The sequence below is a fragment of the Danaus plexippus genome, chromosome 12 (assembly GCF_018135715.1).
Source record: "Danaus plexippus chromosome 12, MEX_DaPlex, whole genome shotgun sequence".
In the NCBI taxonomy this organism is placed as follows: domain Eukaryota; kingdom Metazoa; phylum Arthropoda; class Insecta; order Lepidoptera; family Nymphalidae; genus Danaus; species Danaus plexippus.
In genome coordinates, this window is record NC_083545.1 from 10,001 (window position 1) to 130,705 (window position 120,705).

General features: G+C 41.3%; 12 protein-coding genes and 2 long non-coding RNA genes across 34 annotated transcripts; 7 read left to right on the forward strand and 7 right to left on the reverse strand.

Annotated features, from left to right (window-relative positions):
* Positions 1–17,037: 17,037 nt before the first annotated feature.
* Positions 17,038–18,233, forward strand: LOC116772271 (TAR DNA-binding protein 43-like). Its single transcript, XM_032664386.2, has one exon. The coding sequence runs from the start codon at positions 17,222–17,224 to the stop codon at positions 18,137–18,139; it is 918 nt and encodes a 305-aa protein (XP_032520277.1). The 5' UTR covers positions 17,038–17,221; the 3' UTR covers positions 18,140–18,233.
* Positions 18,234–19,371: 1,138 nt separating this feature from the next.
* Positions 19,372–21,487, reverse strand: LOC116772269 (serine/threonine-protein kinase MAK). Of its 2 annotated transcripts, XM_032664383.2 has the most exons (6): positions 21,346–21,487; positions 20,404–21,271; positions 20,267–20,329; positions 20,069–20,185; positions 19,734–19,981; positions 19,372–19,564 (listed from the first exon to the last, which is right to left on the reverse strand). In XM_032664383.2, the coding sequence occupies exons 2-6, from the start codon at positions 21,240–21,242 to the stop codon at positions 19,503–19,505; spliced, it is 1,329 nt and encodes a 442-aa protein (XP_032520274.2). In that variant the 5' UTR covers positions 21,243–21,271; positions 21,346–21,487; the 3' UTR covers positions 19,372–19,502. The 2 variants fall into 2 exon arrangements, with proteins under 2 accessions (XP_032520274.2, XP_032520275.1); XM_032664384.2 differs by lacking the exon at positions 19,372–19,564 and having other exon boundaries at positions 19,777–20,004.
* A 397-nt stretch (positions 21,488–21,884) lies between these two features.
* On the forward strand, positions 21,885–23,551 carry LOC116772272 (uncharacterized). Its single transcript, XM_032664388.2, has 3 exons — positions 21,885–22,422; positions 22,656–22,773; positions 23,154–23,551. The coding sequence occupies exons 1-3, from the start codon at positions 22,210–22,212 to the stop codon at positions 23,495–23,497; spliced, it is 675 nt and encodes a 224-aa protein (XP_032520279.1). The 5' UTR covers positions 21,885–22,209; the 3' UTR covers positions 23,498–23,551.
* Positions 23,019–25,456, reverse strand: LOC116772270 (tryptophan--tRNA ligase, mitochondrial). Of its 3 annotated transcripts, XM_032664385.2 has the most exons (6): positions 25,233–25,456; positions 24,956–25,153; positions 24,566–24,805; positions 24,352–24,496; positions 24,129–24,280; positions 23,019–24,043 (listed from the first exon to the last, which is right to left on the reverse strand). In XM_032664385.2, exons 1-6 carry the CDS (start codon positions 25,320–25,322, stop codon positions 23,651–23,653), a joined length of 1,218 nt encoding a protein of 405 aa, XP_032520276.1. In that variant the 5' UTR covers positions 25,323–25,456; the 3' UTR covers positions 23,019–23,650. The 3 variants fall into 3 exon arrangements, with proteins under 3 accessions (XP_032520276.1, XP_061378134.1, XP_061378135.1); XM_061522150.1 differs by lacking the exon at positions 24,956–25,153; XM_061522151.1 differs by lacking the exon at positions 24,566–24,805.
* Positions 25,457–25,652: 196 nt separating this feature from the next.
* LOC116772501 (reticulon-4-interacting protein 1 homolog, mitochondrial) lies at positions 25,653–28,932 on the forward strand. Of its 11 annotated transcripts, none has more exons than XM_061522154.1 (8): positions 25,654–26,008; positions 26,111–26,293; positions 26,604–26,863; positions 27,093–27,302; positions 27,383–27,789; positions 27,873–27,985; positions 28,057–28,345; positions 28,425–28,932. In XM_061522154.1, exons 4-8 carry the CDS (start codon positions 27,119–27,121, stop codon positions 28,593–28,595), a joined length of 1,164 nt encoding a protein of 387 aa, XP_061378138.1. In that variant the 5' UTR covers positions 25,654–26,008; positions 26,111–26,293; positions 26,604–26,863; positions 27,093–27,118; the 3' UTR covers positions 28,596–28,932. The 11 variants fall into 11 exon arrangements, with proteins under 11 accessions (XP_061378141.1, XP_061378138.1, XP_061378137.1 ...); XM_061522153.1 differs by having other exon boundaries at positions 25,654–25,961; XM_061522155.1 differs by having other exon boundaries at positions 25,654–25,835; positions 26,111–26,296.
* Positions 28,933–33,135: 4,203 nt separating this feature from the next.
* On the forward strand, positions 33,136–50,901 carry LOC116772294 (fatty acid synthase). Of its 2 annotated transcripts, none has more exons than XM_061522353.1 (21): positions 33,136–33,332; positions 38,261–38,464; positions 40,597–41,363; positions 41,433–41,663; positions 41,773–42,090; positions 42,170–42,476; positions 42,564–42,757; positions 43,137–43,365; positions 43,450–43,931; positions 44,361–45,308; positions 45,382–45,999; positions 46,103–46,312; positions 46,392–46,525; positions 46,612–47,032; positions 47,112–47,442; positions 48,051–48,371; positions 48,445–48,849; positions 48,936–49,279; positions 49,352–49,582; positions 49,670–49,834; positions 49,919–50,901. In XM_061522353.1, exons 2-21 carry the CDS (start codon positions 38,302–38,304, stop codon positions 50,270–50,272), a joined length of 7,173 nt encoding a protein of 2,390 aa, XP_061378337.1. In that variant the 5' UTR covers positions 33,136–33,332; positions 38,261–38,301; the 3' UTR covers positions 50,273–50,901. The 2 variants fall into 2 exon arrangements, with proteins under 2 accessions (XP_061378337.1, XP_061378336.1); XM_061522352.1 differs by lacking the exon at positions 33,136–33,332 and adding an exon at positions 38,023–38,176.
* LOC133319122 (uncharacterized) lies at positions 34,909–37,967 on the reverse strand. The gene is made up of 3 exons (XR_009752818.1): positions 37,466–37,967; positions 37,150–37,242; positions 34,909–35,672 (listed from the first exon to the last, which is right to left on the reverse strand). It is a non-coding gene; the product is annotated as an uncharacterized LOC133319122 (long non-coding RNA).
* A 6,672-nt stretch (positions 50,902–57,573) lies between the features above and the next one.
* On the reverse strand, positions 57,574–67,845 carry LOC133319086 (uncharacterized). Of its 6 annotated transcripts, none has more exons than XR_009752791.1 (3): positions 64,623–67,678; positions 64,371–64,544; positions 57,574–57,819 (listed from the first exon to the last, which is right to left on the reverse strand). It is a non-coding gene; the product is annotated as an uncharacterized LOC133319086 (long non-coding RNA). The 6 variants fall into 6 exon arrangements; XR_009752786.1 differs by lacking the exon at positions 57,574–57,819 and having other exon boundaries at positions 58,812–64,544; positions 64,623–66,789; positions 67,288–67,845; XR_009752789.1 differs by lacking the exon at positions 57,574–57,819 and having other exon boundaries at positions 58,812–64,544; positions 64,623–65,955; positions 66,363–67,841.
* On the forward strand, positions 61,837–75,244 carry LOC116772626 (unconventional myosin-IXb). 2 transcript variants are annotated; one of them, XM_061522209.1, is made up of 15 exons: positions 61,837–62,333; positions 70,404–70,688; positions 70,796–70,977; positions 71,068–71,233; positions 71,364–71,536; positions 71,619–71,818; positions 71,912–72,101; positions 72,177–72,431; positions 72,507–72,743; positions 72,817–73,001; positions 73,110–73,311; positions 73,445–73,675; positions 73,784–74,047; positions 74,142–74,378; positions 74,464–75,244. In XM_061522209.1, the coding sequence occupies exons 1-15, from the start codon at positions 62,243–62,245 to the stop codon at positions 74,728–74,730; spliced, it is 3,165 nt and encodes a 1,054-aa protein (XP_061378193.1). In that variant the 5' UTR covers positions 61,837–62,242; the 3' UTR covers positions 74,731–75,244. The 2 variants fall into 2 exon arrangements, with proteins under 2 accessions (XP_061378193.1, XP_061378194.1); XM_061522210.1 differs by having other exon boundaries at positions 72,516–72,743.
* Positions 75,238–87,866, reverse strand: LOC116772691 (uncharacterized). The gene is made up of 4 exons (XM_032664956.2): positions 87,532–87,866; positions 86,492–86,745; positions 76,673–76,769; positions 75,238–76,588 (listed from the first exon to the last, which is right to left on the reverse strand). Exons 1-4 carry the CDS (start codon positions 87,677–87,679, stop codon positions 76,383–76,385), a joined length of 705 nt encoding a protein of 234 aa, XP_032520847.1. The 5' UTR covers positions 87,680–87,866; the 3' UTR covers positions 75,238–76,382.
* Positions 87,867–88,175: 309 nt separating this feature from the next.
* On the forward strand, positions 88,176–90,041 carry LOC116772317 (proteasome subunit alpha type-6-like). The gene is made up of 5 exons (XM_032664456.2): positions 88,176–88,398; positions 88,605–88,781; positions 89,167–89,322; positions 89,586–89,859; positions 89,931–90,041. The coding sequence occupies exons 1-5, from the start codon at positions 88,323–88,325 to the stop codon at positions 89,986–89,988; spliced, it is 741 nt and encodes a 246-aa protein (XP_032520347.1). The 5' UTR covers positions 88,176–88,322; the 3' UTR covers positions 89,989–90,041.
* A 37-nt stretch (positions 90,042–90,078) lies between these two features.
* Positions 90,079–91,989, reverse strand: LOC116772316 (uncharacterized). The gene is made up of 3 exons (XM_032664455.2): positions 91,716–91,989; positions 91,037–91,311; positions 90,079–90,960 (listed from the first exon to the last, which is right to left on the reverse strand). Exons 1-3 carry the CDS (start codon positions 91,777–91,779, stop codon positions 90,079–90,081), a joined length of 1,221 nt encoding a protein of 406 aa, XP_032520346.2. The 5' UTR covers positions 91,780–91,989.
* Positions 91,990–92,135: 146 nt separating this feature from the next.
* LOC116772319 (ras-related protein Rab-10) lies at positions 92,136–94,743 on the reverse strand. Its single transcript, XM_032664457.2, has 4 exons — positions 94,533–94,743; positions 94,060–94,259; positions 93,879–93,968; positions 92,136–93,269 (listed from the first exon to the last, which is right to left on the reverse strand). The coding sequence occupies exons 1-4, from the start codon at positions 94,657–94,659 to the stop codon at positions 93,066–93,068; spliced, it is 621 nt and encodes a 206-aa protein (XP_032520348.2). The 5' UTR covers positions 94,660–94,743; the 3' UTR covers positions 92,136–93,065.
* Positions 94,744–95,480: 737 nt separating this feature from the next.
* On the forward strand, positions 95,481–105,611 carry LOC116772693 (cohesin subunit SA-1). The gene is made up of 16 exons (XM_032664958.2): positions 95,481–96,157; positions 96,338–96,508; positions 96,611–96,815; positions 97,164–97,389; positions 97,476–97,599; positions 97,914–98,092; positions 98,172–98,526; positions 98,811–99,089; positions 99,166–99,378; positions 99,446–99,772; positions 99,849–100,011; positions 101,420–101,550; positions 101,617–101,991; positions 102,056–102,191; positions 102,265–102,367; positions 105,339–105,611. The coding sequence occupies exons 1-15, from the start codon at positions 95,678–95,680 to the stop codon at positions 102,336–102,338; spliced, it is 3,438 nt and encodes a 1,145-aa protein (XP_032520849.1). The 5' UTR covers positions 95,481–95,677; the 3' UTR covers positions 102,339–102,367; positions 105,339–105,611.
* Positions 105,612–120,705: the final 15,094 nt, after the last annotated feature.

The window sequence follows — 120,705 nt, forward strand, 5'->3', positions numbered from 1 at the left end:
GAGGCTCACAAGCAGGAGGTCATACACACCCATCACAAATTACACGCGGCCAAGAAATCCCACCAACCGGTGGATTCCCTGGCCCGACAGCTACACACCCTCAGAGAGCGATACGCCGCCGCACTTAAAGCGGAGTCGAACGCCCACTTCAAGGAATTCTGTGAACTCCAAACGAAGGAGAATGTCTGGTCTCTGACCAACAGACTTCTCAGGGAATCGGCTCCACGATGACCCCCAGTCACGCTTGAGGTCGGCGACCGCTACACCACAGATACAGCCGAAACCGCCAAAGCCCTACTTGACCATTTCTACCCTGACGACTCGACAGACACGGACGTGAGACATGACCTACGGGCTCACATGAGGGAACTTCCTGAGACTTCGGATGACACCCCTTTTACTGAGGGGGAGATTCTGGAGGCACTCAAGGGAATGCACCCGAAAAGAGCACCCGGACTCGACGAACTGTACAGTTCTTCCGACTCTTTCCCAAACTCATGACAGACATCATGAACAGATGTCTGTCACTCCAACACTTTTCCCGACTGTGGAAGAAAAAAAAAAACCTACCTACCTACCACCCATCACGGGGTCCTTCCCAGTTATGGCTCACTTATCACGGAGTCCTGCCCATCTTGTCATTAAGTTGAAGTGTTTTAATTTATACCGATCATTAGGTAAATTTCTAGAATCTCCACAGAACCTTCAAATTTTCAACCAAGTTTTGTTTTTTATGACGACGAATAAAACCAAATTCCCTGACATTTTTTTCTTGCTTAACCCTTTTTGAACATCCTTTTTTTTTTTTACAAATAAGCCTTACAGAATTTAAATCTTCTACAGGTTTATCATCATAAACTTGTTATATGTTATAGTTTAATAAGCGGTGGCGAGCATTTTTACTAATTAATATCTCTAAGGGGCTTCAACCGGTACTCTTTGATGGTGTGAAATTTATTGCCAACTGTAGCTCTGGTATCGCATTATCCCACACATTTATTGTGTATTAAATTAAATAATTGACATATTATCTTTAATGACTTTCATTATTCGTTCTTCCTGCCCATCAGCCCTACTGGCGCCCCTGGAAACTATACGATGTTTTATACTGTTCTCATTTCAAAATAATTTAATATCCGCGGAGATCGTGCTTTTGTCTTGGCCGGATATGAGACGAGTGGGGGTACCGAATATTAGGATAACGTCACTTTAACATTTTATTGCGGTTTCTATATATACCAGATGGACGTATTTTGTGAAACTATCAATAAACACAAACGCATATGTACTTAGTCTCGTTTCGTTTATACGACGCGGAGGGGTAATGTCGACGTGTAATGGGACATTGATTTTATCAATCGGATTTAATCTTATTTGCTTAGCACCTGATATTCCCTTTCTAAAACGACAAATAGCGCAATTTTGTACAAATTTCCTTACTAATTTTAACTTATCGGGGAACCAATATTGTTCTGTGATTTTAGCTAAACCTTTTTTTTCCATCCAAAATGTTATAAAGAATTATGATATGGGAAATCCAACGATAATTACGGGGTACTATAACAACTTTCTGTGTTTTATTATTATCTATATATTCTGTGTTATATTATATTTGAGATTTACGCCTAAACAATTTGTCTTTTAAAATAACATATTATGTAACCGCTAATGTCTGGGGAATTGAATCCGACTTTAATTTGTCAATAATATTGTTTAGGAACGGGTCACACTTTGGTTCGATGAGAAGCCGATTGTGATCAATAATTGAAGTATTTATAGATAGATTAAATGGTTGACAATCACCGATTTTATCTGATATGAAAAAATCTCTATTGAATTGCGACTGAAATAATCGCCGTGACCTAAGCGATCACCTTTTCTATACTCTACTTCAAACTGAACATTTTGGAGAAAAGGAAAACCATCGATGCACTCTAGGAGTTAATTACTTTTTATGTTTCGACGCTTTTAGTAAGTTGCAGTCCGTGACTGCTTTAAATGTTCTGCCATGCAAAAAAAAAATGACGAAGATGTTTTATTTCTCTTACGACAGCCAGGGTCTCTAGCTCATAGGAATGATACTCACTTTCAGCGTTAGTTGTTCGCATGCTATAATAACCGACTACATGTGATGTTCAGTCTCGTTTTTGAATTAGAACAGCACAAAAGCCTAGAGAGCTGCCTAGAGTCAGTGCGAAGTTCTCAGGGCAAGTCTGGTTCGAACATAGCTACCAAAGGGGAAAATGTTAAACTATTTATGACTTCATCATCGTTTTTATTTCATTGCAAAATTACGAAATCATGTAAATGCAGGCATCATCATTTCTGTTCTATTATAAAATCTCAATAACTTATAATTTAGTTCAGTTCGCATTCGGTCACCAAGTATACGGGGCGTTCTCATCAATCAATCAATCCTATATTATCAAATTAATCAATCTACAAAGCAGTATCAATTTATATCATTTTATTAAGTGTACGAGCTAGCAAGTGCCCGTACATTTAAATGGTCCTTCGATCTTAAGGTAAAGCGGGCCCCAACGCCAACTCAGTACACGTGTTCGTGTTCCGCTTCCGACTTTATCCACGTGCACAGCGCCATCAGGTTTGGAGTAGGAAGTCAAGTAGGAGGGAGTATCAAGCACAGTGTATTAAACGGACGCTCAAATCAAGTTTTCGAGTCATCGAGACGCACATCAGAAAAATATTTGTATCAAGACTGGAACAGCAGTTGGGTGACGTGGCAGTAAGACGCATCCCTTCATATCGAGTAGAAACGCGAATCAAGTAAGATCTTTCCGTCTAACTATTTTATCATGTCGCGAGTAGAAGAGCTACTTTCGCAGCAGGATAAGCTTTCAGCTGCGATTGAAACGCTTTATATCAACTTCAAAAAGGACGGGGCTGTACGAAAAACCCCGGGAGTACATTCAAAGACGTTTAGACTCTTTAGATAACTATTGGTCGCAATTTAATCGTAATAATCTTACATTAATAGACATTGGCGATGTATCGCTTCATTATGTCTCAAGAGAAACATACAGTCACGTCCAATCTGAATACCAAAAGATTTGAGATGTCATCAAGAAATGTTTATAATCAAAGAGCATGGAGGAAGCGGAGAGAGCTCAAAAGCCAGTGCTCGAATCCCCCACATTTTTAGAGCCGAATCCCGAGCAAAAAGACACAGCTAGTAGTAGTAAGACCGAGGATATGTTGAAAAAACAATTAAGTAATTTTAAAGCTTATATGAGAACTGTATCAAATATCAATTTAGAACTTGTATCAGATAAGTGGGAATTCGAAGATTTGTTGCGTACTATACAATCTCGATGGTCTGCTATAGATAAATTACATTGGGAGTTAGATACAGAAATAAGTGGCTCGAATAAAGGTTACGAACAAGCGTTTTCTAAATACGAATCACATTACAACAGTCTCAATAAATCTATCAACAAGAAGATGTGGTCCTTCGCACATGTTAAGAAAACTACACCAAAAATAGACATACCTACTTTCACCGGTAACTATTGTCAATGGATTCCGTTTAAGGATCTTTTTACAGAAACCCTTCATCGCAACCCGTCTCTATCTGATGTTCAAAAATTGCAATTCCTTAAGAGCAAACTTAGGGGAGAGCCTGAAAAATTAATTCAACACTTACAGATCAGTTCAACTAATGACGCTATAAGTTGGTCTATACTTACTAACAGGTACGACGATATACGTTTAACATTTTCTGCTCATGCCAATACACTTTTAAATATTCCAAATAAACAATAACAGTCAACCAGTGGCATCAAGCGCATTCATGACGTCACTAATGAATACTTAAATGCGATCAGAAATTTAGACATTGATACCGAATCGTGGGACCCCTTGTTGGTCCACATATTGTCTCAAAAGTTGGACACTGACACATATCAGGATTACATGGAGTCACTGAGACAGCCAAGAGCAATACCAAATTTAAAAGAATTTTTAGATTTTTAGGAAAACTAATTTACAAGCTTAGAGTCATCTTGTCGTAAACAAGACAACATTACTCATAAATCAAATTCTAACAGTTATAATCATAAGCCTAATTGTTACAAAAACTAGTTTTCTTCAAGCACTCGAGTAATCCCTTCAAACAATATGGGAAATCAAAATAATAATTTTACAGCCAATAAATATTGTTGCGTTATCTGTAATAACAACGAACATGGAATCTTTTTCTGTCAAAGATTTCGAAATATGCCGTCATGTATCAAGAAAAACGTAGTAGATAAATATAAGCTCTGTTATAATTGTCTCAACAATCATCATGGTTACTATTGTAAATCAGAAAAAAGGTGTAAGGAATGTCATAAAGAGCAAAATTCATTATTGCATGAAGTGTTGCAATTAAGTAATACAACACAACACAACTCAAGCGTCATCATCAATGAAAATGCAAGATAGCACTTACGTGTCGCTACAAGGAGACCCAAATGAAGTTTTACTCCCCACTGCAATGATCAAGATTAAAGCTGCTGACGGGTCATATCAAATAATGCGTGCCTTGTTAGATCAAGGATCAGAATCCTCGCTTATCACGGAAAATGCAGCCATTTTAAATTCAGGCACTAAAATGTTGTGATCATATAGAATTTCTTGTATTTTTATAACCATGTTCCTTTCCACACTTTGGACGTACTCAGAACGCCTATTATCTAGTGCTTCCTCATTGCCCATGCAAAAAAACTTGCAAAAATTTTGTTTGCGTATTGAGAGCAGGAGACAAAGAGCCAATTCTATGGTTCATTTGCTCTTGGATTGTAAAAGTCAGGCAAAATCCTGACATTGAAACAATGTTGTCCGCCCAAAAAGATGTGTAATGGAAGCATGTATTTATATTTTTAAGAAAACGGCGATACTCTTCTGTTTCATGAGAGAAAAGTTCTTTAAGAGGTTCAATAGGCTCGTCTATTGGAGGAAGGGCTACTTTGCCTCCCGACCAACACATGTCTGCAGCTTCCTCTTTCCATTTAAGAGCACCGCAAAATCGGCATACCTAATCGGCATCGCTTCGATTTTAATAAGCTTGTAGTTTTCGTAATCAAGAGTCTCGTCATACTCAAATACAGCTTTATCGATTACCCCCCACCGATTTTTTTTTGTGAATATGAGCCTTCGCTGTGGTGCCCTTTGAGCAACAGCGTTTCCGCGGGATTCAACTACTTCAACAGTTTCTATTAATCTTTGGGATGTCATGCAAGTTGCCTGCTGAGGACGCCGAGCTTGAGCCTGTTCATGTGAATCAGACCCCTGTTGGATCCCGTTGGCCAGATATTCAACGTTCTGTTGACAGCGAATATGGGACTGATCTGGTGTTTCATTAGTCGTTTGTCGTTGTGTTTATCGTTGTCGACGCCTATCTTGCGATTGATCTGGTGTTTCAGAAGCCAGCTGAGATGCCACATACTCAGCGTTTTGTTCACGCCGAACTTGGGTCTGCTCCGATTTTTCAGCAGCTCTGTAATCTGCCTCACGCTCCGCCTGTTCAAGCCTTCGCAGTTCTGCTTGTTGAAAGGTCTCGTTAAGTCTAGATTTTTTCATAACTCGAGCTTGTTTAGAGCTTTGGGAAAGATTAGACTTACGCTTTCGCGGCATAATTCTTAGTAAGTACTTACTTTTCTACACTTCAAAAAAAAATACAATATTACCTATTGAATTAAAATTATAGCAATACAATAATTTCTATTTGCTAATTGTTAAACAAAATCACGCTGCTGGTGTTATCCTATTATCACATAAATGTATATTGTTACCAGAAACAGAACGATTACCTACCTAACTGTTCAATGAAGATAAAAACAAAGAAATGCTTATGATTCTACTAATCACAGAAAAATTACGTTTTCATTGTTTTATTTTAAGTAGTAAACTTTTTTATTCTCTCTCTCTCTCTCTTCAGCCATGAGAGGTCCATTACTGTACATAGGTCTCCCTCATCGACTTCCATGCGGTTCGGTCGGAAGCGGCCGGCATCCACTGTGAACCCGCGGCCTTGACTAAGTCGTCCGTCCATCGTTGGTGGACGTCCGTTCATTCGCTCCTTCCGATCCGTGGTCTCCATTCGAGCACTTTTCTTTATATATTTTTTTAATACCAAAAAGAAAATCAAATACTCACCTACGTAATATTTATATTAAAAATAAAAACAAAATAATTCAACAGATTTACTAACTTAAAGAAATGCCCGCTATTACAATTTTACATTAATAGATACCCTACAGTGTGTTTTCAAAAAATTGCTAGCGCCTTGAAAATTCATCCTTCCTACAAAATTCAAAAAACGGAAACAACAATCAACGACGTCTGACCTGACGTGTCTGCCCGTGTTGGGGTCACGCACTCAGCGATGAGCGACTTCACCCCCCCCCCCCCCCGCGGGGGCCAGCCTCGTCACGGCGACACGAAATAAATTTAGTTGCGCGTTATTTTGATTTTGCTATATCTCCTAATTTATTTGCATGATGCGATAGCGGTCAATACTCGCGTCGTCACGATCGAGTTCTAGAAATCATACGTGAAGCGGTTAGTCTTTCGGTAGCCAGAGCGCAAAAGGAAATAACCACAAACGAGCGATCAGTAGGGTTTGTGAGAGAGGGCACTAGGGCTATAAAAACAAATGTCAAGCCTTACTCCATCCTTAAAGCGGCTACGGATTGGACTATAATGATGGATACGTATGAAAAACAATACAAAAAGGATATTTGTGCGTCGGCCTCCAGATCAGACATATTTATGTATTCGCGAATCTTAAAGCGCGTTGTGATGATAGAGCTTACGGTTCCTTGGGAAACCAACATCCCCAAAGACCATACCATCAAGGTCAACAAATATTACGAGCTCACAAACGAACTCACTCGAAATAGGTTCGTCGTGGATTTATACGCGGTAGAAGTGGGAGCGAGAGGTATAACGGCTAAATCTCTCTACAACCTGCTAAAAGACTTGGGCCTGTCCAGAACTCACATCAATTCGTTCTTGGAACGTACTTCGAAGGCAGCCCTAGTAGGTTCTTTTCAAATATGGTTAGGTAGGGAGAGGAGCTTGGACAGTGGAGGTGAGCGTTTAACGCGCGTTAGTTAGGGGCCCCTTAAACCTACACCTGGGTCGCAAGTCCCAGGCACTGTTGAAGCTCCACTCCCTGCAACGCAATGGACCCGGCACCCGCACGGTGAATCCATTGAATGCTAAGAGGTTTCATCTCACACATAAAGAATCGCGCCTTACCTAATTTATCAATTTGGTAAGCAATTAATGGTAGTGGATATAGTGATTAGTGGTAGTGGATCTCTTACAGTATTTGCATTTTACTCTCTAATCGACACAGAGACAGTCAGACCCGCCTTTCTTTTCAACAAAATAAATATCTGGCTTCTAAACGGGAAAGAACTATCTCGAATAATAGTTAGTAATAATAATAATAATTATTAGCTTTTAGGTCAGTTATAATATTTTTAACATTTTCACGTTCTAATGATGACATTCGATACGGTCTGCGTTGAACTATTTTATCTGGATTTTTCAGTTTAATCGTTGATTCAACCGTTTTCATATTAAAGTCATCACAATAAATAATAGTGACTCTGTCATTTATAATAAAACTACGTTTTATCGATATACCTTCTTTACAAAAAGTAACGCTTAAACCTGGGGTTTTAATAACATCGAAACCAATTAAAATTAAACTGACTTTGAGTTTCGCCGACTACTTAAAATTCTATTTCAATGCAAACATCGTTCAGTTCTACAGTAGTTGTAATACTTTGCGTTGAAATTACTGGACACCCGCCTATACCCATAAATGACAACTAACGATTTTTCTCTTGACCACCATCACGACACTAAAGCAGGTAAAGAACTGGGTATATTCCTTAATAATTCATTTTTAATATAGTCAGGATAAATACCTGTTAACTCAGGATAAATACCTGTTAATACTTCTGGCCTGACGCGTTTGAACAGCGTCCAGCTCGTCGTTGCGTATTCGGAGTAACTGACCGCTTGTTCAGATATATAACTGCGCCACTTCTGGATATCGTCAGCGTAGCGAACCTCTTTTCCAAAGGTTCGAATAAGGTCTTCTTTCACTTGTTGCCATGAAGTCGACTGCATCCTAGCCCTCCCCTGTAGTTGTAGTGTAGCTATCATTCTTGCTTCTTGTTGTGATATACTGTAGGTAGAAATTGCACACCAGTCTCGGATGTCATGTAAACGGCGTCCGGGTCGAAGGGTGGTAAATAGAAATTGCATCGTAATGTGGATGAAGTTAAGCTGGTACTTAAACCAGCAGTCACGGTGCCTGACGCTGCTTGTTTGCTTATTGTAGAGACTAGACTCATAACCTCTTGCACTTCGACTCCTCTCTCATGAGCTCCTAAAATCGAGGATTGGGATCCCATCGCTGGTGTCGGAGTAGTGCGCTCCGGATTATTATAATGATCCATTTCTTTATAGATCGCTTAGAAATAATACCACAGAGTTCACAGTAAAAGATTTATATTCGAACTTCGAGAGTTTCTGCTTACAATGTTTTCTCACTTGGTGCACCCAATAGAATGAACTCCGACTAACAGTATTTGCCCTTTTAAAGACATTATCAGGTGGTTTTAAAAATGCATAGACGAGGGTAGTACAAAGTGATTACAAATTCATTTAAACCTATAGAATAACAATGTAGAACTTTATAAATATAATTAATATAATTTGAAATCCAATGCAATGCCCATTACACATTAAGTAAAATTCAAAAGAAATTTGCTACGGTAGCTATACAAACCTAGACATTTTACAAAGAAAGGGAAATATTTTCGTAAAAGTATTTCCCTTTTTTTAGTAAATATGAGAAATAAATAACAGCTCATGTAAAACAGCTCACACACACAGACTATTTCTCTCACAGGATACACTGGTGGCATACTTGCGTTAAAAAAAACACTTATTTTTCTATCCTGGTGTCAAACCTTCTTGTGATTGTGATTATTATTCATCGAAAATATACTAGGAATACTATAAATAGTATTTTTTCTGTAAAAATTTATAGTAATGAATTGAACAGTTTCGAGTTCATACAGCATTTATTTTAATTTGAAAAATAGTAAGTAATTAGATTTATGGTTATTTTTCTTTTTAAGTATTGTTATCTTTATAGCCTACAATGTCAACTAAAAGTAATGTATGGTATCACTTTGTAAAAAAGGGATCAGGATTTGTAAAAATATGCGGAAATACAATAAACTCACACAATCATTTATCACGAAGACATCTGTAGCGGAGCTACTTAGCTTATAAATTTTAGTAATTGTTATTAAGTAGAAACTTAATATTATAATTTTAAATTTATATTTAATTTAAACATTTATTTCCATTTGTTTCATATTTACTTGTATTTATTTTTATTAGGTTTGTTAATAATTCAAAAAAAATTATTTAATATTTTACATTTTTTGTAACGGACAAATTTGTTTATTAAATTGTATATAGGGAGGATGCGCGCTGCAGTTTTTGTTTGTGAGTTCCGCGTCCGCGAACTTGTTGCTCCGCCGGCGGCTAGTCAGTCCGCATGTGCTCACGCCGTGGAACGCTGTTCTGTAATCGCTACGCTGACACCCTCGCTAACGCTTCATAAAAAACTGCTGCATCTAAGCTTTGTGGCGGACGTTACAAAGGCAATTACACTGGTAAACACTGGTTTTGCCACACAAACTTTGATAGCAAATTTTGTTTCATCAATCTATCCTCATTATTGAATCACATTTGTCGTAAGTCAATTAGCTTCATATTTGTTGGGATACGGTAATACTCATAACTTGTACTACGGCTGTAAATTAACAAAAACGCTTACAAGTAAATCGTTATAAAAATATTACGTTAAAACTTACATTCAAAAAACAACGACGAAATTTTACGAATATTGTGTTGGAGTGTTATCAGCAATGTTTTAGTTTTTCTGTCATATCAAGCATTGGCTTGCAACATGTCTCTTAAAATAGATTTTTTAGATTCGCACCTGGATTTTTTCCCTGAAAATTTAGGGGCTGTCAGCGACGAGCAAGGTGAGAGATTCCATCAGGAAATTTCTAATATTGAAAAGCGGTACCAGGGCAAATGAAGCCCGAATATGTTAGCAGATTACTGCTGGACAAATAAAAGGGACCAACCAGAAGCTAAATGCTATGGAAAATCAGAGATTACATTAAGTCGTTTATAAAAAAAAAACTTGATATACGAGATCTTTGTTTTTTCTTAATACTTAAATTGCTCAATAGGAAAAAATCTGGTCTAGCAACTTTTTTTTAACTGTTTATTGACTCTTACAATTACTAATTAAAGTAAAAAAAATATCAAAAAAGTCCGTGTGGCACGACAAAGTTAAAATTTTGTTGACTAGTGTTATAGGCGTTGATTTCCTATCTTTTTACAATCTCGTGGTAAATATTCGTAATCAACGCCTTATAGATGGTAGCACTATGCTTGCGTCCCCGGGTTTGCCTGTCTGCACTAAGGAGGGTGTTTCTTCGGTTAAGGTAATGTCTTGTTACTCTGTTTATTACAACATGTTACAAAAATAAACCGAAATCACACGCCCACACGGAATACACACTACACCCCGACACAATACCGTACACCACATCCGCACCACACCCGGACCGCCAGTATCCTGTACACCGCGCCGTCTGGCGACGGATAAATCAAAGAAAGGCTCTTAGAACTAGAGTGAATACGTTTAACTTCAGATATCCGGACAAATATACATAATACTAGGAGCTACATGAATTTAACTGAAAATTGTATGCATGAAAGTACTGTACTGTAAATTTTGGTGTGTACCACTTAACTTATTACTGATATTGGTGCGAATATCCTCCAGGCCGAAACAATTACATTTGACAATAAAAAATTTTTAGAAGAAAAGGCTCGTATTGAAAGTTCCAAGCAGTTGCTAAATACTGTAAAGGATATAACTACAAACAATTTACTTTAGTCGTGATTAGTACGCTCCAGATCAATTGATACCCAAATATCCTCTGCAATGGAACTCCTATATACGGAAACTGGAATAGGGTATAACACTAGGGGCCTTATTTCATATTTGTCACTAGAAAAACATCGCCACCATATATTCTATCGGTTTTAATATAATCAGTCACGACGCCATGCCATATACCTACTATCGAATAATCCAGCACCAGATGAACTATCCAGGAGCCAAGCTTCAGTCACAGCTATATTATATCATAAGCATATAACATACGCTTCTGTAGAATACATAAAATTTTGTTCGTAATATTCTAACATTTTGGTATTAGACATTAAATTTATTTATTTATAAAATAATAATTCTTAAGTAAACAACATATTGATAACCTAACAAAACGACGGTATTTTAGTTGAGGCTTACCGATGATTATGTGCAACAATACGGATATTATTTTTATGTTATTAAGTTTGTCAACAATTAATATTCAAATATGATAGAACACTCAAATAGTTTATTGCAGCAATTGTAAGACAATTAATGAGTTCCAAGAACCTATTAGGGGTCAACAACTCATAGATACTATATTAAAACAGTTTTCAGAGTAGTACGCGCAAAAAAGGGATGATCCAAGGATTTTAAAAAGCGTGCGAGCAACAAAAATACTTAGCATATGGATCAGCTAGTCTGTTAATCGTAACACAGTAGTCGAAAAAGCATGCAGGTGAAAACCGAAAACAAAAGCGATCAGGGAAAAAACTATAAGAAAAAAAATAGCGAGCCAGAGGTTATCATTTATAGGGTTTAATGTGGAAAGTGTTATATTCTATTTTTGTAGTTAAGTACAGAACAGACTAAATATATATATTTTTAAATCATTTTCAACAAGACGTTTGAAGTAATATTTTTACGAACATATATTTTTGCATATTTTACCCAAACAAATTCATACTTTTTTTCTATAGCAATTATCTTATATCGGTTCAGCAGTTTCTTCTTCAGTGCTGATGAATGATCATTCACATATATATATATGACAGTCTCGATTGGCAAGTTCTCTAGAAACAGTTTCGATTTTTGCGATTTGGGCTTGAATCACACCCTGAATGAGTGCCATCACCAATCCTTTGCAAACCATTCCACGCAAAGCACTGCACAATACTGACTCTAGGTTGAGTACCTCTGACAATTATTTAAAAATGTGCGAAGTGTCTGTTTTGGACGAATGCTCGCAAAAACTAATTGTTACAGTCTTCGTTTATTGTCACATTGTCGTGTCCACATTACATGTGTAGTGTTCGGCTAAGCTAAATGACTGTGGTTGAAGATACATTTATCTATTTATTATTTCGGGTACATAATGGCATCTATGGGTCCTAAATGCAAATATTTTTCAAAAAACAATGATGTTGATAAAGAAACTTGTAAAATATGATACAAGTCTTTGTCTCTTTGTAGTGCTCTACCATAAAACAAACTACAACAAATATTATGAATTATTTGACAAAAGTTGATAAAAATGAACGGGCAGCTTATTCGTAAAATGAATGAAAATCGCCAGAGTTTGATGAAAAATACATCGGAGTCTTGTGTGTTGTTTACTAAATATATATATGACGGCACAACCAGAAGATAACGTATAAACTACCTCATTTTAAGAAATTTTTTTGATATTTTGATTATATTTCTTTTATGTTTATATTTAAATATGTTCGTTTATTTATGTGATTATATTTAGCTGATAAACATCATGAACTTGAATTAAAAAAAAAAAAGAAGACGCTCATTAATTTCACGACACATTTACAACATGACTGATTATATTTATTTTAAGTTTATATTAAGTGTTTTCCTTTTTTATGTTTGTGTTTATTGATTTGATTATTTTTAGTTTATAAATATTATGAATGTAATTTTAAAAAGAAACTCAATTTATTTTTGCAAAGAGTCGACGCTAACGTCAGTTAGATTGTCGAGTGAGGTTGAGAGTGGCGCCAACGTCGTAGTAGTCACCAAGGTATATAAATGGGAACAGCCACATTGTCAGGGCATCCGATGCCATCCTCCACAACAACGACGTCCTAAGCCGAGGTCCGGCCTCTTAGAGGCACCCTTGGGACGGGCGTATCCCTCCGTCGGGCCCTTCGGGCCCAAATTAAACGGGTAGGTCCCATCGGGCCGCCCACCCCTCCCGGTGACGCTGTAAAAGCCAATAGTGGTTCACAACACCCCAATGGGCTCGGCGATCCGACATATATATAAAAAATTGTAACAAAAAATAAGAGGAGCTGTATTGACTAAGGGATGAGTTGGCGGCGGGCGAGGTGTGGAGTGGTGTGATGTATCGAGGAGGGGAGAGGTGTGGTTAAGAGAGGAGAGGAGAGGGGAGGAGAGATTATTTAAAGAGCCTTTTTGGATGTAATTGTTCATTATTTTGTGAAATTGGAAATAAACAAGTGATTCACCAAGAAGTCGTACTGTTTTAATTATTTTCTTTGAAAAGTCAGTTGTGTTTTGTAATTAAATTAATAAAATACTGGACTGTCTTTCTGTCTCTTGGATGCTCATACGCTCTAAATTATTACTCGTGATGTTATATTCAAAGACGCTGCTTTTATGAGTAAGATTAAAGTCTTAGACCATTTTAAAAGAGGCAAACAAGATTCTCAATATTTAGAGAGTCGGCAGGACATCACTTTTTAATCTTAGTAAGACTCTTAGAACAAAAAAATCTGCAATAAACTTATATATGGCAAAACGCGGTAGGGTAGAAGTCCCAACTACAGATAAATGGGAAAAATAAGATCTTATATAGCATAACTTAGATTCTTTTATCAAGCCATACTTTATTTTTCGAGCGTATATTTCTTTATATCTTTCAGCATTTACGACTATCATATCTTGAATGGTAAGTGTGTCAAAATTAATGCCAAGCTAACGCAGCAAACAAACTCAACTGGAAAAGAAGTAGCCTCTAATTATGTAAACTTTTTAAACATTGAAGATATTAACCAAATATATAATATAAAGGATATCTTAGGATGTAAATTTGAAGTTCAGCCCTCGGTAGTACCTCAGTGCAAGGGATGTCAGGCATATGGCCACATTAAGAGTATAGGAAAACACCTCACTTGAGACTGCAAAAAAAAATAACAGACGAAAAACCAAACTATGTACATTGCGGTGAAGCACATCTAGCTATTGCAGAGAATGTAAATTAGCTAAGGAAAAGCAGTACATAAAATAAAAGCATTAAAAAATCAATAGTGTATAATCTGGAATAAGTGGCTCCCAAACGACCATCAACATGTGATATCAGAGAATACCTATGCACAAGTCGCCCCTAAAACACACTGCTCAATTAGTGACAATTCTTTAAACCAACCGCATAGTAACCTGGCTGTGAAGGTGGAGGAAAGACTCAAATCAATGTCATCTTTCGATGGTAAGGCACCACAAAAGCTGGAAATTGAAGCCAACCAGTCCATAAACAAAAAAATAAAACACAACAAAACAAAAAATTATGGTATGTCATACAAAAATATGCCGAAGCTCATGAAAAGGCTCTTCATCATCACGCGAATGTTGAGAAAATCCTCCTCCTTCATCTCACTGATATAGAGAAGAGACTGAAACGAACAAACCCGTTTCAGTTAAGTGCTGTTCAGTAAGAACTCATGAAAAAGGTGTCTTCACCTTAACAAAGACTAAGTACGTTACTGGACACATAATATGTTAATGTAGTAAGTTAGGTCAAATTTATTTACTTATCAGTAAATAGGCTATATTGTTATATAAATTAGTACTGTATACTTTATAAAAAAAATGGTAATAAAAAATCTATATGCAAGTTATTTCTGTTAAACAATTAACAGCAACTATAATTTGCTCAAAACCAACAATAATCAATATTATGTTAGCTACTCACATAGAAGTGGCAGAGTAGACAAACATTTCTTTGTTCTACTTGAACCACATATGGCAAACATAACAGTAGAGGATATAAAAATAATTGTGCTTCCTCCTGTAAAAGTTCCAGAAAGAAACACCAAGTGTCACACCAATGCATTTATTTCTCTATTTTTATATTAATTAGAAGTCCTTTGTCCCATTTCGTATTATTTTTTGTTGTAACATTGTGCCCCCTACCATATACCACACTTTAATGTAACCACAATTAAAGTGCAATTTAAATCTAGTAATTATGTTAATGTTTGAGTTATTTTAATTAAACAGATTATTAAAATCTAGCTGATTTACAGCATATTTTTGCCATTACATTGTATGATATATTTTTTGTAACACTATACACATCTTAGATTATATATATATATATATATATATATAATCTAAGATGTAATATGGATGCATATATATGTATATATTACATATTAATAATGGGAGGGGAGTTTGTTGCATAATAAATTATTAATTATAATAAATAATTGACACAATATTATGGCTGGCATTCTTTCTGTTCCATGTGCTGAATATCTCTATCATTGTACCTAGGTACAAAGGAACAAAGAGTTCTTCAAAGCAGTATCTTATAAGTAAAGGCGTTTCACGACCAACACACCACCAACTAAATTAAAAAGAGAAGCTATACTCGGCTAACTTTCTCTTGAATCGATTTTCATTAAAAACATAGTTTGATTTTTTGGGAATATTAAACTTTTTACTTACAGATGCTATAACAATTAATAATAGTTCAAAATGGTTATAATTTTAAAGATAAAAACACTTGCATAGAGCTGAATTTCATTAAACTAGATAGTTTGTAGCATAAAAATTTTCAGATACACTACTTAGAGGTTAAGACAAATCCTCTAGCTAGCAGTAAACACTGTACACAGAATGCTGTTAATATTTTTACTCTTTCACATTGCACATAAAGGCCCATAAAGTCAAGCCATAATTGTGGTTTGAACTTTTGATGAAACAGGTACTAAAAGTCTAGTATGTAACATCATAATCTTCACAAAATTGCCCCAATACTAATACTTCTCCGTCTTTATCAGCAATAGGCTCTGCAAACTATTTTTAAGTGTTACTTCTATAAAATGTGATCGAATACAGCAGCTGACTTAAAAATAGTTCATCATCAGCCTATCAGGACCCACTGCTGAGCAAAGTCCTCTTCTCACATGAAGAAAGTTAGAGCATTAATCACAACGCTTGCTCAAGACGGCTTGGCGATTTCAATCTTATAATTTGAAATTATAAGACCAGGTTTCCTCACGATGTTTTCCTTCACCGTCCGTCAATAAAAATAGTTAATTAGTTTAATTATACTTTGTAACTTACGATTGGCATGGTTTATATATACTATTGTATTATTAAAAATATATATATTTATAAAAAAAAAACTTAACTCGCTAGTTATTCAAAAATAATCGACGGACGTTAATAAATATCTAAAAGGGGATTTCGTGCAGTAAGAACAACGATTTCTCTAATAATACAGCACGCTTTAAACAATCTTTTATACGATGCGGTAATAACAACAGACTTCACCTTTTCGTAACAATCTATTGTATTTTGTACTGATAAATAGTTAAATTATTTAATTGGTATTGGACTCAAACACCATACAAAAAAGTAAACAGTAAATGCTGTTAAAATATGTCAAAAATGGCGGCTTTAAAAGGTGAAAACACAAAACAAGATATATTTTGTGATTTTGTAATAAACGTATTATTTTGATATTATTTAACAGACTACTTTAGAAATAAATAATATATTTTTATTAACTCTATTTTCTTCTTACATGTCGCAAAAAATGGAAACAATGTTGATGATCTCTATTACATTTACACAACAAAAAGTTAAAGTTTCAACCATACAAAATACAAATATATAATCATCCATGATACCTGAAAGAAAAAAGATAAAAACACAGTGTAAAATTCAACGTATGAGAGTATTAATTTTATTTTTCTAATATCTCATTTTAATGTTTTAGTTAATTATTTTTTTGGACGTACCTATATTGTCTATAAATACTGTTTGACATGTATTATAATGTCACGCTGACGTCATACGTCAAATGATGTACAAACGTACTTGCGTACAAAATAATTAAGACTTAGAAATCATATTTCTAGTCAATCCCCAACAAATAACACTCCAAGGCGGCTTTATGTCTTGGAGGCTTAGATGATAAAAAAAAATGACGACTGCGCGTGTTAATGTTGCTTTGTGAGCGCAATGTCGATAGAGTACGTGGTGGTGAGCGAGGGCGAACAAGACGAGCCCATCGAACTGCCCACCGAGGAAGACGGTTCTCTACTTCTGAGCACAATATCCGCTCAATTCGTGGGCGCTAGCGGCCTGAAATATCGTGCTGGAGGTCGACTTCGTGGACTTCGTCTGACTGAGGATCGAGTGCTGCCGCCAGCTGAAGGCTGGGGAGCACATCGTTATTTTTGCGCCTTTCCACGTGTGGATATACCAACCGCTACAACAAGGCCACGTTGCTCTGACCTCATAGTACTTGGTCTGCCTTGGAAAACTGGTGAAGAAACAGTTCGAGAGTATTTTTCTACATTCGGTGATTTGTTAATGGTACAAGTAAAACGGGATACAAAGACGGGGTTATCTAAAGGTTTTGGTTTTATTAAGTTTGCTGAATATGACGCCCAGCTTCGTGCTCTGGGTAGGCGGCATATGATCGATGGGCGCTGGTGTGACGTTCGTATTCCTAACAGTAAGGATGGCAGTTCTGCAGCGCACCGAAAAGTCTTTGTGGGTCGTTGCACCGAAAGCCTCACAGCTGATGATCTACGTGAATACTTTGGTGCATTTGGACAGGTGACAGATGTCTTTGTACCCAAACCATTTCGGGCATTCAGTTTTGTAACATTTCTAGATCCAGAAGTAGCTCAGTCCCTGTGTGGCCAGGACCATGTCATCAAAGGTGTGTCTGTCAACATTTCAACTGCCTCCCCTAAGAGAGAACACAGTGGCCGTTCTCAGTTGTTGGGCTGGAGTTTGCTGGAGGGTGCGGCGCCACGTGTTTACAGCTGGCCTCCTGATGCTTGGCAGCATTCGGCACACTCGGCCCACTCTGCACATTCACACTCTACGGCACCACCTGATGCTAAGCCCTACCTCAAATATGAGTGAAAACAGCCATTGCCCTCCTTGTTAATAACTCACAGATTTTATATGAAAGGAAATATGTAAATAATAATATATAATATAGACAGATTAACTTGTTGCTAATTTTTTTTCTGAAGCCTTAAAAGCTCTTATCCTCCAGCTCATATATTTTTTTCTTATTTTACAACTGCCATACTTGAATCATATTTATAGAGGGTTTTGTTAATTATGTTCAGTGTTTTTTTTTTTCATACTTTATAAAACTTTCATAAAACTTGTAATTCTTAACATTTGTCTCACCTAAAAAACTAATATGTATAATATAACATTAGAAGATATATTTTTCTTGATTGATCACAAGATATTTCTATTGTCCACTGATTTAATTCTCTCTAGGGGAAGACATGAGTTGCTTTATCTGCTAGCCATAATAGAGACAACTTCAATTTTAAAATGAGCTACATGCTCAACATGAAACTAACTCTCATCTTCACATAAGAGAAATCCAAATTTCTAGTGAAATTGGAACATTATATAAGAAATTCTTCAATATAATAAACCGTCAAGTCCATACTAAACTACATAGGAACCAGTTAAAGGATAGATGTCTTCCCAAAAGGACTCGCTAATTCTGCCTAAATTACTACAGCATATTACAATATTTAATACTACCAAGTACATGTTACAAGCCGCGCCATCCTTGTCGTACTAATTAAAATATACTAGAATCCTTAGAATGCTTTTTATGACTGATTATAACGATAATACTGAACCATTGTAATTTTGTTATGGCAACATTTAAGTATCAACTTGTATTTGAATCCAGAGCCGTAAAAACATTTACAAAAAAAAGAAAAACTTGTGTTTGAAAACTGGCTTTAGCCATTTTGTAAGTACTGTACCTCGAACAAATAGTAAATTATTAGATACCTTAAAAGCAGTGTTTTCCAGTTGACTGTCTTCAAGTCTGTTAAGACAGAATAAAATATAAAGAAAAATATTTGGAAACATGCACCAATTGTAAATCTATAAGAATTTAGTAAAAAGCTATTAGTTTATTATATCAAACAGATGTTCTGATTTCATTTATTTGTATTGATAAAATTTACGTTCTCGTTTTTCTTTCTACTGTCTATACGACTAAGTGTTTCCTTTCCTTTTCTCCTCGAAGATGATAATCCTAGAGACTCACAAAAGTACGTAAATTCTGAATTTTATATACTTCAAATACTACTTTGGGAAGATGAAGGAAGAAGAAAATTACTAATCGCTTTATTTAATACACTTATCTAATTAAAATATTCTAGAAGTTTTTTTTCCATAAATTATCAAACATTGGTTATATTTGTTCCCGGACACTCCAGAATGTTTTCAGAGTGTAGCTGGACTAGCGGAGGTATTTAGCAGCCCAGTCCACTCGAGACACTCCACTACCCACTGTCGTCGTCTCTGAATAAATTAGTAATTATTATAATTATTCACATTAATCGTTAAAGTATAGTTTACGTTTGTAGTAAAAAATTATTAAAAAAGCTAGTTAGAATAGGTATATGCTGTCTATGAATATTGTGCTCTACTACTATTAATTAATAATTTCAAAGCATAAATGATGGAGTACCTCGATGAGAATGCATGGCCAGAGGACGGAACAGAGAGGTATCTATGCGAGCGCCTGCCACATATCGCGAGGCTCCAAGATAAGCAGCTGCGGCCGAGGGCGCTGCAGCGGCGGCGGTCGGCTGCACGGCGGGAGGTAAGAGTCTTGGCCCAGCGCCTCCAGCTCCGCCTGCCCCTCCTGCCTGCAGCGTGCCTAGGACGCTGCGGCCGCGTGCACGCATCCTACCACCAGAATGCACCACCTCCCCCCTGAACGTCGCAAGCGTTCATGACTATTGAGGAATATACCGATAGGACTCGGCTTATATACTCATTTTATTATGATTTATTACTCACCCCAATATATCGGCAAAACGGTCCTTCATCGCAGGAGGTGACTTCTGCTGCGGCTTCACAAGTTCGGTCGTTTCGGCAGGAGGAGGAAAGTTTTCGACCTCAACTCGAGTCCCGCTTCTTAAATTTTGGTTTTTCATATAAATCATCACCCAGAAAATATAATATTTAAAAATTACCGTCCAAATTTTTTAAAATTACCTTCTATGGCGTGATGTTCCAGGTGGTAAGACGAGACCGGCGCCGACGGCGAAATACGGAAACCTTATTTGATGTTATAAATATTAAGCTTTAAATAACAATTTCTCAACAGAGAATATTTCAGCGAACGGCAGTACCTTAAGGCTTGCGGTGCGGTAGGTCTGTCCCTCGGAGGATATCTCAAACAGGCAGCGAGCAGAGATAAGGCCGGAGGTGAAGCCGTCGGTACCACGCGTCCCAGAGGCACGCCTACACTTGCCGGGAATCGGAATCGTAGCGCTTCAGCGAGAACGAAACCTTCCGGCCAATCTTCTCGACTCGGCGTTCCCAAAACTGCACTTATTTTGTATAATTGATCAATTTCCGAATTTCCAGGAAACAATGGACGACATGTATAGAGTTCAGCCATAATACAACCCAGGGCCCAAAGATCGATGGGAGCTCCGTAGTGAGTGTCGTGAAGCAGAACCTCAGGAGCACGATACCATCGAGTAGAGACGTAGTCCGTGTATGGCGGTCTAGACCGTACCTCGCGAGCGAGACCGAGATCTGCAATTTTTATCAGTTCCGGGCCCGCACACAATAGATTTTCTGGTTTAAGATCGCGATGGAAAAATCCGTGCCGGTGCATGTGGGCCAGACCTTGAAGCACTTGATATAAGATATTACGTAGAACGGTCTCAGGAAAAGGGCGCTCGGCGTCTCTAATTAGTTGATAAAGATTACCTCGCATGTATTCAAACACAAAATAGAGCGTATCATTTTCTCGAATGACCTCTCGAAGCTTCACGATATTAGAATGGTTTAGTTTTTTTAAAGATTTCACTTCCCGAAGATTCATAGCCTCATCCCAAGAATAATATTTTCTTTTCATGCGTTTGATGGCAACTTTTTCTCCGGTGTCTCTTCGTTGGGCCAATGCGACGGAGCCATAAGTGCCGTCTCCAAGTTGTTGTAGCATCACATAGCGATTCATAGTAATTGACACAATATATATTATTACACCTAAAAACTCATAACAATACTTTAATTTTTAAACATAATATATTCAACAGACATATAAGTATTAAGTTGTTTACCTCGTAATATAAGAGAGACATGAAGGATATTAGTTATTTCATTATCTTTTTTAAACTCTATTTTAATAATGTTTGAATTAACAATATGGTAAAGTTTACTAAACACAGTAACTTTGTATTTAATTTTTGAAAAACAGATAGTTGTCTTGGTAACCAATAATAAAAATATACACCCCTGCAGACTGTCGCAGACATTACGAAACAAATAAAACTTTTTTAACGCTACTCTCTAACTCCGTTCTCTTGTAATTTTTGACGAAATAATAAAAATAATATATATTATACAAATTGAATTCTAAAACGGGCAATATCTTTCCAGTCCATATTAGAAATCTAAGGATGTATATAACGATCTAAAATGCAGAATATTCTTTTGATAATTGTAAATTATGTCCATTAATTTCAATACATTTGCTTAATATATATCTTATTACAGGCTTCAAGATTATTTTAGGTACCTACTTCAAAATATTGAAATATTTTGTGTTGTCATATTACATATTATAAAGTTTGACAATTGACATTTTGAAACAATACAAGTTAACGTCAACATGTTTTCACATTTTTGACGTCCGTTTAAGCTACTTTCTTGAGTCTTGACAACCATAAAAATAAATAACTATTGCACACAAATAATAATTTCGTTTGTAATTCATCTTATTTAGAGTGAAAATTAACTTATAACATATTAAGAGACTTCGTTTCAAATGTAGTGTACTGAGCGAACAAATTTAATAGTCATAATCATCCTTTTATTTATGATTTTGATATTTTTCCCCTTTTTTATTGAAAGACTAATTATAATTTTAAGTAAAAGTAACCTTAAAAAGTTAGCTGAAAGTGTTTAGCAATGTGTTATTTGAGATGAGTGCTGGACTGACTAGATGTCGAGTAAGTTCGGACCAACTTCATCTGTTGTTGTCGTTTATGGAAGAGCACCGTGATTTTGCAGCAGGGAAACAATCCATTTACTCGAGATTCAGTGCCTGTAAGCTCTGGCGCCTTCTAGCCGAGCGTCTAAACGGGGCTGCAGACGAGTCAGGAGGCGCACGCAAAACACCAGATAAGTGGTGTCGGGTTCGTAATTAAATATTTAAAATTTCATTGTTCATGGTACAAGATTTATATTAAAATGTTTAAATTATGTTCTAATCACTACTGAAAAATAGGATAACCACTTACTCAACATAAATAACTAAAGAATTATGAATTCAACAATATTAATGAAATGCATTCTACTGGATTTGTCCCACACGAGATCTGTTAAGTCATTGATCATTTGTTTTATTTGATGTACAATTTTTTTTTAGTTTTGGGCAGATTTAAAATATAAGGCACGAAAAAAGTCTGCAGCCGGAGGAGCTCTTGGGGAATTGTCTGGTGTAGAGGAAAGACTGCAGAATTTACTTGGTGCTCGAACAAGTGATTGTATGTACAGACTACAGCTTTATTTGAAGTATTACAATGAATGCTATAGAAAAAATTACCTGTGTAATATGTTAAACAGCAGCTCACCTCCAACTAAACCACCAGCTATTTCGTTATTTATAAATCAAACTTTCTTAATAATAGAAATCACTACTCATTGCAGTTAGTATTCTAAGAAATTACAAGAATCTTTTAAGATATTAAAATATAAGAGTCAAGGAAGGGTTTATACTCATACAATAAAGTATATTTACAAAAGTTTATTCTGAATGATTTATGTAAGCTAGAGTTGTGTTAAAAGGTTTAGGATATTTACACTTCATTTATATATAATGTATGCAATACATGTATTTACTATTCAATTGCCTATTTATGATCAGCAAGCGGTGGTGGTTGTCGACGAGGCGGAAGTCACTCTGACGAGGAGCACAAGCCGGCGCTTGACGAGGATATGTACTCAGAGGGCTCTGGAGTGGGAGGAGGGGACGCTCCGCGTCTTGCTACGGAGGAACTGTTGGCGGAGGCCGCCATGCGCAGTGCACTCGCTGCAGAGAAGCAGGCAGAGGCAGTCACACAGGCCGTGGAGCTGCTGCGGGACCTTGTGACCTTACTTAGGGACCGACCACCGGCGCTGCCACAACACACTTTACCGCCACACGCCGCCCCTCACGCAGCGCCGCCCGACCACACCCTGTCAATGCAGCATCATCACCATAGACTGTGACCCCACTCTCGGTTCATTCTCTCGATCTATATTCAAATAAACTAATCTAAACTACGCAGATTTTTATTTTTGTCCTGGACTGGAGTAACCCCGTTTGCTTCGTCTCGAAATGTTGCCTAACTCTACATATAATATTTAAAGTAGAATGAAGGTTCATGCACCATGTTCGACTGCTTTCTTTGATTTGGATCCTAAAAGAACTATCTGATTTGAAATGTTAAACTCATCAGAAGTTTGGAGTGTGGCGTTGGCGAGCCCGAGACGTTCCGCGACGTCTCCGTAGACGATGTCAGCCCGGCGGCGAGCGCGCGCGGCACCGTGACGCAGCACGTGTCGCAGCAGACCCGGTCGAGCCAGCAGCTCGTTTGCTCGTTCACGGATCGGCCGGATCGCTGCCACGAGTGCGTCCGCTACCATTTGCTTGTACCGCGCCGTAGTTAATCCCTCTGCCTCCAGAACGACCTCTTCTGGAAGTTTGTCGGCTGCCAGACAGTGGAGTGTCACGAGATTGGACACGCCAGGACGGCTATCGGGTTCGAAGGTTACCTGAAAAAATTTAATTTGTGAAAATAGAAACTCTAATCAATTATTTAATTGTTGTTTTAAGTGACAAAGCAAACTGTCTCCATACTTGTGGGTTGAAATCGGTAACGGCTTTTCTTATTTTCAATCTGATGACATCATCTGAATCACTTAGAAGTATCCTTGATTTTGGGTCCGTGTCGGATTTGGACATCTTTTTTGTGGGATCACGAAGACTACGTAGACGATCACTTCCATCATCTGTAAAGAGTAATCACCAATGAAAGCACTCATTAAATGGATGAATACAGAAATATCAGATAGATAGCCACCTGGTAGGATTGGGGAGGGCGTAGGAAAAAGCCGTCCATATCGGTGGTGGAAGGTGCGCACGAGTTGAGCTGCAACCTGCAGGTGCTGCAGTTGGTCTGTGCCCACTGGCACATGCGTGCCGCGATACACCAGCACGTCTGCTGCCTGTGACACATGAACATAATGGTAGGGCATCCTAATATATAGAGCTCTTGTTTTAGTGGTTTTAAGCACCTGAAGTACTGGATACAAAAGAAGTCCTATTGGCACCTCCTTCATAGTAGCAGATTTCTCTTTAAATTGAGGCAGATGTGCAAGACGTGCATGGGTCGCGAGGCAGGCTAGAAGCCAGCAAAGTTCGGCATGACGCGGCACAGCCGACTGTGCGAATAATATGCTTTGTTCAGGGTCAATCCCACTAGCAAGCAAGTATGCTGTCAATTCCAATATATTTTTCTGAATTTGTGTTGGATTCTAAAAACATGACATTTTTTTTACAAACTTTCATTTAGGCAATACAATTACTTGTATTCAAGAATTTATAAGCAGCAGTTATTGATTGTTAACATAATATTATATATAATTTGGAAACGTCACAATGTTTTATTCTAGAGCATAACACACTTGTTGTGTAGTGTGGGCATGGAGATCTGCGATAAATATCATAAGATCATCGCCCTGCTGCTGAAGCTTTACGCAACGCTGTACAGCCGCAAAGTAATTGCCCACATGCAGTGCCCCTGTCGGTTGCAACCCAGTCACAACTCTTCGGTTCCAAGTCTCACTCGTTCCTGCTGTAGGTGAATTTTTGATGCTAGTTTCCTATCATAATGAAATAGATCAATTTGTATCTTAGTGTCGTTGACTTTTAGTCATGTAATGTACTATAACATAGTTATACCTTTGCTTTATAGCCCTGTAACGATATGCACCGGATATTAACTTTACATAAGTGTTTTGAATACGCTAGCCTTCCTGATGTTAACGCCATTATATTTCATATGGATGTTATTTAATATTAACGTTTGGTTATATTTCAATCATGTTATAAACTTGAAACTTATTATACAGCGTTGATTTTGATACTTTGTCATTTGATAGTTGATACTTGATAAATGTATGACAATGACAGTTGATTTTTTTCTAGTAATTTGTTCGCTAAGATAGTTATTTACATAAAAATTTCATAAGAATTTTAAACAAGCTTTTCTTAAAATATTTATCTATTAATAGAGGATATTGTTGTTAAAGTTATAAATAATATGTAATTTAAAATTAATAATCATATAAAAGAAAAACCAGAAATGTCAATTCAACGCTTGGATGTTAGGACAAAAACTGTCCAGTGTCTTAATTCTTTATTCTAAAAGAACTGTCATTTGTCAATGTTTGACATGAATTTTTTAATGAGGAATTATCCGTTTAGGTCATGCATGTTGTGCTACACATTTATACAAGATTAGGATCAGGGACCACTATATTTGTGAATGTGGCCTTGACGAAGGTTCCGTCTCCCATCTTCTATTCAGCTGTCCTAAACTCCTTCACCCCCTATATGATGTCCTTCCCGTCAAAATTCCCAGCCCTTTAAAAACAGAATTTTTGCGGTCGTTGGTGTTTGGTCCCTTTAGTAAATTTATATTTAAATATATTAAAATCAATAGAATTAATACAATTGTAATAAAGTCTTACCTTTATATAATAATAGTATTAGTTTTAAATTTTTCATACAGTATATATCTTCTATGATTGCATCTAATTGAATTTGTGTTGTTTTAGATCTACTAACAAAGTTACTAATTGTGACTTCAGTCCAAGCTGTTAAAATTAATTAAATTCGTAAGTTAATTCTGGATCGTGTCTTCTGCATTCTACACAACATTGGTAGAATAATCTGTGCATGTCTTTGCACGGATGAAGGCCACAATTAAAACAACCAAACAACCTTTAATGAGGAAATAGGTAGTTGTGTATATCTGATATTTAAAATTAGTTAAACATTTTAGTTATAAGGAAATATTAATATTTGGTTTATCAATATTTTTAAATAATTCCCATTTTCTCTTATTGCCAATATAATAACTTCGATTTCTAATTACAACCATAAGTAACAATATGTATAGTACTATATTTTTTAAATTGATTTATTATAAATACAGTCTTAAATGATTTTAAAGATATCCTATTAGATTTAGTGAATGTCATTAATTTGAAATTACAATCCATTATGTAGATCTTATAAAAACAGATACTGTTTACATTAATATTTTAGTGGCAGACATTCAAGCTAATGGTATACATGATGCAGAGACCAATGAAAAGCACAAATTAAGGATACAAATTTATATAGATGAATACTGCAACCCGATACATATAAAGTGCCAGTTCATTGCCGACTTTATATCATACTTGCAATAAATAACGTTCTAATATATATATATATATATTATAACAGGTGTGGTTGAATCATTGACATTTAGTTTTTTTGTATAAAGTTCAAGATTAAGGGTACCAACTGATATGCATTCAGAAGTTAGTAGATAGTGTTACATGATATATTATAACCTTTGAGTTAGCTTATTATGATTTGGCAATTAAAGTTTACTCTATGCTTCAATTAAATAACATTGAGATCCATAGTCAGCTTGCTTTCAAGAAAATACTATCACAGAAGTTAACTTTTATTACAAAACTTTATGTATAGATGGAAAACTGCGTCTGTTAAGCGAATTTCAACACATCACTATCTCCATTATTTCAGAAAGAACATTAATAATTTGAGAAAAAATGAATGTCGCGAGGGGAGCAGTGAGCGCGGGTCGCATGCGAGCCTGGCGGGTGCACGCCTACAGCGCCGGAACCGAGGAGTTGCGGCTGGAGAGCGCGCGCGTGCCGCCGCTGAGGGCTCCCGATCAGCTGCTTGTGCGAGTCCACACCGCCTCCATCAACCCACTGGACGTGGCCATGCTCGGTACCACGCTCTCTCCGACTCCGTCCCCTGGCCTTACCTGTCGACATTTAAACCTTCTGGGCTCGTATCCTTCTCCGCAGGCGGATACGGTTCTCGGATACTGAACACGCTGCGGACGCTGGACGGCACCGACCTCGAGTTCCCGCTAGTGCCAGGGAGGGACTTCGCCGGCGAAGTCGTCGCAGCCGGTGCGAGTTGCCGGCTGCGGGTCGGCGACCGCGTGTGGGGTGTGGTCCCGCCGCACAGGCCGGGCTCGCATGCGGAGTACGTGACGGTGCGCGAGCGCTGGACCGGCCTTGCCCCGCTTGCTCTGTCCGACGAGGAGGCAGGCGGGGCGCTTTACGCGGCTCTGAGCGCGTGCGCGGCGCTCCGGGTTGGAGGCCTTCCGCCAGGGAGACGCGCCCGCCGTCCGCCGCGCGTGTTATTACTGGGACTGGGCGGGGTTGGACACGTGGCCCTTCAGCTGCTCGTGGACGCTGGCGCCGAGGTAAGCGACCTGCGGTCTAGCCTGCACGTTTCGACCATTTCGGAAGACGTATATGAAATCTCAACCTATCGGTCCCGCCGTAGGTGATCGTTGGCTGCTCTGCGGACCTGTGTGAGCGCGCGACCTCGCTCGGTGCCGCGGCGGCGCTCGATCGGTCGGCGGCTGACTACGACCGCCTCCTCGAGGAGTCCGGCCCGTGAGCTCTCGTACCTCGCACCGTGAGAGTCGTCTCAATCATCAGAATGAGAGAATCGTTTCTGAGCGCAGGTACGAGGTGATCGTGGACTGTGCGGGAGTGGGTGGCGCGGAGGCCGGTTCGCGGCGCTGGAGGTTCTCCCGGTTCGTGACCCTGAGCTCGCCGTTGCTCCGGCTTACGGACGCCCGCGGGCTGGTGGGCGGGGGATGTGCGGCGGCGGCCCAGCTAGTCGCCGATGGCCTGTCCGCGGCCCGGAGCGCGCCCGCACCGTCCTCCTGCCCGCCGCACGTCCGCTGGGCCTTCTTCGCTCCGTCCTCGGACGACATCGAGACGCTCCGTCGCCTCGCGGAGAGAGGCAGGGTGGGAGCTTCTTACAAGTCTTTCGAATGTATTCCGTCATGTGTATGTGTGTCGTGAGAGTTTGTTGTTCTGGTCGCAGCTGTCGGTGTGTGTGGAGCGCGTGTTCCCCTGGTGGGAGGGTGTGGCGGCGTACGAGCGCGCGGCTCGTGGCGGGGCGCGAGGGAAGCTCGTGCTGGACTTCACGCGCTCGCCACCCCCCGCTCTCGCCGCTCCCCCCGCCCCCGCCGACCGCACAGTGTCGTCGCGTTAGACTGATGTTGTTAAAGTGAAACTGTTCCTGAACCGAATGTTAGCGGAGGACTCTTTATGATATAAACTTAATAAATGTTGTTTTATTTTTTCATTGTTATTGTAACAAAATAATAAACAAGTTTCCAAAATCACTTTCTTTCGATTACATTTGGTACATTTTGTAAAGTAATTATAGTTTGTACTATAATGAAACGACGGATTCACAAAGAATGGTTTGAAGAGACCGAGTTAGTGTTTGATATTTGCCGTGGTGTGAATAGTTAGATATTATTGCGTAGTTTGTTGTTTACAGATGACTTGATGGTACTAAGATCTAAAATAAATAATTGATACAACGGACGCTTTTTAATCATAATTCATGGTCCTGTTGTAGGTTAGGTTACCATATTTACTATTGTCATTGCTTTGAAACCATTTTGACAATAATGTGAGATTCTTACGGATTTATAGTAATATTTTGTTTGAAAGAAATTGAAGAAAATTTGATTTTAATAAATTTACTCGAACAATTACAATCGATTGATACCATTTGTTTTTAAAATGTATCATCGGGGTTTATATGGGGAGCGCAAATTAATGCGAAAGGATTTTTACATGTTGAAGTTGAAATAACAAGAATTTTTTTAGACATTTCTAGATTTATGTAAACATATTATTTATTATTTCTAGATATATATATATATATATATATATATATATATATATATATATATGTAATATGTTTATCTTGTATTATAAATATCTAACTTGACTTTTACTGAACGATTACACATTAAAGGCGGAGGATTATTAACCAGATTACCTTATAGTGTTGGATCGGAGTTTCATCATTATATTTATATTGCATGCAATTAATTATTGTTTGTTGGATGTAATTGTATTCTTTAAGGTCGTTTAAAAAATGATTAACAGTTTATATTATTACACACTCAATATCCTCTGTATTATAATAATACATCTGTACTTAATATTATAAGATAAAATACTAACTATACTGTTTGTTTATTTGAACACGTTGATGTCAGGAAATGTCCATTTGAAGTATTTACAGTATTAAGGAATGTTACAATCTTGAACAGTACGAACAGTTTTAAGTTAAGTAGATATTATTACTTTATAGTTTAAAGTGTCGGACGTCGGGCATAGAGCAGGTCAAAGAGTTTGCTTGGCAAAAATTATGTTTGACAGACCAAATTAAAAGTGGATATTTTTAATAACAAAATACGTTCAACATAAACTCGAAAGAAGTCGCGGACAACTGCTCGTTTGTATTATAACTAAGTTGACAAGCTAAAAAAACATTAAGCACAAGAAATTACTTGAATAATGTAGCAGTGTTTTGTAGTTTCGTAATATTATGTTTGTATATTTCCATTACCACCTTTTTTATGTTACAAGTCCATATTTGCATATGTATTCATGAAATAAGAATGTCGGCACGCATCATTCGTTACTGTGTGCATTAAACATGATCTCCATCATCCCTCGACACTGCGATGTCACTTTAGGTACAGATGACATTCAAATAGACGAGTTGTGTAAAAGGTAAATTAATTAATGACATGTCATGCCTAGAAATATTATGTGAACCTTTAGGAGCAACGCCAAATATAAACATTGAATTCAAAGCAAAGTTTTATAAAAAGGTTTCCAATGACAGTCTGGAGCTGTTTATATCAGTAAGTACTACATCTATACTATACTATACTATATACGAAACATTCCCTAGTATACAGTAACGGCTACAGACTTTTGTAACAGCGAGACGTCGACAACTGCGTTTTAAATAATACAAAAAAATATTTGTAAACATAAAAATTATTTAGTAAATATGAAAAACAATATTATTATTATTAGCTTTTTATTAGCTTCACATGTATGTTTTTATGTTTGTTTGTAACCGACTTCTTTGGGCGCGATTTTGACCCACTTTAAACGGCCAGATTTCGTTCAAACTTTGTAGATTTATCGAGGACCGATGACAATACACTAATTTGATAAAATTATTCCATTTTTCAATTTGCAAAATATGATTTTTGTTAATTTATATAATTTTCATCTATAGTCGATAAGGTAAGAAACTTGATTAAAATTAAAAAAAACAAGCTATTATAAATAAACCAAACTAAAAAGTAGAAAATAAATAATAGTTTAAAAAAACTAAAAAACACGCTTTTTATAGAAAACCGAAATAAAAAATAGAAAAAAAAATTTAATAAATTTAAATTAAGAAAATAGTGTTAAAAATTTCAATAAATATAAATTATTAATAGTGTGAATAAAAAAAAATTATTTTATTTAAAGAAAAGCGTGGGCTGCTTTTTAAGATATTATCGAAATGATAATCACTCTACTCATATCTGTCAATAAAATATTTATAACTATTGACACCATGCACCCCACGCTTTTTTTAAAATAAAATACATTTTTTTTTATTCACACTAATATTAATTTATATTTATTGAAATTTTTAACACTATTTTCTTGATTTAAATTTATTAAAATTTATTTTCTACTTTTTAGTTTTGTTTTCTATAAAAAGCGTGTATTGTATTTTTTTTATATTTATTAGTAGGTTAGATGGGTTGAGTAATACTCCTTATACGACGTTACCTACCTAGTATGTTTGACTCGTCTGCCCGTGATCACGGTGGCTGCTAAGTAACGGAAACGTCGGAACTCGGGAGTATATCGTTTTTAACAGTAATAAAATACGCATAGTAATCCGAAAATATTAATTTTATTGAGATGTTTGATTGTTAATATCCAGCAATTTAAATCGGTAAGCCTTAAATCGTATTTAGTCTATAGCTTTTCACATAAAAATAAGACGACAAACGAAACCTCTTACTATTCAATGGATTCACCGTGCGGGTGCTGAGTCCATCGCGTGGCAGGGAGAGGAGATTTAACAGTGCCTGGGACTTGCGACCCAGGTGTAGGTTTAAAGATAGGGGTATCTAACGCGCGTTAAACACTCACCTCACAGTCCAAGCTCCTCTCTTTAGCTAACCAAATTTGAGAAGAACCTACTAGGGCTGCCTTTGAAGTACGTTCTAGGAATAAATCGATGTTAGTTTTGGACAGGCCCAGGTTTTTTAGTAGGTAGTAGAGAGATTTAGCTGTTATACGTCTCGCCCCCACTTCTACCGCGTACAAGTTAACGACGAAACTATTTCTAGTGAGTTTTTCAGTGAGCTCGTAATACTTATTGACCATGATGGCATGGTCTTTGAGGATGTTGGTTACCCAACGAACCGTAAGCTCTATTAACACAACGAGCTTTAAAATTCGCAAATACAGAAATATGTCTGGTCTGGACGTTGACTCACAAATATCCTCTGGGATTTTATATTCTTTCTCATACGTACCCATCATTATAGTCCTGTCCGGACCCGCTAATGACAAGGAGTAAAAATTATCAATTTTGAATAAATCCTCCATCCCGTATTAAAAATAGAGTATGAAATGTTATGAAAACCAGAACTAGATAGAGTTAGTACTCAGATACATGCATTGTTTCCAGAACAGAGCGATACTAATAATATCTACTGATAAATATTTTCTTTATTTATACATGTTTAGTTCTTTTGTAAGTTTTTCCTTATTTCTTTTATTATTTCTAGCCTCTGACTTTAAGTGTTTGTAAATCCGAGTTAAATTTAACACATGCCGTTATAAATTTTAATAAAATTTAACATATTTTTATTTCATCATTTACAGAGAAGAATAAAACAGAAAACAAAAACAATAATAAAGAAAATTAATTAGCGGAAAGACGATCATTTGTACAATAAATCTGTAGATATAGTGAGGCACGGTGAACAATACGGTTTTGGATTATTTTGTTTTAGATAAGATCTCTTGAATGGAAATAATATAAAAAATATCTATCACCTCATCGATTCACTGTTCACACAGCATGTATAAGTTATCGCTACATAATAATGATAGTTACACGATCAATAGACTTTAAAACTTTCCACCTTCACAAGGTACGCCGTCAGTGGATGCTGTAATTATTTATATAATATGTTATAAGAACGATCAATGTCAAGGACGGCGTGCTCGCTCCGTGCCGGCGTCGTGTCCAGTGTCGGCTATCGATCTGACACAAGTCACAGCCGAACACGGTCGCGGCTCGTGCACGTGTTTCATATTATGTTGTAGCGACGAAGGAGAGACTTCGGGCTATTCTATAGACGCTCCTTCTCCTGTGACCTCCTAATCCCGAGACCGTCGAAGTCCGAGCGCTGTCTGCCGAGTGCTGACTGCTGACGACACTCGACACGACACGACGGCGAGGCGCGGGCCGCGGCGTGCACGGCGCGAGACGACGGCGGCGCGGGGTGAGAGGGCGAGGGGGTCGCGGCCCCGCCATTGGCCGCGTGCACGTGGCCTGATCTCGCACCATGGCAACGTGCCTCTCCCCGGGACCCGCACACCCCTCGCTTCATATTCGCCGAGGAATCGTCTCCTGACTCACAGTCGCGCTGTACTCTCGCGCCGTCCGGTCGTGTGATTCTGTTTCTACCGTTTCGTTATAGAGATCGAGGCGCGAGGGCCGGTCGATACACAGGAATCCTTACAGCGCATACGATACAACAGCCAGAGACATCATTCATACTGTGAACACTGAATAGTGACATCCCTCCACGACTCATATGAACAAACACAAACAATCCCCTCTGGATTGAAGACCTGACTTCGGAAGCTTCGCCGTTTTTGTTTTTTAGTAAGTGCAGACTTTGATAACGAGATTGAGCCCTGAAAAATACGTTTGTTTTTTAGGCTATTCTGTATATTTATTAAGGAGCTTCTTTTTTTAAGATTCTGTAATAATACTTAGACATTATAATAATTGGTTATAAACAATAATTCTATGGTCATTTATGAAGAGTCGTTACGCACTAGAGACACTTGTATTATATTGTTTCATCTCTGTGTACATTGTCCATCATCAGTAACTCCTCTAACTATAGCTGAATATTCTGATAAAACTGTTTCAAGAAGTATGTAGTTGAATATAAAAAAAAAAAATTGTTTTTTTTTTTGTGATTTTCGTTTCATTTTCGATTGTCTTCGTAAATTAGATTCCATATTCCGAGGTTGCGTCCGCAATGTTTTTTAATATTAACGTTCCGATTCCGCTGTCCATAATTAAAAGCAATTTATTTTAAAAATTATCATAGTGTAGGTATATATTTTCAAAGACGAAAAGAAACTTTCGGTTTTTGCTACAACAAGAACACTCATCATGTACTTAATAAAACTTAAACGAAATGTTTGTGCGAAACGAAGGCAACTTAATGCACAGGCTTTAAAAGAATAATTATTATTGATAACGGTGCTCTATAACAATTATAATATTATCGGTGTGTCTTATACCGACAGAGCATCGCTTTGTATTATAGGATGATAATGTTTCAATTTGACAATCAAATAAACTGCGAATTATTTTTAAACAAGTACGCCACTATTGTGTTGATATTACGTCATTGCAAAGTTTGTAAAAACATTGGTAATTAATATTTGTATAGTTCGTATAAGAAACGCAAACTACCGTGTTTGCTGGTCAGTACTATAAGGCCGGTGGCCGCGCGCAGGGAACGATCAGACTACGTGACGTCACCGAGCAGCTGACTACATGGAGTCGTGGTTATATTAGGTAGATATAACATATTAGAAGCGGACAGTTTCACAATAACAAAACAATAGCGCTTCCTTTTGAGAGTAACCGTCTATTATATTCACAGGTAGGATTTGAAAGATTTGTCCTGTCCTTTGACATAATTTTTCTTTTAAGAGTCGTGAAAATCACACATTTCTAAGGGCTATAACCAGAACTTAGCGATGTTTTGGTTTTTAAAGAAAATAATAGTAATTGCAAATTCTTCTAAACAACAATTTAAAAATTATGCGACAAGACTTTAATGTTTGTTGTCAACTTTTTGAATTATTCGACAAGTTACGATTACTTTTCGTTTTTATTGTCTATGTTAACTGATGGTAGTATCCCATTTTATATTCAATATCTAAATCAAATAGTAAAGTGAACATCTCCTAACTAAACACGGACAGTTTCCACAAATGCTCCCACATCAACGTCGCCGTGTTAAGTCCGACGGTTGTCGTGACTTGTGAAGGTTGACTGACTGACAGACTGACATGCTAGTGAGAGCATCGCCTCCAGAGAAACCACACACGGGTCCAGCAGCCTTCGCTGCACGTCGAGCTGGTTGAACACTGATTGATTCAGATATCATTTTAGTCGCCCTAACGTCGGCTACCATTATAACTCATAACAAACTTTATTAGCAATTCTATCATGAAGATAAAAACAGCAATAGTATTGAAGTTCTCGAAGCTGCTCGCTCTGAGAGCGGTCACGAACATTCACATTACCGCGCAGTAGATAGGCTCGCGTCCGCCTCGCGCCGACCGCCGCCCTGTGCGAGCTCCTCTTGTATTGTAACCTTCGCTGAAGTAAACACTTGGTGTTTGTCAATAGTTTTATTTATATATTTATCGGTTAACATGATTAGCCATTTCACATCCGGGTCCCGTTTAATAATAATAACAAAACACTCAGCGGCATTTACTTTGGGTCGCTTAATATATTTATAAATAAGTTAAGGTGTTACATAATATAATAGAAAAAATGCATAATAAACCTTTTAAATTAAGAACAGATAAATCGCATAAGAGAAGATTAACAACTTCTATCGATTTCATAATTTTGAAATAAAAATATAAAAATTAATTGCATTATTCTTGATTAATTGTTTGAACGTGATCTGCCTTCATAGTCCTTGAGACTCCAGTAGCACCACTTTCCTCGGTCCTCAGGGGACTGGAGCAGTGTCAATATATCTTTGGATCTTCTATATATCTACCTGCAGTCCGCAGTACGTTTCATCATATCTTCGGTCATCCGTTTTTATCAGCTTTCCCGCGTCACAGCAAACTGGAGTCTGATCCATGCTGGACATCATTATATTAAGTATGTGTGCTAGCACGCGGCGAGGCGGTGGAGACGGTGAAGTGACGCTAGTGTCAACAAATTAACACTCCGCTATGAAATTATTAAACTTCGTTAAAATATAAACATTCTTTATTTTGTAGGTTGGTATCTCCGTTTATAATTCTTATATAATTGCGTCTTGTTTTTTAAAATCGTACACAAAAACGGTCTTCTTATGATATTTAAATAAAGTAAATGTATTCTTTTATATATGATGAGCACATGTCCAAAAAAAAAACAAATACTCTAATATTTGCTTTTAATACATTTTTTATATATAATTTTTTTTAGACTGTCGTAACTTTTTCGTTGGTAAATCACTTCCTACTGTTTAATAAATTATGCTTATTTCGCATAAAAATTAAAGTTTTTGTCAGTAATGAATATGTATATAATATTGTTTAAAGAAACCGGATTTCTTTGTAAAGTTATTTTTTTTTTTAATTATTTAATCTCCTTTTTTTTAGAAGTTTTAAGAAATATCTAAAAACACTGGCAAGGGTGTTGGTGGTGGCTGTCGCTTAAAGACATGGGAAAAATAGTAACTATCTCATAATCCAATAATTATCGTATACAAAAACAGTTAAAGCGCTATCCGTCCTTTGCTAGTTAAGTTACAACAATAAATAATTAGAACGTGAATGGAAGTTTTTTAAAGCACTAACTCAGTCCTCAGACAAGTCTTGATGTGCTCGTTATGTTTGCTTTACGTTATGTTTACTTTACTTTACTGTTAATAACTTTGTCATTTAAATAAGCATTCGTAATATATGTATTGAAAAATTCACTACTACTTCATGAATGTGAAATTCGATCTCTTCAAGAAGTTTCGGAAGTGAATACAAGATTTTTAATATTAAAACTTCTGTGAAGGACAACAGGGCAATAAAACCCTACCGTTGTCAAAAAATAATGAATAATAAGTGTGTTTGGTTTTTGTGTCTTTTGTTGCATTCGTTACTGTTTAAATATTACAACATGAACAAGGTACGAATCGATAAACGAATCGATTCTTGTCAACACACAATACTCGCAAGCGTCCCTTGTATTTATATTCATCATCTCTAAGAGTATTTGTTTCATCACTTACTTAATTATTTTTTAGTTATTATTTAGCGGTTACCACGATTAGATAAACCTAACACGATATGCGATGACGGGTATAGTTTTTATAATAACTTCTGATGTATAGATGACTTATTAAAATATTTAAGTTTTTTTCAATCAATACAGCAATAACTTCAAGGCATTGAGACATTGTTTACTTTGGGGCGAGTTGAGGGCCAGTTAGAGTGACTTGGTTATAACGAACCCGATCGAGAAGGTCTAGAAATCAGATCTAGAAGAAAACAAAATAGCGTATGTTACGAGGAGACATACTAACAGTAACAGTTTGTAGTGCAATGTCAGTTTGCTACAACACAATGAAAGCTTCAATTAATCCAGTATAAAATATGAATATAGTTTTCACCGGGCGTGAAAGGATTGCTACTTTAACCCGAATAATAACAAAGTGAGAGTTCTGTACCGTCCCCGGGTGTGCGAAGCGTTCACCCGCGGACATCAGTCTGCATCCGAGAGTATCATCCACGGGTTATGCTTGAAGTTCTATTGATTGCTTCTGTAACAATAACGATATTTTCCTAACAATATCCTCTATATTTTCCCTATTCGGATTTTCCATGAGACCTCGAAAAATAAATAATAATAATAATTATAATCATTTACATTACATGATTTACAGGAAACTTTTGGACAAACACAATTTCTTTAAATTTTAACATAATTAGTTCTTGAACAGCTTAGATTTATTTCTATTAATTCATTTTTAACATTGCAATTACGTAGTAGTTCCTATAAGTGTTGTCAATAAATGTAGTTTGACACGCATTGCTTCTCTCCGAGTGCCCCATCCGCCAGACCAACCACGCGTGTGATGGCCGGCGCTGGTGTGTCCGTCTGCCCCGTCGAGTCCCTGGGCCCTCGCCGTTGGTTTCTCTCTATAATTGGTATACAAAGCGATTCATTGTCCAAAGTAGTTCCATCCGACAATGATCTCCGACGCCAAGTTCTAATATCAATCACTTGCAAGTTGTAGGTATACACGTTTTATATCGAGATGTTGGCGATGTCCGAGTGATTTGCACATTAGGTGTCGCGATAAACATAATCATTAATCGAGAGGTCAAGCGATCAGCGAGCGTTCGACGTCGCAGTTATCTTTCGAAGGTCGAATCGGACGCGGCGGTTCTGGAAGTCTTGACACTGTGTAAGTCTAGAACATCGGAACCGCTCGTAACCTCGGCTCGGTAGATCTCGAGCTCGTAGACGAGCATTCGACCTTCCTCGTCCTTGCGGCGTGATAAGAAAACCTAGGTCCGATGGAAACGTGGGGCGGGTCGTGACCCCACTATCGCGCCCTTTTAACCGCACGTCGCTCGTTCGCAGCGTCACTTGACGCGAGCGGCTCGACATTCGCGCACCGTCCTCGCTCCTAACCGCACTCGGATCCCATCAGACTCCAGAACCGATCGACACTTAGGCCGTAACGACGGGTGAGAATGTCGGCCGGTTCGCATCTTCATCACGTCTCGTGCTTTATCTAAGGTCTTGATTGTGGAACTGTGTTTTGGTTTCAGATACCTCGAAGTCTGTGGATTGTCTCCAGCAGCCGCCCGCCATGCCGAGCGTCGTGAACGGCAGTCGCGGAGGGTCCGGCGAGGACATCGTGCTGACGGGTCTGTCGGGTCGTCTGCCGGAGTCCGACAACATCGAGGAGTTCGCTCGGCAGTTGTTCGACGGAGTGGACCTCGTCACCGCCGATGACAGGAGATGGACACCCGGTCAGTGTTTATAGAGATAAGAATCTGTCTTAAACGTCGCCCCAGCTCGTGAAGCTCCGCATTTCCACAGCCTGTGGTCGGAGAACGTTGTATTAAACATTTATCAATAGAAACCTTCCGAAGTATCCGTCGTTGTGTCGGGACTCGGGATGTGACCGTTGACACTAAACCCGACTCGCCGACTCTATTGTATATCAATTGTGCTGAGCCGATGTATTACGGTCATTTTTCAAGTTCTTTAAGGATTGTCAGACAACTCACGAGCATATTTTTTTTTGTTTAAAATATTTTTTCTTTCGTTTCTTAGCTTTACATAAAACATTTATTTAATAATTAATCTGGTTTTGATATTAGAAAAACGGCTTCAATATAAATCGGAGGTTCTGCATCAGATTAAGCTTTATGCAAATGTTTATGAACTTGTATAAAATATACTAAAAAATAAAATAAGAAACAGATAAATGAGTGTCAGCTGGTCAGTCAATGTATCCTGTAAAGACCTTCCTATTATTCGACAATAATAACACAACTCCTAATATCTTCGCCGCTTCAAGCTCTTGCATGAATTGATCGAGTAGTAAATTTCAGTTTCTCGTTATTTCTATAAGTATTTTAAGTTCCGTGTTAAGCGACCTCTGTTTTAATTAATATTCTTAGTTGTTCAGTTTTGTTAATGTCTTGTAGTTCTTAATGATGGAAATTATCATAAGTACGAACGTCGTGTGTTTGGTATGGTCGGTTACAGATCAAAATAGTATGACACACGTCATAAAACAGACAACAAACAGGCAAATGGTGGTTTACCTGTTAGTATCACGCCAACAACCGGAGAACCCGCTGACCATAAGAATCTCTCGTAATAACCCATAGTTACAGTGCGTTGCAAACGTAAACACTCATTATCCTTAATAGTTTCCTTCAGAGGCGAAGGAAAACTCTGATTGCTGTACTTCTAATTATCCTCATTGTTTTTCGTCCACGACAGCTCATCGCTGTGTTTCTTAAATGATATATACATGTAATTGTTAAAAGGATATCATTCAGTACGTCCGCACTAGACATGTTTCAAGCTTGAGAATAATTGGAAGTGGGAGAAAGCTATTAACATGTATATCAATATAAACATTAGTGTTGCCAGGAAGAGCCGCAGGTGGTTTAGATTCAATTATATTTATGTGTCATTAAAAGATCCAGCGTGCGCTTACTTATAAAATTTAAGAACCTGCGTTTCCTAATAGTTTTATAAGGGCAAATATAACAAATAATAATAAAAATTTGTAAATTATAAACATAGTATGAAACAGGAACTGAGGACAGTGAATATTGTTAATGTCTTTTTACTTTATAGTGCCATATCGTCGAATTTTTCAAAAAACGGTTTTTCAAAAAACAGCGAAGTCAAATCAGTAACCAAGTTTCTTGGATGCCCGTTTGATTAATATTGTATTAAAAATAACTGTACGGTTATATTAGTTATACTGTATACATACACGGAAGGTTGCCTTTAACGTAAAGTAAATAACGTGCAGTACTTTGGTTGATGTGGGGATGTTTCTCCATTCCTGTGATATCTTCTTCCGAAAACGAAATCGTCGGTTTCACAGTTCCACTGGCGGTGACGCCGGAGCGGTTGGCAGTTTGTAGTTATTATTATACGACGATTTGTAATATGGAAGTGCATGTTGCATAATACGGAAAATTGTAGTGACGTGAGGCGAGACCGAGCTCCCGCTTAAATATGTATGTCATGATAGACTTTTTATAATAAACATTGATTATCGCTTGTTTTGTCATCTTGAACACGGTTTTACTGATATTTAATTGCAAGTCGTAAAAACTATATATACATACATATAATAGTTTTGTCGCTGTCTATAAGTAACAAATTTTAAGGGTCGACTTGGCTTGAGACTGTTCAACATATATTCCAATAAATGCAATATTTAGTTTGAAAAGTTTGAATTTATTTTTGGTTTTTTATTATTATTAAAAGTATAAAGACCGTCTTGTCAGTCTCTGTCTGCGAATAAACCGTACTTAAAAAATATAAAATCCCAAAAATAATACAGATGACTAGAAAATGAAAAGGAAACACGACCTGTAGTGAGCTGAAGACGTCTGTTACGTTTCAGGATTACACGGGTTACCGGAGAGAAATGGTAAATTGAAAGATCTCGTACATTTCGATGCCACGTTCTTCGGAGTCCACGCGAAACAGGCGCACCTCATGGACCCGCAGCTGCGACTGCTGCTGGAGCTGACCCACGAGGTGATGGTGGACGCCGGCCTCAACCCCAGCGAGCTGCGCGGCTCGCGGACCGGCGTGTACGTGGGCGTGTCCAACTCAGAGACGGAGGAGCTGTGGACGGCCGACCCCGACAAGATCAACGGATACGCGCTCACCGGCTGCTGCCGCGCCATGTTCCCCAATCGCATCTCCTACACCTTCGACCTGAAGGGACCGTCGTTCGCGGTGGACACGGCCTGCTCCAGTTCTATGTTCGCTCTCGCCCAGGCCGTGAACGCGATGCGCGCGGGTCATTGTGACGCTGCGGTCGTGGCCGGCACTAACCTGTGCCTGAAACCGGCCAATTCTCTGAACTTCCACCGTCTCAGTATGCTGTCGCCGGAGGGTCGCTGTGCCGCTTTTGACGCGAGCGGTGTCGGCTACGTGCGTTCGGAGGCGGCAGTCGCTGTACTGCTTCAACGCCGGGGCGCCGCTCGCCGGGTGTACGCGACGGTCCGTGGAGCTCGCACCAACACAGACGGACACAAAGTTCAAGGCATCACATTCCCTTCGGGTGATATGCAGCGTTGTTTGGCACAGGAGACCTTCGCCGAGGCGGGACTCCGCCCTCAGGATGTGGTGTATGTTGAGGCTCACGGAACGGGGACTAAGGTACTGCATCAGAAGACATCGTAAATTTTTTTTAGAGTATTTTTAATTGTGTATGTGAATAAAACGTAGGTCGGCGACCCCCAAGAGGTGAATGCCATCGCGGAACTGTTCTGCAAGGATCGGAAGACACCGTTGTTGCTGGGGTCGGTGAAGTCCAACATGGGGCACTCGGAGCCGGCGTCGGGGCTCTGCTCCATCGCCAAGGTGATCGTGGCCATGGAGCGCGGTGTGCTGCCGGCTAACCTTCACTATTCGAATCCCAATCCAGACATTCCCGCTCTCAGCGACGGACGCATAAAGGTAATAGAGTCTATATGATCCATAAAGTTATAAAATGCCTCATCCCCTAGTCTCCGGTGAAACTAAGTCTGTGATATGAAGGAAATAATCGGGATATCGCCGATCCTAGGTCGTCGATCGCAACACGACTTGGGATGGCGGGTTGGTCGCCCTGAACTCGTTCGGATTCGGCGGGGCGAACGCTCATCTTATCCTGGAGTCTGAGCGCGGCGTGCGACCTTCAGCGGCGTCGTACTCCGTGCCTCGCCTGGTGGTGGCGTCGGGTCGCACGGAGGAAGCGGTGCGGGACCTCCTAGCGCTGGCTGCCGAACACCCGCGCGACGCCGAACTGCACGCTCTGATGGACGCTGTTCACGCTCACAACATTCCCGGACACGGCTACCGAGGTTTCCGCCTGCTCGCCGACCCGCCTATGGAGGAGATCACCGTGAGTGATTCTGCCTCGGTTTTTTCCTGTCGTGGATCCGGACGGTGTACCTACTGATATCTCGATATTACCGCTGCAGGAAACTGAGAGCGAGCCCCGGCCCGTGTGGTTCGTGTTCTCCGGTATGGGGTCGCAGTGGTCCGGTATGGCCCGGTCGCTGCTCCGCCTGCCGGTGTTCGCGAGCAGCGTGCAGCGCTCGGCGGCCGCCCTCAAACCTCACGGCGTCGATCTGGTCCACGTCATCTCGGAGGCGCCGGACGCAGCCTTCGACGACGTGATCATGTCTTTCGTTTCGATCGCTGCCGTCCAGGTGGCGCTGGTGGACGTGCTCCGAGCCGTCGGCATTAAACCTGACGGTATCGTCGGACACTCCGTAGGCGAAATAGGTAAGCTTCGAACGCTCACATAGAGGGAATGTGTTCAACCCGACGAGCGCCACGGTTCAAAGTGACATCGATGGTTGCGGTTCGAAGGTTGCGCGTATGCCGACGAGACGCTCACGGCGGAGCAGGCGGTGTTGGCGGCGTACTGGCGAGGACGCAGCATCGTCGACGCTAAGCTGGCTCCGGGCGCCATGGCTGCCGTGGGGCTGTCCTGGGAGCAGTGTGTGGAGCGCTGTCCGCCGGACATCGTGCCCGCCTGTCACAACGCGGCCGACAGTGTTACGGTCAGTCACAGATCACTTCGCACGACGCGGGATGTCAAATGGATATTTCGCTAGTTTTGCCCAAGATTTATTTTAGTTTTTATTCTTTGACATTTTTCAACAACAAAATTATACTTTAAAATGAATAGCATGATATAAAAATTACTAATATTACTATTTAAATGTAAACTTTATAGCAAATAATACTCGACATAAACACTGACATTATAAAACAAATAATAAATATCAATGTCTGAGAAATGATAGGACGGAATAATGAGGTCACATTTTCAGCTTGGTGTAACTCTGGGTACTAAGTTACTGTTGATTATGAAATGCTGGTGCTTTTATAGAATATATACATCTCGACTAGGATTGTAAGTGACCATATCACCTTCAGATTTCCGGTCCCGTGGAGTCCATCAAGAAGTTCGTGGCTACAATATCGGCGGAAGGCGTGTTCGCTCGCAAAGTGAACAGTTCCGGAGTGGCCTTCCACAGCAAATACATCGCAGCGGCCGCTCCCCTGCTGCGGCGCAGTCTCGAGCGCGTCATCCCCGACCCCAAGCCCCGCTCTTCTCGCTGGGTGTCCTCCTCGCTACCCAAAGATCAGTGGGGTTCGGACATCGGTGAGCAGACCGTTTCACATTTCCTTATGACCTCGGCGACGTCCGTATCATGAAACATTTATCAACATTTTTCAAATCGAACAGCGAAACTCAGCGACGCTTCTTATCACGTGAACAACCTGTTGTCTCCGGTGCGGTTTGCGGAGGCGATCCGCGAGGTCCCGGAGCGCGCCGTGCTGGTGGAGGTGGCGCCCCACGCTCTGCTACAGGCGGTCCTGAAGCGCGCTCGGCCGGCGCCGGTGGCCGCTCACGTGCCGCTCGTGCGCCGCGACGCTGCCGACGCTGCCACGCACCTGCTGTCGGCGTTGGGCCGACTGTTCGCGGCGGGAGCTCAGCCGCGGCCGGGCGTGCTGTACCCGCCCGTATCTTGGCCCGTGTCTCGCGGGACGCCGACTCTCGCTTCCCGCGTGAAGTGGGACCACTCCATCGAATGGGACGTGGCTCACTACGGCACCGCTCGCTCCGGCGAGAATGTCATAGAGTACGACCTCTCGAGACCCGACGATTCCTTCATTTCTGGACATAACATCGACGGAAGAATTCTCTTCCCGGCCACGGGATATCTGGTGAGTAGATCGTATAATATTGAACTCGGTGTAACTTCATTGTTCGTGATTATAGGAATGTAGTCCAATTGCAATAATAAGATGAGACTTAACTAGTCCTGATCTTTGCCTTGCGCTTGTATGCCTGGTCTTGTTCTTGATTTTATTTACAGTTGCCTATTAGACTATTGCTATTAATTAAATAAATTTGAGGATGTTGTCTCAGAGTAGCAACAATACTAACTTTTAACTGCAAGAGTCTCACAAGTTCTATCGTGTTATCACTCGTGTCTTGTCTGATCAGTCTTGTTCTTTTTCTTGCTAAATTTAGACGCACTGGTCTTAGTCTTGCGAAAATGCAAGAACAAGATTAAGACTGCAAAATGAAGTCTGATTATGTTCAACAATAGTTTATAGATTGTTTTATATGTAATTTTAAAATATTTATAGACGCTCGTCTGGAGAACGATGGCTAAACTACATAACAAAAAACCGGAAGAGACTCCCATAGTAATGGAAAATGTTCAATTCAAACGCGCGACTATAGTGTCGCGAGATGTCCCGGTGCGATTCCTCATCAATGTGCTGGAGGGCAGCGGCGAGTTTGAGGTGTGCGAGGGAGGCGGAGTGGCCGTCACTGGGCTCGTGAGGCTGGCACACGACCCTGCCGCCGAGCGCTTGGCCCTCGACGACTCCACCGACCTCCGAGAGCCAGAGCTGCTGCCTCTCGTCTCCGACGACGTCTACAAAGAGCTACGGCTGCGAGGATACAACTACGGCGGCATCTTCCGCGGCATCCTCGCGTCCGACCCGCGCGGTACGGCCGGCACTCTCGCTTGGAACGATAACTGGATCTCTTTCATGGATACGATGCTACAATTCGGCATAATCGGAGTAGACACCCGTGAATTGTACTTGCCTACGCGACTTCAGCGGGCTCTGATCGATCCGGCGGCACAGATGGCAGCCGTAGCAGCCGCCGGCAAAGGCGAGCTGCCCGTGCGCATGCGCCGCGACGTCGACACCATCTCTGCCGGCGGCATCGAGTTCCGCGGCGTGAAAACGAGCTTGGCGCCTCGCCGCGCCAACCAGCAACCGGCACCGAAACTTGAGAAGTATGTGTTTCTTCCCTACGACAATGCCACCGTCTCCACGGAAGACACGACTCGATCGAAGCGCGACGCACTTGCAGTGAGTCTTCAGCTGGTTTTAGAGAATGCCGGTGCTTTGCGCCTTAAAGTGATAGAGGCTGCACTGGAACGTCCCCCAGAGGCGTTACTGGCGCCATTGGCGTTGGCTATACTAGATGGAGAACCGATGGTGCGGGTGGAGGCCTCCCTCGCTGCCGGCGCCGCGTCCTCTTCTTACTCCGACGCTATGAAAACGCACGGAGTCAAGGTATCTGCTGGCGGCTTCTGTAAATGTTTCTTAAAATATTTGTCAATTCTTTAAAACGTACATTTTTTCTCAGGTCACTACGAAAGATGCACGGAACGGTCCTCCCGATGCGGACTGTCACCTTGTGCTGGCGTCTAATGCTATAATAAGACAAGGAAAGGGCGTCTTGGAGAACTTGGCCGGGGCGCTCGGGGATTCGGGCATGATTTTAATGGAAGAGGCGCAGGGCGCGCTAGACGACCCCGCCGTCAAAAAGGCTCTCGATGCGGCGGGACTGGTCGCCGCCGCCCGCCAGGTGGCGGCCAACTGCGAGTACCTACTTCTGCGACGCCGCATTCAGCTCCCATCCCAGCGCGTGGTACTGGAAGTCGACGAGGGCAACTCCTACGCCTGGGTAGACACGTTACGTGATACCATGAAGCGCGCCGAGAATGAAGATATGCGCGTTTACGTGTGGTCCCGAGCTCCATGCGCTGGGGTGATGGGTCTGGCCACTTGTCTTCGCGGTGAAGCGGGAGGCCGAGCATTACGCGTTTATCATTTGCCAGGTGTCAAAGAAAAGTTCGATCCTGAAGCGAAGGCCTTCGCTGCCCAGGTGAAGCTGGACCTCGCATTCAACGTGCTTCGCTCCGGTGTTTGGGGCTGCTACCGTCATCTGCTGCTCACGGACGTCGCTGACGCCCAGCTACAGGTACGTCGCAAAATTTTAAAAGACCGGTTTTATTTTTTTCAACTTAATCATAATATCATAATCGTTCCGATGGTTAATTTAACATCCACTATTTCTGGTGAAGGTTGAGCACGCGTACGTGAACACGTTGACGCGCGGGGACCTGGCGTCTCTGCGGTGGATAGAGAGTGATCTGCGCTTGTCTAGTGCACGCCCAGCTAACCCCCGACGTGACTTGTGTCGCGTGTACTACGCGCCACTCAACTTCCGAGATATTATGCTGGCCACAGGCAAGCTGCCCCCGGACGCTTTGCCTGGGAATCTAGCTGGACAGGTCCGTTCCTTCTCACCACAGGTTTTAGTGTGGTATTGGGATAATTGTATAATTTTTACGGATAATATTTGAATTCTAGGATTGTATTTTGGGATTGGAGTTCAGCGGCAGGTCATCCGACGGAAAACGAGTTATGGGTATACTGGCGGCGCGGGGACTGGCAACCACGGTCATGGCCGACAAGGATTTCATGTGGGAGGTGCCCGCTAAATGGTGACTTTTTAAATCACATCATATTAAGTGTCATGTCGACTGTCATTTTTGAGAGAAACGAACCGATCGCACGACTTTCGTCACAGGTCCATGGAAGAGGCGGCAACGGTGCCGGTAGCGTACGCCACTGCCTACTATGCTCTAGTGGTGAGAGGCCGCATGAAGCGTGGCGAATCAGTGTTGGTGCACGCGGGCTCGGGCGGAGTGGGACAGGCCGCTATAGCCATCGCCTTACACGCGGGCGTCACCGTCTTCACGACGGTCGGCACTCCTGACAAACGCAAGTTCCTGTTGGAACGTTTCCCAGCTTTACTCGACGAGAACATCGGCAATTCGCGCGACTGCTCATTCGAACAACTGGTGCAACGCCGCACTCGGGGTCGAGGCGTGGACCTCGTGCTCAACTCATTGGCCGGAGACAAATTGTTGGCCTCCGTGCGCTGTCTGGCTAACGGTGGCCGGTTCCTAGAGATCGGTAAACTAGATCTCTCCAACAATACCGCGCTGGTGACTAGTGACTTCAAAACTATACCGGATATTTAAAAAAATATTTTCAAAAAACTAATTCTGGCTCGCAACTTCGCAGGGTATGAGCATATTCCTCAAGAACACGACTTTCCACGGAATCCTCTTGGACGCTCTGTTCGACACGGCAGAGGAGAACGAGGAGAAACGAGCTGTGGTGCGCTGCGTGAGCGAAGGTCTGGCGGCGGGTGCGGTCCGGCCGCTGCCCGCGTGTGTGTACTCCGACCAACAACTGGAGCAGGCCTTCCGGTTCATGGCCACGGGCAAACACATCGGCAAGGTGCTTCTGCGAGTGCGCGAGGAGGAGGTTACCGGCGCGCGCCCCACCCCCAGGCTCGTCTCGGCCATACCTCGCACCTACATGCATCCCGCGAAAAGCTACGTCCTTGTCGGTATGTCTTAAGATTCTTATCCTCCGCTTTACAATTATTATACCTAATCCAGCCATAAGTTCTTTTACGAATGCATTATTTTTTTCCCTCATATCAAGTAATGTAGTATTATTAAACTTTATACCTATAAATTTATTAAAGTTTTATCAAAAAATATAAAATATTCTATTCGAAACAGCCACCTTTGGTTTCATATTGGCTTTTCAATGTTTGACTACGAGTCTATGGATCTAAGAACTGTTTTCATGGGATATTAGTAACGGTAACGATACTTACTTCAAATATATTTTAAGAGGTTCAATATGTCCGTGTCGGTTAAAGCAGGCCATGTCCTTAAAGACTCCCCAGAATTTGAAGTCTTAACCTGTGGGCTGGAGGCGACGGCTAGTCTCCAGATAGTTTTAGATCAATGCAATTCTGTTTTGTTTAATACCCCATTCCATTTTGTAACTTGATCAAGGACATGAAAAATATTTGTAATAATTGAAAAGTTGAAAAAAGAAGTTTTTATATAAAAGGTTTTTCTAACAGTTTATCGTATTAAAGTATTTATAGCCACATTGATTATGTATATTCTATATTATATATTTACGACTCATTTTCTATAGGTGGTCTCGGCGGCTTCGGCCTCGAGCTGGGTCAGTGGTTAGTTACTCGCGGGGCTACCGCCCTGGTGTTCAACTCACGTAGCGGGGTTCGCACGGGCTACCAGTCGTGGTGTGTTCGACGTTGGCGTGAGAAGGGCGTCAGAGTGGTCGTTTCCACCGCGGACACCAGCACGGCGGCAGGCGCTCGGGCGTTGCTGAAGGAAGCGGCTGCCGTGGCGCCTGTAGGCGGCGTTTTCAATCTAGCTGCTGTGTTAAGAGACGCTTTTCTAGAAAACCTCACACCCGACGACTTCAGAGCCGTCGCTAGACCGAAGATTGATAGTGAGTCTTACTTTTCTATGTGACGTCGACACGAACCCCTCGCTCGATTCTATTCCGTATTTTATTCTCTCAGGTACGTTGACCTTGGATGCGGCAACACGTGAGCTGTCCCCAGAGCTCGATTACTTCGTAGTTTTTTCGTCCGTATCGTGCGGTCGCGGGAACCCCGGTCAGAGCAACTACGGACTTGCGAACTCCGCCATGGAGCGCATCGTGGAGCAGCGACAGGCCGACGGGCTGCCGGGGCTGGCTGTGCAATGGGGAGCCATCGGCGAGGTGGGCCTGATCATGGAAATGGGCGGCGACGAGGTAGTGGTCGGCGGGACGCTGCCGCAGCGTATCGCGTCATGTATGGAGGCTCTGGGCGCTCTGCTGGCTCTGCCTCACGCCGTGGCCACGTCCATGGTGCTGGCCGACAAGCGACGCTCCGCCGCGGCCCCGCAAGCGGACCTCGCGCATGCGGTTGCCAACATTCTCGGTCGGTCTGCCGGGTCACCGGTCGCTCCCTAGATGTCGCTAGTGGTCTGCTGACCGTCTTGCTCATGTATTATTTTTATGTTTTAGGAATCAAGGATCCCAGTAAAGTATCAGATTCCGCTAATCTGGCGGAACTGGGTATGGATTCGTTGATGGGCGCCGAGATCAAACAGACATTGGAACGCGGGTATGATGTAGTTCTGGGAGTGCAGGAAATCCGCGGATTAACATTTGCGAAGTTGCGCGAGCTCGGCGGAGGCGCAGAGGCTGCAGAGGTCGCCGGAACTCCCGCGGCGGCGACACAGGACGTCGAACCTTCGGCTGGAGAACTGGTGCAATTCGGGACGGCCGGCGAGCTCATGCCAAAGCAAGTCGTCGTTAAGATGCCGAGCGCTGCGCCGGCGGACGCGACGGTGCTCCCGGTGTTTATGGTAAGTTACACGATCGCAAAATTCCTGAATCTCGATAGTACATATGATCACGTCAACGTTTCTGCTTGTTAGGTTCATCCCATAGAGGGTGTGGTGGAGATGTTGCGTGGGCTGGCCGCCGGAGTGCGCGCGCCCGTGTTCGGTCTCCAGTGCACGGCGGCCGCTCCTCTCACTGATATGGCGTCGCTGGCGCGTTTCTACGTCACGCACGTGCGCGCTCTTCAACCGCGGCCACCGTACACGCTGCTAGGCTACTCGTTCGGAGCCGGTGTCGCCTTCGAAATGGCGTTGCAGCTAGAGCAGGTCTCGGAAGGATTTGGTTTAAGCTCTTTTCTGTAGTACGTTTTTCATTAGTACCTATCGAATTAATTGGTGTTCTTATAATCTCAGGCCGGCTGCGAGACGAGATTGATCTTGGTAGACGGTTCTCCGGCATACGTCGCGACACACACGACACGTGGAAAGAAAAAACGTGCGACAAGAACCTCTCACACGGACGAAGCCGATGCGCTCGCATACTTTGTGCAACTCTTTAACGACGTGGACGCAGCCAAGGTGACGATTCCTACAAACGTCCAGGAAGAGATCCTATACTCGTCAATGAAGCCTATTCACTAATATGTAATTCTCGTGTCGTAGCTGTCGTCCGAACTGGAGCGTCTGGGCAGCTGGGAGGAGCGTCTGCAGCGCGTCACCTCGCTGGTGACGGGCTCGGCGGGAATGGACGCGGACTCGCTCGCCGCCGCCGCTTCGTCCTTCTATCGGAAGCTGGTGGTGGGCGACTCGTACCGCCCCAGCGGCAAGTTGAGTGCGCCCGTCACGCTGTTCACGGCCTCCGACAACTACGTGAAACTGTCCGACGACTACGGGCTGGGCGAAGTGTGCTCCGGGCCGCTCGCCACGCGCCGCCTGCCGGGCACGCACCGCTCTATACTGGCGGGAACCGCCGCGAAGGACATCGCCGACCATCTCTCTCGGACGCTGGCTCAGTGACCGCCTCGTCGTAGTCCACTAATAAGTTAACGAATACATCGAGCGCCGACGGTCCGCCCTGGCTGCCCGCGGGCGGGCGGTCGTCGCTCGATCATCTCATGCGTCGCGTTCATCAGCCGGGACCCGCACTACACTCGCCTCCCAGCACTCCTCGCGAGTGCGGACCGGCGCGACTTATTCACATAATGTTGTTTGTACATGACTATATTATAGTATGTTGCGACTTTGCACGTTCTCTCCGAACACCTTCGGGTATCCTCGACGAAATGTACATACGTTTATGTATAGGGTATATTGACTACGTCGATTCTATCACACAATGGATATATATATTTATATATATGTATGATAGTTGTAAGTGAAATGGCCTCTCTATTCTAACTCTGTTGGGTGTATAGTAGGATTTGTAATTATAAGATAAACTAGAGCTTGGCTCGCTACTTGTGATACGACATATTCCAGTCTCGAGCGCGGACCCGCGGGGTCGAGGGCGCGCTTGGCGACCTTTCGACCTTAGATATAAGTAGATGTAAGAGGTTAGTTACAGTGTGTGGCTGTTGTGGTTCATTATTTATTTATATTACAAAAATAGCGCAATTGCTTTGTGATTAAAAATACATTATTTTTTATATACTTGTTTTATTTAATAATACTATGAAACCTAGGGAAACTATGTTCTCATTTTCTAACTTTTCTCAATAAATTTCTTTACAATAATCGATCACTCAAAGGGATGTATTATTTCTTTATACACCTCGACTATCGATCGACTTCAGACTACTCACGAGATGTCTAAGGTCTCGTGAAAACACAAATCGGTTGTACTTATCTGTTGCCACTTCAATGAAAAACTATTTTAATACATTAAGAATAGAAACTAAGTTGTATTAAAAATAATCCATTATTTAATTAAAGAAATGCATACATACATAGTGATGTTCATCATGGTAATCAGTCTCAGATACTTGACATTTTAAAAATAAAGAAGATTCTAGAAAACTGTGTACTCTTCGATTTCACATACAGAGAGGCTCTTAATGACTTTAAACATAAACGAACTTTATTACAAAGTTTGTAATATTAATTATCTTTTACTTATAGTATATGTTTAAAGTATTAAAATAAATACCATGGTAATAATTTGAATGAATTTTCTTATTAATTTGAAATTAATTTATAAAATATGTAATATGTTACTTATTTTTTGAAACAACTGCATAAGTTATAGCTCTGAAAATTTTATTCTAATTAAAACGTTCTACAAACTACTTACCCACTTTAACATACAGATCACTGTTATTACGTTATTACTGACCTGAAAAAAGGGAAGCAACATTAAAAGGTTTGCTTCAATATTTGTCTATTATTTTAATAATAATTAGTGAAACGTGTTCTTGTGTACTTAATTTTTACACACAATCATAGAGCAGTGCAGGTGTGCTGTCCACAAATATGTGAATTCAATGCGCGGGAAATTCAAACTTCAATGAAAGAGAGCTACAGTTAGATACATGACATTGAAATAACAGAAGTTTGCAGTCGTGTGCTTATTATGAGAAATATAAATATTGAGTAATTTTATATAAAATTTTTATATTTTGTTCAAGTTCAAGTTTGCTTCGTAAGACTATACGCGAATCCTTCTCGCGAGCGCGAGGCACTTGTGTTTATTTACATTTGTGCGAAGTCCAAGTGAAACGCGGGAAACGCTCGGGAAGTGACGTGATGATCGGAACTAGCGACAAGCACTGAACACACCAAACGAACGTACAAAATATACACGCGCGTGTTAAATTTAGTTAATTCACTGCATTTACTTATATTAATGAAACCACTAACCTTACAATAGTGTTGTTGTTATAGTGTTTAAAGGTAGGTCATTTGAATAGGTGATATACCATAAAATGAGACGAAGAGACGAAACCTCTTAGCATTCCATGTATTCACCGAGCGGCTGCCGGGTCCATCGCGTTGCAAAGAGTGGAGCTTTAACAGTGCCTGGGATTGTTATATATATCTATATATTTTTCCGTATTCTGGTATTCATGAAAAAATAAATATTAAAGAAAACAAACATAGGTATTACGTCTACAAACATTATTCGGCGTCTCGCCGCCCCCGTCAACAGAATCGTTCTTTATAAGGGACGTAATTGTTTTACTAGTTTGAAATCTATGACGTTTATACGGCAAGTCCAGTAAGTCCGGCATTAAAATAAAGCAATGTAAAGGTAGCGATTAATTGACACTAGAAAACGGAAAACGTTGTTGTCTCATAATAAAAAACAGGCAAATTCTTTTAAATAAGACCACTCAAAAAGTTTACTCCCCATGTGTGGTTCAATTTGAGCATTCTCTTTTTAATATGTCATCCGAAACATGATTGCCAATATCAGTAGGAGGTGTCAGGTCGTGTTAGGGAGCTTACCACTTCTCCATCAGTCTATTCCGTCCTTCATCCAAGCTTCAATCCTCATATACGCCTTTATATAAACTTGGTCGTCGGTCGTCAGTCGTCAGTCCGCGCGCGACCCCTGCGGGGACTGCGCGTGTATTGGTCTGATCGCACACCTCGCGTTAGTGGATCGATATCTCGAGGAAGAATTCGATAAACGTAAGTTCATTAAAGGAAACGTCCATATCAAGATAACTCGTGTGTTTTTATGATATTCAAAAGAAGTGTTATACGAGATCATTACTCACTTCCATCATCAATATTCCTGACCGATCGGCATTTTATTACAGATTAAAATTAATATTTCTTTCCGGTCAGTAAATATCTAGAATCCGGTATAAACCACGTTCTACTCCCTGAATGTGAACATCAATATGTTGCTTACATTATTACTGGAATATTAACGTCTTGTTTTTGGAGATATTTTCCGAGTTTGAGATACGAGCGTGAAGGTTTTTTTTATTTTGTTAATTCTCAAAGACTTGAACTCATTGTAAGGCCCATAGTCAGTTACACCTATCCCAAATCTTCGGATCTCGCCTCGTTACACCACCTCTGTTTCAAAATCAGCAGTGCTAGAGTACTTGAGGTCTGCACGTGCATTGATAACTTCTTAAATTGTTGAGTGTATAGCTTCAGTTCCCTACTTACCAGCGTACGTCTACCGACATACATCGCGGGAGACGTTCACGTCGTACACTTTGTGATGTCGACAAAAGATAAATGTCTGAAACGAAAAAACAAGTAGGTATTATCCACTAAAATGAGAATTCTAAAAATGTATAGACGCCGTTGTTTGGTCGTAAAAAACATTACACTACTGATGATAGGGAAATAATAGATAGAAGGACTTAACGTGTGTACTTTAATAATAACTTATCATAAGTGACGAACACTTAATGAGATTGATTAGAAAAAATATCAATTCAAATCTTTATCTTCTTGCTAAGCGGAACTCATTAGTCGGCTTCCGATTAATTAATTTGGGTATTTTTTTCCTACAAGATGCTCATGCCAGGCCATCCCTATAAATAAAATAAACCAGATGAGCACAAGTTAAAGTATATATTTTATTAAGTTTCAACATGGGAATAGTTCCGATCTTTCAGAATCGTGTGAGCGGAGAAATGTAACCGGCGACACTCGAGAAAGGAGTATTGTTATGGGACTGGCTGTGGGTGCTTAGTCTTATTGTTAACTAATTGAACGTATTTCTATAGTTTAAGTTATTTAAAAAAATGTGATGCCAATTTTTTTAAATTATTTAGACCTATATATATCATTCTTTATTTTGTTTTATTTTGGAAAACACTTGTTTCGTTTTTAGTTTTCCAAACTCCATTTGCTTCCTCTCCAAATTAATCTCCAATTTAATCTCTTTACGTGTTTGTAAGTGGAGACATGAAACTTTGCTGACCGCTTTCTCAAAGAAACTTTGGGAACCACGGCGGCGCTATCATAGGGTAACAGCTCCTTGTAACTGATTAGCAAGGAAGAAACTTTCGGATAAGTGTCAATGCCGCGCCCTCGTTGACATGTTAGTGTCGAGGCTCTTTCCGTTCTAGACTGAAGGGCGCGTGGGGTATGGTACCCACAAAGTTCAAAAAATTTTCGGCCAACCATATAGTTGGGTTGCATTCCGTTTGATTGATTTAATTTCACAAAAATTTAAAAATAAATTGTGAGAGTGGGGTACACGGCATTTTTTTAATTTTATGGCGCCTTATATGTCACAGTCGAGATCAATTTTGTCCTGCATCTCGAACTCTCAATAACTTAACCTCATGGATTCTGTTGGGGAATAGGTTAAACTGATTGTTGTCTCCAAATATTCATAAAGGTCGTCAGATTCGGGTTTAGAATGTGTCGGGTTTATTCTATCGATGAAATAAGTCAAAATTTGAAAAACTGCACTATATAAGGTCTTTTAATATCTGTTTATAAGATCATCTCCTCGTGATATTCTGTAAATTTATTTGTCGGCTAAGAAATATTTTTATAAAAGTCTATATCATTTTGTTACATATTCATCATCCATCAGTCTGTTGACGATGTGTTGACGGACACAGCGCCATTGAAAGTCCAAACGGAAATCCTCGACATTCTCAATCATTCACAGAAACACTTTGAAGATTTTGAAAGAACCCGATACTAGTAAGCAAATAGTCTTTTATATAAAATCAATTTACCCGCTTTCTCTTAAATCCAAATCTAACATCCCTTTCCTACGATAGTCAATGAATATTTATTTATCGTAATTTGATCATCCCCGGAGGAGTGGTACACATTCATACATTGTTTAATCCTCTGATCCTCCACAAAGATATAGATCCTGATATAGATTTTATTAATATTATAAGGTCTTCTCCCACACTACGTGTCTTTGGGTAATTATTTTCGTTTTTGCGTAGAAGAAGGTCACAAATAAAGATTTGAACTCAAACAGACTCTTCTTTTCGCTCCTCTCTAGTTGTCCTAACACAGTATACCCACGGGGTCCTCGAACTAACTCTGCCTGAATATTCATATACTTAATTCATACGAAGCTGTCATATTTATTTTGAATCATCACTTATATATTATTATTTACATAGTTGTATAACGCTGGCGAGTGTATAATTAAATAAATATAATTTATTTTAATAATAACTGTAAACCCTTTTAACTGATTTTGTAATTTTAACCATGGTTTTGTTAATTTGATTTATTAACATTTAGCGCACATTGTTCGACTTACCCGTTTGTTGGTTTTATCCTAAAACTCTGTACAATAGGTGACGGCAAGTCGTTGGGTTCTTTTATCGCTTAAAGGATCGTCGCTTGTTAGTCGCCGAGCGCGACCCGCGCGTCTTCCTCTCGGTGACAACAGAACACACACACCGCCTCTCACATACTCGCCACTCTCCGGCAGCCGATAAAGTTCATTATTTATATTATATTTAAAGGCACTTCCGAATCTCCGGGTTCTATCTCCATATTTTATTATGTTTCATACTTTTGGGTGACCACAGCGGGTATGTGGTGCTGGCAGTGGGTGTTCGGTGTTTGTATATATAAATGTTATTTGTAAGGTCTTGCATGCATGTTTAAAGTCGTTACCTGTGTGACACGGTCCAGCTAGCGAGTGCCTTACCGCGGTGTCGAGTGTCCCGAGCATTCTTCGATGGTGTCGTAGTACGTGTCGCCTCGGCTGCGGCACATCAGCTATGGCCTGATGTACATAAGCAGGTGAATTAAACGAACCTTGGTAACTGCGGTTATGAGGTTTCGTTTTTAAGCTTTTGTTTATAAAGATTTGTTAGGAATTGTAATTACCATCGATGTAATTATTTCCTGGAAGACACGAGACTCGCCGGTACGTATTCCAATCGCGACTTCTACAAATGTTAACATGATTCCAGATAGGCATTCTAGTTATAGAGCCGTTACGGCTACACAAAAAAATCTGAATGTCTTTATTGAGAAGTAGTTGTTGTAGACGCTTCCAGTGCTGATGTTGACCGACCGCATCGCTTCGTTCATTAAGCCTCTATAAGATGGACATTTAGAAAGGATCTCCGACTGTGCTTGCATTCTATCCGTAACGGTCGGTTGCGCTTTGAGTATTGTTTAGAAGTTCCGATATGTTTCGGCGTTCGTCGCCAGGCTGGCTTACGAGTATGTTGCGACGTGCGCAGTCCGATGCGAGGCTCGAGCGGCGAGCGGTGTTCAGGCAAACGAGTAATCGAAACCATCTTCTTTTTCACGCTCGTATAAGGAAATCATAACTAGCCACTATGTCCTAGTAAAAACGTATGGCTAGTGTGAAACATTTTATTGGAACCATATCGGTTACAAGACTCTACAAACAAAAACTTTCTTATCTAAACATGGACATTGGATTAAGTAGAAGTGTCATGTTTACAACACTATGAGATCATCGTCTAATTAATTGAAACTTCTTGTATTCACTACCTTGTACTTTTTAAATTACATTCCTTCATAATCCTTGACGTTATATGTTTGGTTTTAGCTAGTGGCGATGAATTTATCACGAAGATGAGTATTTTAATAAATATCGCGTAACGCCTACTAAGTAACTTAACTTTTTATTACTACACGCCACTCAAGTTATAAAGTCTATTCCATATTATAAGAATGTCATGTGCTAGTGCCGACGCGAAGCGTATGAGTCGTCCTGACATCTGACAGGAGTGACCCGATCGACGGTACACGGGCCTCCGAGTTCTCACAAAAAATATAGAGCGACATCACAGTTAGAACCACAGGCCGCTCGGGGCCTGCTCGGGACCTGCTCCGGGCCTGCTCCGGGCCTACTACAACTATTAATCGTATTATCCTCGCACCATCTCTGACTAGTTGCTTCGAGTAATTTATTACACATTTCGCGCTTAGCGTTAAACCTTTTACATAAATTAAAAAGGTCTATGACATTTTGAAATAAACTTGTCTTATGGGTAAAACTGACGTCTGACACTGGAACAGGAAGGAGTACGGGTCTAAAAATATGGTACCGGGTACGGTCATTGAATATAACTTTTTAAAAAAATGTAATTTTGTTATTTAACACTAATATATGAAATTGCAATATCTCATTTAATTTGTTAGAGTCTTCCTATATATTGTAAAATTTTCATTAAAATTGTCACACAACTGAAGAGATGTCGAATTACAGAAGACAAGTCATAAAATTTTAATGAAGAAATTTCAAATATATCGATTTGGAAATTCAGTCTTTAATATAGCACAGGGTATTGCAGTATAAATCCTCCTTAAAACAACCGTAAATTCCATGTGAAGATTGCGATGGATAATGTTTACGTTAAGAAACTAAAACGATGACAAAAGAACTGTGGAACCCAGTTTATTTTATTAATATTGTCAATGTTATTCATGTGTGACGATGGATCAGGGAGTCGCGTCGGTCTGAGACTGCTTCCAAATGCGGCTGTCCACAGACGTGGGTCGTGGATGTGAGGTAAAGACGACGAGCGTCACGTGCTGTGCAGTGCGGTGGGTGCAGTGTGGACACTCTCTGTGTGTCGCGACTCGGGGAAGTAGCGGCGGCCTCAACACGTTACGATGCGACGGAACTTAATACAAAACAAATGTCACGTTATACTAACGCTTATTAACGTATTAAAGACCAAAACGTAACTTTTAGTGATCGTGAGCGTGCGGATAAGATAGGAGTGAAGTGCAAAGTTTGTTTCGCTCCGGCGAAATTAATCGGTGTAATTGAATTGAGGTCCCGAATCCTAGCAAAAAGCTGCGCATCGTCATCCAGCCCCCACCCCCCACCCCCCGACCTCGGCCCGGTCCGGCAAGCCCCGGCACGCTCCGATACGAGCACGCCGTCAGCTTCTCATTATTTAACGAGTATATCAAATTTGGAGAACCGAATCACTTACCGAAGCATTCGAATCAGAGGTCGCTTTAGATTTTAAAACGCGCTTTGTGGTGTTTTCGGACGAATCAAAAGTTCGTTTATGTCGACTCACCGTCCTTAATGATTGTTGATAGTGTTCAGTGAATCTCGTAAATGTTGCTTCTGATTCGTTTACAGTGTAGTGACACGTTAACTCGTGACGTCATCGCCGTCTAACAGACTCACGGACAAAAACATATGGATGGTGCGACCTGGTCCGAGGTCGGCGAATGTAACTTTTGTATGAGTCGAGGGAAAGCAATCTCATCACAAACACAATCCGTTTTTGTGGAATTTATGTCGAAGACTGGAATCGGACTTCGATCAGACGCAGGCAGCGATACACACAATAATAAATACGATCGAAAACAATAGAATAGAGTAGAAAATAATAGAATACGTGTATATTAATGATTCAAGCGTCTCATTCCCATTTGTCGCGGTTCGAATTTTGTTTTATATAACTACATTCGTTCATGCATCTTCCTTCATCTCTTTTCTTTATTATTTCGTTATTCATAAAACATAATTTCATGCAGTTGTTATTTTAAAATAATTATAAAAAAAAAACAATTAAATTCTAATAAGGCACTAGAGCAGTCTGTGTTTCATATTTTCTTACAGGTGGGATAACGCCAAGAGGTATTATTTATATACTTTGAGTGGAAAGAAATATTTATGAAACAGGGTAAAGAACCATTATGAACTAGGAAAGACACTTGTAACGTAGTGAGACATTGAAGGAGTCACGAGCGGTCGTTCGGCGGCAGCAGGGCGGCGCGGGCGGAGCGCCATGCGTGCGCCATGTTGCTGCCCGACCAGACGTACGAGGGCGCAGGCTCGGACCCGTCCCCGCTGCCACCGACTCAACCACCTACACCACTGGCACCACTGGCATCACTGGCACCACTGGCACCACTCGCCGCTCTTCTGCGAGCACATCGCGTTCGTCCAGAATTCTTTTGCACATATCGCTCTGGACACGTTCACGGCAACAACGGCAACAGGTGCTCCAACCTATACAACTCATCAAATATATATTACTCTATCTGCACCCCCGACCGCTCACTTCAAACAATCTGCCGAATGTTACCGCAGGTCTTCGGTACCGCTGGACGAGAAACGAGTGTCATCATCGGAGTTGATGCGCTCCAAGACTAAAACACGGGATAGAACGCGAGGGAAGGCGAGAAAGCAACGAGGTAAGTTATAGTTGTAAAGTGCAATAAAATAGAAATGTGTCTAACATTCGAAGCAGTAATAATGAGCAATAAACCGCACTTCGACAACTTCTAGGTACACAACATCTAAAATAATAAGTCCAGGTCCAGTTTAAATCCTTGGTGTAGTTAAACAAATCATACGATGTTCTGATAATAGCTATTAGTGATTGGTGGAAATGCAAAGGTTTTATATTTCTCGGTTGCTAAGACTTTACATGACAATTGACAAGAACCCATCTATAGCTAGACTTTCAAACACGACGGTTTCCGGTATTGGACGCGGTATAAAAGCTTTACTTTGAAGAACTGTTTAATTTTAAAAAGAGATCCCAAATAAATGATACAAATAGTAAAAGTTTCAATATTAAGCGATACGAAGGCAGTGGTTGTGATGGACCTTGTCTTATTGTACGCAACATGTATTTATATAAATATTTAATTAAAACTTCATGAAGGAAACCTCGACGAAAATATAAATCGACTCCCAAATTCAATTGAAATACGCCATGTGACGCAGACAGTAGTCACAGCCCCAGGGAGCTGGGCCTTTGTAACTTCAACTACATTCAAATTAAAATTAATGAAAACGGATATGTGACGGTCCATTAAAAATTAATAATGATTTATCTGAAGTACAGTAACATTTTTATTGGAGTTCAAAACACAGCCGAGCTCTTCCCACATCGACGCGTTTTTCTCAGTAACCGATGTAGTACAGGTTTATCTCGAGAAATTGATTCATTAAACATCATTAAGACGGTTCGGGCTCCTGGGACATTTTATTTGTTTATTTTGCAGAAGTATATTAAAAGCGAAGCTCTCTGATGTTATGTTATTTTAATGCGGTAATGGGCGAAGAGGATCGGCTGCAGTCTCACATTAAGCTATCATTAACGGAGTCGCGGTGATAACTTAATATCGGTACGAAGCAGGTCGGAGCGCGAGGTTGTGTTCCGTCTCAGCTGATAGGAGGCAGGACTCGGCGGCTCATTGTGTCGTCATTAATCTATAAATGGTGATATGTGTTGCTGGGATCGTATCCTCAATGAGTCGTTAGGCGAGTAATTGATGTTGAAATGTGGCAAAAACTTGGCACCATTAACCTACCCCGTCACATATTAATGGGAGGTGATACAGTCTTAAAAAAGCAATCCGAATTTTTGCTTATTGAATAGCAATTAATAATAAAGATTGCTCATATTTATTAAATTCGTCCGGGCTCCGTGGAGAGTTGTGGCAAGAATTTCATTTTTATACTCTAAACGATGTTCCAAAGTAATTTTTTTTATCGTTTTCACAGTAATCATTAATTTTTCTAATATAAATTCGGTTTTTGTCTGCCTTTTGTGGTCTTGATGATTACTTAAACGCTAGTCCCTGGAACATTATAAATGAAGTTGTAACAGCGGCCTCTGGAGGTGTTTGTTCGTATCCGATGAGCAGACAGTGCTCGTGGAGGATGTGTCATCTTCCCGTGTCGACGTGACTACGACAGAGGGCACCACAGGTCTCTCGCCATATTGTTGTGAATCGCGCGCATAAGTCATAAATTTAACTATTATTTTTTATCTCATTTTCATTAAAATATAATAGACATTTCAGTCCCATGATGATGACAATGTGAATTAGATTTAAATCAAATAATAATTGTAAAAAATGTTTTACTTTCTTTTAATGCTAAAAGTAACATGTGATGAATTTTACCCGTGGTCAAAATACAATCAAATTAAAAACATACATGTCATTGGTTTGTTCAGAAACAGTTAATATGGGAGTCCATATGGTGTTGTTAGTCGCTACAACCTTCGGTAGGTGTAGACTGGTAGTTCGGCGGCCGCGGCTCGGCTGGTGCTCACAACCTTATATATTTATAAAACCTTAAACTGTCGGTTATTCTTCATAATGAAAACCTGTCTGATGTGTTTACATTTCAAATAAACCTGCTCTCCGATGAGTACAAAGAGATTGTTTTTTTTTAATTGTAATTTTATAACGTAACGTAACGTACGTTGTTAATTAATAAAAAATATTCTCCGGAATGTTATCTTCGACGTTGTTCGTTATTTTTTATGGTGTGACGTCATTATGTTTTATTTTTTTACACAAAGATATCGATAGAATGAAAATCCGTTAACATTGAAAATATGAGTTCACTCAAAGGACTGAGTTCACTGAAAGTTTTGACAACGGCAAGAGAATCCAACTGAGTAGTGAGAGAGTTGGGAACAGGTGCACCGTCGAGGAGCTGGGATTAGAAGGAGGGTCGGGGTAGGAGGGGGGAGGGGGGCAGAGAAGGGAACAGTCATAGCTTTCGGCGCTCGAGCTTACAAATAAACAAACCAGTCTCCCCGCTTCGCCCGCACCTCTCCCCACCAATACCTGCGCCGCCGCAGCCTCCGCCTCACCTGCGCCGCTACATTTCTCGCTTTATAGTATTAAATTAACTTTTCGATGCTCCGGTCCCATCGATTCCGCCTTAACTGTATGATTCGTTACGACTACATCGCACTCATCGAGCGTTTAAACAGAATTATGTAAAATTTTAACAAGTGTGTTCTTCAACTGTTCGCCTCGAACATACGGTGCGTCTGACAGTTTTCATAGTTGTTCCAACACGTCGTGTCCGTGGAACTTTCTGAATTAATCGTAAAGACTCGCCGCTATCACTGAGGAGCGTGTTCAGGAATCCGCGTGCAGGCGAGCAGGTAAGAGGCGCTCCGGCTCGGGGCTGCGGACCCGAGCCGCGGGGCCGGGGGCGGCGGCGGGGGCGGACAGCAGTACGCGGGGAGACGCGCACGAGAGTGGTCGCCGCTGTCGGCAGAGTGCGGCGCGGCCGCGAAGTGTGATGCGAGCGCGCCGCCCGCCATGGCCACGCTCGGCCTGTCCAAGGTGTTCATCCTCGACAAGTACTTCACCGAGCTGCAAAAGTTCTGGGAGACCGAGAAGAAACTGCAAGGTGAGACCGGCGCCCTACTACTTCTATCGTTCTTAACGTTCGCATCCGAATCGTGAAGGCTTTCGGATTGTCCCAAACGGGCGACGGTCACCGCCTGGCTGGACGCGGGATGCTCTGTGAATATTCGTTATTTTGTGATAAATGTCTTTTATTAATGCAACAGTGAGTTGATTCGAAACGTTCTGAACCGCCGATGATTGTCGTGCCCGGCCACGGATGAACCACCAGACCTTCCCGGTTGAGATTTCTCTGAAGATATCTCTCGTCATAGCTCTCGTTGACACGATAACTTCCTCAAACGGCCCAGAACTCCTCACTCCTCCTTTTGACAGGCAAAGGGTGTTGGGATTCAGAACACTCTCTGGTTACTGAACAGTGATAACATTCATATAAGTACATGAAGTTATAAGTAGACTCGATGCAAAGATCAAAACTTCCGATGCGGTGTCTAACGGCGAGGCTCTTAGAGAGCGGTGGATACGAGTGCTGCAGGCGGGGCGGGGCAGGAGAGGGGTCAGATCGTGCGGAAGAAGGGGGAGGGGGGAGGGGGGGCGAGGTGGTAGGCTACAGATATGTAGGTAAATTCGGTCCTTTCGCGGCGCACTTCAAGTTTCGTATAATTTCCTAACAAACATGAGAAATTCAATGAATCATATTACAGCGGAGCCTTTTGATTCATAATATTTAAAAAAATAATAATATCGTTATCTCCAAGAACTGGCGCGAGTGTAACTGCTAAGATGTTTGAAGTTTAGATTATAATATAACTGAGGTCAATAGGACTTTGTATACTATGTTACCCTTCACGACACGCGGCATTAAAGAATACTTTATAAAAACAGTAGAAAACCAGGAAAGTACTTCAGAGTTCAGACAGACATTACTGTAGTGAGGAATGTAGCGTCGTGGACAAAAACAAAAAATAATTCAGATATTAAAACATCGGCTCGTTCGCTTTACACAGATTAAGTTATTTTATTACAGGCCTCATTAAGTTATAGCTTTAGAATTAGATTTTAAATCTTTGGACAAGTGAAGCTCAGATGTCTTGTATTGCTCTCTGGCATCGGGTCGGGGATAGTCGGTGACGGGGACGCATCACAACGTCCAGCGACCGATCCGACGGATCTGACGATATTAATTTCTTTAAAACTTTATCCCCCATAGTCTCGAGTTCATGAACACTGCTGTTTTTTTTTTATAAAAATGGATTTGATATCGTAAGTGCGACCTCCCTGAAGGACACCGTAACATACAGCACCGTACGACCGCGACAGCCTGAACCTAACTCAATGTACCGAGTCGAGCTCTGTTCGCGTTCAGTTACTAACTTTCTTTACTGAAAACCTTCGGCAGGCCTCAATGTTCTCTTCTCATTTTCTGTATTCATTATACAAGCGAATGCCAGTTCACACCCGCCGGAACACCCAGGCTGTCGCTGCGGGTCCGGAGTCCAGGTAGCCCTTGCTTATTTCCCGCCACTTTTCAATACACATTTGCTTTCTAGATCCATTACTAAATCGTCCATAAATATCGTCCCCTAACCCACACAGGCGCACTCGTCTCCACACCGTTGAATACTTCCACACTAACGGACTCCTTGACTGTGGAGTGCTACGACTCCAAGTCATTTCTATACATGACATCGAGGCGAGCGTCTGCTCCGCTGATATGAATGATCGCCCGATGACATGCTGAGAATTTGAATAACTTTAACATAATTTATATAAATATGAGGAGCAGAAACCACTTTCTTATAACATGCGGTATTTACGAGTAAATGTGTAACGTGAGCGTGATGCCAACCACAATCGTGCTACGTCGGTGCGGAAGTAAAGTGCTCGTACAAAAGACATCAACGCGCGTGCGTCGAACTTAACATTCTTTAAATGTACTGCTTTTAAATGACTTCGTCTCGAGAGACAGTAAAATATATTAGAAAAAACACGAACCATTCCTTAAGAGTTCTTTTACAATAAATATATAAAATTTTAATTAATTATAGCATTTCTCAAAGTCATGTCAAGTGATAATAACCCTACAATACAAGTTATATCCTGTGTGTGAAGTTGTATCTTCTCTGTGAGGATGAGAGTCGTCTGTCCGTTGTCGCTGATAGTAACATTCTTTCTCCGTCATTTTTTTACTGCTTCCCTCGTGGATTCATCAGCCTCTTTCCTCATCCTTCCTGCACCTCCGTCTTTCTCCTTCCTAGACCGTGAAGAAGGAAAGTACTTGCAACATCTATTAATATACTATAGAGAGATAGAGGAGTAGCAAGTAACTCACTAGCGCGGTCACAGTCGGTAGTTCCATGTCCGGCGCGGTTTGCTGCCTCGTGCCGTGTGTCGGAGATGACGCTAGTTTTTTCCTCCCGCCGCCGTCATTAGTAATCTCAGCGCAGAGCTCGCCGGATATTTGAACATAAATGGAATTCTTTGATTCAATCGCTTTTTATCATCGCTGAGAGATGACGATCGTTCACTACTGTAATTGAGAAGTTGGTAATTTGGTTAAAAAAATAATATAGGAATAAGTAGTAAGTTCCGATAGTGCAGCGTTTCATAAAATATCTTTCTCTGTATATACCGAAGTGATGTTTTCTATAGCGCTCAATAGGCGGTAATGAAGGTCGCTCGTTAAACCTCAGTCCGTGTAGAGTGTCACAAGTCTGTGGACACAGTGTTAAGCCCGTGATGAATCAATCCGCTCCAGGACCAGTCCGCGGGGAGAGGAGTCCGGGCACGCGCTCCTAGTCTAGTTCGCGGTTTTTGCTCGTTAGCAATGTAACGATCAATTAACTCGCCGTGAAAACACCTCGGGGTTTTTCAAATATCTCTAACTAAGAGCTCTACTTCCGTCTAACCGGCTATTCTCTAGGTCTGTATTTTATTATTGTATTTAAATGGACTTTACTCGAACACTTAACTCCTCGGACGTCACTTTTCTATCAGAGATTACATATTAACATCACGTTATGGCGCCCAAAATTTGTTATTTATATCCCGCAGACAACAGAGGGCAGACTCCAGAGATCTAACTCATAACTATATACTACATGTTTTAAATATAAATATTGGCCATAATTCATCAGCTGGTCATTTTATACTCTGAGTGATAGCGTGCGGTCAACGCCGGGTCATCATTAAATGTAAAGAAAAACAACCCGCACCGTGCTGGCCTCCACCGGGTCCGGGTCCGGTCTCTCTCATCGCGACTATTGTTTTAAAGTTCTGTTTCTTTCTAAAACATTGTTTCTCGTCATTCCTGGACCGACGTCGTCTCGCGATGAGCTGGACGCCTCGGCATCTGACTATCATCTGACCTGTGAGACAAAGTATGTGTGCGACTCCAACGCTCTCGAGATCTCACTCCTCAAGCCTTCGCATGATAACACAAAAGTAATGAACTCGTTACGTACATGTAATCCATTTTGCAAGTTTAGGCACCTATACGTTATGTTCCCATAGATTCATCAAATCTTCAATCTGAATTTTGAGAATATTATCCTGTACCTACAGACTCAACTCTTGTGTCATCGCAATGCTGATAGTTCAGTGAAGTCATTGTGGCTGTTGACTTGAGATATCAGACTCGTATTTTGTGCGTAGCTTTGATGTGGCTGTTAAATGAAATCAGAAAACTTGATAACAAAACACATTTGATTAGGAATCGTTAAATACCTACAATAAATTAATAATCAAAAATCAATTGAAAACTTTTTCATAACATTAAAAATAATAAAATAAGCTTAGTATTGAATAGTCACACTTAATGTAAACGAGGATCAACGGAAGAGACAGAGTGATGTGAACAAAGGAGACACAAGTCTTATGGAAAGACACAAGAATATGTATGTAATGGACCTGGTGATGGTTGGGCGGTGAGAAGATCAACCTAGATTAGTAAACAAGCTGACACACACAGCTCAGACACACGAGGAGACGGAATACCGGGACAGAATGAAGTTAGGTGAATCACAAGGAGAACAATGAGGAAAACTGAATAGTACGGAATTGTATTCCTTACCATTCATTATTCAAGCCCCGTGTGATAACATCATCTGATTATTTTCTATATTTTCTTTAAGTATATCGTCAAAAACGGTAGCTATATTTTCTTCAGTCTTCAGTTTAGGTCACGTTCATAATATCAGTAGCATCTTTGGCAAGATCTCTTATTGTCACTGACATCGAATATATTTACCGGTATCGAATGTTCTGGTTGTTTTACATACCTGGATGATGTTAACATTCCATATAGGTTACATATATTTATACTTTAAAGAATGTTGACCCCTGACGATTTATGTTTAATAACTCATCGGCCTTAGAGTCCCTTGCTTGTTTTCTCCAATCCACTTAAGGCTAAGGCTTTCATAGACACAGGGTTGTCATAGACTCAGGCCAGGGTTCTTTCATTCCAATCCTGAATGTGTTAGGCTACTGACCAGAACCTGAAACACTACTCTGCAATTAGAAAGTGCCCTTGGAAAATTCGATTGACTAAGTTTAGGGAAATTTCCTGCCCTCGGTATGTAGTATTTGGTAGCAAAATGTTAAGTCTGATACAAAGTAAACTTTCTATTTGTAGGTCTTTATATGGGTCCATTAGGGTTCGATGAAAATATTTAAAAAAATTAAATGTTTTATTACGGAGCTATTGTTTTTATACTTCCCTGTCAGCCGCAGGGTCTGCAGAGATTGCCTATTGATTAAGTTACATTGTAATACCGTCATTATCATGGCGATAAGTAACTGGGGGTTCTCAAATCTTTTTCAACTTGTGTTTGAGGTATAAATTAAAAAAGCGATTATTGATACAAAAAGATTGTAACCAACAAATATTAGGTAATTATAGATAAACTTAAAGATCAAACAAAAGGACTTTTTGCTGCAACCAGTGAGTACGTAGTGTGTCGCAACTTTCACAGTTTGAATAGTTGTTGTCGTACCAACAAAGGCTCAGATATTCGCTGCGGCGGAGGTGACGCGGCGTCCTTCGGTTGCGGACCAATAAAAAGGTTTTTGACGCTCCGTAATCCGTGAACTCCAGGTAAATACAGATGTTAGGCTATTAGACGCAAGGTTTAGTATGCCCGAGCCCCGGGGTGCAGCTCGGGGCGGGTGGAGGGCGAAGTCAACCGGTCCGGGCTCTCTCCCCTCTCCGAGCTGCTCTCTCTCGTCCTCTCCTCGGCATCGTGTGCGGTATGACTATTATAATGTACCAAACATTGTAAATAATATCCCACGATTTTCTAATATCATTCTGTATCGTCACCGCGCGTTCCGTGTGCATATGTTGCGTATGTAACGACATGTGTTGCGACACTGTGTATGATCCAGTGTTGTCGGTTTATAGGACGTCACTTAAAAACCAATTATTTGGCTGACATTCAGGTTCAATATTCATTAAGATTACAAAATCACATAAATTGCTGAATAATTACGGAGTCATTACGGAGTTGTTTAATCATAACCTTGACTTCCCGCCGCTCCTCTCCGCCCGCTCTCTGCCGTCTCATGTGTTATGAGCTGTTATTATAGTTCTATAAACAATAAAAATAAATTGCTGGTTTTTCATACAATCATCTCACATGAACATCTCATTGTATCTTTGTTCGGAGAGAGTCAATCCACAGCGTCCGCTAAGCTGTATCACCGTCAGTTATAGCAATCTATACACGAGACTGATCATAAAAGCCTTTCAGTAACTGGTCGGTTGGTATTTGATAACAAATGTTTTCAACTTGTTCTTTAAATGGATCTTTTAGGATCTGAGACAGGGCTTCGTACTTTGTTAAATCTAAAATAATTACAGCCTGATTATTTATTATTAGCTCCGCCCAGCGGCTTTGCCCGCATATTAAATCCCGTTTGAACCCGATCATATCATTATTACGAGTTTTCATTTGATTTGTCAAAGTTCTTCGAACCCTTAATCGCGTTCTCACTTCGAGACAATGGGACTGCCTCAGAACAACCGTTTCCAATTTAAAAATAATTTTATAATGGGTCTTCTTATTATTAATTGCAAGAGTAATAACATAAGGAAAGTTTAGTGGAAATTTAACATTATTTTTAGTTGGTTTAAAAGCAGACTCGGAGTTTCACGATGGCATCATCACATGGGTAGGTATCTCTTTTATTAAAAATAGCAAAGTACCAAAAATATTATTTTCCAAACACCGGGTTGTTTCACTTAAATTAAAGACTTGAATTAATAAATTGATGTAAAGCGACCGATTAACATTTGGTGGCTCATTTTAAAATAAAATTAATAAATATCATCTCGGCCACAACTTTGGGCGCGATCCTAACCTCAATTCTCCATTTTCCGTTCTACAAACGGAGTGTACATTTTTGAAGTAATAGATATTCCATCATAAAGTGTTGTCTGTAAAAAAACTGAAAACTGTTCGTGTGTAGTATGAGCGCGTACACTCGTGTTTAGACTCCTAATTGTCAGTTTATTGCATAATTTAAAACTGATGGACAAAAATATCATCAATACGGATATGACCAACGTGTCTAAAGGTGAACTACACGTGCTATAGAAGCAGGTACTATCCTCAGCCTTAGAAGTATAGATACACTATAGTGCCCACCGTCAGGTAAACATCGTTAGATACCATTGTCGAGGTCCACCAGATCATAATTAAATTTCTTATACTGTCGCGTATGGACTTGCTCTTTACTAAATTGTATGAAAATCCTACTCTACCGAACAGAACATATTCTATTAATGTCATATATAATTTATTAGTATTTCAACACTTTCTGCTCAGTAACAGTTTACAGTTTTTTCATTACTAAATATTGACAAGATTATAGTATTAAAGACGGGAAACGCTTAGTATAGTGTGACGATGAAAACTTCGACTAAGCGTACTGGTCCATACCCTTATCAATATGGACGTGTTCCTGTGAACTGTCCATTCCGATGAATAAAATTATTAGACTCAGCTCAAGTCCACTAACAAAACTTTAGTAATAATTCGTTGGAGTTCGTTTTGATCACAGGAATATGTAAATCAGAAAAATAAATAACAAGGGCCTCTAAGCGGTTTAAAAATAGAACGATACATTAATTTGTTTCTAATATTAAAGTGTCCATAGCTTGGTATTTTATCAATACATATTATACAACAAAGTCCCTCGCCGCGTCTGTCTGTCTGTGTGTTCACGATAAACGGAAAAACTACTGCACCGATTATCAAACAGTTATCACCACTCGATAGCGTGATTCTCGAGGAAGGTTTTAGTATGTAATTTGTTAAGTTTTTGTGTTTACTTGTGTGTACATTAACGATATTCCTTGAAGAAGTGAGTAAAAAAATGAGCCATCCGAGAGATTTTAACGAAAACGTTGCCAAGTCTTTGAGATATAACAAAATGATATATGGTGAAATTGTGTATCCTATATAGGTCTACAGAAAAGCATCTTTCTATACCTTAAGGATAACATGGTATATCCATTTTAAAACTTTTAAAATTGGCATTCCTATAGCGTTTATTGGAAAGCTATTTACATAAATACGGTACTAAGTCTTATCAAAATAAATTACTTCGTTTTCAAGCCCTCATCAGTATCTGTAAATTACTTTTTAAATTATTTTAATCGGGCGTACTATATTTATATAAGTTTAATAATTCTCAAAATTAAATAGGCTTTTTTATATTTTTTGTAAAAAGCCCGTAAGGAGCCGGGGCTGGTACTTAAATATAATGTGGTTTTGTAATCAAATTCTCTCTTACAATTATTTACTTTTCAAATCATTATTTATACTACGGATAGTCACTGACGAACATTTATCCCTTAAATACAGTGGTATTAAAAATACATAGAATATAAACCCAATATTAACATTAGGTAAATCCAACGATGAGAGCAGAATACTTTCAGTAAATTGAACACAGATCCAAACAATAAAAGTGTTAAAGTAAGTCGCGGCGTGATGGAGCTTCGCGGACTGTTAAAATGATATTAAAACAGACGCCATTCCGTTGTTATGATCGTTATTTCTCTTGTCGTTCCGTGTGTTCCTCCATCCTGTTTTTTGGTGAACAGACGCATCATCCTCCAACGAGGCGGTGCACCTTCAGAGACGACTGCTGAGTCTCAGCTCTGAGCTCGTCACTCTCCGGAACCACCTTCACGTGGGCGGCGCGGCGGCGGGTCCGGGAACCGCGTCGGCTGCTTGCGGGACCGGAGCCCCGGGGGCACAGAGCGGCTCGGGGGCCGCCGGAAGCCCCCCTGGCGCTCAGCCCGCCGTGCCACCGCGGGCGCCTCTGCTGCCACCGCCAGCACCGGCGCCGCCGCTCCTGCCGCATCATGCGCCGCCGCTGCCACCAGGTACATTGACTCCGCTCAAACCCAATGAAGTTTTCGCTTTGTGTTCCGTGATATCGATTTCCTCCAATACTTGTACCGCGTTATATGAAATGAAACTAACAATGCAGATTCTCGATGGAGAGGCGTCGCAGGTGCCTCGTGCCCGGCGAGCGGCGGTAGCGCCTCGGTCCCGGGGAGTGTGGCGGGTCCGGGATCCGACGTAGACGATCTGATCCACCTGCGCGGTCCGCTCACCGAGGACGCCGTGGTACGGGCGTTGCAAGCCCGCTTTTATCAAAACAAATTCTATGTACGTCGTATGGTTTTTGATATACCATATTGAGCGCTTGCGGGGGCACTCCTAAATAATTCATGTAATTCCTGTTTTCGTCAATGGCAGACGTCGGTGGGTCCCATCCTGGTAGCTATGAACTCGTACACTGACGTGAGTAACGCACTGACTCCGAGCGCCGCGCGCGCTCACCGGCCAGAACTGGCGAGACTGGTCCACGATGCCGTCCGTCACCAAGCAGACACCGGCTGCCCCCAGGCCATCATACTCTCCGGTCCGTTATCTACCAACGTCGTAACCGATGACCCTCTGTCATAGAAAATGATTCTTTGTGGGTTTTGATAAAGCATGTCCATAGTATCGCTGTGGCAGGAACTGTTATTCATATAGTGTGTTATGTTTAGGCGTCTCTGGATCGGGGAAGACATACGCGTCGATGGTGTTGTTGCGCCGTCTGTTCGACGTAGCGGGAGGCGGACCCGAGACGGACGCCTTCAAACATCTCGCGGCCGCCTTCACCGTCCTTCGCTCTCTCGGCACGGCCGCAACGCATGCCAACTCACACTCCAGCCGCATTGTCAGTACACGTGTAATTCAACACCCTTCTTTCGCCAACAACCCACTTCCGAAGCGTCGTCGAATATTTTTTATATTTTCAGGGTCACTTTATCGAAGTGCAAGTGACGGACGGCGCTTTGTACCGTACCAAGATTCACTGCTATTTCCTGGACCAGACGCGCGTGGTCCGTCCGCCGGCCGGGGAGCGGAATTATCACATCTTCTACCAGATGTTAGCCGGCCTGTCCGCCGACGAGCGCTCCCAGCTTCACCTCGATGGATATTCCGCTCACGACTTAAGGTAAGCGATATCGCCCGACCATGTTTTTTCACTGTTTAAAATATATTACTTTAAATTTAAATGATAACTCTTTGATGCCTTTTTAAATTTCAGATACCTATCATCTTCTCATCCTCGTCGTCCAGAACCCGAGGACGGAGCCAGGTTCCACGCATGGAAGAGCTGCCTCGGCGTGTTAGGTATTCCATTTTTGGACGTGCTGCGCGTCTTAGCCGCTGTGCTTCTGCTGGGTAACGTCCACTTCGCAGATAACGCAGAAGGAAGCGCAGAGCCAAATGGGGAGGTAGATTTATTTTGGATAAAGATTCCAGCTCCCCGTGAGCTCATTTCGAACCGTCTAACGCGTCACCGTCCACAGGCCGAGTTAGTAGCGGCAGGCTCTCTCCTGGGCGTGGGAGCTGCCGCTCTTATGCGCGGCCTCGGCACGCGCTGCGCCCGCGCCGGTCGTGTGCCCGCCCGCGCACCAGCCACCGCCGCCGCCGCTGCCGCCGCCCGCGACTCCCTCGCTAAAGCGCTGTACTGCCGCACCGTCGCCACCATCGTTCGTCGCGCCAACTCTCTCAAACGTCTCGGTTCCACTCTGGGCACCCTATCCTCGGACTCCAACGAATCTGTAAGTATTTCGCTTCTCCTGTTTCCATGACTCGATAGCGGTACCCCGAATTTGTTACGGGCCGGCACGCCGCAGGTGATACAGGACGCGGCGTCGCGACGCGCGTCTACGGCGGGAGGCGGGGCGCGAGGCCGGGCGGGTGCTCGCTCCATGGCCGTCCTCAACGACGCCGTGCGCCACGCGAACGACGGCTTCGTCGGCATACTAGACATGTTCGGCTTCGAAGACTCCGCGCCCAGTCGTCTCGAACACCTTTGCGCCAACCTATGTGCCGAGACGATGCAGCACTTCTATAACACTCACGTGTTTAAGGTATGCTTTCTTTAAACGCTCACCAGACCGTGAAATGATATAATACTAATGGGAACTGTCATTGTAACGCCAGTCATCGGCGGAGTCTTGTCGCGATGAGGGCGTGTCTGGTGCGCTAGAGGTAGAATATGTGGACAACGTGCCGTGCATCGACCTGGTGTCATCATTAAGAACGGGACTGCTGGCGGCGCTGGACGCGGAGTGTGCCGCTCGAAGCGAGCCCGAACATTACGTGGCCAGGATTAAGAACGCGCACAGGTCGTTGTTTGATTTGTACTCCTTAGTTTTGTTATATTTGTCGACTGTCGGATAAATAACTTCGACGCCCATTTCTTACAATAATCTAAGTTATGTATCATGGAACAGAGGCCACCTCAGACTGGCGGAGGCGCGACCACCGCACGCGCGTCGTTTCGCAGTGCGACACTATGCAGGCGAAGTCACTTACGACGCGAGTGACTTCCTGGAAGCCAACCGGGACGCGGTACCGGACGAATTGCTCGCCGCCTTCGATACACGAACCTGCGAATTCGGATTCGCAACGCATTTATTCGGCGCCGAGCTCAAGGTGTATAAGATATGATTTAAATTCGGAAATGCCCGAGGCCATCTTGAAAGTTTTAATTCTTATTACAAAAGATTGGTCGAGAAAGATTCTGTAAAGCCGAGTAAATCATATAAAGATAAGTCTTCGCTTCCAGGCGTTGGCCGCGGCGGGTGGTCCGGCTGGCGCTCAGTTCCGAGCGTCGCCGACTGCGGGCGGTGCGGCCGCCGCCGTGGTCGCCGCGTCCACACTCACACAAGACTTCCACACTCGTCTCGACAACCTGCTGCGGACGCTAGTACACGCTCGCCCTCACTTTGTGCGGTGTCTCCGCGCCAACGCCACCGAGACTCCGATGCATTTCGAACGTGCAACGGTCGCCCGACAGGTCAGACGACAGGATCTTTTATCAGAACTCAAGCGGTCGGAGGACTGCATTCGATCCCCGACTCTCCCTTCCGACTTTATTATATGGTGATCCATGTCGTCGTGTCAGGTGCGGGCGCTGCAGATCCTGGAGACGGTACAGCTGATGGCGAGCGGGTATCCGCATCGGATGAGGTTCCGAGCGTTCAGCTGTCGGTACCGCGCGCTGTGGGGCCGAGGACATGCCGGCGTCGAGCGTGAGTCGGGCGCGTCCTGTGCTCGCGTTCTGGCCGCCGTGGCCGCAGCCGCCGCCCCGCCGGCGCCCGCCTCGCCCGCCGCTGTGCGATGGGCGCTCGGTAAACGACACGTTTTCTTGAGCGAGGCCATGCGTCAGGTACCCATCATTCGTTCACATCTTACAATTCGCTTAAATTTCATATTTCGGCAGTCATCGTCAGGATTCACTCGATGTTTTCTCTTGCCATAAGGTCCTCGAACGCATGCGAAGAGCGCGCCGTCAGGCCGCCGCCGAGTCCATCCAGGCGGCGTGGCGGGCGTACAAGAGTCGCGGCTCCTACGGGACCGGCACGGCGAGCAGGACGCGCCCCGCACCGCCAGCCCGTCGCCGACCCGCTCCCATTGCCGGCACGCCGCCCCCCGAACTTCCTGACAAGTGCGATCCTCAGGTGGTCAAAAGCACCTGCTCTCTCTTCGGACTGGACCTGGTGAGCTCCCCCACCCCTTTCCCTACCATTTGCCCCGTCCGCGGTCTGTTGGACGGTCATCCTGATGTCAGCCGTATGTGTGTAGGAGAGGCCGCCGCCACTGCCGCCGTCGCGAGCCTACACGGTATCAAACGGAGTGAAGCTGGGGTATCCTCAGCAGCGCGTGGTGCGCGCGGACTGGGCCGAGGGCGGCGTGCGGCTCCGTGCCGGGGACTGTGTGTTAGCGCTGGGCGCGGCTCCCCGCGGGCTGGTGTCGGTGCAGACGGGCGGACGCACGCTGCCCGTACCTCACTCCGTGCTGGGTCCGCCGCGGGCCGCCCGCTCCGCGCCGCCCCCCCCTCCACCACATTAGCCGGGAGACCCATCCTCACACCCCATTGTATATATATGAGGTCCAACCCGACCGCGACGTCTCCTCCGATATCTCGCTCCGGGCGTCGGCGTCGCCTCGGAGCTCGTCCACGCGTGTTTAATATTGATACGATATATAGTTATGAACAGCGAAGGGTGGAGAGTTCAACGTCCATGGAAAGACAAAATTGTGGCACTTTACGAATAAAGAGGAGGAGAAGAGTTATTAAGGGATTTATGGATCGGTGGAGACAAGGAGAGGGTGCTCGGGGTCGAGGGTCAGGGGAGGAGCGGCCGTTGATAGTGGCCTTACTAGTTTTTTAAGAAATGATTAGTTATTATGACAAATATTTATGAATGACACTTTCTTTTAATATTAACAAACATTAAAGACTTCCGTATCTTCTAAGTCCACCCACAGTCTTGCCGCCATGAGTCTGATGAGTCCATGTATTCGAAGTCATGTTGTATGTTACATAACGTTAGTTTTTAATAATAATAGAGTATATTTGTAACTTCGTGTTTTATTTATGTTCCATATTCAAAAAATACAATACATACGTGCGTGTGTGTGTAAGGGCGATACACGCACGTACACACATACACACACAAAACAATTTTATCGAATATATTTTAGCAAAAGTTCAACATTGACATATTATTTGTAAAACATACAATTTTCACTATTATATGAATGCATATAATATCTGATAGAGTAACAATAAACAGCAAATTCGAAAATTCTGATAATTATATATAAAATGTAATAACTATATGTACAAGGAAGGAGAGAGCACACACATACACCCACACACACACACACATAGAGACAGACACACGTCCATGTAAATGTAACACTACTAGGGGTTGTTTCGTTGTGTTATCACAAGCGTGTAGCGCGACCTCACTCACACACGGACACCGAAGCGTCCCAGCTACATGTAATGTACTTAATATATAGATCCGATATAACAAGTTATTACTATTATTATTGGTACACAGTTATTGAGAGTCACGTACGAGATCAATGAAACATAAAGATATAGAGGCAAGCTCGAAGCGAAGCGGTGTAGGGACAAATGTGACACCTTCAGCATAACGTAAAATATATACCAACTAGGCTTTAATCGACGACACATCTCACACGAGAACAGACGGCCGATACGTCTGAAGATATAGGTTGAAACCTTTAGGAATAACCTAAACGTTAAACTTAAAGCACGTTTAGTGTATACGATCAACAACATTACGCGATACAAACACTGACACATTAGACACTCACATAAGAAAGGTCGAGTTCACGCGAAGGAGACAGGGACGATAGTGAGACATGAGCAGTGGCGAAGATAAGGGCGAAGGATGGCGACCTGACGACGCCTGGCATCAGACACACCATCATTATTATAAAGACTGTTGAACACACGAGCTAAGGCAGTGGAGATTGTTTGTACTGAGTGCAGAGAGTCCGACCCCGGCAGAGACGCGACACGGACACGGGACGACACGCCCGGGCTGGCGAGGATCACACTCGAATAACTTAACAGAAGAGTGAGCGACATGTGAAAGATGTTCCTTAGTACGACCCTCGGCCTACAGCCTGAACAGCGCACAGCACAGCGTGTGCGGCGTGTGTGTGTCCGTGTGTGCCGGCCGCTAATCGCGCGACAGCGGCGTGCTGCAGGCGGCGGAGGGCGCGCGTCTCGTCCCCGGCGTGTGGGGTCCGAGCGACCCCTCCGACCCCGGAGCGCGCGGAGTCCCCGTTGATCCCCCGTCCGTGTCATCGGCAGGGTCGGGCGGGCCGCACAGCGCCGTGTACACGCTGCTGGCGGACACCTCCCGAACACAACGCTTCTGCTCCGCTGGAACGAACAGTGGGTCATGTTTTGAATATTCTACATGGAGATGGTTTGTCGGAGTCTACGGAGACTGGCAGGAGGCCTTACCGACGAGGTTTTGGAGATTGTCGATAACGACCTCGGTGTTGTAGGTGGCGTCCACGGCTCGCTGGAGGAAGGCGGTCCACGTGCTCAGCTCTGCTTCCTGACAACAAACGATTCATGACATCAGTTAAGTACAGTACCATGTGTCGACTTCCTTTATAAAACAACATCCTACGATTCTCTGTCTAAATCTTATTCCGATGAGTCGTCATATTTATACCTAGTAGGTATTTAATCTCCTTGTGACCCTCCAACACATATTAATATATCTTTATAGATCGTCACCATTCCAGTAGCTCTTGTTTTGACATGCTTTTCTTTAGTTTCACGTGTAGGTATGTATGTATGTATGTATGTATGTGTGTTTGTAACCGACTTCTTCCAAATCGATTTTGACCCATTTTGAATGGATCGATTTCGCTCAAATTTTGTAGGCTTTTCAAGGACTGGTAGCAAATTAATACCTAGTAGATATTATATGAATTTCATCATTAGGATTGCCAGGATTATCATATCATAGATCCTTTACATGAGAGGGAAAGAGATAGAGCTTGCTCGCTCAAGCGCTACTGTATTTGTTGGTAAGCTACGTAGCTGCATTATCAACAGCCAAAAATCAAACACTTTTGATAAGGAGTACACGAATTGGAGACGCAACTCTGTAAACACAGCTGTATGTCCATGGATTAAAAACTAATGTAGCTATTTGATAGTAAAATCAAACATTTGTCGTCTAGAAGATTGACACATCCGCGTAGAAGACAAATTGAACTAAAAAGTAAAAAATAAAATATAGTTTAAAAAAACCGAAAAACATGCTTTTGTAATTAATCCAACTAAAAAGTAAAAAGAAATTAACATTAACAATAACATTGGGCGAAAAATATTAGTATTGTTATGAGAAAAGCATGGGACGCTTTATACCATATCTTTCATACTATTTTTGATCTAATCGTAGTGATCATTTTTGAAAACAGTTTTTGTGAATCTCCAAGGTCACACTAATGTTACGATAATGTGCTTTGTAAATTTAAATGAAAGTATTATTTTTTCGAATATACTATGGGTGCTTTATTTTTTGTTAAAACTACATACTCCCGACGTTTCGGTTATTTTTCAGCAACCGTGATTACGAATCACGGAAAAGTAACCGAAACGTCGGGAGTATGTAGTTTTAGAATAGTAGAATAAATTTTTAGAAACAATAATTCCCATAACCCATCCATGACGTGTCTTTTCTTGGACAAACGAAAACTTTGTTAAAACGTAACATATCAAGCAAGGCGGGATCCCGGTCACTTCGTAAATAACAATTTTGAGATCGTTTGAAATCCATCAATGTCGAAAGTAAGAAATGTTTCGCTTGAAAAGCTAAGAGTCCATCGTTTCATTAAAGAACTATTTACATTTTAACAACTAAATAAATAATAACCGGTTGTCTCTTTAACATTTGTACGTCGTATACGACACGAACGCCCTAAAACGCCCATTATTCATTTAGATGTAAGTATTCATTGTAAAAGAATGGCTGAGGGCGATTGTTATAATTAACAGGAGACCGGTAGCGAGTGAAGCCGCAAAAATACGAGCGGTCAGAGATTACCGGCGTCGAGTTACAGGAGCGACGGTCGGCAGGGTGACACGATGACTTCATGCACGGATAGTGCTAGGAACCTACCGACACCTTCAGCTCTTTTAGGAATCGCCTTTAAAAGTTGAGCTTCGGTTAAACAGTCCTAGTGGGGCTCGTCACATCTGTCGCCGAATGTCGCAGGTGTCTTCTTAGAGTTCATGCTGCCGAGCGTCCATCGTGGTATATTAATAGCGGCGAGGGTCAGGGCCGCGGGCGGTCGCTGCTCTATGTCGGCGTGCCTGATGTCATCCCCAGATGTTCCTCCGCCTCACGTCAGCGCTAGATCCCGATAAATCTTCATTTTGATTATGTCACTTTGATTGAAACAAACGCTTGTCACGTTGAGTGAAATGTAAATTAGCGAGGCGGAAGCTTAACCGCTATCGTTAAGAAGGGTAATGAGTTCTAGAGCTGACGTCACACTGGAGGAGGTCTTCTCAGTCAGCTCCGTGGCGTCACCCAGAGCTGACCGATATAGGCATGACGAACTTCAAATTATAACGTTCAAATGAATCTAACCTTCGCTCTCACTATACTCGTAGACGATATACACACAAACACTGCTTAGACACGTCCGGGCTTATTAACATTAAAAGAAACCAAAGATTAAGTTAAGTTGTACTAATTACGTCTTATGCATCGACGGATAGAGGAATAAAATAAAAATATATCTAAAAAGTATAATGAGCGTATTAAAATGCTTTTCCACCTTCGACGAGGCCGCGACCGTAGGAGGAATATAATATTACACATGATACATCGGAAAATATAAAAATAGCGCATCAATCATTATTATGTGTATGGGCCGGTTTGTATACAACCGAATATGAGACTGAAACACAAGTAAAGAGACTATGGTTGTGTGATGATTCGGAGAATAAGGGCTAAAATACTAGAATCGTCGAGACTGTGAGAGAGAGAGGCCGGCGAGATGGTGAGGGTGGAGGGATCCTGGAGACGAGAGACGAGACGGGTGAAGAGGGCGGGAAGCGGCGGACGGGACAAACACAATAACATGTACAAAAATTATACCATTTGTTAACAAATAGTTTATACCATATATTTTACCTCTCGTTAGACAGTCACGCTCGGTCTTAATATTACTATGAATTTAATTTTCCTAGCACCACATTTCAATACTAAAACTACTGTCACTATTTTCTAAGATATTCGACCTAGATCAGTCCGCTTATTAAGAATTATTCAAAACAAAAACCTTAACCGTGAAACTTTTTAGGAGCCGCGTGTTTCCTGGCCCGTGCCGTCGTTTCACGAAAGTGGGTCAGCGTCAGAGCAAGGTTAAGGACCATCGAGCGAGGTCCCCGTCCTGCGCCCTCCCCCTCTCCCGCCCCGACCCGCTGTATCCTATATTGTGGGTCGTGTCTTTTTGATCTGCTTCAATGACATGTGATTGAGTAAATAGCATTAAAGTGCTTGTTTACAGGAGCGCGTCGGATCATTCAACCTTAATTCGCGAAGCTCGTTAACTCGTCACCGCCTCACTCGCGGGATTGACCTGTTCATTAACCCCGTGGCCAATGTCTCGACGCTGATTGTTGATTGAACCCTAAATAGATTTTAGTCTTTGTTAGACTCGCGGTGACGAGGATCGAACTTATTATATTCTATACAGTTACCAGCTATCATAACTCTGTGTTCGATGTATTTTATAAAGGGCCCGTTATTCAAGACCCCGACCGTTCCGGTCTGATAGCTTGGATAACATCTCTATTCTCTACATACAGCGAAAGGAAATTTAACAGGGATGTATACGAAGTCCGCAGTGAGAAGGATCATAGCCGCACCTTAAAATAATATTACATAGGAAAATAGAACACGAGAAAAACAAAATACTCGTATGTAATGAAAGTACTAAAAGAGGACGCGAGCTGAATCTAAATATTTATCACAAGATTGCAAATTTGGAGTACACGATAAGGGCGTGGAGGCGTGATGCGACACGATCTGTAATCAGAGTGGGTCATACGATACGGAAAACCACGTGTCTTTAGCACAGTGAGGACGGGGCCTTAGGATGGTACGTTACATCGTGTCCAAATATGATGCGGACTCATCGCAAGTCCGGAAGATTTCACTCTAATACATTAATGACGATGGTTTCGAGTTTGTATGTGGATCAATCATCGCTTATAACTTTCACTAACCGCAAGGGATACGAGTAAAGAGCGAGTGAGCACTTCGCACCCATGTGGCCCGGTCCGCAGACCACACTCCTGTGGCCGCTGACTTTCTCCGTCATGACTGGAACAATCGAAGGCTCCCATCACATACTGTTATTAGAAAGCGAAATTACTTTTACATGTGAAATCCATGCACGACAAATTACGCCCTCGCATCCTATGGTGCCGTTAAAACTTTCACAAATTTCAAAAGAGCGCCTCCATTGTGACACATTGTGACATACTGCAGTAATACAATACATTATATTAACCAGAGTTCACTCACATGGAATTATCTAGCTCAGATTTACGGTTATGAACGAATTTTAAATAAGAGCGAGGACAAGCAATTAGCAAATATATTTCTCTATTCAGAGCTGTCCCGACGACGATACTGTTCCTGGCACTAGTGTGACATGTAAAGTGTAGGTATTGGATTTTTTTATTACATAATAATGGAAATAAAAGTAGAAGAGAGTAGCTGTGAAGTCACTATAAACATGTAATGAATACAGCAAGTTAATAGCGGCTGATAAAATCACTAAATTGATATTTTTTTTAACAATAAACAGCGTCATGCGTCGTGTTTATTAAATGGTATTGATAAAATCTATTATACTTTTTTACTTTCAGAGAAACTATTCCGAAGCAACATACATACCGTTACATCTAGTAGTAACTTTATCAAACTTCCCTAAAACACTTCAGCAACCTTTCAAGAGGAGGAAGAGTAAGAACTTCTATCACCCATGTTGAATGAGTACATATTGTTCTTATTCCATTCATTCTAAATAAAATTTAGATCGTTATATTATTTGTATTCACTAAAGCCAGGCAACACAGAACTCCAAATTAACGACAATTACTCCATACCACCTGTGACCCTGTGAGCTACACGCACTGTAACGCGGTGCGCTAACCTCATCAAACCTCTTACACTGAGATCATTAGGAACTAAAATGTTATGCCTTCACGTTACGACTCTTTTACAGAACAATACATTTAGGAAATCTGATTACTACAACCTACCAGCCTGACAAAATATTAGATTCTTTGAGAATGGACTCGCTGCGGGTCGACGACCTCGTGATTAATAAATCGTAGACGTGTATCGAGCCGATATCACCATTCCATAGATTACAATCAGTTTGTTTACACACAAACAAACAGATGGTGTGGCTTAACTGTGTGATTATCGTAGCATTACTGACATAATGACTAAACCTCACTGACACAACGTGGTTATTGAGGAATTACACCCAGCAAACAGATTTAATGACAGAAACATCTATACAAGACGAAGAAAGTGTCACTGATAAATACGATAAGCCATCTGGTTCAACATTTACAAACAATATATTTGTTTGTTCGGTAGCTTACCACGGAGCTGCGGTTCAAACTCAATTAAAAATGTTCCACTTTAATCTACATATTTAATGACGCGGTGTGTAATGCTCTATATGGAAGCTCCGAGCTCTGCTTTTAATAATACACTTTATAGACGCCGTTTATGAAATGATAGAGAAACGGCGAGACGATGAGACGAGTCGAGGAGCCAGGAGACGATGTGAATGACACACAGACAACTTTAATTCACGATATACTTATACTGCACGTCTGTGAGTTCTATGAAGCTATTAATATAATATTCAATGTTTTTCGCAGTGTTGATGAGATGCCGGAATTTTTATTTAAAAAATGTAAAGACAGTATAGCGATACTAGAGTATTAATATAGGGGTTATTCAAGAACTTTAGACTATAAGAGGATCTAAAAAATAAAAAATAAACAGAAACGAGATTATGTCAAGTTTTGCTCGTGTTACTGAGTGATTCGAGTGGCTTGGGGTACTCGAGTGCTCTAATGATCGTGTGTTACACTAATGTGTGTATTTCAGGCAGCATTCGGAAGGCCGCGAACTTCAGTGCGTTATCGTCGTAATAGTCGGCGCACTCCCTTCCCCCTGATAAATTGCTGAACGCATAGGGTCGCCCCCGCGGGCCATGTCTGCCTTCCCAGGATAACACACGTACCGGATATTATGCAGACGCGTGAGAAGCCGGCGGCGATCACTGATTTGAGACTCTTTTTCTGCTTATATTCACATCGTATGCTGCTCTAATACTTTTCAATAAAATTTAAATCATATTTAAAACACGTCGACTAGTGTCTTGATTGTTTCCCTTGCTGTATGATATCGAAGCAGGTCACCATTTCTTTCGAAATGGTCAACTTTCAGGTAATATCAAGTAATGTCGCACCCACAGACCAACACATACACACAGACACATAGACGTTCATCTCGGGCACCGTTAGAGCACGTCCTACATCATCAAGTGAAACACTCGAGATAACAAATTGCTCATCGATGTTTCAAAAACCCAGCTTCACAAAAATATTGAGCTTCACTCGCTCGAGCACGTCGATATCGTGACTAGCAGATTATTTTGATGGAGGTCGGAAGTTGAGATCATCCGTCGATATACGAACATTATACGTCGATGTCTCTCACTGGCGCGGTATTAATAAACTATACTTTTCTCATATTTCACATGAAGATGACATTTCTTATATTAATTATTTTTAATTTAAATTATTTTTATCTAATTTGTACCATTACTTAAAGGAAAACCTTTTGAGACTTTTGGCCCTTGGATCCAAGCCATTAAGTTAACTTGTGCAGCAGTTTTACGAGAAACAATAGTAAACAAACAGATTCACACGGTAGATTTACAACATTTTAAATTTTATCTTATGATGGAGGAACCGGAGACGACGGCAAAACCTGAGAAAGATGAAGGTGAAAGAAATAAAATGTAGAGGAGAACAAAGGATGAAAGGAGGGCGGATGGCAGCAGACGTGACAGAGAAACATTACAAAGTATATACATATACATTGCAAGGAGGAAAACCTGACGAGAAATGAACTGAGTTTCTAGTTTCCTTTTTCAGCCTCGAGTGAGAACAGGTTCAACGTTGCGATTGAACGAATGCGGCCTCGTGGACAGGTTGGGACAGGTCTGAACCTGAACCGGGAGTGGGTCACCAGCACTGTGACGGAGCTCTCGTGCTAACGAGACTCCTGACGCATTTCATATGCATACAGGCAGGATTTTTACACATACACTATGGAGACCAGTGTCTTTTGTTTGCTAACCTTTAGGGAACAGACTACATGATCTTTTACTTATGTGTATTTATTTACACATGGCTTTCGCTGTGTAAAAACTTACACAGACTTAAAGATTTTTCTCGAAAGGTTACCTAATACCTTCTGACTTTGGACTATGAAGATGTGACAAATTGAGCTATGCTCTCACATTTACTACCGAAAATGTATATGTATATGTGTGTTTATGAATGTAGTCGTCACTATTCATTGGACCTTAAAAAAGTGCATGTTGTCCATTGACATCTCAAATTGTAAAACAGCAATCCGAGCGTAGTACGATTAATGGAGCAATGAAAACAGCATCGAGGAGAGCCACAGTAGCTACACTAGTAATGTAGTCTTAATTAACATTCAAGTACACGTTCCAAACACCTCGCTTTATGCTTCACTCTTCACTCGATTATTGAACTTCTTGCAAAAACTCCAATGACGTACGTAGACAAAATATTCTAGTAAACTTTTTCATAGACTTGACTTCGATTTAAAAAGATTTCAACGTAATTTTTATTCATAGTTATATAAACATAAAAATGATAAAAAAACGTAACCAAATGTACTATAGAGCAAAAAAATCCTATTGATGGGAACTTCAATATCAAATACTGTTTATTACGAGATTGTTAAGTGTTTTATTTGTCGGCGATCTAGAATCTAATCTCTAGTTAAATTAACTTCTAGTTAAAGTACAGTAAAATAATAATAAAATGTATGTTTAATCATGAATGATATAAAATGTCTCAAATGGTCTTTGTAAATAATTCAAATCAACGCCACTTAGTCAACAGCATTACTTTTACATATGTGTGAATGGTCATGAAGTCTCCTAGGCCGGCCGCGTGTCGTTTGGTTCGCGTCCGTATCAACAACATGAACAAAAACTGAGGTGGAAGTTACACTAACGACCATTACATGACGTTATCTATTCGTCATTATTACCAGACGATGACCCGCGCCCGACTAATTATTATCGTCCAAACGAATTCAAAAAATCCTTATTATTTAAAGTTGATCCCACGAGGTTCAACTGAGTAACGAATCTTTTTATTTTAAGTAATATTTGTACCATGGCCAATGTCAGTACTATAACTCCTATTAACTGAATAGTCTTCAAACGTAATCAAGGTTCATCCTCCAAGTCCAAACGTCAGCACTATTTCGTGTGGTATTTCAGGTAACGATCAAAACAGATTTTGTATTGATTATCTGGCACCGTGTTTCATAGACGACTGAGTGATGTGTCCGGGTCTGTTTCTGTGTCGTACTTGTGTCTGTGTCTTTGTCGTGCTCTTATTTATTTAAATGTCGTGTTCGTATCTGTTTCATTGTCGTGTCCGTGTCTGTTTGTGTTGTGTCCGTGTCTTTTTGTGTATCGTGTCCGTGTCTGTTTGTGTCTGTTTATGGTTCGTGTCTGTTTGTGTATGGTGACCGTGTCTGTTTGTGTGTCGTGTCCGTGTCTGTTTATATGTCGTGCCCGTTTCTGTTTCTATGTCCGAGAATTATCACCGAACGGTTCGAGCCCTGGACACTTTTTAAATAAAATTTTACACCGAACGGTTCGAGCCCTGGAGACTTTTTTAAATAAAATTTTAATATGTTTACAAGTAATTAAATATATCATAAATACTTTACAATTACTATACGTGGTAGTGGCAAGGTTGTTTATTTTCAAAGCGGCAAGGACACGATAAGACGATAGTACTCGATTTTTATAACTCAGGAACTATTTAGGATACAGATACACGAAACATAAGAACAAAATGTATAATGTAAGTACTTTATAATCAACATATGATACATTACAGTAGGACTTGATCGTGTGAAAACATCTAACAATGACTGAGCTCGCGTTTTCCTCGCGTTGTTTAATAACGTGGGAAATATATTACGATAATACACAAGCGGGACTCGGGAGTCCTCGGAGTCTCAACCGCTCCGTAGTCGGTACGGTTCGCTAAGAGTTTGACGAGGTTTATTATTACCACGTCTAACCAATACCGTCTCTAATTAAATTAGCATATTTATTTTTTTTAGAATTCGTTTTTTCGAATCATTTTTTATATTTATATTACTAGTTTCCCTTTCGTTGTTCTTCTTAATATATGATACTTGATTTGTCCGCGGTTTACTCCGTGTGGACTTCGTTATTAGGCTGAGAGAAGTATATAAAGTATGTTAGAACAGAATAAGTTAGATAATATGGTGAGGAACCAAGGCAGTTCATCTAGATGTCACGTGATTTAACACACATTGCAATTGTTATGCAACGATCCCGCGGGAACTACAAGGAGAGACGGGGTAAATTATACCCTATGTGTTATTACCCTCTAAGTACATAACTGTAAATTTTTATACAAATCCGTTATTCAGTTTTAGCGTGAAAATGCAACAAACTTTCATATATCCAGACAAGTTCAAAAACTTTCACATTTACAAAAGTAGATTGAGTCGTATAGGTAAATTAATTTTATTAATTTGTTCCGGCATATCTGATTTATTATTTAATATAGTATATGCATGTAATTTCTTGTAAAAATTCATGCCAACTAATGAAGGGTCAGAGATATTAAAAAAACCTTACAGGTGATTTTTATTCAACATTTGATATTGAAAAAATGTTAGAATAAATGCCTCACAACATCTGCACTAATTAAAAAAACTGACTAACTTACGACTCATGAGTATACGAATATCGTTGTATGAATTATAGGCGGACGGACGCTACACACAAGTCTCTCAGAAGGTGACTCTCACTGGTGTCACTAAGGCTGTCTTGCTCTTGCCACATTTTTTCAAAGACCCAGGAGTACAACTGTTCAGTAACTCATTATAGTACTCACCATCTTAGCGAGCATGGAGTCCATCTGTGGCTGATGAGCGGCCGTCAGCAGATGTCGGATACGCGAGGCGTTGGCGACGCACTGTGCCATGCAGCGCTGCAGCGCGGCGGCGTGCCTGACGAGCGCTGCCGACAGCGGCACGGCGTCCCCCCCGCTTCCGCCCGCCCCACGCAGCACGGACTCCAGCACCCCGGCGTGCTGCGACACGAACTCCACGCAGCGCTGCAGCTCGGCTGCCTCGCGCTGCTGTCTCTCTAGTGACGCGAGCGTTACATACACTAACATGAGTAATGATTCTAGTCACTCCCAACTTTAATTATATATCCATTGTAAACTATAAAGACGAATTTTACTTAATACGATACTGTTTAAACGAGTTCCTTTTATTAAAAGTAAAACATACCATCTCATATACATATAAAATAGTTCTCACTCCGGACTCTCCTCTCCCTCAAAAGGGATCGGTGTCAATATGTAGTCTTTATATTATAGTTCTTAAACAGACTGACAAACAAAGTTTCATCACAGAAACAATTTTTACTTTTTACTTAATCAATTACAAAAACTCATAAAAATTAAAAAAAAATCTATGATTCACAGTGTGGGTTGGATGTCACTTGTCTACTGTGATACAGACTACCAGACAGTGTTTCTGTTAAATTGTTCAGCTAAAAAACAAATACTAAGCAATCCAATTAAACCAGTAATTATCATCTAAGTTCAATTAATACTATATTAAAAAAAAAAGTGTTTTATATAAACATAAGGATACTATAGTATTTAAATTGAATTTACATACAAATATTATTGCTAATTTGTAATGAAACATTCAACTAGTTCTTAAGAAATGTTTATCTTCTAATTCATATATAAAAAATATAGATAAATTTACTATGAGACCAGTTCAATCAAAACATATACATACATACCAATTTTTAATTCTATTATTTTTGTATTAATTGTAGCTATGCAATGTATACAAAATAATAAAAGTGTATGTTAAAGGTAAAACAAATTAAATTAAATATTAATGTATTCACCATGGAACTCATATATTCTTTGGGTCCTTCTCTGATATTTTTCCTCCTGCAGCTGTCGATCTGCTTGGGCTTGCTTTTCCCGCGCTTCGAGGACTTCAAGGAATGAAGAAAATAAAGATTTTCTCTCGTTTGTAACGGTTTCTTGCATCTTTTTTTAATAATATGTGAATTAATGAAAAACTTTTTGGATACTATTAAATACAAAACTTAATAGCCGTTTTTCATTGAACTATATTAAAAGAAACAATAAATATTTTAAAAATTATTTAACAAAAACTAAATCAAAATAAAACTAGACCACCTTCTTCTACGATATACAGACACTAACTGACATTATTAAGTTTGAAATTCAACCTTGTCCATATTTCAAACCGTCACAGTGATGTTTGTTGCGTTCTAAAACATATCGGTTGCAAATACTAATAGCAATTGGAATAAATTAAAAGAACAAAAGAATATATCCAATACTATATAAATTAAAAAAAAATACTTTTTTGATTACATATAATATTGGGTAACTAAGCCACACTTCTTCTTGTTTACGAACTGTATCCGTAACTGTATAAGAAAATTAAAAACTTCAAAAGGGATCTATGGTTTTTATTGGAGGATTCAATTGATCGCTCATTTATGACAATGACATTGGTAGAAATAATGTCAAAAGCCGAGTAAAAGAACAGACTCATGATTGTCGAAAATTGAACATAAGCGTTTGTGTCAATCATTGTGTGCGGCTGTCAAGAAAATAGAAACTTGTAATTTAAAGTTGGAAAACAAATCAAATTATAAAGATGGCCCGTGAAAGTAGTGCTGGTTTTGATAGGCACATTACCATTTTCTCTCCTGAGGGCAGACTTTATCAAGTCGGTAAGCAACTTCTGAATTATATTCTGAATGCTGAAACCGCATCTTAAAATGAGAATCCGAATTATTTACTGTGTTTAACAATATTAGAATAAACAGCAACTTTAATTTATTAAAATTGGTGTTGTAAACTATGCAGTTAAAATGAAATCAATAATATGATATATGTATAATAATAATGCTCTCAAATGTGTCACCATAAATTTCAGAATATGCACTGAAAGCTATCAACCAGGGTGGGCTCACTTCTGTGGCTCTGCGCGGGACGGATGCGGCCGTGGTGGCAGCGCAGCGCAAGGTGCCCGACCGACTACTCGACCCAGCATCTGTCACACATCTCTTTAGACTCACCGATAGAATTGGATGTGTTATGACTGGCATGACAGGTAGCTTTTTGATTTACTTTATTGTTTTCATATGAAAGTAATTTTGATATGTGTAAATTAGCCTAATTATACTCTTGTAACTTGTTTAGTGATCCAAACCATTGAATGTCTTTTGTTGAAATTATATTGAAAAAGATCATTAAAACATGAACTGTATATATTAAGACAAATAATTATATGTATTATCTCCAACTACAGTTCTGACATCACACATCATAGAAAATCTCATAATATTTCTTTATTCTTCTCCCAGAGGATGTGATCTATTATAGAATGCCACCAGTTTGAGATCCAGAGGAAATATAACTATCTTTACATTACATGTCATGTAATGTAATGCTGTCATGTTTAATATCATTAAATATAGTTTTTATGTTCCTTGTAGCGGACAGTCGCTCCCAGGTACAGCGTGCGCGGTACGAGGCCGCTAACTGGACCTACAAGTATGGCAGCGCCGTGCCAGCACATGTGTTGTGTCGTCGCGTGGCTGACGTGTCCCAGGTGTACACGCAGAATGCAGAGATGAGACCGCTTGGCTGCAGTCAGTACACTTCCATACTATAATATAATTACCAAATCTAATGTGATCCTCCCTCATACTATTGTATAATATATAGAATGATTCAGTATTGGGGTTTATGGTACATCTACCAAGACTGGGCTTTATACTAAAATTTAAATCCAGTTGACATGAAACACTTCAAAAGTTATGTTAAAGTTATGATCAGGAGCTTCACTCACGAGAAATGAATATAAAATGTGTATTTATTGAATGTAAATGAGGGTGAGAGATGTGGCTGGCAGGTATGATGTTGATCGCGTACGACGACGAGACCGGTCCGTGCGTGTACAAGACGGACCCCTCCGGGTACTACTGCTCGTACAAGGCGGTGGCAGCCGGGGCCAAGGCCACCGACGCTGGCGCCTACCTGGAGAAAAAACTCAAGAAGCGAGGCGACCTCTCCGAGGACGACGCCGTGCAGCTCGCCGTCAGCTGCCTGGCCGCCGTGCTCAGCGTGGACTTCAAAGCCGCGGAGATCGAGGTCGGAGTCGTCTCCAAGGAGCGGCCGGACTTCAGGTCTGTCTACATCTTAAAGACATTGTTTTACCACATCTTGTACTGAATCTCATTTTCGTGTACATTTTTAGAGTGCTGACGGAGGCGGAGATCGACAGACACCTGACCGCGATCGCTGAGAAGGATTAGGCGTCAACTATTTTCCGATAACTATTTTAATAAAACATTTGTTTAAAAAATATCGTTTTATTGGTGGTATATTAATTATCGACCCCGGCACTAAGCGGGAAGCTCTGTGAGCACCCCGCCAGCTCCGCGTGGGACGTCGGCCAGAAGATGTCGCGGTATCTCGGGCACCTTTTCGGCCGCCTCGTGCGCCTCGCAACACACGGCCAGCCCGTACAGCGGCGTCTCGAAGCGGCGCGCCCGTCTCAGCTCCCTCAGCCACGACACGCGAGCACACGCGCTCTCACAGAACACGGCCTCGCGCACCTCGCTCACGGACACGAAGGGCTCGTTCAGCACCAGCACGACGAGCGCGCGCCCCCCGCCCGCCACCAGCGACCACACGTAGCGCGGTGTGGGGAAACGCTCCCCTCGCAGACGGACGGGTCTTCGACCGTCTGCCGCCCGCAGCGCGCCCTCCCCGTGGGTTCCGCTCGCCACGACCAGTCCCCCGCGAGCCCTCAAGAGCCGCGCTACGTCTCGCTGGAGGTGTCTCCAGTTCCCCTCGGCCACGCTTGTCCACAGTGCTACCTTGTTGGTCGTGAACTCCGCCACGCGCATATTCTGATCGTCGAAGTAGTGCGGCGCCAGCAGCCGTCCGCTCGTCAGCCGTTGGCTCGCGAACGAAATGCGCTCATGCTTAAACAGCTCGTGCAAACGCCGGTTCAGACGCTCGTCGTCCGAGTACAACTTCTCTGCGACGGCTCGCGTGTTGGCGTCGAACATACCGTTCAGGTTTCCGAAAAGCGTGAGCGGCGAGCTGCGATCCGAGTGAGGTGCAAGGCGCAACTCGTGGGAGGCGGAGCTGACGGCTTGCGTGAAAACCGGCAACCCGCGGTCCTCGTCGAAGCAGACGAGCGCCAGGTGCCGCGGGCCGGCTGACGACTCTTGGAGCTGGTAGGAGTGACCCTGGAGCGGCGGCGCACAGCCCTCCACCTGTAGAAGGAGCACAATTAGGAAATCCAATCGAAAATCAATATCTAACCTTTAAATCAATTTGAAGTGAGCTCACCGAATGTAGAGCGTCCCCGAACATGTCCTGCTGACAGGCGAGGTCCAGCACGTGCCTGAGGGTGGCCTCGCCCGCGACTCGCAGCAGGCCGGCCGAACAGCGCGCCGTCACGGTGGCGCGCAGCGGGAACAACACGAACCGAGAGGCGCCGCACGACAGCGTAACCTCGTCACCCTCCGCCACCAACACGGAGCCGTTGTGCGCGCGGTGTGACGTCACCAGCGGCATGTTGTCCGGGATGCACTCCGGACACTCCAGATCGAACACGCATGACGCTACGATACCAAACATACTTCTACTATACCGATATAGAGGACCGACATGACCGAGACGAAGATCTTTACACGTTGTGTAATTATTAAATTATTTGGTTTGTTTTTATAAAAAGAACGACACTTCTCTTTCGATAAGTGAAACAAATAGAATTTATTAATCTGTCCGCAAAACATCTATTAAAAGGATGACGTCATAATTATTATTCGGAGGCTTTGTTTTTGAGACAAATGCGACCTAATATTAGAAATTTAAAACACACACCATCGATGTATGCAAGCTTTTTGTATTTTTTTTTATTCTAAATTAAAATCTAGATCGTCAAAAACAAAATTCTTAGGAGGAAAATAGATACATGTTATAAGACTAGCTGCCGTTTTAATGGACGCCAGCGACTTGAACTCACATTCTGTCGTATAAATCCACGACCAACAGCACAAGAGGATCGCAGCCTGCAGTAGCCTGCCCATGGCGGAGACTGTATGAAGCGCGTCTGTCTCCGGCCGAGGTTCGGGTGGCGGCACATGATAACCTCTGACACGAACGTATCGTGAATTCCTTGAACACTTGTTCGTTTCTATTTATTTATTGTCGCCCTACTTACCAGTAGCTCGACGGCGTCATTCAGTTTTGACTCCCTCCCTTATGATAGGACTACTATATTGATTGATATATACGAGGAAGTACCCCGGGGAGTCCATACATACAAGTATTATTTTATTTATATTTTCATAGTATTGAAGTCCTTTTAGATATTGCAATTTTATGTTTAGTTACGACTGATAAAAATAAGGTGCTCGGAACAGGGTTCAATGAAATACAGACATGACCGTGGGTCATTTATTATGAACATAATATACACTGGCGATATTTATTTATAAAAGCGGATAGAAACCGACGTGACATACAAACATACACTCTACAATACGACGGGAAATAATATTGTAACGGAACAGACCAATAAAAAGATCATTTAAAAAATGTTAGTCCTATTTAATAAATAGCATTTCAGGTTCATTAAATTTACCAAATACATGGACGCCGTCAAGGACTCGACGGCAATGACGACGTTTAATAAGGAAAAGTCACTTATAGTTAAGATCGTGCGCAGTAGAGACGAGCACGCTGCAAAATACAATACATGAGAACAACAGAGCACAGAGGTCCCGAGACACTGGCAGGGCGGCCGGCGATGTGATGGTGAAACGATCTGCAGCTCACGTTGAACACACATTAAATAGGAAGAAACAATAAAAAAAAACTACACTAATATTTCAATATTATTTCCATTTCCATCTAATGACGTCACGTGACGTGCGTGACGTCATTCAAGCTACTCTAACTATCGTCGATCTAAGACTGACGAACGACGACAACTATTACGATAAAAATGTACAAATTTATTTTCCGTGATATTCATTGGATAATCGTTGTAGAGAATTATTGCACACGAATCACTCTCGCTTAAAGCTATGAGAAAAACAAAAAATGTAGCTCGAAAAACGAGGGCGCCGTTACGGACGTTACGGAGTCCGAGGAGATAGAGAGGATCCATCGAAACATTGACATACGATGAGATACGAAACACGAGGCGAACGGAGCGGCCCACATCGGAACGGCACGAGGAGATATAACACGCGAGATATACAAATAATAGAGACGAGGACGACCCGCCGGCGACGAGGCGGCGACCGCGACACGACCGACGGGACGGGACGGGACGCGGCGGTGCCGGTGGAGGTGGAGGCGAGCGAGTCTACGAGCAGCAGGCAGGCGCGGCGCGGGCGGGCGGCGCGCGGGAAGGGCGGCGCTCCACGGCGATGCGCGCCAGGTCCGCCTCCGCCTCGCGCCCTGCGCTCTTGTCCAGGATGGCCTCCGCCAGCTCCGAGAAGGCGCGCTCGATGTTGGTGTTCGACTTGGCCGACGTCTCCATGAAGCGGATGCCGTGCTCGCGAGCGATCTGACAACAGACAGACAGGTCAAAACTACTCCATAGATTGATAAAATATCACATGAACTTTGAGCCTCAAAAATGACTCCTGTTTTAGAATAACATATAAACACTGAACACAGAACAAGCTTTCGTATGTTGGTCTGTTCACATCATTACATACGCATTTACCAACAGAATATTTAATATGAGTTTTTTGAATATGTAACAGTTTCCTTAAATATTGTCAACTAATACCAAAACACTTTTCTACTACTTTTCGCTTCATGTCGGTGTTCCATCATCACATCATTTCATTAACCAACATATTGTATATACAAATGGGGTCTCCATTGAAATATCATACAACATGTGCACACTAAAATATGCTTACAAGGTCAATTTAATTGGGGTCAATATTTTTTTGCAATATAAAATCTTATTAATTTTTTTTATATTAAAGCAGATAAATATTTGTATATACAGGTTTTTATAAATTGTGCTTCTTCATAGTTAATTTACTGATACAAGTATTTTGTAAACAAAGATTAATATTAATAGATTGGTCAAGTTAAGGAATGAGTAATGTGACCTCCTTGGAGATAACATGCACTTGTGTTTAATATGAACAATGCTCACAGCTTCTCCCCTCTCTTTGCTGACAACTCTCTTGTCCTCCATGTCACACTTGTTGCCGAGGATCATCTTCTCCACATCCTCGTTAGCATGCTATAAAAGAAACATGATAGTGATTACAATATAATAGAATATTTAACTTAATGTGTACATTAAGGTCACTCCCTGTTTGGTTAATACCAACCTCGTCTATATTTCTTAACCACTTCACAATATCATCAAAAGTTTTTTCATTTGTTATATCATACACCAGCATGATCCCCATCGCCCCACGGTAATATGATGTAGTGATGGTGTGGAACCGTTCCTGGCCTGCCGTATCCCAGATCTGCAGTTTGATTTTCTTTCCTCGTAATTCAACAGTCTTAATCTTAAAATCTATACCTGTAATATATTACAAAAATATAAATGATATTTTCTCAGGAAGCACATATTCTGTTCATCATAGAATGAGACATAAGCATGACTATATATATATGTTAGTGGTTTATTCCTTTTAGGTAGGGTCAGCAATTTTTAGTGCTTTAAATAATAAAAAACGTCAGCTATTGAGTATGAATACATGTCATCTATGAATTCTGTAGCATATATTTTTACTTTACTGATTATGTTTAAATAATCGGAAACAATAAATAACAAAGGGTCACAGTTTCATACCAATTGTTGAAATAAACGTTGTTGTAAAGTGGTTATCTGAAAATCTAAATAGTATACACGTTTTTCCAACTCCAGAATCACCAATTAATAATAATTTAAATAGCAGATCATAGGTTTTTTTTGCCATTTTGCTATATTTACTGCAGTAACGAAGCTATCAAAGTTTTTCTGTACAAAAAAAATCATCCGACCGAGACAATGACAGCTCAGTAATCAGTCACAAATGGACTTGCTACATAAAAAAAATATATGTTAGATGCTAGTCAAATGGAAACAATAGGACCAGAATGCAACACCTACACACAATTATCATTGCTCTATTTTAATATTAAATCTTGCACAAGAACAAATTTAGAAACTCATCTAGGACCGCCTCATTCAATTCAGTTTTAATAGTATTTTAAATTTTAAAACTGAATATAATTAAAGCAAAATTATAATAAAATTTTCTAATGAACCCTTTTATTACTATATGTTTATATATATAATTTTTTAACGATTTTTGTATAACGATTTCATGTATGCAATTGATTCATTTGAATATTTTTAATGCTACAATAAATAGCAATGTTTTAATTGTCTGTAGTAGAAGTTATACTTTCTTATACCTATATAAAACGTGAATTTTTTATAAGCTTTCTCTTGTAGTGTTTTGACTAACTTTATAACTTCAAATAAAAATAAATTAAAATTGACTGTAACAAACTCTCAAAAATAATATTGCTTTATTATATGATCCATTTAATAAATATAAGCGTTGGTCTTCAATTAGCTTGGATTTTATTGTTGTATTTTAAAAATTATTCATAGTTGCTAAAATAGATTTAGTTATTTTATTTTCATTTGAATAAATATTTTTTCGTTTCACATATATCATTATGATTACCATTCATACAATCTGTTATCTGTCTTTTATGTATATTGTATTATATTGCTTGTCAAGTTGGCAAGTTGGCAATATTAAAAGTTGAGTTTCTTGTGTTTGTGAATTGCGCGGTGTACTATTATTTTGTTGTGCGTCTTTTTTGCTTGAATCGATTAGAACTGAACATATAATCAATATAACATTACGTTCTTACAGAACATCTTTGTGTACGTGTATGATGTAGGATTCTGTTTAAAAAGAAAATTAATTCACTAGCAAAATGCACCGAAGAGGCGGGAAACGCATCCGAATGGATGACCCTCCCCCGGAGTATGTCAATCCTATGACACCGGCTACACCTATGACCGATTACGGTGGACAATCTGTACACGAGCCGGAAACCCCCAGCATTAATTATGCTGGCTTTAACACTGGAACCGTGGCAAACTCAACAGTAGGAGAGTCCAACAGAGAAGATATCGAAGAACATCAAGAGGAAGAAACGAGGTCACCGTCGCCAGCACCGACGAAAAGAGTAACTCGTAGCAGAGGACGAGGTGGGGATGGAGGATATGTGGGAAGACTGGCTGAGTCACCACCTCCGCCACCGCTCCGAAGAAGAGGACGAGGTGGTCGCGGCCGGGGACGAGGCAGGGGAGCCCCCCCACCACAGGCGTACTCTCCGCCTCCAGTATTGCTGCCAGGAGATGATGAAAACAGTCTTTACAATATCCTCCGGTTTAATAAAACAGCTATAAATGTAAGGCTACTCATTAAGTTTATTCAATTAGAATCAGCTGTCTGTGAATAGTTATTTGTTAATAAAATTTATATTATAATTTAACAGATTGATTCCTGTCCATAAGTACATATTAAATATTTTTAAATTCAGGTAATAAATAATAAAAGCATTTATAAAATATCATAAATTTTAATGCAGCAAGTGGTAGACATGTGGATAGAGGAATACAAGAGTAACCGTGAGAGTGCACTGGTTCAGCTGATGCAGTTCTTTATTAATTCCTCTGGATGTCGGGGAAAGGTCACACCCAACATGGCTCAGATGGACCATACCCTCATTATCAAGAAGATGACCCAGGAGTTTGATGAGGTAGCATGAATAAGCTTCAGTTTTGTACAATTGGAATATACACTAAGGTTGACTTTTTTATGGTAATTAAAATCAAACTATGTTTAAACTTAATTTTACCAGGAAAGTGGTGAATATCCATTAATAATGTCAGGACACACATGGAAAAAGTTCCGATCTAACTTCTGTGAGTTCATCCAAACTCTGGTGAAGATGTGTCAGTACTCCATCATATACGACCAGTTCCTGATGGACAACATCATATCCTTGCTCACGGGGCTGTCTGACTCTCAAGTGAGAGCATTCAGACACACCGCTACACTCGCTGGTATGTACATAACAGACACAAGTTTAAGGACCCAGGTTTAGTTTTCATCAACATTTTTCATTTGTAGATTACAAAGTGATGACGAAATGTTTGCACCTTCATTAAACAGATATTAAGAATCCTTCAAAGTTTAAGTCTTTGTATAAGGAGCCTTTAATGAGGGAATACATTGACCGAGTCACACATATGTAACTTATATTATGTTTGTGGTCCCTCCATATGCCTTTAATGGTGTTTGTTATTTCATCAACAGTTCCTGTAGTAGTCCAAGGCAACCAAAAAATAGATATCAGCATTTTGATAATGATTACCTTACAAACAAAGTATCCATTATGTTGCAATGTGCAGTGATGAAGCTGATGACGGCGCTGGTGGACGTGGCACTGCTCACGTCTGTCAACTGCGACAACTGTCTGAGGCAGTACGAGGCCGAGCGGCTCAAGGCGCGCGACAAGAGAGCCAGCGAGCGGCTGGAGGTGCTGGTCGCCAAGAGACAGGAGCTGGAGGAGAACATGGAGGAGATCAAGAACATGCTTTCCTACATGTTCAAGTCCGTGTTCGTGCATCGCTACAGGTGACACACACACAAACACACGCGCGCGGCACTGTCCGCGACTTCCTCTTAAAGAACGCCGTCGACGGTCACGATTGCTGTTTCAGAGACACCTTAGCCGAGATCAGAGCGATCACCATGTCCGAGATCGGGATCTGGATGGAGAAATTTCCTGCTCATTTCCTGGACGATTTGTATCTGAAGTACATCGGTTGGACTCTCCACGACAAGGTGACTTTACAAAGGAAAATAACGACAAAACTGTTCAAAATTCTCTCAGTAACTGCGATATTTTAGTTTCATTTAACATTTTGATTGTAATTCGTAACTGTAATTTAAATGAAAGTAGTACTTTCAGCAACCGTGATCACGGTTGCTGAAAAGTAACCGAAACGTCGGGAGTGTGTAGTTTTTTACAAAAATAAATCTCGCGTAGTTTATCCGAAAAATACTAGTTTCATTTAAATGAATAAAACTCGCGAAAATCTTAGATCTCATTTCGTAACTGTAATTTTTTTTTCATCTTAAGAATTTTCTGCATGCAGGTGGGCGAGGTCCGTCTCCGCTGCCTGCAGGCGCTGCAGCCGTTATACGAGTGCGAGGAGCTGAAGAGCAAATTAGAGCTGTTCACGTCCAAGTTCAAGGACCGCATCGTGTCAATGGCCCTCGACAAGGAGACCGAGGTGGCCGTCCACGCCGTGAGACTCGTCATCGCCATACTCAAGTGAGTGCCGGCTCTGAACGGCCCCCTCGCCTCCATTCCACCCTTCCACCCTTCCAGCTCACCATACCACCCTTTGCAGGATGCATCCCGACGTCCTGACCGACAAGGACTGCGAGAACGTTTACGAACTGGTGTACTCGTCGTGGCGCAGCGTGGCTGCGGCGGCGGGGGAGTTTCTGAACGTCCGCTTGTTCCGCCCCGATGACCCGGGCGCTCCGCCTGCGCGCTCGCGGCGCGGCAAGCAACGTCTACCCAACACGCCGCTGGTGCGCGACCTCGTGCAGTTCTTCATCGAGTCGGAGCTGCACGAGCACGGCGCCTACCTCGTGGACTCCCTCATAGAGTCCAACCCCATGATGAAGGACTGGGAGTGTATGACGGACCTGCTGCTCGAGGAGCCCGGGCCCACCGAGGAGCCGCTCGACAACAGACAGGTCGCCTGATGTAGTCTCTCATAACACACAGTTTCTTAGGATTTGAACTGAGAGACTAAACAAATGACTCTCGTAAAACGTTACACTAGCTTTCTCATATATTCCAATAACAATCATTAATTTATATTTATAGTCTCTTCATTTTGTGGGACTATAATATTTTACCCAACTCATGGGTTGTTTTTTGAGGTAGCGTACAAACATGTAAATTCTCGTCTCTATCATATTAGTCAGTTACATGAAATCAACAGTGGTGCTCTTTCTGAATCACGAACAACCATCAGGAATCGTCCCTGATCGAGCTGATGGTGTGCTGCGTGCGCCAGGCCAGTACGGGCGAGCCGCCGGTGGGTCGGGGCGCGTCCCGCAAGCAGCACCAGGCGCTGTCCAAGGACCAGGCCAAGGCGGCCAACGACGACCGCGTCAAGATGACAGCACACTTCATGGTGGCGCTGCCGGCGCTGCTCGACAAATTCTGCGCCGACCCCGAGAAGCTCAATAACCTCGTCACCATCCCGCAGTACTTCGACCTCGAGCTCTACACCACGCAACGGCAGGAAGGAGTGAGCGCTCGTCAGACACATCGACGCCTCGTGGATAAGACCCACGGTCACTGATGATCCCGTTCTCCTGCCGCAGAATCTGACGCTGCTGTTGAACAAGATCCGGGAGATCGTCAGCACTCACACCGAGGCCGAAGTGCTGGAGACGTGCGGCCGGACGCTGGAGTACCTGTGCAGCGAGGAGCATGCAGTCTACACGCGCTGCAACGTGGCGCGCGCCACGCTCACCGACATGTGCGTCAACAGATACAAGGAGGCCATCGACGACTACCGGAACCTCATCGAGGGGGTACGACCCGGCCCGACCGCTCGTCTCTCGCCCCGCCGACCGCTCATCCACCTCTCGTGTTCCGCAGGGGGAGACTCCGGACGCCGACGAGGTGTTCAACGTGATCAACTCGCTGCGCAAGGTGTCCATCATGTACATGTGCCACAACCTGAACGACACCAACATCTGGGACTCGCTGTTCGAGGACCTGCCTAAGTGCGTATCGCCGGGGCTGATGCCGACGCAGGCGCTGGTGTACGTGGTGCGCGCCTGCTTCTACTCCGTGCTGTGGTCGCTGCACGAGCTGGACGAGCGCGGCGGGGACCCCGCGCCCCTGAGGGAGCGACTGTTGGCCTACGCCGCTCACTGTCGCAATATCGTCGCGGCCGGCGCGACACCCGACCTCAAGGAGGAGGTGAGACTCACCGGCCTGCGCCCCCCGCCCCACGCCGCCCCCGCCCCGTCTCACAGTCGAGGAGTTCCGTCCGCAGGCCTACACGAGTCTCTGTGACCTGCTGATCTTCTTCGCGGAGTGTCCGCGCGGCGGCTCGTCGGCCCCGGGCGCCGGTCTGCGCGCTCTGGAGGCGGACAGCGCCACTATGGACCTGCTCAACGCCTTCGTGCAAGAATTCGTGTTCGTCCAAAACAACTACGGTAACGCCGCGTTTCCTTCCCCCTCCCTCTCCGGCGGCTGTGTGTGTGTGTTTGTGTGTGTGTGATGTGTGTGACTGGGATCGTTTGACCGTATGTCCCGTCTTTAATTTCGCGCCTCCCGAACAGTTCGTGATAATTCCCCTAGTTCATTTCTGTAACTTTTCTCCTCCGTATTTCTATCGAATGCCAATCCAGAACGTGCGGATGATAACCATTGTAACTTGTTGCGTGCTTGATATCGTTTTGTATTTAAGGTGTCCCAACAGACATAAAATCTAAGCCACTTTCCGTCGCACCCTTCCCGTTCTTTTGATAACAATTCTGTCATTCAATAATACCGCAACATACTCTGGATACACCATCACGAGTCCCCAGAGCCCGCCGGTCGCGGGGGAGCGACGCTGAGAAAAAAATATGCATTATTGAAGTAAATCTGTAGTGAGCCGAGTGTGTCGGGTGTCTCGCGTGTGTAACGTGCTGTGTTTGGTTGCATGTCACCTCGCGCGGTCGTCGGACGCTCGGTAAGCAGTCACATTTCTCCCGGACGGCGTATTTTACCTTAGTAATGCAGCGACCGCCCGCGCCCCGCCCGGCCCGGCCCCGGCCCGCGCGGGCGGTCGCAGCCGCGTCCAATAATGCATATTTTAGTCTCGTCCCTCGATCTCGCGCGCGTCCGACCCGAGCGCGTCCACTAACATTACTAAGGGAAAATTGTCGCGGCCGCTTGTTACGGCGACCCCGGACCGACTGCCCGGCTCCCCGGGCCTGGCGGGTCCCGCCCGGTCCGACTCCTCGCTCGGTTCAGGGTCGCCGCCTCTGTTCTCTGACACGCTTCAAGTTTCCGTGACTGAGCATGTTCGGTCGTCACAGTTTATGTTTTTGTTGCCTTCTCATTCTTTATGTTGGTATTATCTCGTCCGTGCCCGATCAGCCTCCGCCCCGGACGGTCCGCAGCTGCTCCCTCTCACTGTGGTCAGCCCCGGCCACTCTATTATACGATGAACGCGGTCTCCGGGCGAGCTTCTTATCCTTATTATCATTCAGTAGCTTATGATTTAGTGTGAAGCATGTTCCATATTAAGTGTTTATGACGTACGACACTCGTGACTCAAGGATCGCTGTCGACCGACGGCTTCCGATGACATCGTTTTAAACGTCTCGAATCTAAAGCCACTCTTCGCGTTATAAAGAGCTGTGGAGTCGAAGCCGCAGCCGAAGCGGTCGGATGGCAGTGGTGATGCGAAAACTGAGTCACGTGGCTTTTAATATGATAAAAGTAGCCGGTCTCTAAAGTCCAGCGAGAACAGAGCCGATCACGATATATGAAGTGGTGGCGAAGAACAGACTAGACGTCTAGAGACCGGCGACGACACAACTACAACACACGCTACAACACACCTCCTTACAGACGGACAAGACGAGAGACGGATAGAGGAGCTCCACAAAAGAAGGAACTTCTTGGCCGCCTACTGCAAGCTCATCGTGTACAACGTGGCACCGCTGAGGCGCGCCGCAGAGGTCTTCAAACACTACATACGGGTAGGTACGGGGACGGGCGCTCCCCGGCGAGTCCCCTCGACGCTCATGACAGACCGTCGCTTACAGTGCTACAACGACTACGGAGACATCATCAAGGCCACGCTGAGTAAAGCTCGGGAGATCAACAAGCTGGGCTGCGCGCTCACCATGCAGCTCGCCATGCAGATGCTGTTCACGGACGTGCTGCGGCTCCACCCGCGACCCTCGCGACAACTCACCGAGTTCCTGGAGGTCAAGGAGCTCGCCAAGCGGTTCGCGGTCATGTTCGGGCTGGACGCCGTCAAGAACCGCGAGGCCCTCACGGCGCTACACCGCGCCGGCGTCGCCTTCGCCGCTCTCGAGGGCCCAGGCCCCGGCCCGCCGCCCAATCTTCTGTTCCTAGAGCCACTGGCCGAGTTCTCCGCCAAACTGCTCCGTCAGGACAAGCGTGCCGTGCTCAAGGTAAGAGTCCGTTCCCTCGGCCCCGGCATGCCTCGTGCGACCGTTTCATCACGACCATGTTCAGTTCGCAGAGACCAAGTTCTCGAGCATGCAGTGGGGCGAAGAGTGGGCGCCGCTGCTCGCCTACAGGAACTCGCTGCTCACGGACGCCCCGGACGAGAGGCCGCCGCCCGCCAGGAGACACTACACGAGACGCACGCGTGAGTACAGATACTAACAGACACAATCCCCCCCGGACCACCCCCCGCCTCACCCCGCGTGTCCATGTTGCAGGTGGTGGAGGAGGCGGCGCGGCGCCCGAGTCTGACGATGCCGACGACCCGCACTACTCAGACCCCGAGATATGAGGACACACACACGTCGTCGTCTCGTTCATGTACTACAACTATATTATATACATTTCCCACTAGTTCCTCTCCATCTCCTCTTCATCGCCAAGGAGTCGTCCCTTATTGTTATGACCGGCCAGCAGTCTTTATATAAAGTATATCCGCCACGAGCCGCCCAACACATTCAACACGTCGTTCAACACCCCTGAAATGTGCGAGGTCGGGTGGGGAGAGGTCCTCGCCCCCCAGTCTTCCGTCGACCGGGTCGCCAGCTTCATCATCGAAGCTTCACCCCGGTTTGTTAGTGATGCACACGATATATAATCCCGTGACGTGTCGGCCGATATCACGAGTGAATAATGTTATTTGCAATGTTCGCAGTTTGTAAAGGCCGACAGGAACAGCTGGAAACACGGGGGCCGGTTGAGTTGAATTAGAAATGGTCATATTTTTTTATTTATTTGATTTCTTCACCTCAGCTAAGGTTTTGGTTGCGTTCAAAAACTATTTAGCATTCCATTTGAAATGTGCTTCTGTGCCAAATGAGAACGGACGTAATAAAAGAGGCCCATCACTATTGATCCCGCACCAGGGGCCGGTAGACACGACATGGGGTATCGCAGCGCGCCCCGCTACGAGGGCATGTGTTGGCGGAACTCCTCGTGACTGTGTTTTAACTAGTCCATTGAGTGATTCAGTATGAATATCGGAATGTGTTGAAGTGGATGTTCCTCCTGTCCCCGGACCGCGGGACGCTCGCTGCAGCACCCAGAGGACGACCTGTCCCGGACGACAACTGACCCTCGTCACCAAACTCACGAGGGTGGGTATCTTGAATAGTTTTACGCACAGCGGCACTCTTAATGTGAGTCTCGTTGAAAACTCGTCTGATATCCCTTCACTATTTTCGCCTGCCCTTCCATGTTTGAGGCGATGACTGATGTTATTTTTATCGGCATAGATATAAACTAACTCTATAAAGATCTTTTTCTTGATCTTCTGTGAGTAGAGCAGTACACCTAACTTCTTTCAAACACCCAGACTTTAAACGTGTACGGGGCCACGTGGGGCAGGTATGCCATACTGTGTAGATGTTGCATCGATTTTTATCTTTTATTCCTTGTATATTGCGTGTGCTAGTAACTCTCTGGCCCAGAGGCTTGCTCGGTTTTGCGTTTATAATTTAACACTATTCTGAAAAGAAAAAACCTTTTCACGAAAGTACTAAGTATCCGCCTAACCTACTCGCTTTGCCCAAAACGGGTGTTCGCAAACATAAGCATTTTTGTCAAGAAGTGGTTACTAACCTAAAACAAAAGAGAATCGAGTAAATGTTCATGCTCTCCCCGGGGTGTGCTGCCTCTTGATTCTAATTATAATCAAAATTTATTGGTTTTTCTTATACAATGGCGAGAGGAAAAATTCTGCAAATCACTCTCTCGTGGCTCCCTCTACACTCATCCAAGATGTGAATGGTAGCTGTCATTGTCAGATGTCAGTCGGTCGGTGCCGATGTCAATCGATGCTTTCATATATTTAATCTACAAAATATAATTGGCCCGCGGCCAGGTTATAGAAAAAACAAATGAGATGAGTACAAACCTGGGCAAAATCACAATGTTTTTCTGACGAGATCATTCGTGAGGCAGAACATGCTCATCTCTGTAATACGTCCGTCAACCCAGTAAATGAATTGTCTCGATTCGTTTTATAGGATGATGTGGCTCGGTGGAGACGGGTTGCGCTTTGAAACCGCCGTCGATCAGTACTCACCTGGCTCTTTATTGTTAAGCCACGATTTTCATACCGCAATATTGTTCTTTAGTACGCCCTAAACGGAAGTTGTCTGACGTCTTTTATCGATAAACCGCAGTAAATTTGTCTAAATTTAATCAAATATCTAAATAAAATGGCTTCCTGTTTACCATTGAAGACTTGACGATCCGTTTTGTATCCTCTGCGAGAAATTCTATAGGTTATAACCTTCTCTTCTGGATCTTTCATTTTCGCTTCATCTTTGCGATGTCACCAATATTTTTGGACACATATTCCTTCAATACAACCGCGGGTTGTTCATAAACACCTTTTTTATAAGTTATATGATTTACACTATCTGTTGAGACGAGAAAAAGAGGGGCACTTGTGAAAAGTAACAACTTACTCCCAGCAAACGTAACATTAGACCCGACACCGAAATGTATCTTTGGAGGTGAAGTAGTAAAAACAACTTAATATAAAAATACAAACGCAAAAAGAAGCATCAAGACGAAGGAGTCACACGACATATTTCATGACAGTTGAAATACAGCTTCGAGGCTAATGATCTTAAACTCGAAACTGTTCCAAACCGCTGGCTTCTCCGGCGACACACGCTTCCTACCCTCACTATAACTCTGGTGTCACTATCTCTAGCTAGAGTCTGTGCTCTCATCTTATGCTCTATCGTTCTGTTCACTCCTATCACCTCTGCCTCCACCGGCCCCGGTCGCCTCCCATGTTGTGAATATAGAACTGTAGGCTCGTACTGTGATACGAATTGTTAGTAAAGGAAACCTTTCTGAGCAAATATTGGCAATTCTAAAATTTCGATAGTTATATAAAAAGTTTACTCTTATATCAATCTTATGTTTTTTTGACGTTACAATGTACTCGTTGAGATTTTTAGTATTCGTAAAACTTTTAATTGGGTATATAATTTTTGTTAAGCACAAAAATATATTTCATTGAATTTATTAGGACAGAATCTAAGTCGGTTATCCGGAGACTCGAACCCCACAAACGTCTCTCGCGGGTCGAGGCGGCGGCGGCGAGGTGACTGGTTTCAGCTCGAGGCCTGCGAGTCTGTGACTCCAATGAATATATTGACATGCCCGTGTACACGGCGCCCTCGCTCCCCTCTCCCAATTCCGCATCACCTCCCGTATTCATGTCTGTAGCCCCATGCGCAGCTCCCACGAACCTCGTTGGAGTTATTGTTACAATCAGATACGCACCTAATGTTCACTAACCCACCCACAGATATAACTTCAAGAGCACGACTTTCAGGAGAAGATGATGTGCTGCTTTAATTGTTAAAGATGTTTTGAAAGTACTCCGCGAACATTCAGATGTTTTATCTTGTGTGGTAATTGATTCAAGATTCATGTGATTCAATTAATTTTTCATTGTCAAAACTTCCCTTGGTTGCCTGGTCGTGGCTGTACAGTGATGACGTCACTATTTATAGGATGCTAACGTTCCGAACGAAGGGACACTTTTGTAAAATTTTAATAAATATATTTTAATATACGAGTTTTAATGTTTCTCCTCGTAACCCTTAACAGGCCACCTGACATAACACGATCACTTATCAGCTGAACACCGAGTCGCCACTTTATTTAAGGTTAAGTTATTAAGTTCTGAACGTCTTCCTTCTAGAAGAACAACAACAAAGCTTCAAGAAGTAACTTTAGCAGTGATTTTTAACGACACGAAGGCCGTCTGTCGTGCATGTAACTCTCCTATCTCGATTTATACGACACAAATATGTTATTGAGAAACAATGATATGGTCTGGCGGAGGTGTAGCTTCAGATGGACACGGCTCATACCTCCGACGCTTTTTGATGCTTACCTGCTGTGGGCTCTGTGTTCTCGTCTCCATTATAATTCAACATACATACGATTTCCGAGACTCACTGAGTTTCCTATTTATTAAGAATCATATTATTAGAACACAATAAACTGACCGAACGCATGGGCTCGTTGTCTTGACTTGACCGTGTTTAATCTAGGAGCAGGTTTTTTAATTTGGAAGACTTATACACTCTAATAGAATTCAAGAAGGACAAGTTTATGCGTTTCTTAAACAAATCTTAGTACCCTGACAATATACTCTCACACGACCTGCAACACATTGAATACGCCGTAGGCACTCATGCTCATGCTCTATTACAAGAGCCTTTCCTCGAACGAGGGTCCGGCTGTTCTGTCTCACAGAGAACCGTTTTTTAACTATGCCTTAATAGTAAAAAGTATTTTAATTAATCAATTAGGTCATTAAGAACAATTACATAGGACTATATATAATATATGAAGCTGAATTACATAGGACTGTATACTAAATCTTACTGGATTAAATAGTTGTATGTTACGGGTTACCTGAAATGTATTTCTCAGTTTCAGTCGATTGTGTTGTGGCAGTATCAGCAGGCCGTCGAAATTTTTTTTCCCGATAATAGAGGAATTTGTATGCCAAATGTATGGTTTGAAATGCAAAGGTTGGAACTTAATCGATGATCATTACAATTGGTTTAGGGCAATACGGTTCCACTCGCACGCCCCATTGCAGCTTTTCCCACGCCTGGCAACATCTTATGCTATTCTTAACAGTAAACCGCCTAGTATTGTACATATTCATTTTAAAACGTTTACTTAAAAACATGACAAAATTTTAAGTATAGGTACCTACAGGACAAAGTTTATTTCACCTCATCAACTGAGCTCGTTTTAATTCACCTGTCATATACTTACGATAATTGTTAATCGCCTGTAATGTTTCCAAGATTTACAATAAATAAACTCCATATTACCAAATGCGTAAGCTAATAGACACATGTTTTGAAATTCAATTTGAAAACGAATTTTGAAACACGTTATTGTGCGTTACCTCCGCTGTTTCTAGTAAACGTCGGTATCAATTGAATTCTCAAACTCTGCTTTTTAAAATTGATCTAGTCGGTGGGTCACATTGACGGATGAGAGGTCACCGGTCAGGTCGACAATGAACACGAAACGGAATAACGACGACGGAGTTTTAACCCGAGGACAGCTGAGGGGAGACGCCTTGCTCCTGGTTCAAGCACTTATAGAAGCGATAAAAAGACTTTTTAGCTTCACACAAATAGATCGCAGTATGTTGTAAGATGACAATAGGACGGAGAGACGGAAGATAAGAAGGTAGGGCGACACACCACCGACCACCGAACGCCGGCGGCTCTCGAGCCTACAGACGCGCAGGCTGATGGCGGGTGCCTGATATAGGTGTGGTGTTGAGGTGTGATGTAATGTGGGAATATTTATTACAACTGTGTTCGTTCACACTATATGGGATTTTATTTTTTTCTCGGGGGCAAGTATTCGGAATTTTCGATATTATTCTATTTGAACTGATGACACTGTTTTAATGGATAATAGGTATGGTTATAAAAGCCAGTTGAAGAATTTTATATTACAAATATTACATAGTAGACATTAAAAATAATAATATGTTTGTTATCAACGGGTTTTCTTTGTTAGATGTATAAATAAATATATCGATTGATTGATTCTGCGTGTGTAAACATTGTAAACCTTATAAGATAATATGTTTGTAGAGTCGGTCGAGAAGCACTCGCGTCGCGGTGACGCACGACAAAAAATATTCAGGGAAACCGTGTCCGAGTTGGTTTTTCTAAGTTTATTTGATATTATTTGAAATATTGACGTCGTACTTAGTTAAATAGATGTAGAGTTATATCAATAATTAAAAATTATATTTAAAGAGGAGGAAATCCAAAGACGGTGACCGGCTGCAGCGACCTTCGACTATCATGAAGCTTCATTTGATTATGAATACTTTATGTTCTGTGTGTGAGTGTGTGTGTGTGTGTGTTTGTGCTAGTGATTGAGTATGTGTAGGTGTGGGCGGGGCATGGCGGCGTGGGCGTTTCAAATGTCCCCTCCCCCATGCGCACGCGCACCAAAAACGGAACGAGAATACATAGTACAGGTTTAACACTACAACACACTGAAAACTGAGGAAACAGCTCGTGTGGAATATAAGTGATGTGAAGGAAATGAGGTCCTGGAAATAGAGAGTAGGTATAATGAAGTTTAGTTTTGTGGAGATTGATGGTGACTTTTATAAGAGAGGGAGATATAGGATGGGACGATAATTAGATCGCTACAAAACTTGTGTGAATATGTCCGAAAAGTTCCAAGTTATTTGAGAGTCATTCAAATCCTATTAACATAAATGATATGTTCGAAGACCGCGACACTTAGTAAGCAATTTACAAGTTTAAAATTTTTTTTATTTCTGTTCTTAATCTGTATTTTATTTTATTTCTGTTCTGTTTCTTGTGTCAGTTACTTTTTCGATGTCAAAAGAGCAGCTCCCGTCGTCTAGTGTGCATTAGAGTCTAATTGTTTTTCTAGAATGCATCAACTTTTTACCTACCAACAAAATGTGTTTTCTTTTCCATTTAATTTGATGTTAAGTTGATTAATAACTTGATAATTCGTGGTCACATTCATTTGTCCAATAGTTTCGTACCCACTCGTCTCTAAACATGTCTTATTCCTGCCATCCTTTCATTGACACGCGAGTTCTGTGACGTTTCAATTCGATGTCTTTGATCTCAAATACAAGGAAATTGAGTGTAATACATTGGCGTTTAACGTTCTCTGGTTGGACAAGGCTCTAACTAAACAACACCTTTGTATTTATTCAATGTTCTTCTGATACAATTTATCTTTCAACATAATCTGTTCTGATGCAGCTCACTCGATCCGTTATCTTTTTCTATTAACATTAGTACCTAAAGCTAGTAGAAGCCTCATCCCTCGCAGTAATTTGTTACGAGAGAGGTTCGATTACTTTAAAATAAAAATGCTCATCGCAAAAGTATACTGGTTACAATTCTCATTGAAACCAAATATCTAAAGAGTCCCAAAAAAGATTTGTCTTGTGGTGTTAGTGTTAGTCTATGATCGTATGTGGTACATTTACCTGCCCGTCTTTTGTAGTCTGTTTAAACTTAGAGGACAGCATTCATCTTCCTCAGGATGACTCACTCACTCAATCTCAAGAGATCATCTAGAGTGTTAGTATGAAGTCTTTTTGCATCAGTATCGAAGGACATCTTTTTGTTTTTTCTGTTTCCAATTCACGTTTCTGACATTATTTGGTATTTTTTACGAGGTCCGTAGGTACACACTCAAATAAAATTAAACGATTAGATATCTAATGTTATAACGATGTTATAACAAGTCTGTGAGAAACACCAAACGTAACACAGCGAAGGTGGATAAACCTTTAGCTTAATAGCTCTGGTTTTTACCATTATTACATAATAATTTTGAATTATTCCTTGAGTCATACTCCTCCTTAAACAGAAGTAAAATAAAAGTCCACGAATTTATAATTGAACCTTACAAATTAGTAACCGACCATTTAAAATGATTATTCAAATTAATTTATATTAACTTACAATTTATTTAATTCTCATTGTATAATATTACACAAGCACTATATTCACAAGGACTATTTAAAATTTACCATATTTTCCGCTTCGATATCTGTATCACTCATGATCATCGGCCTTATGTCTCCTTCAACACGCCTGTCGCTCCTGTCAGAAGCTGTTGACGCTCTACTGGTAGTTTCCGACACGACGAGGCTGACCGAGAGTCAATGAAACTATCTACTTGTTGAATATAATTTTCAAGTTCGGTACAGGCTCTAGCTTCACTTCCTCAGGTCCGCAGATCAGACGAACCGGAGTCTACATCTCAAGCCTTCGTCTTCTAGGTATAGCTGACAGTCGGCAGCCAACACTGACCACGTCACTTTATATGTAAAGTATCTAGCTCTAAGTAAGTGTCACTGTTTCAGTAGGACTGCTGCAGTAGGTATTATGATTATGATAAGTGAGAAAAAAAGGCTGTTCGTTTTTCAGGTGTACTTTTTCGATAACGTTTTCAATGACGCCATAAATTAAGACAATAATTATTAGTTTCATTATAGAATTATATATTTATTCTACATTTTCTACCATATTTGTTACATATTTTGTAAGCATATAGTATAGGAATGAGTTTGAAACATTTCGTCAAGGAGGGAGCTGATGTCATGCCGATAAACAAAGTTAATATAGTAAGATAATATAATAAGGTCAGGAGTTCGGAGGCGGGATGATGGGAAACAATAAGAAAGTGAAACTTCATACAGTTCATGAACTATTAAGAACACACAAATACAAATAGTAAATAAAATCTTAGCAGTGATTCTTCAGCCGTTGATCCGCGGACTGGTGGTCGATCTATTGGCAGGTAGGTACATTATAAGTTTAGCCAAGAAGTTATATTTCATGAATGAGTATATCAAGACGGACAGGCCTCGAGTCGCAGCTGACCCGAGTGTAGGATTCGTCCTTTCGTCCGACAGGGAATTGGATCAGGACATCGTAACATTGTCTTAAGGCTTTTGTAAATATTCATAAGTGTCATTCCATATCAGTTGTTGAAACTGAGAGTGTAATCAATAACTTAGTTTTATTTGAAACGTATAAGAAGCGTAACAAAAATTAAAATATTCCTTGAATATCGGCATATCGTCAGCCGCACATCTCACGCCCCGTCTCGAACGGCCGCGGCGGTAGCCTGGACACCCGTTTAACTCTTTTATAAACGTAATAATTTAGTGCTTTTATTTGAATCTCTACAGCTACTGTTTGACTCTGGTGTTGTTTAAACACACACAACATAACACCAATACTAATATTTATTTCTGTATATTAAATTTTCTTGAGAGTGGAGTTTCTTCTCGGAGGTTATTCGATGTCTCCTCCCGGTCGCTCGTGACTCATCCTCCGGTCGAGTTGTTCTGTAGTGTGGTGTAGCGTGGTGTGTTGTATACACACTTTATTTAGAACACTGTTAGTCATTTACAGTAGATTTATTGATTTTTAATAAATGTCTGTATAAAACGTCTTAAATTTTTTTAAAATATTATGTTAGCTACAAACGAATAAAGCCGTACTTTGAGAAACATTGACTTTACGGAATTTAACTTTTCGACAAAATAATGATTTATTATTATGAAATTAAAAACGACGGAATAAATTGAATCTGAACTAAAAACACAGAAGGGAGGGGAAATAAAAGGATTGTAATCACTTGTATAAAAGTTAAAGCTTTTACCTTTAATAACTTAATTTCTATAATAACTATATGTACATTCATAATAAATACTTAAAATTAGGAACGAACAGTCACAACGAGGGAGTGAGCGAGTTTCGAGGACCCTCCCAGGGCCCGGCGCTGGCTCGGCACAACCATCACAGACGAGTGTCGGACTCGGTCGACACTATTGGAAATATCAGTAGGTAGGAGGGAAGAGGAAGTGTGCGGCGTCAGGTGGGTCCCGGCAGCCGGGACGCCTGCGTCGTCTGCTCTATGACGCACGAACACCCCACGGACACCTCCAGCGGCTCTGTTCGTTGACTGCTCTTGTAGTACACGAGCACGGTGTCTCTCATCTCCACGCACTCCATGGTGTGTCTCTCGTGCCGGTGGTGGCAGCACTCGTGGGCGGGCAGGTTCCTGGAGCGGCACCAGTGAGCCGGCTGCTGCTCGCACTTCATGGTCTTTATCCTCCGCGGCACTCGATCCTCGTTCTCGTCGATCTCCACCCTGATAGGACACATGGTCTTGTTGAGGACCTCCGCGAGGTCCAGCACCCTCACGTCCCTGGCATCCGTTGGCTTTGCCCCGACCATCGCTCCAAGGAGGGTGAAAGTCGCGGTCGCTAGGAGTACTCTCGCGGTCCACATTTTCGAATGTTGTGTGTGCGCTCGTCTTAGCTCTTGTTGCGAATAGTGGGTGACCGCAGGCGTAGACCTGCTTAAATAGAGCCCACCTAAAGTATCGGCGGGCGGCGTGGTGGTGGCGGCGGCGGGGCGCGGCGGGGCGGCGCTAGCGGAGCGCGCGGGGCCACACGGTCGCCGCCGGTCTCAGCGGACGCTCCGCTGCAACCCTCGTGTTCATAGTTTTCGGTTTTCGGGAAGCTGAATGTGTCTGTGATATTTGTGTGTTCCGCTCGGTTAATATTTATGAACGTATAATATAAAGACGTGTCTCGAGGCGCGGAGGTGTCCCGGGACGTTGTTCGTCCTGTTAGTGAGGTGCTTGTGCCTTGTGATGTGTACCGTAACCCGGCTCACACCAATAAGTTGTCCATCGTTTATTGGACGCTAACTATCCGACACTCAAGACTGTATTATGTTATATTGTTATATTTACAATCATTTAAGTGAGTAATTCATACGGAGACGATAAACTATTAAGTTATAATATTCATGAAATAAAAAATTAATCAATGTTCAACAACGTAAGGCCGTGATTTTAATCACCTCCATGAGGTCCTATTATATTATCACTATTAATACCTAAACATTCCTCTAACGAATCCACGACACGATCGAAGTAAGGAACAAAAATTGTTTAAAAATATATTTTCATAATAAAGTTGTATAATGATAAGGAATTATTAAATATCACGTATTTTTCCTTAACTCTGTGACAAAAATTTTCTTATAAAAAATGCTTATAGTAATAATAATATATATCAACATATTATATTACAATACGTGGGAGTGATTCATCGACATATTATAATGACCATGTAATAGACCGTATCTGCGGTCGTCGTCCTTACTGGCCGCAGGCACGTGCTCCTCACGTGCTTCGAACTCTCACTCATTCAATCATTCATTCGTCATTCATTCATTAATTCGGTCGTCACTCGTCACTCGACTAGTAAGTGACACGTTCCTTCACTTCAATTGTTACAGTGATGTTATGAGATGTACTTACTGCCTAGTGTGGTCTACAGATTATTTTAGTTCCACGAATGTTATACTATTTGTTTACATGTTTCTTCTTACCTTGTATTGTATTCTCATGAGCTTAAAACCAAGGTTTTAATTTTTTAGTATAATTAGTTTAATTGGTTGTTTTGGAACTGTCCCGAGCGCTTCGATCGCCCCACGAAACTTGATAGAAATCGTAAACAACATATGATCTTATACGTTTATGTTTTAATGTTGTTGAATAACTCATCAACTAAAGTATTGATTTGGATCAGTGTTGTATATTATATATATGTAGAGTGATACACGTTCTCCTGTTGAAGGAATGAGCATCAGTATGATATTACTTATAAATGTAAGTGAAATTATCGCAATTTGTTATTTTTGGTAAATGAAATGTACTGCGATGTACTTCACTCGTATATTATAATGCATATGTAAACGTTGTTATATTTTTGATCGAGTTTGTTATTATATTTTAAGTCGTGTTTATGCTGAATATTCTTTATGTTATAACTCAGCTTTTTAATAAATGTCTGATACACGAATATATTTTTTTATTTCTCCTTTAATGTATTGTAAGTGATACAGACTAGCCTCCTCCATCGGATGATGGATGGAATGATGTTTGTACAAAAATATATAAAATACAAGAGAAACATATATTAAATGTTTCCCTAACACTGAAATGATTTTGTTATTTGTACTAAAATTATATGAAAGTACTCCTTCACAGACACTCCAACGTTATTGGGAAGTTAACCATATATTTCATTTAATTAAATTTATAAATAAACAACTTAATGGTAATACAATTAAGTTATGAGATCGAGATTAACTTCTTATTTAATCGTAAGTATTCCACTTATATTATAAAAGAAAGTTTGTGATTATCTTTGTGCCTCTTTAACGTAAAATATACTTGATAGCTTCTGGTGAAACGTTCCAGTAATGTAGCTCACACATCAGAATAAGACATAAGATATAATTTATCCCAAATTTCCGTGTAGGTCCATCAGAATCATGGTATGGCCGTTGCATTATAAACCTAGTCCCTTGACAGACACTATAGATGTCGCTTCAGCTCTACTATATATTGTTTTAATGCACTATTCATATATCTCTTTGAACTTATTCCGATGTTTACACAGGCGAAGTCGTGGGTAAAAACTAGTCACCTCTATATAGTTAGATGAATAGTTCCTACGTCTATGTTTGTTCAAACTTGTCGGTGTTGTTTCTTGTTTTCCTTTCTAAAGTAAAAGCGTGACGTCATCACAGAATGAGACCCATTGTTGGAGATGTACACGTATTAATGGTCATCTCACTTGTTTTTGATACTACGGGTACAACAGGTAATACGATGGCCTGGCCTCAAATATAAATGTGAATAAGGTGACACAACAGTTGCAGGCCATAAACTTATACATATTGATTTATTTTCTTGACCACCTTTTTATTATTTCGTTATATGAATCTGCAAATATCTCGTAGTTTGTTACAGGAAGAAATTTATATTTTAATGATATTTAAAAATCCTGGAACGTAGTTCATTAGAAATACCAAAGTAAGTTCATTAAAAATACCAAAGATCAATTTGTTTTGATCATCTACAGAAAGCGATATTTTTTACATGTTTATTTATATTACATTACCGCACTATAAAAACTGGAAAAATATAAGTCGCGACTAATATCATACGTTTTACTGGCCGGGGGCTGACTTCAATGTGCATGTGGAAAGCTTTAAAAGGCTTAGTACAGGGAACATGGAACTTTAATGTTATATAACTGTTAACTTAGATAGAGTAGCAACTTCAAAACATCTGTACCGTAGCCGTGGCTCGAGGAACTTAGACATTTTTATAGGAGTAGGTATTGTGAAATTATGCAATTTATAAGAAACACCTCAATAATATGTTCGTTTGGTTTGTCCTACAATGGTAGTGAGTGTCGTTTCTCCGCCATATCTCTCTCCTCATAACCTCCCCAAACCGTCACGTCTCCGTAGTGGTCTTTGCCTTTTTTAGAAGCTTATCCTCAGAAAATGTTTTTAATTTTATATAATTATCAGAGCCCACATTAATATATAAAAGTTTCAAAAAGAAAACGCTAGCTATAAGTCTGAATGTCTATGTTTAAAGGAAGCTCGGTGGGTTTATCAGTCTGAATCTATAGCCGAGAGTTGTCCTTCAACGTCAAAAATTAAAAAAATAAAATAAACAAGAGACTGCACGGTTTTTGAAATGACTATTATTATTGCGAAACGATGAGTTAATGTTTGATATAATTGTTATGTCAGTCTTGATCGTTTTATCCGCTCGTATCGGATTTTCCGGTCGACGTGTTGTCGATCTTCTGGGAAAGCTGCGCTGGACCAATCGGACGCGGCCTCGTGCCTAACAGTCACTATTCGAGATGTTTTCACGAGTCACGATACGTTTTGTTCCACGTTGTATGGTCTCGGCAGACTACAGACGTCACAAGACGAGTCTCCTTGCAGTAACAGAATATAGAAAGACAAACACCAACAGAGCGGCCGCGAAGTCCGTTAAAAGTATCATATCATGGTTAATAACTACAGAACAATAAAGTGATACAATATAGTAAAGACATTACTTCATGACATCAAGTTGGGTACATTTCATTCTAATAAATTTTATAGTATGAATATATAAATAATTCAATTATTAACATATTTTATAGTAAAATACATTACGTTAATCTATACGTAGATATAGGTATAGACAAGATGTATCCCTATTTTTTTTCTGGTCACGTCACTTGAGAACGTCATTACTGATTCCATTATTTTTTTAAGGTTTTCCGATACTTTGAAAAAAGTTCTTATGTCAAATAAACAGAATAGTGAAATTGCACAGAAACTTTAATTAAACTAAGCGATTACCTTTATTATATCTATATTAGTATTTACTCTTTGCTGAACACGTTTGGTATAACTTTCATTTGTTTGACAGTTGTTATGGATGGAGTAACAATGAAATAACAGTTTGATGATGAATTATACATTCATATTGTTTAGTAACAGTTAACGAATTTTTTTTTACAATTTTTGTTTTTCTGTCTGGTTGTTCTGTATTTTGACGAGACTTTTATAGGCGGATTGTTGATGTAATGAGGAGTAACTAAGTCTACCTTTTATCTTGATCCCGTATTCCGGATCCCGATTATAAACGAACTTGTCTTACCTAATGTTCTAAAAATAGTCAAAAGTTAAAAATTATGCCAACCTGTAATGTTTTATAATAAAGATTTTTTTTTAACTCAGTCTGCATATACAGGGATAAAGTAATTTTCCCTTTAACCGTTCACAATATACACTTAGAGAGGGATGTTCCAGGTTCATATAATTATAAAATAAAAATTTTATTCTACTAATATCGTATTGTCAGAAAAATCTCTGAGGTTCATTTGAAACAGATGTCGTTTACTTATCAAATGAATAAATGTCACTAGGTATAGAAAATGAGAAATTTATGTTTTTATAAATAACTAGTTTTTACCCGCCAGTCCGTCCACTTGAACCTCAAAGTTGCTCTCACAAAAAATGTATAAAGTGTATTCAAACAATACGTATAGTAAGCTATATTGCAGTCTTTTTATTTTTAATATCCGGACTACCGACTGCAGCACCATCTACTGAGTTGACTTGTAAGTTCAAAGAGTCTAAGTCGCCACCCAAATGCACATATAAAAAAACATTCAAATCGGTCCAGCCCTTTAGAAAGAGTTCAGTGACATACAAACGTACCCGTTTCTACAGCAGAAATGTATATATGGATAGAAAGATTTGTTGTCTTTTTGCCAATGAATGCCTTTAAAAGCGAGTTGTTCCTGTGAATGAAGTACTTTTATAATGTGGATGGCTAGGGACGTGTTTTTATTAGTTTGACACTGTTTATTGTTTAATAGTTTGGTAACAGAAGACACTCCGTTTTAATGACATATCATAAGAGTCACTTAAATTTGGAATTTGTTGTGTTTGTTTGTCAGCTTATTATCAGTTATCTTATAGAGTCCTTTCCATAAAATAGATAATGTATTGTTATATTTTTAAATGCACTAGATCATGCATGAATATAAAGATCGCGCATATTACAACAGCTCCGTCGGGAAGACTTTTGCCTTAATTTTAAAAGGAGGGATTGATAACTTCTTTAATTTCAAATAATTTTAAATGTTTTGTGAAGTCATTGTGATTAATATCAGGTTAATCACAGATGGTTTTAATGAGAAAAGAAGAGGAACAGTTCAATATGTTATATTCAGATGTGAGGTTTCCGCCTCGTCTTAATTCATCTCGTGTCGTCTCGTCTCAAACGAATCCCCTGAGATGACGCGACCGACTTCATAACCAGCGACGAGATTCTCAGAAGTTCCTATAAGAATAATCTATTACGGAACAATTGAATCATGTGGTGACAGTTTGGAAATATCAGTATCGTAAGAATTTGAGTCGCGGAATACTTGCAAGTCATTCGTTCACAAAACCTTCAAACTATCCATATTAAGACGACCTTGTGTGACGTCACAGCCGAACGAACAATCCGACGTATTGGAATTTATTGGACTTTAAAGAATGAATCACCTCCCCCCGGGGCCCACTGGAAACTCACTGGCAGCAGACACCAGGTTCACAAACCTCAACTCCGAGAGAGTAACGGAATTTAGCTTAATGTCAATACCTATATTAAGTGAGTCGACAATGGTGGCTCGTGTTATATTACGGTAATCATTATAATATATAAAGCAGATCGTTAGTGAACCGTAACTATTACACAACACTACGATAGAGCCGTGTTGAGTCAGTCACTCCGCCGGCGGGGTAGCCCGGTGACGTCACACATATACGACATACACACACCAACATATAGAACATTATTGTGCAATCATCACACCCGATAACTGATCACAGACAACACTGCGATATAATATTAGTACTATATAATAATGATAGTACCCAACAATCATTACATACGGAACATTAAACTAGGTCTGTAAAGGAGTAAAGTCGGGGGCTCACATCACGAACATCTCACAAGGAGATTCTAGCACACACACACACACACACACACACACACACACACATATACATGTAGAGACGACGGCATTTAACGGAGTAATTTCATAACGGAGAAACCTTCACTCGATCATTGAAATATTGTGTAATTAAAGGATAAATATATTTCATAACATGGTTCTGAGTCCAACGGAATCTATGAGGAAGTTAGAAAATACTCGTCACGAATATCAAAAAACACATGCTTACAGTAACGCTATGAACATTGTAGTTAACATTTAATTAATATACTCGATAATGCAATCATTATATTTTGCGTGTGTGTTTCTGGCTGCGGTTTGTTTTCACCACTACATACCAGAATCACCACCTCAGACATACTCAGGTGACAAGGACGAACACCTGCAAACTTCGCGGAAACCTGTTCAGATAGATTTAGGAGACGCGCACGAGTCGACTCACTGGCCTCTTAATGAAACTTATTATTAATTATTTTAAGGAGGTTGTTAGAAACCCATTCATAAATATCATGTATCTGTATGTAACGTTTAACATTGTATATGTATATTTTTTATTTGTCATAACAATACTAGCCGCATATGAACTAATAAAAACGATGACCAAGCCCACACGTTCACCGCTATATAGTATATACTCGTCCGCTTACAGACTTTGTGTCAGTTATAATGATGAAGTAGGTGTTGTAGCCCGTATCGAGTACATTACATATTAGTATGGAAATACAAACATGAAAGTTATTTAATGAACGTAAGTTTGTTAAACCTGCTCATTCATTATAAAGCGAACTATCATCATTTTCTGTTTTTAATAATTTTGATTTCAATCCCTCTAAAGGAAAAGGCAGATAAGTAACACAAAACTTTGTAAATTACAATTGTGCCGTTCGTTTTATACGAGGTCCCAGGTCCCAGCGGATCTCGGCAGGTCCCAACAGATCCGAGCAGGTGAAGAATCTTACAACTGTTTTGCAGAAATATTTCGTTGTAATCTCATTGGAAAATTATATTTTAATAAATTATTATCTTTATGTAAGTAAGTAAATGTATTTATTAATTGTAAAGAAGTTGTTTCAACCAGTTCCTCTGTTCAACACGGGAGCTAACATATGTGCAATGGATGTTGCTAAGTTACACATAAAATATAGAGAATATGAATGAAATTGGAGTGTCTGTAATGTTGAATTAAGCGTGTTTCACTACATGCGAATGCGTTTTATACATATACGGTACACACAGCAAAATAACATTATTTACAATTTATGTCTGTTTGTCTGTTCCGGCTAATCTCTGAAATGGCAGGATCGATTTTAGCTGGTTTTTAGCGGCAGGTAGATGATGTAGTAAGGAGTAACCTAGGGTATTATTTATCCCGATCCCGAAATTAAGCGTTAACACGCGCGAGTGAGAGGTGGGGTTCATGAGGAACTTAAAAGATTTTTTATTGTTATATTGTTTTTTTAAGCATACAGAGCCGCGGGTAACAGCTTGTAGTTTAATATAAGAGTAAGGTTATAAAATTTAAATGTAGTAAAAAAAATGGGTTTTTCGCTACAAGGAATGGAAATCCCGCCTATGTGTCGCTCCTGTCGCAAAAACAATGAATCTTATTTTAGTAATTAACTCAAGTGGTTTAATCGACGTCTCCGGAGACTCGTCTCGTTCTCACTATTGACCAGCGTCTGTTCTTTTATTTACTCATACTGATCATACTATTCAATCTCGTTTTTTATCTCCTTTGAACTTAACATCTTTACAATCATTACAGCTAATATTCTCTAGTTCATTAAATGTATGTTTTTAGCAGTTTGAAAGATTCTTTTTATTCTCCAGCTCGCCTAAAACCCCATTACATTTATGACAATACGTACACCCACGTCTTGTTCAGCATTCAATATTAAAAAACTATAATTAGGATGATTTTGATCCATGTTGTGCAGTCTGTATCCAAACGGGTAGACGTTTTAAAAGCAGATTAAAAAATAAGTGATTAATAGGAAACGGTATACTTCATATGACATTTTATAAAAATACTGTCTGCATTTGTTTCAAGTTTGACGTAGCAACAATTACTCGGTACATAGAGCAACGACTTGAAGACGGTCGTCTCACAGACTGATGCAGGGAACCCAAACTGTTGTCATGGTTTATTACTCAACCCAGAGTATACTCTCGTTTCGTTAATATGAAATCATAAATGTCACATCCTTGCGGTATAATGTGTGGGGCTAGATTCTTGTAACATATAGGTGTACGAGTTTCCGAAGCAATGATTAGGTACTAATTTCTAAAGTATAACATGAGCAACCTTGTCCATTCTATAAGGGAACTGTTGTCGTATGTGAAAGGATCAAGAACAAATTCTTCAGACGCCAGCGTACATAGGTTATAACATTAACTAATGAATGGTTCGACGAGATAGTAAGTTGAAATAATTGGTTGATTGATCAAGGTAAATCGTTGAATATGACGAAATGAAAAAACTTATTTCGTGTGTCACAGGAATGTATTAAACTATTTTTTTATAACGTTATTGATTACAGAACTCTTTTGCGCGTTATTTTTGTAGTCTGTAGTCTGTTATTATACATAAACTAAGAACAAAGAAATGTGAAAAAAAATATCACTCTTCAGACATAAGAAAGACACAAAAAGGATCCAAGAGGTAAATTTATAGGAGACTCCAAATATTAAAGGCATAATAATAGGTAACAAA

Bases quoted from the DNA above. Each gene is read 5' to 3' on its own strand.
- LOC116772271 (XM_032664386.2), top strand. From the start codon at position 17,222: ATGTCGATAGAGTACGTGGTGGTGAGCGAGGGCGAACAAGACGAGCCC.
- LOC116772269 (XM_032664383.2), bottom strand. From the start codon at position 21,242: ATGAATCGCTATGTGATGCTACAACAACTTGGAGACGGCACTTATGGC. The intron at 20,330-20,403 runs GTACTGCCGTTC...ACATCAAATAAG, and splicing joins ACCGCACCGCAAGCCTTAAG to GTTTCCGTATTTCGCCGTCG. The intron at 19,982-20,068 runs GTGAGTAATAAA...TGCGACGTTCAG, and splicing joins CGTTTTGCCGATATATTGGG to GGGGGAGGTGGTGCATTCTG.
- LOC116772272 (XM_032664388.2), top strand. From the start codon at position 22,210: ATGAGTGCTGGACTGACTAGATGTCGAGTAAGTTCGGACCAACTTCAT. The intron at 22,423-22,655 runs GTTCGTAATTAA...ATTTTTTTTTAG, and splicing joins CACCAGATAAGTGGTGTCGG to TTTTGGGCAGATTTAAAATA. The intron at 22,774-23,153 runs GTATGTACAGAC...ATTTATGATCAG, and splicing joins TGGTGCTCGAACAAGTGATT to CAAGCGGTGGTGGTTGTCGA.
- LOC116772270 (XM_032664385.2), bottom strand. From the start codon at position 25,322: ATGGCGTTAACATCAGGAAGGCTAGCGTATTCAAAACACTTATGTAAA. The intron at 25,154-25,232 runs GTATAACTATGT...TCATTATGATAG, and splicing joins TACAGGGCTATAAAGCAAAG to GAAACTAGCATCAAAAATTC. The intron at 24,044-24,128 runs GTATGGAGACAG...AAATTTTTTCAG, and splicing joins TTACCGATTTCAACCCACAA to GTAACCTTCGAACCCGATAG.
- LOC116772501 (XM_061522157.1), top strand. From the start codon at position 27,119: ATGAATGTCGCGAGGGGAGCAGTGAGCGCGGGTCGCATGCGAGCCTGG. The intron at 27,303-27,382 runs GTACCACGCTCT...CCTTCTCCGCAG, and splicing joins ACTGGACGTGGCCATGCTCG to GCGGATACGGTTCTCGGATA. The intron at 28,346-28,424 runs GTGGGAGCTTCT...TTCTGGTCGCAG, and splicing joins GCCTCGCGGAGAGAGGCAGG to CTGTCGGTGTGTGTGGAGCG.
- LOC116772294 (XM_061522353.1), top strand. From the start codon at position 38,302: ATGCCGAGCGTCGTGAACGGCAGTCGCGGAGGGTCCGGCGAGGACATC. The intron at 42,758-43,136 runs GTCAGTCACAGA...TATCACCTTCAG, and splicing joins ACGCGGCCGACAGTGTTACG to ATTTCCGGTCCCGTGGAGTC. The intron at 49,583-49,669 runs GTCTCGGAAGGA...TTATAATCTCAG, and splicing joins TGGCGTTGCAGCTAGAGCAG to GCCGGCTGCGAGACGAGATT.
- LOC116772626 (XM_061522209.1), top strand. From the start codon at position 62,243: ATGGCCACGCTCGGCCTGTCCAAGGTGTTCATCCTCGACAAGTACTTC. The intron at 62,334-70,403 runs GTGAGACCGGCG...TTTGGTGAACAG, and splicing joins GACCGAGAAGAAACTGCAAG to ACGCATCATCCTCCAACGAG. The intron at 73,002-73,109 runs GTCGTTGTTTGA...ATCATGGAACAG, and splicing joins AGGATTAAGAACGCGCACAG to AGGCCACCTCAGACTGGCGG.
- LOC116772691 (XM_032664956.2), bottom strand. From the start codon at position 87,679: ATGCAAGAAACCGTTACAAACGAGAGAAAATCTTTATTTTCTTCATTC. The intron at 86,746-87,531 runs GTGAATACATTA...TCGCGTCACTAG, and splicing joins AAGAATATATGAGTTCCATG to AGAGACAGCAGCGCGAGGCA. The intron at 76,770-86,491 runs GTGAGTACTATA...GTTTGTTGTCAG, and splicing joins ACTCCATGCTCGCTAAGATG to GAAGCAGAGCTGAGCACGTG.
- LOC116772317 (XM_032664456.2), top strand. From the start codon at position 88,323: ATGGCCCGTGAAAGTAGTGCTGGTTTTGATAGGCACATTACCATTTTC. The intron at 88,782-89,166 runs GTAGCTTTTTGA...TGTTCCTTGTAG, and splicing joins TGTTATGACTGGCATGACAG to CGGACAGTCGCTCCCAGGTA. The intron at 89,323-89,585 runs GTCAGTACACTT...TGTGGCTGGCAG, and splicing joins GATGAGACCGCTTGGCTGCA to GTATGATGTTGATCGCGTAC.
- LOC116772316 (XM_032664455.2), bottom strand. From the start codon at position 91,779: ATGGGCAGGCTACTGCAGGCTGCGATCCTCTTGTGCTGTTGGTCGTGG. The intron at 91,312-91,715 runs GTGAGTTCAAGT...TTGGTATCGTAG, and splicing joins GTGGATTTATACGACAGAAT to CGTCATGCGTGTTCGATCTG. The intron at 90,961-91,036 runs GTGAGCTCACTT...CTCCTTCTACAG, and splicing joins TCGGGGACGCTCTACATTCG to GTGGAGGGCTGTGCGCCGCC.
- LOC116772319 (XM_032664457.2), bottom strand. From the start codon at position 94,659: ATGGCAAAAAAAACCTATGATCTGCTATTTAAATTATTATTAATTGGT. The intron at 94,260-94,532 runs GTATGAAACTGT...AATATATTACAG, and splicing joins AACGTTTATTTCAACAATTG to GTATAGATTTTAAGATTAAG. The intron at 93,969-94,059 runs GTTGGTATTAAC...TTTCTTTTATAG, and splicing joins GGTTAAGAAATATAGACGAG to CATGCTAACGAGGATGTGGA.
- LOC116772693 (XM_032664958.2), top strand. From the start codon at position 95,678: ATGCACCGAAGAGGCGGGAAACGCATCCGAATGGATGACCCTCCCCCG. The intron at 100,012-101,419 runs GTAACGCCGCGT...ACCTCCTTACAG, and splicing joins GTTCGTCCAAAACAACTACG to ACGGACAAGACGAGAGACGG. The intron at 101,992-102,055 runs GTAAGAGTCCGT...GACCATGTTCAG, and splicing joins ACAAGCGTGCCGTGCTCAAG to TTCGCAGAGACCAAGTTCTC.